Source organism: Budorcas taxicolor, chromosome 11, assembly GCF_023091745.1.
Source record: "Budorcas taxicolor isolate Tak-1 chromosome 11, Takin1.1, whole genome shotgun sequence".
Lineage (NCBI taxonomy): Eukaryota > Metazoa > Chordata > Mammalia > Artiodactyla > Bovidae > Budorcas > Budorcas taxicolor.
Genome location: NC_068920.1, coordinates 137,647,150 through 137,788,690, shown reverse-complemented (window position 1 = coordinate 137,788,690; position 141,541 = coordinate 137,647,150). Strand labels below are relative to the sequence as shown.

General features: G+C 52.7%; 2 protein-coding genes and 1 pseudogene across 4 annotated transcripts; 2 read left to right on the top strand and 1 right to left on the bottom strand.

The window, feature by feature from the left end:
* Positions 1-21,029: 21,029 nt before the first annotated feature.
* Positions 21,030-21,158, top strand: LOC128057119 (uncharacterized; annotated as a pseudogene).
* A 59,041-nt stretch (positions 21,159-80,199) lies between these two features.
* Positions 80,200-116,893, bottom strand: HS1BP3 (HCLS1 binding protein 3). 3 transcript variants are annotated; one of them, XM_052648724.1, is made up of 8 exons: positions 116,839-116,893; positions 110,398-110,563; positions 105,501-105,708; positions 104,430-104,480; positions 103,765-103,975; positions 89,856-90,016; positions 88,430-88,565; positions 80,200-82,469 (listed from the first exon to the last, which is right to left on the bottom strand). In XM_052648724.1, the coding sequence occupies exons 1-8, from the start codon at positions 116,868-116,870 to the stop codon at positions 82,202-82,204; spliced, it is 1,233 nt and encodes a 410-aa protein (XP_052504684.1). In that variant the 5' UTR covers positions 116,871-116,893; the 3' UTR covers positions 80,200-82,201. The 3 variants fall into 3 exon arrangements, with proteins under 3 accessions (XP_052504684.1, XP_052504686.1, XP_052504687.1); XM_052648726.1 differs by lacking the exon at positions 104,430-104,480; XM_052648727.1 differs by lacking the exons at positions 110,398-110,563; positions 116,839-116,893 and adding an exon at positions 106,025-106,150.
* A 13,310-nt stretch (positions 116,894-130,203) lies between these two features.
* On the top strand, positions 130,204-134,208 carry GDF7 (growth differentiation factor 7). The gene is made up of 2 exons (XM_052649557.1): positions 130,204-130,600; positions 133,247-134,208. The coding sequence occupies exons 1-2, from the start codon at positions 130,204-130,206 to the stop codon at positions 134,206-134,208; spliced, it is 1,359 nt and encodes a 452-aa protein (XP_052505517.1).
* The last annotated feature ends 7,333 nt before the right edge of the window (positions 134,209-141,541 follow it).

Here is a 141,541-nt window from a genome sequence, read left to right as displayed (position 1 = left end):
TTGTTTGAAGAATGGATAGTGGTAATGAGATATGCAACACTGAATGTCATCGTCGCCGCTGAATTGTCCGTTTGTGGTTAAGATCGTAGTTTTACATTATATGTACATATTTCATCACAATAAAAAAAGTGAAAAACGGTCAAGGTCATGAAACATAAGGAAAGGCTGAGAAAACTGTCACAGATGGAAGGACATTAAGGAAACACGACCACCACAGGCATCGTGGTAACCGAGACAAGACCCCGGACGGGAAAAAAGGAAAATTCATGTCCACTAAGGAAAAACTGATGAAATTCAAGTAAAGCTTGTGGTTCAGTTAATAATATCATCCCAGGGTTAGTTTCCTAGCTGTGGCAAATGCTCCACCGTTATGTAAGATGTTAACATTAGAGGAAGCTGGGTGATGGGAACACTCTGTACTGTCTTTATAACTTGTCTCTAAATCTAAAATTATTCCAAAATAAGAAGCTTTAAAAAAAATATCAAAAGCAGGACCTGGATTGTTAAGAAGAGCTGGGCTGTGCTCAGGGAAGGTCGGGGCGAGGACACTGAGCTGAGCAGTCAAGGCCACTAGTCCGCCTGTACCCCTCACCCACAGGATAACCACACTCATCATGCAGTTTGTTTGTTCTTCTACACGACAGCCTGTCACAGGCCCCCACCCCCTTCTGGACTTCTCAGTTTCCATCTTTATAATGGCTTCACTCTTGGAGTCAATCTGCGAACACTGTGGGTCTGGGCAGGGGGACCTCAGTGTCCCAAGATGCGTTTTTCTAGCACACGTGGTCACGCAGCCCACACTGGCCACGTGCCTGGCAGACCAGCTGCCAGCAGAGGTCCTGAGAGCAGGACTTCTGTCCCCAGTCACTCACTGGAGGAAGAAGGGTTAGGACAGAGAGGAGAAAGGCCAGAACCTAACATTTACCGAGCATCTACTGCTTGCCAGGCACAGCACCACCAGCTTCACAGGTGGCTCTCCTTGACCTCCCTACAATGCAAGCTAAAGCAGGGTTGTCCCCGTTTTACAGATCAGGAGATTGAGACTGAGAGAGGTCAGCTCATCTTCTCTTATGTGTCAGAAGCAGGGATCAATCCCACATATCTGTTGGACTCCAGAGTCTGTCTTCTCTCCTGAAGACCCAGACAAGAGAAGGAATGGGACCCATCTCGGTCCCCAGGCCAGGGATAATGTTCAGTCTTCAGGACATGCTGAGCTTTTCGGTGCATCAGGTGACAGGACAGAGGGCACGCTTGATGTCGTTCTCTGGAAGGGAGCAGGGCCAATGTTTGCAAGGTCAAAGTTTCTATGGACAGAGAGCAGGGCTTGGGGCAGGAGCCTGTTAGTGAATTGTGTAACTGCGGGGCTGCTTGGAACTGGGGAGACCACAGACCCCAGGGTCCTGGCAGGACCTAAGGTAGAGCCCAGGCCTTCTCAGAAGATGCTGCCCCATCCCCCCCAACTCCAAGCGCCCTCACCCCATGATGTGGTTTCTCTGGTTGCTGTTTTGCCCTGAAGGGACCGCACACACCCTGGAAGAAACCCTGGATGCAGACATTTCCTACCCTGTCCCCCTCTGGATCTCATCATCCAGGCCCTGTGTCCATTTCCCCATCCCTCCCATCCCTCTGTAGACACTCCCTGTGTGTGGACTCAGGATTGCTCCTGCCTCTGTAGTCAGTGCCACACTCACAGCCCCGGGGGTGGTCTCCTTGGGCTGGTTGCTCTCACCAGCACCATGAGGCCCCAGAGAAGAACCTGGTGGCCATCACATCCTCTGGTCCTCAGCACTTAACAGAAAGCAGGGTCTGGGCCAAGCTTGGGGCACTTTGGGCATGGACAGATGAACCACGTGTAGGAGATCCCAGCTGGAACCAAGCCCAGCCCAGACACTACTGCTTCTCATGAACCTCTTTTTGGAAAGGCAGGTCTCAAATCTCAAGTCCTTGGTCCGTGCCCAGGTACATTTCACTGCTCTGGGCACAGCTCCGACTCTGAGTTCCACTTCCCCAGTCAGAGAGGAGGATGAGCCCAGAACGTTCTGTGATTTCACCTTGTGGGTGCTGGCTATAATTCTGCAGAAAAGACCAGTGTGTTTCCAGTAAAACACTGAGTGATCTAGAAAGCAGTGACCACCCCCACCACATCTATTCTTAGAAATCCCAGAAAGCGGTTGACAAGCTCACGCTCGGAAACAGGATGCTGGCAGAAGATAAGACAGGTACTAGTGGCAACCCCCGAGGTCCCCGCCCTGAGCTGAGAGCAGTCTGGGGCAGGCTCGGCGAAGCCAGCCGGTGTGGTTCTCAGGATCCATGGCTGCGTGGAACTGGGGCATTCTCCTGGCCTTCAGCTGTCTTTTTGAGTCCTTTGTTGATAAGCACACATGTGTCATGCTCTCCTTCTTTTTCAAGCAATTTTATCCTGCAGTCCCCCTGCTGGGGCCTCCCTGGAGGTGATGGGTATCATGGTTTGAACTTTCTAACACTTAGTTCCTTGTCTTTGGCTTTGGGGAAGTGTGAGCCAGGCCACAGCCACCCTTGTTTATTCAAAGAAAATGTTTTGGGGGGTCAGGGGAGCTTGGGGATGAGAGACTCAGGTGCAGTCTGGGTCCCCTCAGGAACTCAAGATGGCAAAGTTGAGTGTACAAATTAACTCTTTAGCAATAAGTGTGAAAAGAGACCAGGAAGGGGATAAAGGGTTACATGGTGAAGAGAGAAATTTAGCACAGCTAAGCAGACCAGGTGGGCTTCCTGGAGGAAGGGGCATTTGATTGAGATTTGAAAGTGTTTTTGTTTTTTTTTTAATTATTTGACTGCACTGGGTCTTAGTTGTGGCATGAGAACTCTGAGTTGCGGCATGTGGGATCTAGTTCCCTGACCAGGGATCAAACCCAGGCCTCCTAAATTGGGAGTGAGGAGTCTTAGCCACTGGACCACCAGGGAAGTCCCAGATTTTTGTTCTTTTTTAAATCTTGAGTATTGAAAGGGAAGCAAGGTTGAGTGAAGTCCCTGACAGAAGGGGCAGCTGAGGTGAAGCAGGTGAGACCTGGACTGTGTCAATCAGACCTGGTCGGGATCCAACTGCTAAGGATGGACCATGTGGCTTTGTGGAGGTACCTTCTCCTCTGAACATATTTCCTCCCTGAAAGAGAAGAAAGACTGTGACGATACTGAAACAACACATGTGAAATGGCCGCCCACCCCTGCGGGTGCCGCTTCTGTCTGGCTCACTCGGGTCTGACTCTAGTGGTGGCCCGGAGGGCGCTCCAGGCAGGTGGAGACATTCCCGTGTCTCTGGTTTGAAGGGAATCATTAGGCATCAAAGGAACACTCCTTAAGAAGAGATAAATATCGTCCTCTGTCAGAGCCCTGGCCCCGTCACCAAGGCAGGTGACCAGGACTGCACGTGGTAAACACAACCAACAGCCCAGGCTCTGCAGTTCCAACATCCCAGCTGCTCTCCAGCAGGAAAGGAGGCCAAGGCCTGTGCCCACTTCACACAGAACACCTCAGGGCCTCACCCTGGGGTTCCTGCCAAAGAGTCCTTCTTGCATCATACCTGGAGGCCACCCCAGCCAGCAAGTCCATCAGGAGGAATAACACGTTCAGTCAACAGGCACCTGCTTACACGCTTTCTATTCAGAGCTAATTGCTCAGTCAGAGCTCTTCAGACCTCAAAGTGGCCTGGGGCCTGGGTCTGAGTGGGGAGGTGCTGGTTTGGGGACACAGAAGCCTCTGCTGCCTCCTGGAGCTGAGCCCACACCTTTCCTTCAATCCGCAGGTGGTTTCAGAGAACAGACGAGAGCATACTGAGTTATTTCCCCGCAGACCAGGGTCTTTGTCCTGATGCACTGGGTTGCAGGTGGACAGCTCAAAGGGTGGATGCTGGGAGGGGTGAGGAGAGAATTCTGATGGGGTACCTCTCACCCTCCTGGGGATGACCTAGCTATGGTCTGGGGTTGGCGAACCGGAGCTTAGCGTAGAGGAATTCACAATGGCACTTCTGTGGGTTGTGATGGGACTTATAAAGAACATCTACCCTGACTTGGCTCTCTGGGGGAGGAAACTGAAGCCCAGGGAGAGGCCAGGCTTGCTGAGTTTCTCCAGTGAGTTTGTGATGTGTCACGCCAGAGCTCACACCAAACCGACCCCTGTCTGCAGGTGTGAGCCAGAGACGAGATGGGTGGGAGAATGGCGTTGGGGAGTGGGGGAACCCAACAGGGGCCAGGAGCAGGGTGGAAGAGCCTGGGGCCTGAGCAGAGTTGCTTAGAAAACCTCTGAACTGGATTAGTTAATCTTGGCCATGGGGTTAAGGAGGAGGTGGGATGGGAGGTAAGTGAGTGTGACTTTGAAAGGCAGCATGTGGGATCCTCGTGATGTGGGAAACGTTCTGTATCTGTATCATGTCAGTATCTCAGTATCTTGGTTGTGGTATTGCATCATGGTTTTGATGTTATCACTGGGGTAAGGAGTACACAGAACCTCTTACTGTTGCATGGGAATCTGCTGCTGCTGCTAAGTCGCTTCAGTCGTGTCCAACTCTGTGCGACCCCATAGACAGAAGCCCACCAGGCTGCCCCGTTCCTGGGATTCTCCAGGCAAGAACACTGGAGTGGGTTGCCATTTCCTTCTCCAATGCAGGAAAGTGAAAAGTGAACGTAAAGTTGTTCAGTCGTGTCCGACCCTCAGCGACCCCATGGACTGCACCCTTCCAGGCTCCTCTGTCCATGGGATTTTCTAGGCAGGAGTACTGGAGTGGGGTGCCAATTTACAACTGCTACTGCTGCTAAGTCGCTTCAGTCGTGTCCGACTCTGTGCGACCCCATAGACGGCAGCCCACCAGACCCCCGTCCCTGGGATTCTCCAGGCAAGAACACTGGAGTGGGTTGCCATTTCCTTCTCCAATGCATGAAATGAAAAGTGAACGTGAAGTCGGTCAGTGGTGTCCGACCCTCAGCAACCCCATGGACTACAGCCTACCAGACTCCTCCGTCCATGGGATTTTCCAGGCAGGAGTACTGGAGTGGAGTGCCATTGCCTTCTCCTAATCTACAACTATCTATAAATAAAAAGTATAATTTAAAAAAAAAAAAAAAACCTCTGAGCTGGGTATGCAAAGAGGTCTGAAAGACAGAAGTGGGGCAGCTTGGAGGTGGACTGTTGAGCTGAGTGGAAATGGCCTGTGTCCAGCACCCTGGGGCACTGCACCTGCCCTGGGGGCTGTGGATCATCGGCACAGTCTGTGAACATGGCAACTTCTTGGTCCAATGAAATGAGCATCAGCTGGCAAGGAGCGGAGCTTTGGGGCAGCCAGAGAGAGGGCGCTCCAGGAGAAAGGGTGAGGAAGTCACCAAACAGCCTTGATGACCGATGAGGAGGGGTAATGAGGGCCAGTTGGGAGGGACGGTGTCTGCACTGCAGCCCAGTGTGCAAAAGCGCTGTCACTGCCAGCCATGCTGAGGACAGAAGGACTCTGACACATTTTGAAACCAACAGCTATTTACATTTCCGCAGGAAGAATTTAGATTAGATGCCAGGCAGGTTTGGATGCAGGAAGCGCTATCAAAGGCCACATGGGTGTTTAATGAGACTCCCTGCAGCTGGGTCAAGAGCATGTGGACTTTCCCGGCTCTGTCTTCACTTCAAGCCAGCTGAGCACCCCAGTGTAGCAGGTGCTGCAGGAGACGCACGTGCACCGACATGCCTCCCTGGGCACGGAGCTGGTGGCACAGAAGGCAGAAAGATGACTCCAGTGTTGGATGAGATTGAGTCTGGCAAGTGGATTGACAGCGGCCAGAGCTCTGTACAAGGTCTGTGATTTGCAAACACCTGTTCCTAAGTGCCTTAGACAGACAGTCATTGAGGTTCCTTTCTGCCCCATCACCCCAGCATTCCTGGGCTTCCAAGTTCACCTAAAATGCCCTCCTCCCACTTCTCCAGACCTCAACCCAGATCCTTCACCAGCCCTCCAACTGTGGGTAACACTCAGAACTCTGAATGCTTCCTTGGTGCAGATGCTGCTCGGGCCCTGGGCACACAGACATGCACCAGACACAATCCACCCCTTGAGGGGCTCCAGTTGGATGGGAGAGACACGTAAATAATTAGATAGGCATATCAAAGAGGATCGGGCTTCCCAGGTGGTGCCAGTAGTCAAGAATCCACCTGCCAACGTGGGAGACAAGAGACACAGTTTGATCCCCGGGTCAGGAAGATCCCCTGGAGAAGGAAATGGCAACCCACTCTGGTATTCTTGCCTGGGGAGTCCCATGGACAGAGGAGCCTGGTGGCCTATAGACCATAGGGTCACAAAGAGTTGGACACACTGAAGCAACTTAGCATGCATACATTAAAGAGGATCACGTGGGTGAGCCTCCCAGATGTCCTCTTTGCCTCTAGGTCAGTGACAGGGATATGTTCCAGCCCAGGCCAGGGAAGCCCAGCCTATTTTCCAAGTGTGCTGAGGGTGCCCACCTCTGACTTTGGCTGTGTGAGGATCCCTTTTGTCCAGTGGGCCAGGGAGATTGACAGCGTTGATTGTTGTTGTACCCAGAGCCTGCCTGCACTCTGAAGCCAGGTCTGCAGAATTGCCATCAACCCTCTTGGCGTCTACATTGTGCTTGATGCACAGGTGAGTCTGGGTGGGAGGCAAGGTAGACAGGAGGAAGAGATGGAGTTCCTGGCCAAGCTGGTACCATGTAGGCTCATCACACAAAACAAGTGGGGGCCCAGCTCATCTGGGTGGCAGTCTGGTGGGGATGTTGACATGGGGAAGTTCTTGAAGGAGAAGGAGATTTGACCCAAGCTTCTATAGTTTGGGGATATAGATGGATCAGGGAAAGCTACTGAAGAGGAAGGCATGGTCGGGCACACGGGCCATAGTGGGCACCTGCTGTGACCCAAGAGAGTCCTATTCAGCTACCTTGATGAAGTGTCTCCTGTGCTGCCTTGCCGCCAGGGAGGTGATATTACCTGCAGCTCACAGATGATGAAGGCCAAGCCAGAGAAGATAAAGAGCACCAGGGCTCAGAGCCAAGAGCCAGAAGAAATCAGCTTCTCAGCTATCCTGTACTCAGACCGGCTCCTGTAGGCTGGAAAGAAGAGCTCCCTGGAGAAGATACCAAAAGATGGCTAGGATGAAGGCAGGGGTGTTGCTGTGCAAAGTCACATAACTCAGGTGAGGGTGTTGCCCTAGTGATTTGGCTAAAAGCACCACATTTCACATGAAAAGGCCTACTTCTCCAGGAAGGTTTTGTTTTGCTACGGGCTTTGGCTTTGTTTTTGGAGGGAACCTGCGAGAGCAGCTAGAATGGGGCAAAGGTTCAGGCCTGGGCTCCTCTCTGAGCTCCAGCATTTCTTAACTGGGTGGCCTTGGGCAGATTGCTTAAACTCTCTGATCCTCAGTTTCTTCACTGTGACGAGAGCTAATAATACACTGGCAGCTGCTGCAAGGATTAAAGGTGCTGTATGCAAAGTGCTGGACATAGGATCACGCCCAGTAATGAGGAGCTATTAATATGATGTCAGCTGCTGGCTGCAGCCACCTCCTCCTCAGTGGTCCCTGCTTCCACCACCCAATCACCTCCGAGGAGATTGTTTCAAACCTTGCTAATGCTGCGGGATGGAGGTGAATCTCCTGAGGATCTGAAACAGAGGATCTATGATCTGGGAGGTGCATTGAACATAAGGAAATCAAGCAGCTTCCCTGATCTTGCATCCCACATGTTTTACACAATATCTGAGAGAAGCCGCTGATGTAGACAGCTGGTCCCGCAGCGTTCCCGCTCAGAGGGGCTATTAGCTGTGTCATGCATCTATTTGTAATGAAATGGAAATGTTTTGATTTCCCTGGGAAGCGGATTTTCTCCCAAATCCTTGCTGTTTTCATCCTTGGACATGAAACAGCCCATTCTAATCTCATATGGAGGGGCAGCGGTTCTAAGGCACCCATGAAATCTGACCGCCAACTCAGCTCCCAGGCGGCAGCTTTGATCGCTGGGAGAGAGCAAGCCTTCCCCAGCTTGGTGTTAATAGCCCCATGCATTATTTACGAGCCGCATTTCAGAGCTCGTCTGCAATCCAGATTGCAGGCTGGAGTGTCAGCTGCTTCCCTGTTCCTTGGTGATGGAGCTCTGTCATCCGCCAGAGCCACTAAAAATAGGCACCTGACAGAGTTCTCTGTGCGGCTTACCCCACCCTTGCCTCAGACTAGTTGGAGGGCAGCTGACACGGAACAAGCAAATAAGGTGAAACCACAATTCTCTCAATTGCAGCTCCTCTGGTCCAAATCGTCTGTGGAATGGTCAGCTGTCCAGGGAGCATCCTTAGCAAAGGCATATCTGAGGCCTCAGCTGCCTGTGGGTGGGGCTGCGGCCAGACTATGTTCTCTGACCCCTGCTGAGATAGACACAGACCTCCCATGCTTTGGGACCACTGGGGCAAGGCAAGGTTTGAGATTTAACTATCCCTGAAAATTTGCTGGAAATGCTAAGGTGGGGGTGGGCAGACTCACTTACCCATCCTCTCTTACTCTTTGAACTGGATAACCTAGTCAAACCCTCTTTCCTGAATTAAAAAACCATTATCTGAATATCTACAATGTGCCAGGCACTGAGATAAAACTGTGAGCAAGGGCAGATGGGGCTCCCGCCTGCGGCAGACTGCCTTCATTCAAGATGGGCCCCAGTGACTAATGCCTCCTGTATTTATGCACAGCCCCTTCCAACACTGTTGGGATTGACCTGTGTAATCAATAGAATATTGTGAATGAGGTGAAATCGTAGTAGCATCTGCCTTGCCCTCTTGGATCACTTGTCCTCTGAGGAAAGCCAGCTGCCATGTTGGGAGGACACTCAGGCAGTCCCATGGAGAGGCCCAGTGGTCAGAAGTGAATCTTCTAACCCCAGTCGAGCCTTCAGATGCCTGCAGTCTTGACTGAAGTCTTGTCTCCTCTATAGGCTTGCATTTCGTCAGCAGCTGTGTCATTAAAAGATGCTATGTGGTAGAGCAGCAATACTGGAAACATGTACTTTAAGCACAAATTGCACCCTGAACCATTCACCTGCGCTGTAACATGTTCCAAAGCATCACTTTTTGTTTGCAGGCTGAAAACGTCCTGCGTAAGCAAACATCGCTGTTCTTCGTCATTAAATTGTGTCAGACTCTTAGTGACCCCATGAACTGCAGCACGTCAAGCTTCTCCGTCCACTATCTCTTGGAGTTTGCGCAAACTCATGTCCATTCAATCAGTGATGCTACCTACCATCTCATCCTCTGCCACCCCGTTCTCCAGGGAATCTGTTCCCCTAGACTCTAAAGGTGCACCTAAGAGCAGCTCTTTTCTAAATGTTGGCGTGTCTTCTTTCACTGGGGAAGTTTCTAGTCACCTTCCTTCTGGCCCCTTACACTCGCCTATTAATTAAAATGTAGACATTTGATCTTTCTAAAAACACTAGAAAGACAATTTGATCTTGTTCCCCTCTGATTAAAAGTCTGTTAGCTGTTCTAAATCAACTTGAGAGATTAAATCCCAAATCTTATTAAATCATCAAGGTCCTTGGTGGCCTGGAACCTCCCAGCAACAAGACTTCCCAGCAGCCTCACTTGGATACAGAAAGATTTCTGAAGTCCTAGGGGCTATCTTGTTTATGGGATGTTGTCTAGGTGATGTCCAAGCTGCATCCTACTTGCGCCTGAAACGCCTGCTTCCTCCATTTCTTCCTCTGGTCCTGCAGGATTTAGCTTAGAAATATGTTGTCTGGGGACCACCACTGACCCCTCCCTCCCAGGCCACTAGAATGTTGTGCCCCCACCCCCACATTCTTAGCTTCGGGGCTGAGATCTCACCCATGCACATCAGAATGTGTTGGTCCTTTACAGGCAGTGTCTGTTCTGATTGGTCAGTTTCTCATTCTGGTTGCTTGGTGCCCATGCCATTCTAGTTGCTAATTATTTTCGAGACCACCCCTTCCAAAGGCCTTGAAAGCAAGAACTCACTAAATATTTCTCAAATGAATAGGTGAACAAAGTCCTCTGGCCTCCAAAGTCACAAAGTGAGTTGGCTTAAGAATCTAGCCTTCTGGGCCCCCAATCTCAGAGCCGGTGAATCAGGCCCTTCTCTTGTGCCACTGTTCTGGCTACTTAAAAAAATAATAATCATTTATTTGGCTGGGCTGGGTCTTGGTTGCAGCATGTGAACACTTAGTTGCAGCATGTGGGATCTAGTTCCCTCACCAGGGATCGAACTTGGGCCCTCTGTATTGGAGCATGGAGTCTTCGCCACTGGACCACCAGGGATGACTCCAGTCTAGCTTTTGAAACATCCTGCACTGTCCTGAGATCTGTAGTTTTCATTGGTAGTTTTCTCTGAAAATATAACAGTGAATAATCAAAGCTTGAGCTCCTTTAGCAGACAATCTTGTCCCGATAGGCTGGCTTTTCACACACCTACACCATTAGAAAATCCCGTGGACAAAGGAACCTGGTAGGCTGCAGTCCACGGGGTCCCTAGGAGTCGGACACGACTGAGTGACTTCACTTTCACTTTCATGCATTGGAAAAGGAAATGGCAACCCACTCCAGTATTCTTGCCTGGAGAATCCCAGGGACGGAGGAGCCTGGTGGGCTGCCATCTATGGGGCTGCACAGAGTCAGACACGACTGAAGTGACTTAGCAGCTTAGCAGCAACACCATTAGAAGCAGGAAAACCCCTGTCCTACAAGAAGAGGCAGAGTATGGTTTCTTCATTGGGTCAGTGACATCCTTGGTGCACAAGGATTAAGAAAATTAGAGATACCAAGGGAACATTTCATGCAAAGATGGGCTCAATAAAGAACAGAAATGGTATAGACCTAACAGAAGCAGAAGATATTAAGAAGAGGTGGCAAGAATACACAGAAGAACTGTACAAAAAATTCTTCACGACACAGATAATCATAATGGTGTGATCACTCACCTAGAGCCAGACATCCTAGAATGTGAAGTCAAGTGGGCCTTAGGAAGTATTACTACAAACAAAGCTAGTGGAGGTGATGGAATTCCAATTGAGCTATTTCAGATCCTAAAAGATGTTGCTGTGAAAGTGCTGCACTCAATATGTCAGCAAATTTGGAAAACTCAGCAGTGGCCACAGGACTGGAAAAGGTCAGTTTTCATTCCAATACCAAAGAAAGGCAATGCCAAAGAGTGCTCAAACAACCGCACAATTGCACTCATCTCACATGCTAGTAAAGTAATGCTCAAAATGCTCCAAGCCAGGCTTCAGCGATATGTGAACCGTGAACTTCCAGATGTTCAAGCTGGTTTTAGAAAAGGCAGAGGAACCAGAGATCAAATGGCCAACATCTAGGGAATCATCAAAAAAGCAAGAGAGTTCCAGAAAAACATCTATTTCTGCATTACTAAGAAAAAGCCTTTGACTGTGTGAAAGTGAAAGTGAAGTCACTCAGTCGTGCCCGACTCTTTGTGACCCCGAGGACTGTAGCCCACCAGGCTCCTCCGTCCATGGGATTCTCCAGGCAAGAATACTGGAGTGGGTTGCCATTTCCTTCTCCAGGGGATCTTCCTGACCCAGGGATCGAACCCTGGTTTCCCGCATTACAGGCAGACGCTTTAACCTCTGAGCCACCAGGGACTGTATGGATCACAATAAACTGTGGAAAATTCTGAAAGAGATGGGAATACCAGACCACCTGACCTGCCTCCTGAGAAACCTATATGCAGGTCAGGAAGCAACAGTTAGAACTGGACATGGAACAACAGACTGGTTCCAAATAGGAAAAGGAATACATCAAGGCTGTATATTGTCACCCTGTTTATTTAACTTATATGCAGAGTGCATCATGAGAAACGCTGGGCTGGAAGAAGCACAAGCTGGAATCGAGATTGCCGGGAGAAATATCAATCACCTCAGATATGCAGATGACACCACCCTTATGGCAGAAAGTGAAGAGGAACTAAAAGCCTCTTGATGAAAGTGAAAGCGGAGGGTGAAAAAGTTGGCGTAAAGTTCAACATTCAGAAAACGAAGATCATGGCATCTGGTCCCATCACTTCATGGCAAACAAATAGGGAAACAGTGTCAGACTTTATTTTTTGGGGCTCCAAAATCACTGCAGATGGTGATTGCAGGCATGAAATTAAAAGAAGCTTACTATTGGAAGGAAAGCTATGACCAACATAGACAGCATATTCAAAAGCAGAGGTCTGTCTAGTCAAGGCTATGGTTTTTCCAGTGGTCATGTACGGATGTGAGAGTTGGACTATAAAGAAAGCTGAGCGCAGAAGAATTGATGCTTTTGAACTGTGGTGTTGGAGAAGACCCTTGAGAGTCCCTTGGACTGCAAGGAAATCCAACCAGTCCATCCTAAAGGAAATCAGTGCTGAGTGTTTATTGGAAGGACTGATGTTGAAGCTGAAACTCCAATATTTTGGCCACCTGATGTGAAGAGCTGACTCATTTGAAAAGACCCTGATGTTGGGAAAGATTGAAGGCAGGGAGAGAAGGGGACGACAGAGGATGAGATGGTTGGATGGGATCACCAACTCAATGGACATGAGTTTGGGTAAACTCTGGGAGTTGGTGATGGACAGAGAGGCCTGGCGTGCTGTGGTTCGTGGGGTCGCAAACAGTCAGACTCAACTGAGAGACTGAACTGAACCACCTTTGCAGTTGTATTTTAATAGCTACGTTACATGTTAAGCAGGCTTCCCAGGTGGCACTAGTGGTAAAGAATCCGCCTGCCAATGCAGGAGATGTAAGAGATGCCAGTTTGATCTCTGGGTCAGGAGGACCCCCTGGAGGGGGGCATAGGAACCCACTTCAGTGTTCTTGCCTAGAGAATTCCATGGACAGAGAAGTCTGGCGGGCTACAGTCCATAGGGTTGCATAGAGTCGGAAACCCCTGAAGCTACTTAGCACAACCATGTTTAGCTCCTCATTGAATGAATTACAAAGTGCTCCAATTACTTGAAATAATTCTACACTGGAGTCAATATCCTTCCCTAAATTGCTGGGAAGAATTGTATTCTAAATCCAATCTAATCATTGCCCCCATGTTGGAGTACTCAATAAAGCCCCAGTGGCTCTGGATCAAGACACTCTTTTTCATCATCCATTAAATCTGCTCTCTAGGGTCACCCCTGACCCAGAGGAGAGTGTAAAATAGTTATCTGAGTGTGAGGCAGCATCCATAGGATAAGCAGGGTTGCCCATGCACAGAGCAAGTCAGTACTCCTTTTTCTGGCAATTAAGATCTTATATATTCTCACACTGAGCCTTGCTTAACCAAGTCCGCTCATCGTATAGACTGAGGTCAAACCTTAGCTGCTCCTGGAAGCCTGCCATCCTGGGCATGACAGTATACTGGGGCAGGCTGTGCCTGTATGAACACTTTCTCAGTGTGTCAAGAGGCTGGGCCACCAGTTAAACAAATAAATGAACAAAGAGATTAAATTGATATAATTACGACCAGAAATACCAAAATTGGCCTCAAACGCTATTTGTTTAATTGACTATGTTGGATGCATTTTGATCCCATTTTTTTCATTCGTCAAATGTTTACTTAGTACCTGTTAATGTGCTAGACTATGAGGTGTAGGGCCCAGCACATCACACGCGCACGCACACACACACACACACACACACACACACACACACACACGGGCACTAATTTCCTTGGAAAATCAGGAAATGCACTTTCACATTATCAAGCAGTAAAAATTCTCCAATAGGAACAAAAGAGAATTGTAATTCTGCCCAGCTTTCCATGGACAGCCAAGCTAAGCCTAGAATAAGTGATCTCCCTGAGGGCTAAATTTTGGACCAGGAGTGAAACGGGAACTCTAAAGATGGCTCTAAGGACAAGCTTCCCAACCCTCCCCTGGCTGCTCTCTGTTCACGCCACTTGAGGTCATGTTACCAAAAGATGTGTGTGGTGGGGGGTGGGGGGTGGTGTCTGGCTGTTCGTCACCCAAAAGCCAATAAACAGGCCAGGTTGGTAGAAAGGAAAGTCTGCTTTATTTCAGATGTTGGCAACTGGGAGTGAGGGGCGGTTGGGGCAGACATCTGTCCAAAGGCCGACTCCCTCCCTTCCCACCCCAGTTGCCGGCTTCTAAAATAAAGAAACGTTTCCTCTCCAACAACCTAGCCTGTTTATTGGCTTTTGAGCGGTGAATCCCGGACCCTACACACTTTTCGGTAACAGACTGCCAGACTGTCAAGTCGGCAAGGTGAGCAATGCCCCAGGATGGTAGGCATGTCCTGTTGGCAACTGAGATTGGGCCTGGGACCCACCAGCCAGGGCTCATCCCAAGAACACCTTCCCCAGCTCAGCCAGCTCAACTGTAGCTGATTTTTTTTTTTTTTTTTAAGCCAAGGAAAGCAGAGACTTGGATGATCGATGGTCTGTATGTGTCTTTCTCTTGCTGCTGTGGATTTTTCAGTTGGAAAGAGGAGGCTTATCTCTCATTTTTAATTGATTTTAATGCAGCTCAGTCTGGCTAGATCAGATCTCAACTCCTCTGTGGCCTTCAATGAATGGTGTGAGGAGCCATCTGAATGTTAATGAGGGGCTCCGAGAAGGAGGAGGAGGTAATGAGGCCATGTTGTGCCTGCAAGACTTCCCCAGCGGCTGGGCTGTAGGGCTGACCTGTCCGGATGGACCACCTACAGATTTCAGGGGTGGTGTGGATATGGGGATGGGGGCAATTTGACCTCTAGATGATGCAGAGGAACAGAAACATGCCAGCCTGGAGGGCTCCTGCCTCCATCCACTGCAGGCTGGGGGCTCCAGTTAGCCTGCCTTTCCAGACATTCATCAGTCTCCTCCTGCCGATCCCCTGTACTTCATCTGCCTCCGAAAAGGCTTCTTGGTACCTTTGCAGTTTATGTCTGTAACACAGGCAATACCTTCTCATCTTACTTCCTGTTTGTCCCTGCTCCCACCCCCTCTTCCTCTAAACCCTGCTGGGCTCTCCCTCTCTGCATAAGCTTGGACCACTTGCCAAGCTCTCCTGGTCCTCAGCTTTCTCCTCTCAAAGACGGGTAACAACATTGATCATGCGGCACTATTTGAGGAGGCAGAGAAGATACTTCAGGTAAAGCACTCAACGCTATACTCAGAGCAGTAAATACTCAAGTGTTAACTTCTTTTCTACGCAGCCTCCCTCTCCACCAAACCAACTGGATCCAGAGATGGGAGCAAAATAATGAAAAATAGGAGGAAGGTTGAAATGCTGTTTGGTGGGGATGGATCCAGGCTCCTCTTGCAACATCATGATATGAAAGTTAACTCATGGAGACCCATTCCATTCTCTTGGCTGGAAAGAGATCATAGGCTCCTTGGAGGAGAGGTTCTCAAGGGAAGCTACTGGAGAAGAAATTTCAGAGAGGTTTTAAAATCCCAGTGCTCTGGCACACGCACCAGGATCTGACTCAGTTGGCCCGGGATGGGCCAAGTGTTGACAGACGTTTAGAATATTGCGGAATATTGTGTTAATGGGGAATGGAAGGGACAGAGGCAGGGAAGGTCTTATCCTACATAGCAGGGGCCCCTTCTAAGAGTTCAGTTACTTGCTCTACCTAATGGTCCTCTGTAGGCCTCTTCCTGTGGTCACTGCAGGTGTTCCAGGGGAAAATCCAGTGCCCCTCCAGTGGTCCCGATAAAGCCCAGGTGGCAGGTGGGTAAGTTGGGGAGTGAAGCACTGGTCTCTCATGTCCCTTAGTTCCCCAAGTCCTTCCCGTCCTTCATAGAGGAGAGCTGGGACAGTCCTGTATCCAATACAGGCTTGCAGTTGTCTCTTACAGACTCAAACAGCCAAGCGCTGATTTTCCAGTATGTACAAACTTTGAAACACCCACTCCCACTGATATCACAACCCTCAAATCCTCACGCATACATACAAATGTGGTCAAAGGCAGCTTCACCGAAACATACGTATTTTCAAATATGTCAAGAACTGTGAATAGTCTGAGATTTTCTCCTACTTGCCAGCAAGAGATTTCCCTGCCACAGTGTCATAGATGCTGGTAGAAAACAAAATTCCTGGATTAGGCATGAAGGACGGTTTATTTCTAACAGCAATCTCAGTCGCCAGAGTATCGGCATTTTGGTGCCAGGTCTCTGAGTTGTCATTTCTATAGGGTGACGTGAGAAGGACTCAGTGACACCTGCATCACCAACCCCTTACGATGGCAGTGTTTTCCTTAGTCACAGGACCGGGGCTGCTTGAACAAGACACGAAGCCTGGATCAGAGGGATGTAGGGATGCTCTTTCCTGACACACATCAGTTTCTCGGACCAGTCAGCCACTGCATTGCAGCTGGCCACATATGTATTTGCACCAAGACTTCTTGACTAGCTTTTCTTTTTCCTGACTGCCTCTTTTTACCCCATTCTGCCTTTTTCCCCCTCATTCAAAAAAGAAACAAACTCTTCCTCTTCTTTTCCATAGCCTTCCAAAAACCCCCCAGATTTTTAATCACACCATTTACCAGAAGTTTCTATATCAGACCATCAGCTTTCTGGTGCGTTCCCCGGCTGAGATTTCTTTTTAGGTCATCATGCTGGGCTAGTTCCACTCTTTCTCGCACCCCACACCTTCCTCTTTTGTAGATTCCTTTTTCATTTTGCTTGTAGAACACCCTCAAACAACCTTTTCTGAAAGGCTATTTAGTTGATAGTCTCTGTAGTTACAAGATGAAAGGCTCAACATCACTTTCCCTATGAACCCATTGGCTTCTAACTGTCTGAGCTGTTGCTATGAATTCTGCGGATAATCTGATCCTCTTTCTTGGCAAGTGATCTGTTTTCCCCTCTCTGGAAGATAAGATCTTATCATCGGCCTTCTCAAATTTCATAAGGATATTCCAGGGCATTCTGCCTTTCAGACCAAAGACCTAGGTCTTCAAACTAGGTCATTTTTTCCTGACCTCAAAACCTGCACGATTGGTTTTCTCTTTCTGGAATTCTCATAGAAGAGGGTGGATCCCTGGCAGACCTCTGATAGAGAGTGGCTGCTGACCTCCTCTGAGCCACTCTGACCTCCTCTGAGCCACTCTTAGGTTGTGGCTTCCTTGCTCTGGCTTATCTTTCAGTTCAGTATAACCTTCTTCCCATTTTCCAGAAAGTCAGTACAGTCTCTTGCCACTGATGAACTCTTGGCCATGTGGCCGGGGATGTCCACGGTTGTATGTTTCTGCAGGAATTTCAGGGGATGGAAAGGGAGGGATAAGGCTGTATTTGGTCTAACATCTGGAATGGGAAGTTCTCCTCTGGAAGGCTTCAGGTCCCTCTGAACAAGGCTGAGAAGGATCAGGGGAGGCAGGGAGGGTGCTAGGCATGTTTCCCCAGGCCTGACTAGCTTTCTGTGACTGAGGGAGTGGTCATGGGCTCTCACTCAGCTCAAGAACGTAGAACATACCTGGGGGCCAGATGCCAAGATGGTAATAGGAAGGAAGGCGCGTCCATGAGAATGGGAGGAAAGAGAGCTACCTAGGTGGGCTGGAGAAGCCTTGAGAGGGGCAAGTGGGGCCCCAGGCCTTTGTGGGCAGCCTTGGGGTGACCTGGCTCGGTTTCTGCCTTACCCTCAGGTCTGCAAGACTGAGGCCACCAAGCAGGTAGCTGGCAACTCACAGAGCATCTTCCTCTCCTTTCTAGACTCAGAGCATCCCCTGGACTGAGGCTACCTTTTGAGGGTCCACTTGGACCTCAGTTGATGTGTCTGCATCCATGTGGTTTAGTTTAGCCGGTTAGTTTCCTCTGGACACTAGGAATCAGTGGCGGGGCGGGGCGGGGCGGGGGAGATGGGGTGGGGTTGGCAGTGTGTGTGGAGGGGAGACTAGGAGATCATTCTGAAGTGTGGGATACTTTGTGAGGGAGACAAATAGGAGAAGGGATGGCAATGGAGACTCTGGGCAGTGAAGGTCAAGGGGAGATGGGGCAAGACAATGGAAGAGGCCACCAAGTGGAGAAAAGACAGCTTGGGGTTCCCAGGAGGCTGCACCTGCTGGTACCCCCTGCCCCTCCTGTCTGACCACCTGGTGCCTTTGTGCCTCAGTGTCCCAACTATTTGCTCCTTATTGAGTTTCTTTGAGGTCAGTGGGAATCCATCAGTCCCAGCTCAGGTGAGAGGCAGGCGACTGCCTGGGACCAGAGACTCAGAACTGCCCAGCTGTCCAGAAGCACTGAGTGAGGGGACGTAGCAGGCCCTGGGCTGGCACTACAGGGTTAGGGGAAATAGAGGACCCTGCATCCTGCCTTCAGGGAGCCAATAGCGAGTGGGGAGGAACAGAGCCCAGTTGAGAGACTTGGTTGACTTCCAACACGGAAGAACATTGCCCTGACCAACAAGGGAGCTGGAGCCAGGCAGCCCCAGGGATGGGCCCCTTGGGCTTGGTAGGAAGAGGGAGTCAGAGGACTCAGAGGCCACAGGTGAGTGGGCGGCTGATGAGCCTGCATTACAGCTTGAGTTCCAAGGGAAGCCCCAGGGCTTGTGACAAGTGTGAGAGAGCTGAGGCATGCATGGGCTGCAGACAGGCTCAAGTTCATGGCATTGAACCACGACCCCGCTTCAGCACAAATCCAGCTGGAAGCATGACACAGGATGGGTCTGGATGCTTGGGGGCTCTCACTTGCATCCACTCGCACGTGAGGGAAGGAGCCAGGAGCACCGGAAGCAGACTTGTTAGCTCCCTAAGTCTCAGATGGAGCCCTGGAGCTCCTCTAGTCCGACCTGCTTGCTCAGCCAACATGGGAGCCAGGGCCCAAAAGCGGAGGCCAGGTCTTTCCTCCACAGAGCACCCTGGGCATCTGGTAAAACCCCAGTTCCCCTCAGGGTCAGGTCAGAAATCTTTTCCTTTGGGATCCAACCTAATCCTCTGGGCAGGTCAGAGTCGTACCCCCTCAATCCCCCAGCTCCAAGAGTCCAGAGCAAAACCCCACTATCAGCTTCTAAGCTTCTCCAGCTGGGCCTGGGGTCCTGTTCTCCTGGTCTCTCGGGGCTCAGGAGGCTCAGAGGTCTAGTGGGGGAAGAAAAGAAGGAATGGCGTTGTCCCCGGGCCCCTCTAGTTCCAGGCCCCACCCAGGCCCCCTCATCAGCCCTCAGCCTTTCTCGTCCTGCCTAGGGGTACCCATTCCTGGCCTCCCTGTTGCCTGGGCTGTGCAATATTTCCTATTTTTAAACTGCAAAAATGTTCCTAAAATGTTCCAAGACATCTTGGAGGTTGTTCTGGGGAAGGAGAAATGTCAGACTCCGGGTCTGAATTTGCAGTGGTGTGGGCACTGGGGTGACTTGCCAGCTTGCCCTTGAAGCGGCACTGTACCTGTTCCCACCTGGTAGCCTGAAGGCCAGACCCCACATGTTTGGCATCTTAAGTTGACACGGCCAGATTGGCCCTGGGGGTCAGTTTTGTAAACTCTAAGCATGGTCCAGAAAGATTAAATGGGAAATGTGGCTCCAGGGCCCCCAGAAGCTCCCAGAGTTTAGGCCCACCCAGCTATATGGTGGTTAATTTTATATGTCAACTGGAGAGGTGTTTTAGGATGAGATTAACATTTGAATAGGCTTTTGAGAAAAGCCAATAGCCCTCTGTAATGCGGGTGGGCCTTATGCAATCATTGGAAGGCCTGAATAGAACAAAAAGCCCAGCCTCCCCTGAGTTAGGCGGAATTCTGCCAGGAGGTCTTCTGGGCATTAGCTTTGCTGGATCTTCAGCCTGCTGACCTGTTAGAGAGAAACAATGACTGAAACTGCCCATCCTGCCTGGCCAGGCTCCATGGTAACCGCTTGCATGAGTTCTTTTATGACAGCAGGTCCTGGTAAGGAATATGCAACTATTCCAACAAGAATTCAGGAAAGGTCAAAAGGAGACGCCAGGTATCCTACCACCTCTCCAAATCCTCCTCGCTGGAATCTATTTTGACTGAGCAATGCGTGCGCCATCTGGAAGGACCAAGAGTCAGAATGATTGGCCAGACAACCCAGAAACTAATCCCATCACCATAAAACCCAAGGCTGCTAGCCACATGGCAGAGCAGTCCTGCGTTCCCTTACCCCTCTGCTCCCCGCCCAGGCATCCCTTCCCAATAAAGTCTCTTCCCTTGTCAACATGTGTGTCTCCTCAGACAATTCATTTCCGAGTGTTAGACAAGAGGCCACTCTTGGACCCTGGAAGACGTTTCCCTTCCTTCAGCAGACCCACACTACAGATTGGGATTTTCCAGTCTCTGTAATTTTGTGAGACAATTCTTTGCAATAAGTCTCTCCACATATATGTTTATTACAGACCAAATGTGTGCCCCCAGATCCACATGTGGAAGCCCGAACTCCCCAGTGTGATGGTGTTAGGAGGTAGGACTTTGGGAGGTTAACTGGGGTTAATCAGGCCTTGAGGACAGGGCTGTCCCCGGCCTTTGATTCTGCTGACACGCTGATCTTGGACAGCCAGACTCCAGAACCATGAGACGCAAATTTTTGTTGTTCAACCCATCCAGTCTGTGGTTTTTTCCTATGACATCCTGAGCTAACATAACATCTTCTCGGTTCTGTTTCTCTGGAGAACCCTGATGAATTCAATCCCGTTGGTGGGCAGCAAGTGGCAGAACCTGAGGTGGCCCCTAGGCCTGGGGAGCAGCCTTCTCCACCTTGGCCCAGCGTGGGGTCTGCTGGTGCAACCCACTTCCTTCCTCACTCCAGCCAAGAGCCCTGTGGGAAAGGGCAGGCCAGAAGCAGCTGTGGGGGGGGGCGGGGGGGGGGGTCCTCCAAGAGGGCTGTGAGGTGGGGAGGGGCCTGGATGCTGTGGGAATAACAAGAATAGTGTGTTTTGATGTTAATCAAATGCCTTGACCTCCATTGTGTTTACTGTGAGGCAGGCAGGAAAGAAACTACACCACACCCATTTGTCAGAGGAGAAAACTAAGGCTCAGAGAGGGGAAGAGACTCGTTTAAGGTCACAGAGCAGAGTATACTGAAGTCAGAATGAGAGCCTGGCCTCTGGGCCAGCACAGAGCAGGTACTGGCTCCATGAGTACACAGATTTGCACAGTGGCAGTATCATAGCTAATGAGGTGTATCCAAAGCGTGATTATTGCTAATTGAAAACTTTATCTGATACACTTGCACAGAGTAAATACACAATGGACAAAAAAGCAATAAATAAATGGGCCTCACAGCTCAGGGCATGACTACAGTAGGAGGTCAGCAAATAGGTATTGAAATCAGCAAAAGAGGCCCTGAAGCCTGGTCCATGATGTCACAATGTCCCCACTGACTTCCTCCATCACACACACACATAGGAGCATCTCTCTAGAACACTTACAAAGCTTTGAAAAGGTTCTGTTTTGCCGTGGTCAAATAGCCCTGCCCTGGGCACCAAGTCCCTCACTCAAAATGGGTACTCCCAGGACCCCTGCCCACTCCCCACAACACCTCACTCCCCTCCACTCTCTAATCACCTCCCTGCAACACACACAGCTCTGGCAAGAAACACCAGGACTCTCCCCTTCTCCTCACAGCCGCACTATGGAACCTTCTCAACTTCCCACTGCCGTTTCAAAAAGTGCTGATCCTTGTCAGCTGTATTAATGAATCACAGCCCAGGAGGCGCCAACCTTCCTAAAAATATCTGAGAACCCTCAGTGCAGAGAGAGTCTGTGAAGGCGGGTGCGCCCTGATGGAGCCACCTTGCCTGTCCCTGTCCCCTGGCCACCACTCACACCCATATCTCCCCACAGCCCCATCCCCACCTGCTCTGAGCTCCCAAATGCTGAATGGGTTGGTGCAGAGCCAGGTATCTCCGAGAGAGCCTTCAGTCCTCTCCGACATTATAGATGGGGAAATTGAGGCTCAGAAGTGGGAAAGGCAAGAGACCCCCTGGTTCCCGGTGAGGGGGTTCTCTGCAGATGCTGCGTCTGTGTCAGCAGCAAGCTAAGGGAAGGCAGGAGGGAGGCTTTCTGTCCACAGCTCTGGCTGAGATGGGCTGGCCCTGAACGAGCCCTGGTCTGATGGGACCACCGCTGCCCACCCCATAGAAACAATGAAAAGCTCCTTCAGGTACAAGCAGTTTCCCAGGGACAGGAGAGCGAGAGGGGAGGTTGTACAGGATGCCCAGGCTGTGGTGGAGTTGCCCTCTTATGGCAGATTTATGCTTTTCAAGCAGGGCGACTGGGAATGACTCTGAAGATAGAGAGCATCTTCATCTGGAGAGCATCTTTCTGGAGAGTATGCTCCAGAAAGAAGTGAGTCCAGTCCTTTGAAATTCCTGCACAGGAGCCTTCCTGGTGTTCACTTCCACCCCCACCCATCTTAGAATCCTCCAGGTCTCCCCAGCCACCTCAGCTTCGTTTTCTCCAAGGGTGGTCGCAGCAGTACCTGGGAGGCTGTTGGAAGGCAGACCCCCAGACCCCAGGCCAGATCAGCTGGATCAGATCCCCATGTGGCTCCTAGGCCCCTCGGAGTGTGAGAAGCACTAGCCTGTGAACCACTTAGCATCAGGTCACATCCCGCGGTGACATCTGTGATTAGTTGCACGTAAACAATATTAGTTAGCTGCTGGGAGGGAGGCAGGGAGGACTTTAATAGAAGAGGGAGGATGCCTGAGATAGCAAATCCATGTGAAAAGTGGAAACTGCTAGGACTTCCCTGGGGGTTCAGTGGCTAAGACTCTGGGCTTCCAGTGCTGGCGTTCCAGGTTCGATCCCTGGTCAGGGAACTAAATCCCACACATCGCAACTAAGACTCAGTGCAGCTAAGTAAATAAATAGATTAAAAAACAAAAGTGGAGATTGCTGTTCAGCTCCTTTGGAGGAACAAGGTTCATGGAATGACTGAATCTGGGAAAATAAAGGATGAGAGGCTTTTGCCCTCTTCCTAAGGCCAGAGCTCCTCTGCAGTCTCCCCAGCAGCTGCTTTCCAGCCCCAGCCTGAGCTGCTACCACGATGGGGAGCTCACCACCTCTTAGGCAGGCCACTGCGGGGTGGACCTGGAGCTGACTCACCTCCATGGCCCCAGCTGGCCTGCCCTCCAGCCCTTGGTCCCCTCAGGGCTGTCAGTAACTAGGTCTGTCCCTCCTTTGATCCTCGACACCCTACCACTTTATTCTCTTGTTCCAGAAATAGTCTTTCTATTTGTGGTGGAGAGTCACTTTATGGGTCTCTTTTCATTGAGTGCAGAGGTGTTGAGGAGGCCTCTATCCAGGCAGAACTTCTGCTGTAAGGATTCGCTGAGGTAGCCTCACTTCACGCCTGACACTAGCCATCAGACGAGGGAGCGGGCAGCAGGCAGGATTGGCGGAGTCAGGGGCCTAGGGAGGTGTCGCCTCCAAGGGCCTTTCTAAGCCGCAGACACTGGTGCTGCTCAGTGAGGACAGAGGTGCTCGGGACGCTGAGTGGTTGCCGAACATCACCCCTTATACTGGCAGGGCCATGGGAACCTCAGGACACTGGAGGAGGGCGTCTCTAATGCCACTGCTGATATGACGGCGGGTACCGATCTGTGGCCCAGAGGCTGGGGTCCTCTGCTCTACAGGCCCTCAGAACTGGATTACTCTAGACCTGTGTTGACAGACGGAAGTCACTAGGCACGTTTGACTATTTATATTTAAGTTGATGAGAGTTAAGTAGAATAAAAAATTCAGCTCCTCAATCACACAAGCCACGTTTCAAACACTCAGTCGTCACCAGTGGCGGTTCTATTGGACAGTGCAGGTTTAGAACATCTCCGTCTTCACAGAAAGTTCTCACAGACAGCGCTGTTCCACCATCGAGTGAATCGGAATGAGTCTGGGAAACAACTGGGCTCTGGTTACAGTGCAAAGTCTGACTCAGGCTGGTGGTGGGACAGGCTCTATGCCTCTCACAAGCTCCCCAGTGCTGCTGCTGCTGCTGCTACTCTGAGGCTGTGAGCCATACTTGGAGGAGCAGAGATCTAAACTGCTTAGCCTGGATATGGGGCCAGCATCACTTGGCAGCATCTTAGTAATACAGAATCTTGGGCCCCACCCCGAGCCTGCTGAATCAGAAGCTCTGGGGTGGGGGTGCGAGAGGGAGAGGTGCCGGGCCCAAGAATCAGCATTTTCACGGGCCGTCCAGTTGGCTCACACGCACATTTGAGTCTGAGACTCCTGAGTCCATCTGGGTTCCACAAAATAGTTGCTGCAGTGCGTTATCACTTCTCTCTTGAAGCACGTCCTGCTAGGTCCAAACTTGCTACCCCATGCAAAGACAGGGAGCCTGGGATCACTTGCATCAGAGCTGTACCCTGCTCGTTGGGGGCTCAGGTGGAGAGGAACAGCAGCAGCAGGCCCAGCCTCAGACCGTGGCCTTGTCCTGAGCTCACTTGGCAACTGAACTCCAGGGAGCCATCCACTCTCACATCTTCCCACCAGCAGACCCAGTGTTCCCTGTGGGAAGATACACAGGCACAGTATCTGGTCAATGATAGGCACTCACTTCTGAGCCTGCACGCCAGGCGGAGGGCAGGCCTTTCCCCAGAACTGGGTCTCCTAGAGGCCTAAGACAGTGAGGCCCAGTGCAGAGCCAGCTGCAGCTGCCCGCTCGGTGTCAGCTGTGACCAGGGATTAAAGCAGGGGCAGGGCTACGCCCAGCTCAGGATTCCAAACCTGGCAGCCTGCAAATACTGCCTGCGTGCCCGCTTGTGGCCCACTACTCTGTGGAGTCCTCCCCTGGACCACAGCCTGCTTTCACCCCCACCCCTCCAACTGACTAGACATTTCCAAGGCCACTACTTCCTGCCACTCCTGTCTACTCGCCATAGTGTTGGGGGATGCTCTGAGCACCCTGGGCCCCTCCCCAAAATTACTGATCTTGACTAAGTGGGCCTCCCTGCCATATACCACAGCTTGAACCATGGGTGCCGAGGAGACTCCATCTGGGGCTTGATCCTGGTAGATATTGCAGCCTGAGACACACCTGAAAAGGGCAACCGTGGACACCTGTCCCCTTCCCCAGGGGACCCACCATGCTCCAGAGGACCTCCCCACCCCCAGCACGGGGGCACGTCTAATACCAGCGGGGGTTGTCCCACTGGAAGGTGAATGTGGAACCTTGGAGCCGGCCCCACCTCCATGGAGCAGGACCTTCTGGGGACAAGTCATGGCCACCAAGCAGGCCAAGACAGGAAGGGCTTTGTCACTCCTCTCAGGATATAAAGGGAGAAGTGCAGTCAGAGAGAGCCAGAGACCTGCTGGAGGCCTCACACAGTGAGCCTTGCAGAGCCAGGGCTTTTGGCCTGAGGCGCCCTCTGCCCTGCCGGCCAAGGCTTCTGCTGAAACGCTCGGGCCGGCCTTCTGTGATGGAGGCTCTGAGCTGGCTCCTTCACTGGCAATGCTGCTGGGGGTGGTGGTTCTGAGAATCCTCTTTTATTACTGAAGGAAGTGTAACTCGCTGAGGTCAGGTAGCTAGCAAATGCTTCTGTTGCCCCTCCAGGATCCCCCCAGGGCTGGACGTGGCCAGCTTTTTTCCCAGGACAGGGGCCCTCGGCATCTCCCAGTCCACGCTCAGCAGCTCTGCCCCATGCTGCCACTGACCGGGAGCACCCTCCTCAGGGAGGCCTTCCCATGGTGGCCAGAGTCATGCTCCCAGGGACTGGCTGCAGCTGTTTTCCTGTGACGGTCACGTGCCCCCTCCACCTCTGTGGTCCCCCGCTTCCCCCTGCACCTGTGCGGGGCTCTCAGAGTCACAGACAGCGCCCTGGCTGACCTCCTTGCCTGAACCCCCTCCTCCCTCTCCCGGCCTCTGAACTGCCCACGTGGGCCAGGGCAGGAGAGCCCCCAGCTCTCTGCATATCTGTCCCTGCTAACTGAGAGCTCTCTGAGTCATGAGGAGCCACCCGACTGCAGCCCTTGGTCCAGGAAGAGGAGATGGTTGGACCCCCCAAGCACACCAGTGCCAGGTATGGGCACCCCTCCCAGGTCTCCCTTTCCTCCTCCTGGGGCGGGGGGGTCCTCTCCTCACTGCCCATCCACCCCATGAGCCCTCAAGGATAGGGACTGAGTTTCTCCTGCTCTGTCCCCTTCTTGGAATCTCCTGACTCCATGGAATTCACATTTGTTGGGTGCTTGCTTGTGCCAAAAACCATCCAGGCACCATCACATAGATTCACTTCATTCTTTCAATGGCTGTCTGGTGAGTGTTATTGGGTTTCCCCAGTGGCTCAGCTGGTAAAGAACCTGCCCGCCAGTGCAGGAGATGCAAGAGATGTGGGTTCGATTCCTGGGTCAGGAAGATCCCCTGGAGAAGGAAATGGCAACCCACTCCAGTATTCTTGCCTGGAAAATTGCATGGGCAAAAGGCGCCTGGTGGGCTATAGTCTAAGGCACGACTGAGCACGCAGACACAAGTACAGGTGAGTGTTATTAGCCCATTTACAGTTGACAAAACTAAGATTGGAGAGCTGACATCACTGGGAGAAGGCCACCACCTTAGTAAATGCCGGCACTAGGATTCAGACCAATGTGGGCCATCCCTGGGCTCAAGTTCTCTCCACAGGCCAAGCTGCAGGTTGCGTAAGCTGCAGTTTCTGGGCCCTGTGAAGAAAGGCCTGTCAGGGACTGCATGCCTGCGGAGCGACAGGAGGGCTCCAGCCCCAGGGACCTCTCCCCCACCCCCCACCCTCTCCCCAGCTGGTCCATCAGGCCAGACAGTGGGGCCTGAGGATGTCAGGCAGTGCTGGCAGCCAAACAAGGGGTCGCAGTCAGTCAGACACTTCCTCACTGCACAAAGCCCCACTTCCCTCCAGACAGAGGACCCCAGAGAATGCTTGGAATGTCGCTGGGGCCAGACAGCCTCCTGCACATGCCGAGAGGCTGGCTTTGTGCTCAGTTTGCCAGGGCAACTGACCCCAAATTAGAAAGGTCACTCCCTGACCTGTGACCCTGCCCTCTCACCTCACAGCAGGGGGAGGTAGTGGAGAGAGGGAGGGGTGAGCTGGGCCTCCCTCCAGTGGCTCTTCCACACCATTGGGATGGTGTCTCAAGTTTGCAGCAGCTTCAGGAAAGAGACCCAAGAGGCCTCCTCCAAGAGGCCTTCTTGGCTGCTCTAAAGCTTAGCCACAGTCTAGCCTGAGACTTGAGGACCCCAGGGCCACCTTGCACAGGCACAGGCAGAGCTGGGCCCATGGCTGGGAAACAGTGGGCCTTTGCTATGGTAAGTGGAGTTAGGAGACTGGTGGTCAGCAGTGGCATGGCTGGTGGGGTTCTTGGTAGGCTTGGAGTCAGGGCCCAGCCCAGGGCAGCCAAATGAGTAGATATGAGAAGGAGGGAAGAGGGGACTATGTCCACCCAACCCCAAAATCCAGAGAAACATTTTCAACTTGCTTGTGACTCACTCTTCCTCAGCAGAAAACTGTTTTTTCCTTCAAAATCACAGACTTCCACCTTCAGACAATAACGTGTTCTCAGGAAGTTACACGTGTTATTTTTCTGTGCAGGCTGCTGGGGGTAGTATTTGTTTTACAAACGGTTTACTGTAATAAGGCCTGGGAGCCACACTTCCCCTCAGACCAGGCTGATCTCTAAATAAGATGATCAGATTGGGCAAACAAAAATACAGGACACCCAGGTAAATCAGAAGAAGAACAAATCATTGTTTTAATCTAAGTACATCTCACACAATAGTTGGGACAGACTTACACTTAAAAAAACAAAAATTTTATATATCTGAAATGTGGATTTAACCTGTATTTTGTTGGTGATGGACAGGGAGGCCTGGCGTGCTGCAATTCATGGGGTCGCAAAGAGTCAGACACGACTGAGCGACTGAACTGAACTGAACCCTGTCCTCAAGTTCATGGACCAGGCCACTCCTGGCTACCATCCCCAAGGGCTCCTGAGGTCCCTCCTGACTCCATTGGCCCTAGAAAGGGTCTGCTGTCTCCTGATCACTGACCCTGCTCTGACTGTGTCTCTGGAAAAGGGCACTGGGCCCTCAAGTCACAAGCCAGACTGTGACTCAGCTTTAGAGCAGCCAAGAGGCCAAACCCCATTCAGGCCTTAAACCTTGTTCCACATCTGCCCCTCCTTCCATCAAATTCCTGGGAAGACTGACAGGTGCAGGGAGGTCTCCGGACCTCTCTGAGGTCAGGACCCTCAATCTGGTCTTGGAGGAGATCTCACCAGGCCACAACACCTGCTCAGGGCTTTTTGGCCTCAACCTGAGGGGAGGCAAGCTGAAAGTTGGCCCTTTACAAGAGTGCCTGCCCCGGAACCCCACCCTGGATCCATCCCTCACCCACCTTCCCTGGCTACCAACTCCTCCAGGAGTTGGACACTCCAGGACCTGACCTCTCACCCCAGCTCCTGCAGTGTGTGAAGGGGGAGTTTTCTCCCTCCTTTTCTGGCTGAGACACCTGAACCTGGAGTCCTGCCTCCATTTTAAAGCATTACATCATGACCCCTGAGAAAGAAAGTATTCTTTCCAACTTTATGGGTCCCTAGGGGCTTCCCTGGCGGCTCAGACAGTAAAGAATCTGCCTACAATGCGGGAGACCTGGGTTTGATCCTTGAATTGGGAAGATCCCCTGGAGGAGGGCATGGCAGCCTACTCTAGCATTGTTGCCTGGAGAATCCCCATGGACAGAGAAGCCTGGCGGGCTACAGTCCATTGGGTTGCATAGAGTTGGACACGACTGAGCAACTAAGCATAGCACAGGGGCTTCCCAGGTGGTGTAGGGGTAAAGAATCCACCTGCAATGCAGGAGAGGCAGGTTCAGTCCCTGGGCAGGGAAGATACTCTGGAGAAGGAAAAGAAGGAAATGGCAACTCACTTCAGCATTCTTGCCTGGGCAATCCCGTGGACATAGGAGCCTGGTGGGCTATGGCCCATGGGGTTGAAAAGAGTCAGACACAACTTATCTACTAAATAGCAACAACAACATGGAGCCCTAGAGCAGGTGAGACATGCTTCTTCCATTCACCACCTCTGAAAGATCCCACGCTAGGTTCACTCATTGAGAAACATTCCCAAGGCACCTACTCTCAGCCTGGCCTAGCTCGGTCTGGATAGGTGAAAACACAGAAGTTCCACTGATCCTCAGAAGCTTGGGATGGTGGGAGAGAGATGGGTACATGTCTCATCACCTTGCAGTGTTTCTAGGCTCGAGGGGAGTGGGGTGTGGGGTGTGGGGACTCCCCAGGCTGAGAGAGCAGGGCAGGCTTCTCAGAGGAGGCAGTGCTGAACTGAGTCCCAAGAGTGGGAAGATTCTGCTGGAAAGGAGAAGAGAAATGAAGTTTCAGAAAGACGAGCAGATGGACAAAGGCCTAGAGCCTTGGAAGCCATGTGGGTCTTTGAGCTGGAGCGGTTCATGGGAAGTCAGGCCAAGGAGGGCAGTAGAGCAGGTGATGTAAGGCCTCTGGTGCCAGCTGGAGCTTGGATTTCATCTGACAGAGACCCAGGCGGGCGGAATTCCAGGGGAGACCAGAGCTCACCCGTGCTCACAGGAGCAGGGAAGCCACTGGGGAAGATCCAGATTCCGTCTCCTTCTCCCCTTCTGCAGCCCAGGCTGCATGCGACAGGAGCTCCATGTCTGCTAAGTCAACACGGATCAGGACAGATGGGAATCTCTGCCCCTTAGCAAAGAAAGTGACGAAAAACTAAGGCCTGACTTGAGATAGCGCTTCCTCAGCCCTTCACACTGGACACCCCTTCTACGGGCTGTGCCCCTGGTCTCAGGCCTTCCCTTTCCCCTGCTCCCTCAGTGTTTGTCCACCTCTGGGCCTGGGCCCCCTCCCCTCCTGGAGCCCTGGATCACCCTGCACTTCCAGACGCCAGGAGCCTGAGGTCTGCCCAGCAGCCCGGCTCCAGTTCGCCTCTTTTCCTGCCGAGCACTCCCCGCATTGTTCACCTTTGTGTCCTTTTTCCTGTGCTTGAGCGTTCCAACTTTATTGCCCTGGTTCTCTCCAGGGGTCATTCTGCTAAACTGAAACTGGCGCCATGGATTAGAAGAAACAGAGCCCCTCGACCCCCTAGGACCTCCTTCTGGTGGAGGAGACAGGCAGCAGAGACCCTCGCGCCCTGCTTCCTCCCCTCCCGGGCCCTCGTTCTGGCCCACAAGGACTCCACGATCCTGCCCTGGGTCCACGTTCACCACGGCTTCCTGAGGGAGTCTTTTTTTCGGAAGCCAGTCCGCACGGAGGGGGTTGTGGGGGGGACCACCCTGGGGAGTCTGGGACCGATCTGTTCGTCTTCTCCTCAGGCAGGCCAGGGCAGCTGAGAACAGGATCTCAGGTCCCAGTGTGCCTGCCCTGTGACCTTCTCATCTTACCAGCAAGGAATCAGGGCTCAGGGGTTAAGCCATCTCCCGAAGTCACAGAGCTGATAAGAGCCAGGCCTGGGACTCGGGACTTCCAGTTTCACACCAGTGCCCTTTCTTCTCTCTGCCAAATGGTCCTGAGCCCATTTCTTGAAGTGGGGGCACACAGGCCCCGGAGGGAGAGGCCTGGGAAGCCTGGCTCAGGCCTGGCTCTGCAACCAGCTTATTATGTGGTTCCCGTCAGGCCCTTTCCCCCGTCAGGCCCTTTCCCAGCACAGCGACCTCCTTCCAGCTCAGCACTCCAAGGTTTCCCAGTTGGGGCCACTTTCTTCTGATAAGTCTCTCTTTGGCCAAACTCTAGTCAGGTTCTTCTGGACTCCCCTCTCAACTAGGTCCTGGCTTTTGGGCTTCCATGTCCACCCAATTTTAGTAAGAATCTTGCTAAATCAGTTTAGCCAGCATCTGTCATCCTCGATGTCTGATCACCCTCAATATCTGCTGGGGTTCCTCATCTCCCGACAGCCCACAGCCGGTGTGTGGTCACCCAGATCTGCCTCCAACAAGCATCCTGTTAGGTAAGTTTAGCCAGAACCCCATTATCCCTGATGCTTCCTCTTAGGAATTTTCTAGCCCTGTCACCTCTTGCTTCTTAGCGACAAATTCCTGCTTTTCCTTATATCTGCAGTTGAGCTCAATCTCTCTCTCCCATCACAAAACCCCACCTCAGTGAAGGTCCCCTGAGTAAAATCTGCCTTGCATGCATGCGTGCCAAGTTGCTTCAGTTGTGTCTGACACTGTGTGACTCTACGGACTGTAACCTGCCAGGCTCCTCTGTCCACAGATTTCTCCAGGCAAGAAGACTGGAGTGGGCTGCCATGCCCTCCTCCAGTGGATCTTCCTGACCCAGGGGTCGAATCAAAGTCTCCTGCATTGGCAGAAAGGTTCTTTACCACTAGCACCATCTGGGGAGCCCAAAGTCTGTCTTATCATTCTTGAACAAGTGTTGCAGTGATTGTTTCTTTAACATCTCTGTTCCCATCAAATCCCCCTCCCACAGCTCCCTGCCATCCCTGACTCATGCCATAAGGCTACATAAACTCCTGATTCAGTTCTTGGTATAGCCCTAAGAGTTTGAAATTATCTCCCCAACCGTCTTCCACCGCAGGCCTGTAATTTATAATTTTTAAGTTTGTTACAAAGATAGACAGTATGAAGTTGAGGGAAAAAAAATCAAGGACCTTGTCCTCCCCCAACCTGAGTTCTGATTTTGATTCCATCCTTAACAGCTGTGAGATCTGGGTCAGGTCACTAAAGCTCTTGGAGCCTCAGTGTCCTCATCTGTAAAATGGTCAGCATTCTTGAGGATTAAATGAAACAATCAGGATAAGTACCTGGAGCATAAAAGATTTTCAATAACTGGCACAAATTATTATAACCTTCACAAGCTCTCTCCCTCCCATTTCCAGTGGGGAAACTAGAGCCCCGGGATCAGCTCCCAGGCTGCCCCACTCAGGGGACATGGGCCCTGCCCAGGAGTCTGTGGACAGGCATAGGTAGCCACTGCTCTGAGACGGTAGCACTGCCCCCTTCACTTCTATCTGCTCCCTGCCGTGCCCAAGAAGAAATATGTGCCTATGCAGCCAGCCTGTCACTCAACATATCCATGACCCTCCAGCCCTCAGGACCAGGACCCTCTAGTAGCCAACCTAGCATAAGGAAAGTGGTAGGCAAAATATGTTCCTCCAAAGATATCAGGTCCTAGAACCTGGGTCACCATAGTGGGTTGAACAGTATCTCAAAAAGATGTATTCAAGCCCTAACCCCTGGTACCTGGGAATGTGACCTTATATGGAAATCATTTATTTGCAGATGTAGTTAAGGATCTCAAGATGAGATCGTCCTGGATGTAGGGTCGGAAAAGGAAATGGCAACCCACTCAAGTTTTCTTGCCTAGGAAATCCCATGGATAGAGGAACCTGGTGAGCTACAGTCCATGGGGTCGCAAAGAGCTGGACACGACTGAGCCACTGAACGCTCAAGCACACAAGTAGGGTGGACCCAAGTCCAAGGACTGGTGTCATAAGAAAAAGGAGGAAATTGCACAGGGGAGAGCCCATGTGAAAACAGGCAGAGATTAGAGAGATGCTGCCACCAGCCAAGGAACACTAGGAGCCACAGAAGCTGGAAGAGGCAAGGAGGGGGTCTCCTCTAGAACCTCTGCAGGGAGTATGGCCGGGTTGACACCTTGATGTTGGAGTTCTGACCTTGAACTGCAGGAGAATAACTTTCCATTAACTTTAGCTACCATGTGTCTGGTAATTTGTTGTGGCAGCCCTAGGAAGCTAATGCAGTTACCTAGTTTGGAAAGAAGGTCTGGCAGGTGGGATGGAGTCAAGGATCTTGAGGTGGAGAGATGACCCTGGATTGCCATGCAAGCCCTCAACACAGTTGCATGTAGGTGGAGAGAGAGGGAGGCCTGACACAGAGGAGAAGGTGATGTGAAGACGGAGCAGAGAGAGTTTTGAGGGTGACTGGCCTGGAAGATTCGAGGGATGCAGCTGCCACCAGAAGCTGGGAGAGGAAAGGAATAGATTCTTCCCCAGAGCATCCAGAGAACGTTGGAGCCTGATGGCCAGCTTAATACCCAGTGACACTGAGACTTCTGGTCCTCAGAACTCTGAGAGAGTAAATTTCTATTGTTTTTTAATATTCATTTATTATTTTATTTTATTTGCTGCATCATTTGGGATCTTAGTTCCCTGACCAGGGATGGAATCTGTGCCCCTACAGTGGTAGCGAGGAACCTTAACCAATAGTCCACCAGGGAAGTCCCAAATTTCTATTGTTTTAAACCATCCAGTTTGTGGTAATTGGTTCAGTTGCTCAGTCATGTCTGACTCTTTGCAACCCCTATGGACTGTTGCCCACCAGGCTCCTCTGTCCATGAGGTTCTCCAGGCAAGAATATTGGAGTAGGTAGCCATTCTCTTCTCCAGGGGATCTTCCCAACCCAAGGATTGAGCCTGTGTCTCCTGCACTGGTGGGTGGATTCTTTACCATGGAACCACCTGGGAAGACCTCGTGATTGGTCAGAGTGAGCATAAGAAACCAATACTGAGCAGCACAGCAGAGGCCCCATCGGGTTCCTCTCCTCAGGGCCTTATCCCATTCAGGCCTGTCTCAGAGGCAGCAGCACCTCCTTTGCCTTTCTCTAATCCCTCCCCTCCCAAACCCCAAACAGAAGACGGCCCCATCCCAAAGCCTCCCTCCTCTGGGGCTGTATTCCTAGTGTTTATAGGTGAACATGCAAATCCCTCTCTCCAACCCCAGTTCCTGAAGTTTAGTGGGAAACTGGGAGGTCAGGCCCCTGAGGTGGGGCTACGATATGTGGCAAGGGGCAGTTTGCCAGCTTAGACACTTGCAAGAGAGGAAACCCTCCCTCAGGTGCGGCCAGCCTTTGCCCCTGGACTTCTGCCAGCCCGGGTGCAACAGGAGCCAGGCCCTGGGGTCCCGAGAAGAAGAGTCCCAGGGTGTCCGGGGTCCTGTCTGGTCTCCCACTGGGGGAAGCACCAACCTCATCCTTCCCACAGAAAAATCTCCTCTTCAGCCTTGGGACTCCCCACCCCCACCCAACACACCTTGGGTCTCTCTAGGAGGTGTGCTTTGTAATTGCTCTTCTCAGCTGGTGTGCTGGTGCCTTCGTGCTCAGTCGTGTCTGACTCTTTGCGACCCCCTGGACTGTCGCCCACCAGTCTCCACTGTCCATGCAATTTCCCAGGCAAGAATACTGCAATAGGTGGTCATTTCTTTCTCCAGGGAATCTTCCTGACCCAGGGATCGAAATCGCATCTCCTGCATTGTTAGGTGGATTCTTTACCACTGAGCCACCAGGGAAGCCAGGGTGACCCCAAACCCCAGAATCATTCATTTTAATCCTGAGACCCACATCACTCAGAAAGTTTTGAATTGCCATTTTATAGACTGGAAACCTAAGGTTTAGAGGTTCCCTCAAGAGGACTAGGGCCAGGTAGACCTTCTGAGCCCTTGCTTCCCGAAGCTCAACCAGTTCAACAACTCCGTGTTGTCAAGTCCTAAGGAGCTAATGGGTTCCCCTTCCTGTTCTGTTCTTGGCTTGAGTTATTTTCCCTTTTCTGGTCTGCAAGGAACAAAAACAAGTAATTTTCTCATAAAAATAATAAAGAACAAAACCCAGATTCCAGAGAGCCTCCAGTTAGAGCCAGTAACTTCAGGCTTCTCAGGGGACCCAGTGCTCCTGCCCGGGTTGGCACAAGCTGAGCCAAGGCTCTGCTGCTGCGTGTCAGCCTGGCTCATGGCTGAGTTTTCCAGGAGATGAAATGCAAGCAGGAAGACCAAGGCCAGAAATCAAAGCATGTTGGACATCTGATGCTCTCTTGAATGCCACGGAGAATGCAAAGCCAGCTCCTTCCTGTGCGTGTTGCCCTCAAAAATCCGGAGAAATACCATGTTCACAGCAGGAAAAACAATTGCACTGATGAATTGTGCTTCTGCTCATGCCTCAGTTCTCCAGACTTCTGCGTGCCTTCCAGCGACACCACCTGCCAGATGGAAGTGCGGTCACACACAGTTCCTCCATGCAAACTGCAAGGCTTGTGAAACTCCAGCAAGTCTGTTAGAATCCCATTTCCTAAATGGCCATAATCAAAGAACAAGCTCTTAGTTTTCTAGCAGTGAGCTTTGGAAATAGACGAGTATGCAAAAATCACAATTTATGAGTTCAGCCAGATTTTTCTTTTTCTGCTAAAAATATAAGTCTGCTTAAAGCTTACAGTGTTGGAAGAGATAGAACCCACTGCTAATTATCTATGAGCAATTCATCTGTTGCTACCTTCTTCTCCCCAGCCCTGCAAAGGGCCCTAGGCTGGGTGAGTAGGGCTGAATTGGCCTTGGAGATGAACTATGAGAGGCCTCATTCCCAGGGTACCAGCAGGAAGATACATGAGTACTGCCCAGCTGAGAAATGTGTGGCTACTGAGAAGGAGCATGGCCAATCTGGGTTCATGGAGGATGATGGCCTGGCCAGCTTCCTTCAGCTGGCTCTTGCCTTCATGTAGTGGTACTTGAGGACAGGCAGTGTCTGGCAGGGCGGGCCTCCTGGTCACCTCACAGAAGAATCTACTTCCTAATTCAGTGTATTCCACATTGGGAAGCTCAAGGGAACCAGGCAAGACCCTTTAGTCAGTGCTGCCCCTGGTACCCCCAAGATGGACTGAAAAGAAGCTGTGACATTGGGTTCAAGTCCCAGCTCAGTGTTTATTAACCCCGGTGAAGTCATGGGGCCCCTTGGAATCTCGATCCCCTCATCTCTGAAACGGGATGTTCGGGTCGTGCTGGCCTTGCTTGGGTTTTGCCCAGAGTTAAATGAGAACACGGAGGGGTTGGTGGTTGTTATTACTAGCTATCTCCCAGCTCATTAATGTGGAAAATGTAAACGTCTGCATGCCTAAGGACAAAGGCCCCGCTGGCCCTTTCCGCATTCCCTCCCCACCCCCATATTGTTGGGAGTTTGTTTTGGTTTTTCTGGAACTTCCAGAACAATGGGTTCTGGGGGTTGGTTCTGCAGCTATTCACACTCCCAGGGGATGCATTTATGGAGCTGAGGCCACATTCCAAGGATAAGGGGTCTGCAGGGATGTTTACCCAGCTCAGTCTTACAGCCTGGAGAGGCTGTGCTGGAGGCAGGAAACCCAGAGACACTCCCATGTCAGCCCCACAGCTGCGGACCCAAGTCCAGAGCCTCGTGGGCTGATCTGATCCATCAGCTGGCTGGAAGGCAGAAAGGCCAAGAGGTGACCTCTTCTCCTCCTCCTCCAGGTCTAACATCCGGGAAGCTGTTTGGCTTCAACACACAGGCTCCCCTGCTCCTCAGCCACACTCTGCTCCCACCTCGAAGTTCCCCAAAGGTTGTGAGATCCTATTTCAGTATCCCTGGATGCCCCATGCCAGTGCCAGGTGAGGAGTGGTGCATGGAGGGAAAAAACAAGGTGTGCCTCCTCCTTCTGCTGCCCTTCAGACCTGAGTTTCCAGATAACTGCATGATTTGTCCAGAGTCCTGGAGTCCACAGGCCCTTGTTCTTCCACATGGTGCCTTGGTCCGTGACTCCTCTGTATCCTGAATGCCACCTCCTCCCTCACTCAGGGAGCACAGGAACAGCTGAGGATTTAATTTAAGGTGTGAGTGGCTGTCAGGCCCCCGATACTCAGGCCCAAGGAGAGGCTGCTCTGATAGATAACTGTTTCCAAAAAGGGATGCCCAAGAATTCCTGATGAGCTGCTTGGGAGGGGACTGAAACCCATCTTTTCCCATCTTCTTTCTGGCCAGGCTTCTCTCCCTCCATCTTTGCTCATGTTTTTCCTTCTACTGGACTCTGCTGGTTCCTCACCTCTTCTTCTGTCTCAGAGAGACAGCCAGAGCCTCACCTCCTCCAGAAAGACCTCCCAATGAAGACCCTTCTGCCGCTGGAATCACACACAGGCATCCCACTTTCCATGCTTCATATGGGACCTCCCTGAGCCCCAGGCCTGTTTCTAGAACTTCTCGAGTGTATTTTCTCAAGATAAGAAGTCTTATCATAAGACTTCTCAAGTCTTATCACCTTGTCTCTAAAGTGGGGACACAACTTTGTAGTGTTGTCAAATGCCCAGAACATAACAGGTGCCAACAATTATTGCCCTTCCCAGATATTCTGCAGGAGAGGGAGGCTTGAACAGGGTCCTCAGTGTGAGCCCAGAGCAGTTCAGTTCAGTTGCTGAGTTGTGTCTGACTCTTTGCAACCCCATGAACCGCAGCACACCAGGCCTCCCTGTCCATCACCAACTCCCAGAGTCCACCCAAACCCATGTCCATTGAGTCAGTGATGCCATCCAACCATCTCATCCTCTGTTGTCCCCTTCTGCTCCTGCCCTCAATCTTTCCCAGCATCAGGGTCTTTTCAAATGAGTCAGCTCTTCATATCAGGTGGCCAAAGTATTGGAGTTTCAGCTTCAACATTAATTCTTCCAATGAACACCTAGGACCGACCTCCTTTAGGATGAACTGGTTGAATCTCCTTGCAGTCCAAGGGACTCTCAAGAGTCTTCTCCAACACCACAGTTCAAAAGCATCAATTCTTCTATGTTTGGCTTTCTTTATAGTCCAACTCTCACATCCATACATGACTACTGGAAAAACCATAGCCTTGACTAGACAGACCTTTGTTGACAGAGTAATGTCTCTGCTTTTTAATATGCTGTTTAGGTTGGTCATAAATTTCCTTCCAAGGAGTAGGAATTAATTTCATGGCGTCTTAATTTCATGGCTGCAATCACCATCCACAGTGATTTTGGAGCCCCCCAAAATAAAGTCTGCCACTGTTTCCACTGTTTCCCCATCTATTTGCCATGAAGTGAAGGGACTGGATGGCATGATCTTAGTTTTCTGAATGTTAAGCTTTAAGCCAACTTTTTCACTTTCATCAAGATGCTCTTTAGTTCGTCTTCACTTTCTGCCATAAGGGTGGTGTGAGCCCAGGGCACACGTCATAATTCAGGCACTTTCTATTCAACAGTAGAATGGAGACTGGCCCCATCACCGAGTCTATACTGTTTCTTGGACCTTTCCTGCCTTCTGGGAAGCAGGACTTATCACCAGTAGGACAATGCAGGCTGAAGTTTCTGTTTCTGTTCTGTGTAAAACAGCTGCTCTCTAAGAACCAAAACACACCCGGTCACATCATTTTGTCCAGTGGAAATCATAGCCTGGGGTCGGAATTTCCACCAACGAAAATTTCCCCTCAGGATGTAGAGAATGGGTGACTCCCGGGAATCCCCTACACCAGTTTGTTCGGGGTCCACAGTCTCTTGACACCCTCTTTGGCCTGAAGCTCTGTCTCCAGATCTGGACAGTCCTGGGGAAGTCCAGGCCTGGACTCATGCATCATGCAAGGGTCCCCAGAGGTCCCAGTCCTGTGCAACACCAGTGCCAGAGAATGCTACACCCAGAGTCCATGTCCAGCCAGGCTGTGATCAGTCTGACTGTGGGGGCCTGTTTAGACAAACGAGAGTGCTGCCTACAGGAGGTGCTCATAGTGACATGAGTTAGACCACGGCCCTAAAGACCCTAAGGAATAATCAAACCCACAGGAGTACAGACAAGGGCAAAATCATGGAGGCTATGTTGACCAGAGAGGGTAACACGGGGGTGGCTGAGAGCTGAGCCAGGCTGTGGAGGCGGCAGAGATTTGGAGGGCCAGGCAGGAAGGGAGGAAAGACCGGACAGGCAGAGAGTCAGCTGAGGAGGCCCAGATGTGGAATTGAGCTGGGAGGGGGTTGGGGGCACACAGAGACTCAGAGTGAGGGAGTTAGGGAGGCTAGATGGGGAAAATGGGACTGCAAGTGGCCAGCAGGGGCTAGGAGGGGGTCTGGGGCTCCTTCTGAAGGTGGAATGGCATCTGGAAGAAAGCTGGGCTTGGGGACTGCTGTCCTGACTGTTCGTGAGGCCAGCTGACAGGGTGAGGCTGCAAGGACGGCAGGGTATCCTGAGCAGAGAGGGCAGGAACCCCACAAATTGCAGGTGGGATGAAGCAGGTTTGCTGACCGACTCCAAAGGGACTGAGCTGGGCTGAGAAGCCACTGGGGCCCAACAGGAACAGGGACTTCAGAAAGGGGAACACGTCTGGCACAGGAGAGAATGTCAGCCTGGTATGAAACCTCTGAGGTCATTGCACGCATTCCTCCCCTGAATGCTCGCCTAAGGGAGTGCCCTCTTGGCCAATCGAGGGTGTCACAAAATGCCCACTGCCAACCCAGGTGAGAGGCCCTGTGGTCATTCACAAACATTCTGGAGCACACACCGTGTGCCAAGAGCTGTGATAAGTATTAGAGTAAGAACAAAAGCAGCATTCCTTTAGAGTTGTTGTACACTCAGCTTTCGGAAGGAAAGAGCCACTGAGGGGGTCTGCAGGGGGTCCTCCACTGGGACATGGGTGGCCCAGTGTGGCTAAGGATATGGCCTCTGGGGAAATGAAGAATTGAGGACACTGTAAATTGATGCTTTTTAAATATTGGTTCAATATGTGTGTGGTGGGGAGGGGCTGAGAGCAGAGTGGGAGGAAGGAAGAAAGGGAAGCAGAGCACTCAGAGAGACCAGAGGCCTGAGGAATCTACCCCCGTCACCTGCCAGGGCCAAGGGTGATTCATGGGGGCTTCCCCAGGCGTCTTGCCCAAGGCTTCCTCCAAACCACAGGCAGGGCTTACCCTAAGAGAAGTTCTCATCTGGGCAATCTTCTCGCATATTTCCTGTAACATATCAGCAGTTTTACTATTATTATTATTTGGTCATGCCACACAGCTTATGGGATCTTAGTTCCCTGACTGGGAATTGAACCCGGGCGCTAGGCAGTGAAAGCGCTGAGTCCTAACCTCTGGACCACCAGGGAATTCCCCTATCAGTGGTTTTAATACAGCAGCCATGGACAGAGGAGGCCTGGGGAGGAAGGCCCTTCAGGCTGAAGGAGGGCCCCCTTGGAAGTGCCAAGGCACCTCTCCATGGCAGGGTGGTAGATGGAGAAGCAGAGACAGGCGGGAGATGAAGGTCGGCGGAGGCCTGTGTGGAGGCTGATTTCAGACTGTGCTTTTTGACCTTATAGAGCATGCAAGCAGAAGAGGGCAGTGAGAAGGGTATTGTCAAAGCAACAGTCCCCAGCACTGGGGCTGAAGAGGGTATAACACAGGCCAGTAACATTCATGCTGACCACGTCAGAACCGCCAACAGGGCCTCTCTCTTCAAATCTCTCCCATGTGACTCTTCAGCTCTCCTCACAGGTGGGTGTTTTTGTGGCCGGAGGTGATCGTGGGTTTGAACGGCCATGGTAATATGTCCAGTTTCTCATGATGATCTACCAGGCTGGGAGCCTCTGACACGGAACTGTCAGTGCTGTGTCACTTCCCCTTAGGTAACTTGCTGGTCCCTGGCCAGGGGCACAGGAAGCAGGCTCAGGCGCAGTGCTCCCGGATCTGGGACTGCAGGGCAGGGCGGAGGCGGAGGCGGCCCACTGAGAACCGCTCCTGGTGCCCAGTGCCTGCAGGCCCACCTGTGGCCCCTCGACGGCTCCGGGGCTTGACGGGTGCAGAGGGGCCTCAGCCTCCGAGGTTCCTGGGCTCCGCACACCTCTCCCCTGGGCTCTGCAGGCCTGGACTTCCCATCCCTACAGCGTTTCTCTCTGGGCTGGGCTCTGAGCAACTGCTCACCATGGTAACCAACCAGATGTGGAACCCGCAATGACATCATTCTTGGGCCTTGGACTGGCTGGGGCGGTTCTTTCCCTGGAGGCCTGGCAGGTGCCACCCACCACCTGCACCTGGAGAGAAGAGCTGAGTGTTCCAGGGAACCCGTTGAGGCCCTGAGCCTCTGGGAAGCGAACCAGAAGACGAACCCAACCAGAGTAACAAGCCTCTTCAAGGCTGTGAGGAAATGAAGGTTAGAAAGGATACCACATCTCTGAGGGCAGCCATGAGCCAGGTGGCTAGGCCAGGTAAACTCAGGTATGCCCTCCACAGCCTACAGGCTGTACCACCATCCCCACCTGAGGAGGAATCAGAGGCTCATAAAGGTAGAGTAGCTCCTTCCAGGCCACACAGTCAGTGGGCGTGTGGATGTGTGATCCTGGAGCCACGCTTTGTACAACTAGTGGGGTGTACTTTAAACAACAATGTCAAAGTTCCAATCACTGAAATGGCCTCAGTCTCACACGGCTTTTTGTTTTAGAAATCTCTGTCGAATCCAGCCAAGTGGAAAGTCCAGGCCTTGTCCCCTCCAGAGCCTTGCAGGCTAAGCCAGGTTTGGTGATCACCCGAGCCCGGGGCTTCCTGCCGGGCCCAGGTCAGCCATAACCGGAATGTTCCTAATGCATTTGTCTGGACCCTATTCCTGGAGTCCAGGAAACTCCACAGGACACAGCTGAGCCTGGGCGGCTCCAAACATGTATTGCGTCGGAGAGAACCAAGCCGGGGTTTCCCTGGGCTCCGTGAGCACAGGGTGCTGGCTGGCTCTCTCAGCTCAGCACGCACCCCCACCTCAGGAACCCCTCAAGGCCGGGGACCTGGGCTCAGGGCCATTAGTGGGCGGCGAGCTTCCAGGGACTGTCCAGTGACAGGGCTTCCCCAGAATGTGATCTTCCTCGATGACATCATCTGCCGTTTCAGGCGGGGTCAGGGCACCTCTGGAACAACAAAGCTAGCGCAGGATGCATCCCGCATGACTCATCGGTGGGCCACCCCCCAGGGGGCTTCCGGCCCTCAGGAGAAACCAGACACACAGGGCCATTGTTTGCTTCCGAAGCACCCCTGCTGGCCCCGCAGTCTCAATGGGGTCATTTATGTTTTCTCCCCTATTCTCTGTGACTGTAGTTCCTTCTGGCGGTTGGGGATCCACTGGGCTGCCTAGGCCCCCACAAGAGGAGAAAACTCTGTATCTAGTCACCCACCTACCATCCCATAAAAATGCTTCTGTTATAGGACTGGGGCTAGGCCTGGAAGGCAGACCTCCTCTCTCTCCTTTCTGGCTTAACAAAAGCAAGTAAAAAGGGTGTGGACCAAGCAGGAGAGACAGCTAAAGATCTGTTTCTATTCTAATCTCTCCAGATCCTCATCTAGGGCAGAAACACCCTGATTCCACGGGGACATAGACCTGGGGGGCTGGAGTAGGAGGTTCAGGGTGTGGTGGCCTGAGCTGGGCAGAGCTGGTGGTGCTGAGCAGCTGCCCCTGGGTTTGGACCCAGCTCCAGGCTCTTACAAACCTCAAGGGGAAAAAAGCAAATTTTTCTCAGATTCCTTTCCTGAGAGGAATCGTCGTATAAAAAAGATAATTCATAGGAAGGGAAACCCAAATGACTAAGAAGTTCACAAAGAGGTTGTTAACCTCACTGGTTGTCAGAGAAATGCAAATTAAAACAGTGAGATGCGATTTTATACCTGGGAGATTGGTGAAAATCACCAGGACAGAGACTGTCAAGTGCTGAGGGTATGGGGAAGAGGGAGCTGCTGGTGGGAGTGAACCCCAGGTGGGTGAGTGGTGGGTTTTTATTGAGAATCGTTATGCAGATTCAATACACACAGACCATGCTAACGGGAACCCTGTTCCTGCTGAGCTCAGCCAAAGTGTACAACCAGGCCCCAGGATGCCACGCCGAGGGCCCATCCCCGGGGAAGTGTACCCCACATGCACCCATGGCCACACTCTTCCTCTCTGTGCAGGCTTGCTTCAGCCGAACCTGAAAACCAGGCCTTAGGGAAAGTCTTCACCCCAGCCCAGCCCAGAGCTGGCTCACTGTCCAGCCACCAATTCTGGCCCAATGGGGGTTTGAAATCAGGACTCCGACCCTCAAGAAGGCAAGACACCCCACTCCCTTTCTGTGCTCCAGTCTGACATCCTAACCCTCCCACCTGACTATCAGTGTTAGTTTTCTATGGTTGTGTAGAAAAATCAGCACAGACTCAGCAACTTGAAACAACACTTCTTTATCATTTCATCTCAGGGGTCTGCGTATGGCTTAGCTGGATCCTTTGCTCAGAGTCTCGTAAGACTAGAATGTTATGAGTGCTGGGCAGTGCTCTCATCTGGAGGCTCAACAGGGGAAGAATCTGTTTCTGAGTTTGTGCACTTGCTGGCTGCTGTGGGATGGGGACCCCGCTCTCTTACTGACAGTCAGCTGGGGGCCACTCCCTGATCACAGCAGCTGCTGGTGGTTCCTTGCCAGGGAAACTTGATCAACACAGTCACTTACTCCATCTGTCTGGCATGGAGAGGCTCTTGGCACAGGAAGGATCCAGCCCCTCTTTTAAGGGCTTTCATCTGATTAGCCAGTGAAAGTCACTCAGTTGTGTCTGACTTTTTGCAACCCCATGAACTATATAGTCCATGGAATTCTCCAGGACAGAATACTGGAGTGGGTAGACTTTCCCTCTCCAAGGAATCTTCCCTTTCCAGGGGATCTTCCCAATCCAGGGATCAAACCCAGGTCTCCTGCATTGCAGGTAGATTCTTTACCAGCTGAGCCACAAAGGAAGCCAGGGCCATACAGAATAATCTCTGCTTTGGTCTGTCTAGTCAAGGCTATGGTTTTTCCAGTAGTCACATATGGATGTGAGAGTTGGACTATAAAGAAAGCCGAGCGCAGAAGAATTGATGCTTTTGAACTGTGGTGTTGGAGAAGACTCTTGAGAGTCCCTTGGACTGCAAGGAGATCCAACCAGTCCTTCCTAAAGGAGGTTGGTCCTGGGTATTATTGGAAGGACTGATGTTGAAGCTGAAACTCCAATACTTTGGCCACCTGATGCGAAGAGCTGATTCATTTGAAAAGACCCTGATGCAGGGAAAGATTGAGGGCAGGAGGAGAAGGGGACGACAGAGGATGAGATAGTTGGATGGCATCACTGACTCAACGGACATGGGTTTGGGTGGACTCCGGGAGTTGGTGATGGACAGGGAGGCCTGGTGTGCTGCGGTTCATGGGGTCGCAAAGAGTCAGACACAGCTCAGCAACTGAACTGACTGATTAACTCAAATTCATCTGATGGGATCTTAATGACACCTGCAAAATCCCTTCACCTTTGCTATATTTTGTGGTTTTTCCAGTAGTCATGTATGGATGTAAGAGCTAGACCATGAAGAAGGCTGAGCACCAAAGAATTGATGCTCTCTAATTGTGGTGCTAGAGAAGACTCTTGAGAGTTCCTTGGACAGCAGGAAGATTGAACCAGTCAATCCTAAAGGAAATCAACCCCAAATACTCATTGGAAGAACTAAGGCTAAGCTGAAACTCCAATACTTTGGCCACTTGATGTGAAGAGCTGATTCATTGGAAAAGACCCTGATGCTGGGAAAGATTGAGGGCAGGAGGAAAAGGGGGCAACAGAGGATGAGATGGTTGGATGGCATCACCAACTCGATGGACACAAATTTGAGCAAACTCTGGGAGATGGTAAAGGACAGAGAAGCCTGGTGTGCTGCAGTCCTTGGGGTTGAGAAAAGTTGGACATGATGTAGCAACTGAACAATGAACAACAGTTTGGTGGACAAACCGCATAGTGAGCCCAATGATTCCCTGCCCTGTGTTCAGGCCACAGTTCCCTGCCCTTGGGTGAAGGTGGGCCCTGTGACTTGCTTCTACCTCATAGAATATGGCAAAGGTGAAGGGATTTTGCAGGTGTCATTATGACCCTGAATCAACTGAATCTGAGTTAATCAAAGCAGAGATCACCACACAGAATGCCAAACTGGCAGACTGCCTTCTTGAAGCCTCAGGCAGCACAGAACAGCCTGGGAGACACAGCCTTTCCAGGTGGGTCAGGGAGGGCCCAAACCTTCGGAGGGAGGGCCCAGAGGGATGGTGCCTGGAGAGAGGTCTGGCCTCTCAGGCAGCTTAAATAAGTAAGGTGGGGTGTGGGCCACAGGCAAGGATGTTCTCTTCGGATACCCTGGAATGGTCCCCAAATTTCTCCACTTTCAGCTGAGAGGGCCCCAGAGGTGGGCCCCTCTGCCCTTCACATGTCAGCCTCTTACATCATAGCTTCTTTTTCTGTTCCTGCCATCTTTGCCATCAGGGGATGCCCACCCACTGCTCTACTCAGCTTTCACAGGAGGAGGAGGTCAGTTAAGGGGTGATTAGGAGGGCACTGTGTGTCCCCACAGAGGGACAGTGGGAAGGCTGTCACTGGGCAGACGTGACCTCAGTCTGCCGGCTCAGCTCTTTCTGCCCCAGGGAGGAACTCTGTCCAACAGAAACAAGCCCCCACCATGCAGAGTCTCTCCTCCCTCTGCTGGGTCCAGACCAGGCAGAAACCCTCTCTACAGGGTCACAATCTCCAGCACCTCTGCCCTGGCCTGGGAGCTCATGCTTCGGGCATCTGTGCCCTCGTGAGAGACCAGGCACAAGGAACTAGTGGCCTGGGCAGGATTTGAGCCCTGAATCTGATCCTGCCCTGTTCTTCCACCCACCTCCTTGTCCAGTTCTTGAGAACCTCCGCTTGCCCTGCTTCTGCACCCTGACTACCTTTGATCCCTCTATGCCTGCCAAGCTATGGGCTGCATAGGGTTACCTGCTCACTCCAACCAGACTGGGGAGGGGGGTCCCAGCCTTGTGCTGCTCACCAGACCCTGGGCCTGGACCTGGGCCTGGGCCTGCCTCAATGCCCTCTCACATTCTGGCCTGCCTGTTACGCTCAGCCTCACCTGAAAGTTCCCAGGGCCAGCTCCTCTCCCCAAAACCAAGACCCTCAGTCACCCCCAGCCTCTGCTCATTCCCTAAGCAAGCAAGATTTTTAGAGCAAGGCTTATGCAATCTTGTAGATACTCTCTGAGCTGTTCTGAGCCCTGCCCTCTCACACCCCAGGCCTTGGCACAGGCTAATCCATTGCATTTACCATTTATACACAAACCGTAGAAACCCAGCTCTGGCTAACTTACTGAGAAAATGGTGTTATGGAAGGATATTAGACAGCTCGGCTTCCCAGGTAGCTCAGGGGTAAAGAATTCAGCTGACAAGCAGCAGACTGGGTCCCATCTTGTGTTGGGAAGATCCCCTGGAGAAGGAAATGGCAACCCACTCCAGTATTCTTGCCTGGGAAATCTCATGGACAGAGCAGCCTGGCGGGCTACAGTCCACGGGGTCACAAAGAATCAGACATGAATCAATAGTAGCAGCAGCATTAGATGGCTCACTGGATTATCGGGAAGGCTGGAGAACCAGGCTGAGGACAGGCAGGGACCAGGGGGTGAGCACAGCTCGGGAGTGCAGGGCCTCTCATCCTGGACAGACACTGCTGGAGTCTCCTGTCCTTCCAGCCTCTCTCTGAAGCCTTGCATCACTCCCTCCAGAGTCAGAGCCCCAGGGAGAAGCATTAACTGGTCAAGCAGGAGTCCCAACCATTACTCTGGCCAAAGGACGAGGAGCAGACGGCAGCCTTCCATCATCTTCCGTGCTGGGAGGAGGCGGGCTCAGCTTCCGCAGGAGCCCGCCCCTCCAGAGGAAGGATGTGGGCAACACAGCCTCGGGTTAGCTCCCCATTCTGGGGGTCACGACCTGGGGGCCCTGTGGTGGCAGCACTCACTAGACCATTCCTTAGCGATCAGCATCCCCCTGACCTGTTTCAGGGCAGCTAGAAGGCAGGTCCCTCTTTGGAATTGGGAGGGCATTTTCCCACTTTTCCATTTATGGTGGTGGTGAGTGACTTTGCCTTGTGTAGTCCCAGAACAACACCACCAACCCCCCCTCAAGTTGCCCAGGTCTCTGCTTCAGGCAAAAGGTACTGTGTCTCTGATCTGTGTTCCATTACTTGCGATTTCTGACTTTTTCTATATTTGGTACCTGGCTCACAGACTTAGGCTTAACCAGTGTTTAGCTCCTCCAACAAATGGCCACCCTCAGACCACTACAGGAAGGATTTCTTCTGTGATTTTAGGAGCTTCCCCGGGACTTCCCTGGTGGTCCAGTGGTTACTCTGCGCTCCCAGTGTCGGGGGGCCCAGGTCGGGGAACTGGATCCCACATGCCACAGCTGAGATGGGGTGCAGCAAAATAAATAAATGTGTGGGTTTTTTTTTTTTTAAGAGAGCGATTGATTCCTCATTAACTTGCTTGATGGCACTGAATAAGGACACAGAATTGTGTCCCCAGAGAAGTCCGGCCGCAGGAGGGGCCAGGCTGGGGGTGAGTAACCCAGAGCTGCACCTCCTGGTTGTCGTGCTTGATAGTGGCCAGCATCTCGGAAGGCCGTGCTGGGAGGGTGACGACTCTCCCAGCCCAAGAGAGACTGTCCTCTGAGGCCTAGACCTAGAGGGATCTCTTCCACGGGTCAAGGGATGCACCTGGGAAGGACTGGGGTGCCTGTCCTTGCCTCTCACTGCTGCTGACTCAGCCTGTTTGCTCCAGCCATTTGAGCCCTGAACCTGAAGATGCAATGGGGTCCCTGAGCACTCCTTCCACCCCTGCATCACCACTCCCAACGCCACAAGGCTCTGGGGTTGAAGCAGAGGTGAGGTGGAGAGCAGAGCCGGGAAGCTGCAGCTGTAAGGGCTTGTTCCCTTAGAGCCTGTCCAGCTCAGACAACTCGGAGGAGCAGAGACCCTCCAGGGCTTCTTTGCTTAGCCAGTTAGCTGCCCACCTTAGGATGAGGAATTTGCACCCCCTAGAGAGGGGATCAGATTGCACATTCCTGAGTCCTGAGTCACGGCTGCTCTGGTTCAGGAATGTGTTTACGCGGAGGACCTAAGAGGGACTGCACAGGCCAGTTCACTCCATATCCGGCTGGCCTGGGGACGGGGGCTGAGGGGTCTCTCAGGGATGAAGGGGGCAAGGCTGTGACCTCCGGAGCCACTGTGATGACGCTCATCGTGGGCCCCAGAGGCCCAGAGGCGGGGAGGGCTGGACTCGGGCTAGAGCTGAAGCCTTTGCCTTGTCCAGCACTGGCTTCAACTTGATCCCATGGGACGAGAGTGGAGAGGGCCCAGTCCAAGCAGAGCCTCCGTTGTGGTGACCCTGGGAAAGGAACTTGCTCCCCCCACTGCCCACCCCCACCCCCACCCCATCTCCTTCCACCAAGGACACCCTCTCAGAGGGTGCTGAGGGCTTGGTGAGACCCTGGCTTCCGCCTCAGAGGAGTGGCTGTGAGTCTCTGCCCCTCACCCTTTGCCTCCTCCCCACCCAGGGCTCTCTTTTTCTGCCTCTGACGTGTGTGAGAGCCCCACACACACTTCAGCATCACTGCTGCTACTGAACTTGTCTGGTGTCTTTCAGGGGGACTCTGAAGACCTCCTGGTCCTTTATGTCTCAGTGCAGAAAGAATTCAGTGAGGGACAAAGTGATAGACAAGAAGTGATTTATTAGAATAGGACGTTTGTGGGGCTTACAAGTGAGTGGGCGAGGGGGTGCCATGCCCCTAGAATTTACTGGGCTATAGTTTTATAATCAAAGGAAAAGTAGGGGGGTGGGGAGAAAAGATCTTCTTTGTCTTTCTTGAGTAGATGTCATGCTTCCATCCTCAGCTCCTCCTCCAGGTTGAGCAGGGGAGTTTTCTTATCCCTACAGGGTGAAACTAGGCTCACAAACTATTCTTTTGTGTGTGTGAGTGAATGAGTGTGTGTGCAGAGAGCATGTCCTAGGGATCATTAACTTACTGAGCTCACTGGGCAGGATATGGGTCTCATGCCACCATTGATTTATTGTTTTGGGGGGCATGTCTTGTGCTTCTGTTTAGTGGTTTTGTTGCTAAGCAAGCCTACTTGGTTAGAGAAGGAAATAGCAACCCACTCCAGTATTCTTGCCTGGAGAATCCCATGGACAGAGGAGCCTGGCGGGCTACAGTCCACAGGGTCGCAAGAGTTGGACATGACAGAGTGACTAAGCACACACGTACACATAAAAACCTACTTGGTATTGTGGTTAAGCAAACCTGCTTCTTGGGTAATCATTAACTTACAGGGCCCTCCCATATTTTTTCTACTTCCAGTTCACTAGTGGGATTAGCTATTTAATCACTTTGTCCCTTTACCCTGTTCCTATCACCATCATATTCAAGCAAGCCCTGTGCTACGCTCTTCACAGTGTGGCCATGTGCCCTAGTTTGCCTGGGGCTGTCCTGGGACACTCCACAATTATTTATAATGGCTCCTTTCACTCTCAGAGGTAATCTAGTCTAGAAGATAACTACAGGTTTGCCCTAACTTTATAGGTATTTTATTTAATTCCCAAAATGCCCTACAAAGTGGGGAGCTGCTAATAGCCCCATATTATGATGCAGAATCTAAAGGCTCAGAGAAGATAAGTAACTTGTCCAAGGTCACACAGTTAGAAGTGGGAGACCCAGAAACTGTTAGCAATTCACCTCTTGACTCCAAAGCCCTCTGCTTAGCCACCACACCGAACTTCCTCTCCTAAAATCCATTGATGCTTTGAGCGACTGACAATCTGGTATCTCTGAATAGCAGAGAAATAACAGTGAAGTCCTGGAGTTTATCTCGACTCTCTTCCCAGCCCCACACTTTGGCCATCTCTGCCACATTGTTCCCTTTTGACAAGATCTTGTGGACAGATCTGGTTTGCTCCTTGGAGGTGGCAGCTTCATTATCATCAGATGAGCAAGCATCATTGTGCCACCTGTGCCCTGACGATGCACAAGGTACAATCAGCTAATCTTCACACCGACCCTGCAAGTTGAATGTTACAGATTTCCTTCCGCAGAAGGAAAACTCCTCAAGGTGATACAGCTGGGAGGAGCCAGAGCAGGGGCTAGAATTTGGGATCCTGGCTTTGAGCTGAGGGAACTCTCCATGGTATGCCATTTGGGTGCTCACACTGCAGAAGCAAGCAGTGGGTTGCCGTTTGGCTACATGGGCATATGGTTCCAGTGGGTCCATGGCAGAGAGATGGTTAAGCTACGTGTTGGGACCCACAGACCCTCAAGGTCCCCAGGCAGTCTGGCTGCCAAGGAGCCAGGACCATCTTGCCCAAAAGCACAGGAATAAGTCCTTTGAATTTGTCTGACCATACACAGTTGGTCTTTGCTTGTGGAAGAACTGATGTCTTCGAACTATGGTGCTGGAGAAGACTCTTGAGAGTCTCTTGGACTGCAAGGAGATCAGATCAGTCCATCCTAAAAGAAATCAGCCCTGAATATTCATTGGAAGGACTGATGCTGAAGCTGAAACCTCAATGCTTTGGCCATCTGATTCAAAGAACTCATTGGAAAAGACCCTGATGCAGGAGGAGAAGGGGATGACAGAGGATGAGATGGCTGGATGGCATCACTGACTCAATGGACATGAGTTTGAGCAGAATTCACCTGCAATTCAGGACACCTGGGTTTGATTCCTGGGTTCGGGATATCCCTTGGAGAAGGGAAAGGCTACCCAGTCCAGTATTCTGGCCAGGAGAATTCCATGGACTGTATAGTCCATGGGGTCACAAAGAGTCAGACACGACTGAGAGATTTTCACTTCACTTCACAGGAGATGGTGAAGGACAGGGAAGCCTGGTGTGCTGCAGTCCACGGGGTAGCAAAGAGTCAGACTTGAATGAGCAACTGAACAACAACCTTACATTTAAGAGGTATATATATATGTGTATCTGTGTGTATATATATAATTTTATTTATTTATTTATTTCTGGCTGTGCTGGCTCTTTGTTGCTGTGTGGGCTTTTCTCTAGTTGAGGCAAGCAGGGGCTACTCTAGGTGAAGTGTGTGGGGTTCTCATTGCGGTGGCTTCTCTTGTTGCCAAACACAGGCTCTGGGGTGCTAGGGCATCAGTAGTTGTGGTTCCAGAACCCTGGAGCACAGGCTCCGCAGTCACGGCACATGGGCTTTGTTGCTCTGTGGCACGTGGGATCTTCCTGGAACAGGGATCGAACCTGCGTCTCTTGCATCTTGTGCACTGGTGGGCAGATTCTTTATCTCTGAGCCATCAAGGAAGCCCATATTCAAGAGTTTTTGAACAGCATTTTCCTTTCTTTGGCGGGAAAGATCAGACATTTTTTAGAACAGAGCACAGCCACCTTGAAGACGGAAGACAAACCATTTCTGGAGCCCCAACCTCCCCACTCCAGTTTCTCCAGGAAGAGATCATCACACCACATCATGTGGTCTATTGCCGCCCCAACCCGCTGGCCTCAAGGGGAGGAAAAAATAAAAGCAAGCACATTCCAGACGCTGCAGGGAAAATGGGATTTGGGAAAAGGATGTTTGTTCAAAATCAACCAAAAATAGAGAAGCAAGAAGAGGAAGAGGCAACCTCTTGACCCATTTAAAAAGCTATTTCCCAAGAAGGATTTTCTAAGCAATGAACAATGTCATAAAAGGAAACACCAATGTAAAAACATAAAGCTTTGGTATGTTAAAAACTATCAAAAACAAACATAAAAGGGATCAACACACTCATAAACCACATACACCACAAATGTCACAATGACAATGGATAGAGGACTCGTAAAATGATTTTTAAGTAAGTCCATCAATTTGTTGTTGTTTAGTTGCTAAGTCTTGTCCAACTCTTTTGTGACCCCCATGGACTGTAGCCCGCCGGGCTCCTCTGTCCATGAGATTTCCCAGGCAACAATACTGGAATGGGTTACCATTTTCCTCTCCAAGAGATCTTCCCAACCCAGGGATCAAACCCACATCTGCAATGGCAGGTGGATTCTTTATTGCTGAGCTGCCAGGGAAGTCCCAAATCCATCAATACTTGTTAGAAAAACAGGGAACAGAAGCAAATAGTTGATCCCCCCAAATTAAAAATTGTTTGGTAATTATGAATGCTTTTGTTTTGTGGATAATCATGTAAGTTATCATTCTGAAATACCATTATTTGCTTTTTGATACTAAGATTCGCTTTACTGGTGTTACTATAAGCTGTAAGAAACCCATAACACCGGCCCTCTCAGATCTGGGCTGGTGCTGGCATAAAAATAAGCCAGGTGTACCTCTCTTGAAACACTCTCACAGAACATATCAAGGATATTTAAAAATACTAGAAAAGTTAAATGTCTTAGAATTTTCTCACAGAAAATAATTAGAAATTCAAACAAAAAATTATGGGCAAAGATGATCAGTAAACAGAATGCTGAATAGCAATACTTGGAAGCTCAGATGCTCCAATATATTACAATATAGCTATTCAATGACACAACCCTTCAAAATGGTATTTTTGAAGAATGTTTATATTTATACAAAGGAAAAATAACTATAAGATAGTAGGTTTGTTATTTTTTAAGTGAAAAAATTAGGCTGCAAAGCAATTTGCAATTTTAAAAGGCTTATGTACATGGAGGCATGACATGGCCATATGTGAACAACCATCAGCCATGTACAACCATGGCAGGGAGAGGGAGTCATGATGCTTTGCAGTCAGATACAGTCTCTAAAGCATGAAGGCTGGCCCTATCTCTTGCCCTCCTGAGGATGGCAAGCATATCATGAAACCACTGAATGTTTCAGAGGATGGAGGTGGGGCTGGGGAGCGGGGAGGAGCTTGAGGAAATTTCCAGGGCCAGAGAGGGCCTCAAAAGCAAGATGTGTGGGTATCATCAGTGATGGTGATCTTGGTCCCATGGTAGGTCAGAAAATGTCAGGGACGGTGGACCAAGGGCTGGTGGATCAAGAGTAGGACCATTTTAAGGGGCATGATCCAGGAGGCCAAGAGCCATAGGGAGGCTGAACACTGAGCCCAGAACAGGCCTGGTCACCCCAAGATGTCCCCACACCAATGCCCAGGAAATAGGACACCTCAGGGTGGGAGGCACTCTCGCATCAGTCCTTGGGGGCTAGACTGAACATGACAGTACCCCAAGCTGGTGACCAATGGAAATGGACATGTCTCTCCAACATGTTTAAAAAGAGAGAGACCAAAATATAGCTATAATAGGTGATAGGATGAAAAGTGAGATTAGTTTTCTATGTGCTTTTCCATTTTTTCAAAAATTTCTAGATCAAGTACTTCTATAATCAGAAAAATGATAAAGTCTACTTTAAAAATACTTTTTAAAAAACCTTGTAATTTTATTATGTATTCTATTTTTTGACTGCACTGCACAGCATGTGGGATCTTAGTTGCCCAACCAGGGATCGAACCCATGCCCCCTGCAGTGGAAGCACGGTGTCTTGACCACTGGGTGGTTAGAGAAGTTCTTTAAAAACACTGTTTAAATAATATGCTCTCTTTTATTTTTTTGCCAAAGGAAAATACTGCCAGAGTTATTCCAAATCAACTTTTCTACTGCCAGCTGGCAAGGCCCAAGGGTCCCAGCTCCCTCCTGAGAGTGCAGCGCAACCACATGGGGGCTCAGCCCTTCTGCCCCTCCTCTCTGGTGGGTCTGCTAGCCCTCCAAAGATGGGCACATGGGCGAGGACACAGACCTCTCTTCTAAGAGGGTCTGCCCGGGGTTCTCTTGGCGCTGGTGCCCCCGTCCCCAAGGTTTCAGGTCCCAGCAGGCCCTACATTCTGAGAATCTGACTTCTCTAATGTGAGGGCTGCCAGATGGAAAAACGCCAGGATGTCCATCGTGTGACCTCCCTCGGGGACCAGATGCTGTCAACCAAGGCAAGGGAACTGAGACTAAAGCCACTGTGACCCAGTGCCCTTCTCTCCACCCACCAGGCTCTAAGCGCTCTCCTTATGGCTCCCCCTCCAGCCCTAACTCCATCCTGAGGCCACAGAATAAGACCCCTGCCCCTTCCAGAGGGAGTCGTCATTTGCAGACATTGAGCACAATTAGAGCCTTCTCTTCTCTGAGCCAACACATCCAGTACCTCCAGCCCTTCTTCAGCAGCCCCTGAGGGTCTTCATCATCCTGCTTGCTCTCATCAGAACACACTGCAAGGTCTGACCTGTGGGGTAGATGTCCCACAGGGGAGCTCAAACCATCCCCTGAGGAGGCTTGAGTCCACAATAGTCTCTGGAGCTTAACTGACCCTGGTGCCTTCACCCACCTGGACACCCTCGAGCTGGGGGTTTGGTGGACAGTAGGCTCATCAGAGGGAATGCACAACAGGCCTCTGGGAATGCTCACTATTTAGGTCCTACTCAGTTGGTGGTTTGCTTTTATTTTTGTGTTTTTTTTTTATTGTTGTTGTGGTTGGGATATATTTGCTTTGCAATGTTGTGTTAGTTTCTGCTGTACAACAGCATGAATCAGCTATATGTATACATATATCCTCTCTTGGACCTCTCCTCACTCCCATCCTACCCCTCTAGGTCACCAACAAAGCATCGCGTTGAGCTCCCTGCGCTACACAGCAGCTTCTCATTAGCTATCTGTTTTACAGTGGATGTTTAATGTCCAGGACAAGGAGGATAGAGCCTGGCTCAACCCTACCAGTCAGAATTTGAAGTTTGGGGGTCTGGAAGAGATCTTCGAGACAACATACATGGCACTAGGAATTAGGAGAGAAGTCAGTCCTTGTATTTGCCTCCATGTCACCATGCAATCCTGCAGAGACCCTGAGCTTCTCTGGCCTCCACCTGCTCATCTCTAACATGGGGCATTAGTTCTCCCCCTGCCTGTCTGTGGTGAGGACCTTAAGCAGGCTGTATAGATAGGTTCAGGGGTCTATAGGATCCAGGAGAGATTCTGAGCTGATCTCAGGCCTTAATAACCAGGGGCTCCTCCCAAGCCGGCTGTTCCCGGAGCCCCAGGCTGTCTCTTCTGGACCCACCACAGGGCTCCTAACACTCTTCTTGGGTCCTCAGCTGTTTCATGTGAAAAGCTTGCCTTTCCAATTATATTATTGCATAAATGACTGCTAATTACATCTCCCTTCTCTATGGCCTGAGTTCTGTGTGGGGGTTATGGGGAACAGGGAAACATTTCAGAAGGCTTTTTTTTTTTTTTTGGAGGGTGTGAGCGCCTCTCTTGAGGGTGACCTGGCAGGGTCTCATGCAATTGTCTGGTTACTCTGCTCTAGCGCCCCCTGGAGGTAATGGCGAGCACTGCCACAGGCTATCAATGGGTCTGTCTAGGTTTTTCCAGTGGTCATGTATGGATGTGAGAGTTGGACTATAAAGAAAGCTGAGCGCCGAATAATTGATGCTTTTGAACTGTGGTGTTGGGGAAGACTCTTGAGAGTCCCTTGGACTTCAAGGAGATCCAACCAGTCCATCCTAAAGGAAATCAGTCCTGAATATTCATTGGAAGGACTGACGCTGAAGATGATACTCCAATACTTTGGCCACCTGATGTGAAGAATTGACTCATTTGAAGATCCTGATGCAGGGGAAGATTGAGGGCAGGAGGAGAAGGGGACGACAGAGGATGAGATGGTTGGATGGCATCACCAACTTGAGGGACATGAGTTTGAATAAGCTTTAGGAGTTGGTGATGGACAGGGAAGATTGGCGTGCTTCAGTCCATGGGGTCTCAACGAGTCGGACATGACTGAGCAGCTGAACTGAACTGAAGAGACCAGACCTGGCATCAGGAGACCCTGGACACCGACTGAAGAAGAGGGGCCTTTGACTGCAGGGAGCGGGTGGGGGAATGTGTTCAGAAGCCAGCAAGTGAGGCTGTTCAATTTCCAGGTGCCACAATGGGCCATATATGTTGTCTCGAAGACCTCTTCCAAATTCCAAAGCATGAAGTTCTAGGATCACAAGCACCTTTGAGATTTAAAAGATGGAGAATTCTAAGTGCTGTAAACCCTGAGTTTCAGAGACATTATTCTCTGAGGCAACATTCACTCTCCACAGAAAACATAGTCCATTCAAATCCAGGAGGACCCTGCTTCCCTTTGACTGAAGCCAGCCACTTCTACCCCAAGGGGTACATAGCAACCCTGTCACCATGAGACCAGGGTGGATCCTCCAAAGGAGGGGTGAAGATTAGTCACCCCAAACCAGGGCCCATGCCCACTATACACAAGGCTGGAGAGCCTCGGCAGTTCTATTTGGAGCGGCCCTACCCAGGCAAGACGTCTCAGACATTTGCTGCCCTTGGGCAGGGTTGCTGGGAACACTGGAAGCTGAAGTCAGCCTTGCCCCGGGGTCAGGCCCTGTTTTTGTGAAGGAGACACTTCTGTGGGTCCCGGAGTTTTAACTGCCTTTGTCACGATGCTGAGAAGGACAAGGAAGGCCACCAGGTGTGTCCCTGCATCTCTGTAGCTGAGTTGGTGGCAGCCTCTGCGGGGAGGCTCAGGTTCACCCTGGTGGAGGGGCTTTGGGCCTGGGGGTGGGAGAGAGAGCCCTGCATGCTTTGCCTAGCCTCCGGAAGGTGTGGCTGCTGGAAGGATGAAGGCCCAGCCTGACCGCAGCCCAGGCTCTGGACATGGCGGGAGGTGGCTCCTGGCCCTGGTGGACATTGCCCCCTGACTGATGGGCAACCCAGAACATTTCCAAAGTTGCAGAGCCCTCAGCCCATCCCTCCATCCCCACCCCTTCCTGGTACAGCAGCTCAGAGCTGCCTGGAGCAGGGCTCTATCTGCAGAGTGTGGGGCGGGGGGCGGGGGAACCAGAATGGGGAGCTGTCTTCACTATGAGGTTAACATGAACGTGAAACTCTCTGAGCTCAGCATTCAAGGATCCACAGGTGACTCTACCACCTTCTCCAAATTAACCTTCCACTGCCCTGGACCCCTCATCGAGCCCCATCCAAGTCCAGATGCTTCTACTTAACCCCCACAGTTCTGTTCAGCACGAAGCTAGGGGGCAGAAGCTAATCCTCTCCCGCCCTAACACAGATGCCAGCTGCCGGGAAGCAGTCCTGAGGCTAAACTCCACTGCAGACGGGGAGGAGCACCCCTGGGTCCGGGAGGTCTGGATGTGATCACTGCGGGGCCAGGGGCAATGGCTGCTCTTCTATGAGCAGAGAGCCCAATGTGAAGCTGGATCCAGCCTCACACACCTAATCCCTTCGCTGCTGGAGACCAGGGCCCCAGAGCTGGATGCTTGGGTCCCATCAGTGAAAGGGGTCCCGTGATGGGCGCAGAGGAGGACAACTGGGGGGTGCTGGGGGACCAGAGAGCTGGTGACCAAGTGGTGCAACAGGCTCTGTCCCGAGAGGAAGAAGGGACTTGCTTGAGCTGAAGGCGCTCCCTCCAGCCACGTGGTCACTGTGCAAGGGGGCTCATGTTAGGCTCACCTAGAGTCTTCCCATCAGATCACTCACCTACCCAGTAAATGTGCCCAATTGCTCAGTCTGACTCTCTGCGGCCGCATGGACTGTAGCCCACCAGGCTCCTCTGCCCATGGAATTTTCTAGGCAAGAATATCAGAGAGGGTTGCCAATTCCTTCTCCAACCCAGTACATGGCCTCCTTGCAGGACAGGAGGAGTTCTGACAGCTGGGCACTTGGGGCCTCTGCCAGCCTTCAGATTCATGCTCTGCACAGCTGGGAGGGGGAATTAAGGGGGTGAGGGCTTTTGTGGATTTCACACCCCAGCTATATTGAGAGAAAGATGACTGAGGGTCCTGTGGATGCTGGGGCCCTCAACAGCTCCAACTGGATCAGTGGGTCCCAGGGACTCAGTTCACTGCTGTGTCCCAGGTGCCTGATACAGAGCTGACACTCGGCAGATGAATGAAGGAATGAATGAGGAGAAGGCATCAGAGGCTATCATGGTCTCAGCCATTCTGAGGATGCTCCTATATGAATCCCTCCGCCTTCCTGCAGGATACCATGCTCAACCTGTGACAGAGAGCCAGAGAGCTGGCAAGCGTGGCAGCTCCTAGCAGGGGCGAGCCCGAGGCAGGATGGTCATGCCGGGGGCCTGGAGCCAATCAGTCAGGCTCTGATAGTTTACTGTTCTCCCAATGCAGGGGGCAGAATTCAAGCCCGCCCCCGCCACTGAAGAGAGACATCTCCATCTGTCCCCGAGTCCGTGCGATGCCACCAATCCCTCCCTCCAAAGGAGCTGCCAAGGGAAGAGAAAGCTTCGTCATCTTCCCAGGACAAGACACAGCCCTCCTGTGGCACACTCTCTCCTGCTTGATGGAAAAAGGGCCGAGTCTGGCTTGAAGCCACCCACCACCAGGTTACTGAGAGCCTCAAAGGTGACGGTGGCCACTGGCCCCCAGAGAGCCACAGCCACTCAGAATCTGGGAGCCCCGAGACCCAGAAGCTGCCCCACGATTTAAGGCCAGAATGTCTATTGTCAGACTTCTGCCGGGCCACACATGCAGCCTGCTGCCATCTGGCTCTTTGGAGCCTCACACGGTCCAAGGGCAGCAGAGTCTTGGCACAGAAGCCGCACTCCCTCTGGAGGCTCCAGGGGAGACCTCCTTTCCCACTTCTGTGGCTCCTGGTGTTCCTTGGCTTGTGATAGCATCACTCCAGTCTCCACCTCTGTGTTCCCATGGCCTTCGCCTCTGTGTCTGTCCTCAGGTCTCTTAAAAGGAGACATTGAATGTAGAGCCCCCTTAGGTAATCTTGAACGATCTTATCTCAAAATACTTAATTATCTCTGTGAAGACCCCATTTCCAAATAAGGTCACATCCACAGGTTCTGGGGATCTGGGGGTTAGGATGCAGACTATCTTCTGTGGGGGCACAACTCAACCCGTAAGCCAGAAATAACACACCCCAAGTCTTCACGCGGACAAGTGACGCTCTACAGCACCCGACCCCCGCATCCAACCTCGGCATCTCCCATCTCATTCTGCAGCTCTCAGGCTTCAGCCCACCATGCTCCACCCTTTGGCCCTCTCTCCTCCCACCCCAGGGCTCCTGCCTCTTCTCTAGCACACTAGCCTCATGCCTGCCCGGGCTTCACAGATGCTGGTCCCTCCATCTAGGAAGTTCTTTCCCCAGATCTTTCCACAGGGCTTTCTCCATCACTTTCTGCAGGTTCAGTCAATGGTCTGTTACTGACAGGGCCTTCCCTGGCCACCTGGTCTGAACGGTGACCCTCTCTGGAACACTTCCTGTCTCTCTCCTGCTTTTTCTTTGCCAGCACTTGTCACCATTAAACACACACACATTTCACTCATTGGTTGTCTGACGTCTCCACTAGATGGGGTCTTCACTGGACCCCTCTGACTCATCTCTAATCCTGGGCACTCAGCACATCAGAGGGGGCTAAAATAGTTGCCTCTTATCTACACACTCCAATAGCTCTGTTGTGACTGCCTAGAGCACTGTGTTGAGGAGGGTTCAGAGATTCAGTACAGGCTTAAAAGGTAAAGAGCCGTGATTAATCAGTGATGTCTGCCATGGAGGCAAGGGAGAAGAGTGAGTGCCAAGGCGTGCGAAAGCTCAATGAGATGATTTGGGAGGATGCTCCGTGCTCAGATCTATGTGTGTCTAAGGAGGTCTGTGTACAGAGGAAACCCTGGAGAGGTAAATGGGCCAGAAAAGAACAGCTGGTGGTACCAACGCTTGCTGAACGCAGATGGTGACTAGGAGGCAGCTGGTGTGGGCTTCCTGCCTGGAAGTCTTGATGACCCTGCGGAGAGACAGCTTCTTCCCTAGGCAGGACTGGGTCAGCTGAGAGCCATGCTTTTCAAGGCGCTTCCTATGTGGCCATGGTGCTTGGCGGCAGAGGCTGGTCTCTGGCTCAGCACTTGGATCAACAAGGCTGGGGAAAGGGGGGTACTTCCCTGTTAGTCCAATGGCTAATACTCCTCACTCCCAACGCAAGGGGCCTGGGTTGGGGAACTGGATTCCACATTTTGCAACTAAGAGTTGCTATAACTGAAAAAGATCCTGTATGCTGCAACTAAGACCCAGTACAGACAAATAAATAAATAAATATGTATATGTATATAAGACCTGGGGCACTGGCTGGGCCTGGCTGTCCATAGCTGCTGGGAATGAGGCTTCCCCAGGACAGCAGTGGACCCCAGCACGACCCTTTGCACAGCATAATGAGCCTTAGTTTCCCACCCTTGAGGTAGAGATCATACTGGCCATCGACTTTTCAGGCAGACACCTGTGGTTGTGCTTTGCAGTAAGGCAGTGACTGAGAGAGCAAGTAGGGGTCACTCACCCTGGGACAGAGCTGAACACTTCCAGAGAAAGGGGTGCCTTTTTCTAATTTTCACAAAAGTGCCCCATGAGCCAGTGACAGCTCTGGAGTTCCACATCACGCAGAACCATCCTCATCATCATTACAATTACTCATGCAGGTAGGTCCAGTAAGAGCGGGTTGTTCCCACACCACACCAGGAGGGCTGCCTGGAGGAGGTGGGATTTGAGCTTTGCCTCGCAGGGCCTGTAACAGCCAGGGATCACATCCGCAGCCTGTGTCTGGCAACTGATCCAACCAAAGGATCCTGATCTGCTCTGTACTGTTAACCTTCCCAGCGTGACTGTTTTCTCTCCTGTATCTATTTTTTGGTTCCCGCTGACTTCTGTGACATAAATGCAAATGAGACAACAGGCACACCAGCTTCAAAGCAAAGGGAGGAGCAGCTGAAGCCACTTCCGCATGACCCTGCTGTGCAGGGAGGGTGGGTGGGGCGATGGTAGCCTCTGTTCATCTTGCCCAGCCTCCAGGGCTCGGCCAGGTGAGGAGGCGGGGCCCTGAGTCCTCTGAGCGGCCACCTGGAAACGGTGGCCAGGAGGCAGAGCCCTGGACTAATCGACGGGAACTTCTAGCATGGCTTGCAACTGATACCTGGGGTTGTGTTTTTAATCACTGGGATCTCAGTTCAGAGCTTTTCCTGTGTGGAGGTCCACAGTAAAAAGTAGAAGAGCAAGTGACCCAGGTCTTCCCTATCCACTGCGTCAGGGCCCCAAAGCACTCCCACCAAACCCAGGGCTCCAGGGGTTTGATGAGACCTAAACGTCCACAGTTCTTGACTTTCCTCTCCATCCTGCAACACCCCTCGGACCCCACCTCTGGCCATAGTGGATTCTCCCTGTTCCTGTCCTGGCCCTCACATGTTTTGAAACTCTCTGCTTTGTCATCTTGGAATGCCCAGTCTCTCTCCTCTCCTTCCCCTCTTCCCTCTCTTTCTCCTCCTGGAAAACTCCTAGTCATCCTTCAGGGCCTCCGCTCCTCTGAGAAGCTTGCCTCGATCTCCCTCCTCCTTGCGGCCCACACACAGGCAAAGTGGTCTGGTCTTCCTCTTTCTCTACTCCATTGTGTCCTTTCATCACTGTGCTCCCTGCCTAGGCCCTCAAGGTACCCCTCTGGCGACTGTTTATTGTAGACCAGAGGCAGCCACCAGGAACCTCAGCAAACTGGATGGACCCTGGGTGGGATTTGGGCCACTTGCGTGTGTCTGGGGTCCAGCTAAGGGGCCCCCTCATAGCCATAGAAAGTGGCTGAGCCTGCATCACTGCTAATCCCACCTGAAGGGGGAAGCCCAGAAGAGCTTCGAGAACATGACACTCAGAGGTGCCTCATCGCCAATCCCAGGGCCCTTGGTCTTCCCCCATGTTCATGGTGTGGCCTAGAAACATGGGATTCACAGGCCACAGGCAGCACGAGGCCCTCGGCCTTATCCCTGGCCATTTTCCCCAGTCCTGCAGGAAATAAGCATTGGTTCTAGGAGTCTGGAGCAAAGGGTCACTTCCTGGGCCAGGGTAACCACAGCAACGTCATCTCTCCCTACCCCTCCTCCCCCAGCCCTTCTCCAGCACCCTTGGACTAGTGAAGGGTCCTCCTAAGCTCGGATTTTGTCCACATTACTTTCCTTCCTTCAGGCTGAGGAAAGTCTTGTGCTGGTGTTTTGAGTGCTGGATCTGCCGCTGATTTGCTGGGAGCTCCAGCGAGGCCCTGAGTGTCTTTTCTCCATTTTCTCAGCTGCAAGAGGAGAAAGTTGATTCTGATGAGTGGTAATCAAAACTGGACTATGGGAACATTAGGGATCCCCCCAGACATGAGAGCACTTTTGCCAAGCAAAATACTTTGCCTGGAGGAAACTTCTCTGACTGATTTTTTTTATGGGCAAGATTTTTTCACTTGAGAAAAAAAAAATAAAGATTTTCATTGATTAAAAAAAAAAATTCCTGAGGACCTCCCTAATGGTCCAGGGGTTAAGAATCCACCTTGCAATGCAGGGGATGAGGATGCAATCCCTGGCTGAGGAGCTAAGGTCGCACATGCAGCAGAGCAACTAAGTCTGGCCCCTGCAACTAAGACCTGACGCAGGCGGATACAGCAATATTTTTTTTTAAATTTGTTTAAAACATTCCTGGAAACTACTGGATTTGATTCTATGAGACATGGTTTTGAGCCTTGAGTCGCGAAGATCCCCTGGAAAAGGAAACGGCACCCCACTCCAGTATTCTTGCCTGGAGAATCCCATGGACAGAGGAGGCTGGTGGGCTACTGCTCATGGGGTTGCAAAGAGTCGGACACAACTGAAGTGACTTGGCATGCACTCACGCGTTTAGAAATCTAAACAGTAAGCACCGTGGTAGGTTCTCAAGGACTTGGACTGAGAGAATTCAAGGGAAGAGAGAGGCTTTCTGTTTTCCACCCCGTAAACTTGGTGGTGTTTTCATTCTTGCTATCTTTTCCACGTGTGGCTAGAGGTGCTGGCACCCTCCTTATCAGTGGCTTCATTGCCTCGATGCCTGGAGCAAGGCTCAGCCCCAGGTGGTTAAGGAGACAAAAACGGGGACCTCCAAGGTCCCCCAACTTGGTGTGAGGTAGGTATGCCAGGAGGGCCTCCTTCCACCCTGAACCTGTCTTCAGTGTTGCAATTTCTCTCATATGAGTCTAACTTTTTGAGTATGTGCATTTGTGCTGAGTGGCTTCAGTCGTGTCCGACTCTTTGAGACCCCATGGACTGTAGCCCACCAGGCTCCTCTGTCCATGGGATTCTCCAGGCAAGAATACTGGAGTGGGTTACCATTTCCTCCTCCATGGGATCTTCCTGACCCAGGGACTGAACCCTCATCTCCTGCATTGCCGGCGGATTCTTCACCGCTGAGTCACTGGGGATGTCCCCAACTTCTTTGAATATATCTCTGTGCAATTTAAATTCTTCTTTTAAACTTCTTCTTCCTTATCCAGGGGGCACTGAGAGGGTCAGCTGAGCTTCTCCCTGGCAGGAGGTCATGAATGCCTGGGAGGGAGGGGACTGATGCTGGGGAGGTTGGGTGGGGGGTGGGGATTGACGGGAAAGGGTAGAGAGTGGAAATCTGAGACAGACACAGGAACCCAAAGTCTGAGCTCTGTCCCCTGGGATGAGCAGCCTGCTGGCGAGATTGCTAAATGCTGGTGGAAAACTTTCTATTTTTCAGCTTAGACTTCTGGCATCCAGTCCAGGCCAGTAGCAGAGGCTGTCGGGATTCCGAAGCAGGAAGCAGGGCAAGAAGATGGAGGAGCTGTCACAGCCCAGGGCCGAGTGAGGACACCACGGTGCCAGCATGTGGCACACTCGCTGCCGCCCTGGGGCCAAGGAAGTGCATCCTGTGTGGGCAGTCCTGCCAGCCACTGCGAGCCACCTGGATTCATGCCCAGTTGGGGACATGGGTCTGGATCACCCCAGCTGTCCTGGCCATCCAAGTCAAGTAAATGAGATTTGGGTAATTTAAAATCAGATTTGGATGCCTACTAACCCAGGACTCTGTCTCAGGGGGTAGAACTGGGGCTGGAGGCAAGAGACCAAATGAGGCTTTGTGTCTCCTCTGCAATGCCCCATTTTATTTTTTATTTTCTCAAGAAAAATATATTCATGGGTAAGAATGAATACATTGGGTATGTATTCGTACCCAACTACTTTGGTAATAATAAAAAGAAACTTAAAAAAAAAAAAGATCAGACCTTAAAAACGTACTATAAAAATATTAATTGTCTAAGAAGGGATTCCAGGGTTCCTTTTCAGAGCTAGAGGTGGGCACTGCCTGGTTGAGACAGTGCTCCTGACTTGCTGAATCGTTTGGCATCAGATCTGGTCCTTGGGCTTCAGTTTCCCCATCTGTACCAAGGGGAGGTGGACCCAGTAGTCTCTGAGAGTCTTCGGCCCTGACATCAGGTAACGAGAAGCTTCACTGTCTGGTTGGGTTATGCGGGGCCTTCTCTGCACTGTGAGGATTCCCTTCAGAAGCAGAGGCTTGGGCCTTTGTTTGGGAGTGGGTGCCACCCACCCAGGTCTGTGGGTGACAGCAGAGCAGCCCTGGCTCTGTGGGCAGACCAGCTGAGCTGTCCTCCTGGGGTGCGGGGGGAGCTCTGCCAGGCCCCTGAAAGCCTTCAGAGTCCCCAGGCCTCGGGACAGTCAGGACAAATGCTGGCATTGCAGCGGGGTTGATTGTGTCTCTCTCTGGGTTTGGGATTGAACAGCCGTGACCTATGTGTGTCATTAAGACAGAGATGGTCTGGTTAGGGACATTGGCCCAGTGACCCTGCCCCCCAGCACCGATCACTATGACAACAGCTCAATAGGGTCCCAAGGGCCCAAGAATCCAGCTTCTACTGGGAGCGAGGTTGGCTGAGGTCAGACAAAGAGGGATTAATAGAGCCCTGTTCTCATTAAGCCACAAAGCACCATTATTACCAGTCGCAATGGTCCTACCAGGAGATGCATCAAGCTTTCAAGTCACAGAGAGCCCAGTACACTGAAGAGAATGGTTCCAGCCTCAGCCTCAAAATCACCCCACTCCCAGAATCAGAGGAAGAGGAGAAAAACCAGAAAGAAGCCCAAACATCTAACAGTGACATAAAGCACAGACAGGCGGATGACAGCGCAGATTGCACTCATTCAGATGACGCTGCCAGTTATACTTATTACATTAAAGTCCCTGTGATTCACAGAAACAAGGTCACAAGACTGTCGATAAGATGTTATTTTTGTAAAAAAACAAAAAAGGATACATATGTATCCAGTAAAAATATAGAAGAAAATATTTCAAAATGTTATCAGTGATTACCTTTGGAAAGTGAGATTATGGGTAATTTTCTTTTCTTTAGTCTATCTGCATTTTCTCTAATGAACATTCAGCTCTCTTGCACTTCTAAAAACTTTATTTTTAAAAAAAACTGGTTCAGAGAATTAGAGGGTGCTTGTCCTTTCCCTCCGTAATCAAACTTCAGTTAGTAAAACTCAGGAGAGGGCTTTGTTTTGGAGAACCAAGTTTTCTTTATAACTAATAATTTATTAATTCAAGAACAAGTATTTTTTAAATGTATATAAAAATGTATATAAGAAAATCATTCTGAACAACACCATATCCTCATGCCTTCTTACAACAGAGTACCCTGAAAAGAATTTATCATTAACTTTATCATTGCGAAGGGTCCAAATTCCAACTTTTTATATAATAGGCTAATCTTCAGGGCTGTTGGATGAGTAGAAATATTTGTGCCTGCATTAAATGGCTTTAGATTAGTCAGTTTATTGTGTATTTAAATTTGCCTTCTATAATTTATCAGTTTCTTCCACTGTTGATAAACTGAAAATCTATGTCCCACCTGTAACAACTCTTGTACACTGTTTTAGATTTGGTGCTTTTAATCTACTGTCATCTTGGGAAATAAAGCATACACTTGTGAAGTACGAGTAAACTAAGAGAATGTTGGTCTGAGTGGGGGCTTCAGGGTGGAGGCACTGATAAGCTGAGACCCAGAATGGGGAAGGGTTCACAATTCATGACTCTTATATGCTGGGGTTAAATCATATCCTATCACATAAGTCATGTTAAAGAATTTGAGCTTTATCCTGAAGGCAATCAGGAGCTACTGAAGGATTTCAAGAAGGGAAGTGAGATTCTCATACTTGGGTTTTTAAAAGATGACTACAACAGGGACAGTATCATGCATGGGAAAGCTGTCAGAGGAAGAGACGTGGATCTGGAAACAGAAAGGGAAGGGACTTGGGCTGGGAAGAGATAGCTTATCGGGACGTTATACATGTGCTCTCTTCTGGCCAATAAACCCAAACATATCCTCCCTTTAAGAGAGCCCTAGGCCTCTGTGCCAGGAAACGCAATGCCTCGCCTAAGATACAGACATAGTTTTTAATCTCTTGGGCCTGTGACTCTTATAAATAATCACAGTTGTCTTTGCTTTGGTCACTAGGAAGCTCTGCTGTATATAATTCAACACTGACTTTCTCCTTGGCTTCATTGCAGATATACAGTTTCCTTTTGCCTAGAATTTTTAATTTATGGTACACTTTTTGTATCATTTGAATTTTCACAAGTGGCATACATTTTTTTTTACATGTATACACACTGCTTTATTTGTTAACATTTATTTTTGGCTGCCCTGGGTTTTTGTTGCGGCATGTGGGCTTTCTCTAGCTGCGGCGCACGTGCGTCTCATGGGCGGGCCCTCTTGCTGTGGAGCACAGGCTCTAGGCACACAGGCTTCAGTGGCTGCGGCTCGGGGTCTCATCAGGTGTGGCTCGCGGGCCCTAGAGAGTGCAGACTTCGATAGTCACAGCATGCGGGCCCAGCAGTTGTGGCTCAAGGCTTCCAGAGCACAGGCTCAGAAGTTGTAGCACACAGGCTCCGTTGCTCCACAGCATGTGGGATCTTCCCGGATCAGGGATCAAACCCATGCCCCCTGCATTGGCAGTGGATTCTTATCTACTGTGCCACCAGAGAAGTTCTGGCATCATATTATTTTTGGAATGGAGTATAATAAACAAGCATTCTTTAAAAGTGTGAGCTTGAAAAAAACAGAAAAAGAATCAATACCGCTTGCTATTTTGTTATGGGCGTATTTCTCTGTATTAAATATTGCTTTAAAAAATTTGAAAGTCTGTGACACCAAAAGCATAAACTGCCAAAGAGGAGCTAGATAAATTGGATTTCTTAAAATTTAACATTTTTATGCTTCAAAGGACATCATCAAGGAAAAGTTAGCCTACAAAATGAAAGAAAATATTTGCAAATCATATATCTAGTAATGGGCTTGTATCTAGAATACATAAAGAAATCTTAGAATTTGATAATAAAAAATGTAACCCCATAAAAATGGGCAAGTGATCTGAATAGATATGTATTGAAAGAAGATATGAAATGATTAATAATCACATGAAAAGATGCTTGGTGTCATTAGTCATCAGCAAAATATAACTCAAAGCTATATTGAGGTATCACTTCATATTCCAGCATTTGCTAGAAGCAAAAAGACATATTAATAAATATTGGGGAGGCTGTGGAGAAATCAGACCCTTCATATACCACTGGTGAGATTGTAAAATGGTGTGTCTACTTTGGAAAACAGACTTGGTAGTTCCTCAAAAAATTAAATATGGAACTATCCAATGATCCAGCAATTCTACTCCCAAAAGAAGTATCTACCAAAGAAGTATACTCCCAAGGTACATACCCAAGAGAAATAAAAGCATATGTCTGCATAAAAACTTATACATGAATATTCATAACAACATTATTCAGAATGGGCTTCCCTGATGGCACAGTTGATAAAGAATCCACCTACAATGCAGGAGACCTGCATTCTGTTCCTGGGTTGGGAAGATCCCCTGGAGAAGGAAAAGGCTACCCACTCCAGTATTCTGGCCTGGAGAAGTCAATGGACCAGATAGTTCACGGGGCTGCAAAGAGTCAGACATGATTGAGCAACTTTCACTTTCACTTTTCAATTTCATTATTCAGAATAGCCAAAAGGTAGAAACAACTCAAATGTCCATTAACTGGCGAATGGGAGATGAAATGTGGTCTAATCACACAATGGAATATTATTTGGCCATTAAAATGAGTGAAGTACTGATATATGCTATAACCTGCTGGGAATTGAAAACAGCATGCTAGTTGAAAGAAGCAAGAAATAAAAGGTGATATACATTCATCCCACTTGTATTAAAAGCCCAGAATAGGCAAATATCGAGAAAGAAAATGGATTAATGACTGCTTAGGGCTGAAGGAGCTGGGGGAATCAGCTAAGGGTTGTGGGTTTCTTAGATGAAGAAAATGTTCTAAAATAGATTGTGGTGGTGATTGAGCCACTTTGTGAATGTGACAAAACCCACGGAATTGTACTCTTTAAATGGGCGAATTGTACAGTGTGTGAATTATATCTCAATAAAGCTGTTTTTTTTAAAAAACTGTGAAGTCACCATGCTTGGCCCAATCTGTAGGCTGGGTATTAATGGGAACCCAAGTCTACATGGCAGCACCGAGGTGGGTTCCAACTCCAGCTTAGCCACTTCCCAGCTATGCAACCTCCTCAGAGAAATAGTTTTATCTTCCTAAAATGGAAACAGTGGTATGTGGTTCAAGGTGGGCTTGCTGGGTTTGCTGGGTGGAAGGGTCCTGGCGACTCAGTAGGAGCTGAATACACTGCTCCCTACAGGGCCTTCCAAGGCAGTTGCCCTTGAAAAGTGCAAAACTTCCTAAATGAGTGGGACCTGCAGACTGTCTTCATGAGAACTGACTACCATCGGCCTTGTTGATGTTTCAATATTTAAAAGATTCATCAGGCTTTAAAGCTCCGAGAAACTCAGGGAGGGTGCTAGAAGGCAGGAATGTAGCTGGGACCATCTTTTCTATCTCTGTTCCCTGGGAACCTGGTCCAGAGTGGGACTGGGTTTCATTGTCTTGGGAATGGTCTGAGAGGCAGCCTACTGCCCTCAGTGGTCATTCAGCTGTTTAACTCTCAGCTTTTCAGTCAATATCCTGCACTCTGCTTCTCTCAGCTCATGTACAAGCCACCCTCCTTTTAAACAATCCCCAGGGACAGCCCTGGATCGGGAGTTCTCAGTCATAAAAGTAATGGTCAGTTCCAGGCCCCTCGTGTTCATTTGGGAGACTGGGCACAGAGATGACTCTCCAGCCCAGTTCTCTGGAGGATTTGGAAGCATTTTTCTAGACCCTCCAGTGTGCTCCACTCTGCATCGCCTCAATTAATCCCAACAACCAACCTGTGATGTAGATATTACTTCTCCCTTATACAGACATGAACACAGAAAGTAAAGTCAAGGTCACATAGAGAGTAAACAAGCTGGATTCAAGCCCAGCTAGTCTGATGCCTAAACCCCTGCTTGTTCTCCTAGACTACTTCCCTAATTTCTCCATTTCAGAAGTTAAGAAGGTCACAGAGAAGAGGGGTCTCCTCACTTCCCCCACTCCAAGGGAGAGTCTGCTCCCAGACTCCAGATTCTCAGGATCTTCTGGGGCCTCACCTGCTTGTGCTGCCTGCCCTCATTTGCTCATTTCTCTCCCGTAACACTAGATTCTCTGTAGCTCAGCCTCCTCTGGTCTGACCCTCTCTAAACACGAGCTTGGGAACTTCCACTGAAACTCCCATGGGAGAAAAGGAATAAGAACTATGGATGCTCCCAGTTGCGAGCCTGGGTCTATCTCTCAGGATGCCTTTTGTTGCCAAGGAAAATGAAACAGATGTCTTGGAAATAGTTTCAAATGTTTCCTGCCAAACCAGGGGAGAGCCTGTCTTCAGTTTAGATGCAGCCAAGAAAGACAAGTCCCAGCCCTTAGCATTCCCAGGAAACAAGCAAACACACAAAACCTGGGAGGCCTATACTCCCAATGGCCTTTCTTACCAGGATTCAGCATCGGCTGTAAAAACATGCTGCCTCCCTCTGTCTTTACTGGCTTTACAGCTTCCATCCTCCATAGCCCTCCAGATTTCACATCACCCCCCTGGCCCCCATCATCAGATGACTCCTGGGCCTCATGGCCAGGCAGGGCAAGGCTACCTTCCTCACTGGGCTTGTTCCTCCATCAGGTCCTAGAAACACGTATATGTGTCTGTGTTAAAATATACACGACATAAAGTTTACCACTTGAACCGTTTTAAAGTGTACCATTCTGCGGTATTTAATACTTTCACAATGCTGTATAATTATTACACCATCTACTTCCAGAACATTTCATCACCCCAAAAGGAAAGCCTACACTCATTAAGAGAAAGTTTTCAGTCTTCCACAAAGTACTCTCTTATTGGCTCATCTCCCCACCCTGTTCAGGCTGCCTGTCTCCTTCCCTCACCCACTGCTCCCCCAAGGAAAACCACTCTTCAGTCTTGGCCACATCCTCCACTACCCACCTCTTGCCCTCTGCAATCCCATGAACTTCCCCATCCTTCAAATCTAGAGCTTTTTTGAGGAGTTCTCTGAACCTTAGCCCCATGGCCCCAGATAGGCAGTGTCTCTCCTAGTGGAGAAGGAAATGGCAACCCACTCCAGTCTTCTTGCCTGGAGAATCCCAGGGACTGCAGAGCCTGGTGGGCTACCGTCTATGGGGTCGCACAGAGTCGGAGACAACTGAAGTGACTTAGCAGGAGCAGAAGCTCCTCCCTAGTACTCTCATTTGGTCCTGACCATAAAGGGGACAGGAATGAATCACATAAATGCTGAAGTCTTGAAAAGCCCCTGTTTTTCGGAAGTCTGAGAGATCAGGCTTGCTGAAAAGAACTATGTTGGGACTTGTCTGACCACAGGGAAAAACAAATCACCAGTTCTTGCTGGCCTGATTGGCAGGAGCCCAGGGAGAACCAATTGCCATCCAAGAGACACAGGTGTTCCAGGGCACCTGTTCCATGGCAGGTGGAGCCTGGCAACTTGGCATGGAAAGCTTGCGGGCTGGACCCTTTGCTGTTTTCCCTCCTGGTTGCAGGGGAATACTGTCAGTGCCCACCCTGATACCCATGCCTCTGAGGCCAGGGACCTCTGTGAAGACAATGGCTCGAACCACACACACAGTAAAAAGCAGGCTTGGAGCCTAAGTCCTGAGACAAGAGCCAGATGAGCCTAGGACCATGAGCTCCTTCGGTTAACGAGAGGTCATCTCCTCACAGGAGCCCTCAGCATCTCTCTGAGGCCACAACCAACATTGTGCCTCAACCACTGCTGACGCTGACCAATTCCCAGGAGGACTGGAGAAAGCCGTCCTGACAGCGGGATGGTTACAATCCCCGCCTCAGGGCCGAGTGCACCCAGAGGAAACATGGATACGGAATTCTAAGAAATATAATCCATACTTTCAAGATTATATATATGTACATATGTTCTACAAATAGAATATATATATATTAAAATATCTACAGAACATTTGAAATTTGGCTACAATCTAGATCCCCAAAATGACTTTTTTTTTTGTGGCTGTGCTGCATGGCATGTGGAATCTTATTTCCCTGACCAGGGATGGAACTCTCATCCCCTGCATTGGAAGCACAGAGACTTAACCATTGGACTGGAAGTCCCAAGAAAGATTTTTGAATTGCAGAAAGTCGCAGTCATACAGATTTGCATTCTGAGGCCATAATGCAATAAGGCTAGAAATGAATTACAAAGAGATAATAAAAATTGTGCTAAAACCTTGGAAACAAAAGTACAAACATACTAACACTACTAGTATTTAAAATAGCTTTTCAGTTTTAAATAGGAACTAAAAACTACACATAAAAACTTCTTGGAAATTAATGAAAACAAGAACATTATGTGATAAAATCTATGGGATGGAGCCAAAACTCTGACAGAGGAAATTTTGTAGCCTTGTTTTAAAAATTAACAACAAAAAAGGAAAATAAAATGTGACTAAAAAAACTCAAAGGAGAAAAAGATAAAGCTAAAGTAGAAATGAACGAATTAGATGGGGAAAAAAGTAGTAAAGCAGATTTTTAAAACCCAAGACTGGTTCTCTGAAAAAATGAAAAGGATAAATTTCAGATGAATATAACCAATTAGAAAAAGAGAGAGAACACCACTAGAAATGAAAATTGGACCATAACCACAAACATGATGATAATTTTTAGAGTATGTTATGTATGTGAAATCTGGATGAAGTATACAATATTCTAGGAAAATATAAAGGATCAAAATTAACTTGAAAAAAATTAGAAAAACTTGAGCAGATTAATGTTCATGAAAAAAAAAGAAATAATTATCAGTGAAGTAAGTCCCTCCTAAGACCAGGCCCAGGAAGGATTACCTCTGAGTGGCAGATGAAGATGAAGCCCCAGTGGGGGAGGAGAGGAAGGGGTCGGCTTGGGGCGCTGGATGGAAAGTTTAAGCCCCAGCTCTGTCTTTTTTAACTCTTGGTCTGCTGTCCTGTTCTCTACCTGAGCCTGGAGACTCCACTGTTGGATTCAGTCTCTGTTGCCCTTCCCTGGTGGCTCAGAATCTGCCTGCAATGCAAGAGACCAGGGTTTGATCCCTGGGTCAGGAAGATCCCTGGAGGAGGGCATGGCAACCCACTCCAGTATCCTTGCCTGGAGAAGTCCATGGACAGAGGAGCCTGGTGGGCTGCAGTCCACAGGGTTGCAAGTGACTAACACACACACATACACACACATACACACGCTTTACTCTTCTCCCTCAACTAAACTTGGAACCTTTGAGCCTCAGGTCTAAAGGGGTCCTCCTCAAGCTGAGCCCAAAGGCACCAATGTCAAGAGAAAAAATGACTTCAAGAACAGGCAGGTGCATCAGCTGGACTGCTTCTCACTAATTAGTAATAATAACGCTTTCAGCTTAGATTAAGGGAAAATGAGGTGCTGTGTGTAAAGCTGCTGACCTGTAACCATGCAGCGTGTCCATGCTCATGTGATCATGGGACAGCACACACCTTCTGCCTCTCTGATCAAAGCCTGCAGCAGGAAGAGCCACCCCACCCCCAGGACCTACCTACTGCTCTATGAGAGGCTCGGTAAGCAGTCTTCTCCTCTCTGGCCCTTGAGAACTCTGCCAAAGCACTTCCTTGACCCCAGCAAACAAGGTTCCATGCATTTTCCAACCCTAAGGGAGAGCTGGTGGGCACCTCTGGCAGCACTGAAACCTGAAAACTGCTCCGGGGGTCCAGGTGGACCACTAGGTCTTCTCCCAGGAAGGCTCATTCTCATCAAGGCCCTTGCAGTCCAAGCCCCTGGGATTGATGAGGCCCTTGGGAGCAGCCTGGGCATGTTTTTCCAATCCTGAGGCCCTCAGCCTCATTCCACAAGGGGAGGGAATCCACGGATTTGCTCAGGCCATCTCACCTACCTCCGAAAGGTGGTGAACTGCCTTGTAATAAGTTCTCCACATCTGCCTGCCCCAGACAACATAGGGCTACAGGAAAGAAAAAGGAAAGTTGGAGGAGGAGAGATAGCCTTTGATGAACTATGCCAGTCAGCACCCAGGGCTTCCAGGCCTCGAGGATTTGGGCCTCTCATTTCCTCAGAGGACTCTGGGGGAGGGCCTCCCCTTCATCACGTGCCCCCAGCTTCCTCCCTCTATTTTGCACGTCTGCTGAACCACAAGCCCCTTCCACCACCAAATGTTCACTGAGCCTCAGCTGGAGCCCAAGGCACCTGGAGGCTGTGGCGAAGCTCACTAAAAGTAGGGCATGGTCTGGGGAGACAGAGCTGGTCTCCGAGACTGCTGAGTGTCTTCTGGACTAAAGAACTTTCTCACCGTGGCTCTTTTTTAAAAAACAAAAATCTATTTTTATATTTATATGTTATAAAAACAGTAAAATTGAACAGAAAATGCAGAGTCCCATGTTTTGAGGTCCATCTGCATCATTATATTATATCTACTAGTAGTCTCTTCCCCATTGCTGAGTAGTGTTGTACCGTAGGGGGCTTCCCAGGCAGTGCTAGTGGTAAAGAACTCCTGTGCCAGTGCAAGAGATAAAAGAGACTTGGGTTCGATCCCTGGGTCAGGAAGATCCCTTGGAGGAGGGCATGGCAACCCACTCCAGTATTCTTGCCTGGAGAATCCCATGGACAGAGGAGCCTGGCAGACTACAGTCCATAGGGTCACAAAGAGTTGGACACAACTAAAGCGACTTGGCAGGCACGCACACACATTACACTGTATGGATGTACCTGCTAAGTCTATATTGCCTTGTGATGGATATTTGGGTTGTTTCTGTTGGTTGTGGGTGGGGTTGTTTTGAGTAACTGCTGCCATGGACATCTATGTGTAAGCCTTTGCGGGCGTGGCTTTTCAAAGGGGTTGCTGAACACCCTCTGCCCAACGGTTGCCCTTGAGTGAACCAGGGATGATGAGGAAGTTGGCGGCGTAGGCTCCAGGCGAAAAGAGGAAGGGGTGTCAGTGCTGAGGCCCCTCACGCCCTCCTCACAGTCCAATCAGGCCACAAGGCTGCCAGAAAACTCTCCTTGACCTTCCCTTTCTAGTCCTGCCCTGCCAGTTGCTCTGAACAATAGGTCGGGGCCGGGAGAGGGAAGTGTGGTGTTTATTTCCTTGTCTCCGTGGTGACGGGAGGGCTGCACCAGGTCTGGAGTGTGGGGGTTGTAGGGATGAGCTCCTGGGGTTATTAGGACTCTGCATCGGAATGACATTTTCTAGCAGCTCACTTCCAGCATGTTCCATCTACTGTGCTTCCTTGGCCTTCCAAGGCCCATTCAGATCTAGGCTCCTGCTTACCTCCCAGAGCCTGCAGACACAAGGCACCTCAGCACCAGGGCCCCTTAGTGGGTCTCTGATGACATCACCGACTCAACGGACATGAGTTTGAGCAAACTCCAGGAGAGAGTAAAGAACGCGGAAGCCTGGCGTGCTATAATTCACAGTGTCGCAAAGAATCAGACACGACTTAGCAACTGAACAACAACAACAACAAATAGTTTTGCGTGTGGTTCTCTCATGATCCCTACCCTGTGAGACAGCAGGAGGAGACTGTCTCAGCCCTCTAGGCAGATGGGCAGATAGTGGTTCAGAGAAGCTGAGAGGTTGCCATAGATTGACCCAGCCTCTCCTCTCTCCTACACCCATCCTGATACAGAAGCCCCCGATGGCATCCCTTTCTACCCAAAGGTCTGGCTCTCATTCCAAATTCCTTATAGCACAAAAAACAACCAACAACTCAATGTAATTTTGACTATCAGTTCACATAAAATGTGTACTGATCAAAGTGAAAAGTGAAGTTGCTCAGTCGTGTCCAACTCTTTGCAACCCCATGGACTGTAGCCTACCAGGTTCCTCCATCCATGGGATTTTCCAGGCAAGAATACTGGAGTGGGTTGCCATTTCCTTCTCCAGGAGATCTTCCTGACCCAGGGATTGAACCCGGGTCTCCCGTATTGTAGGCAGACACTTTACCGTCTAAGCCACTGATCAAAGAAGTTCACAGATATTAACTTTCTCCCTAAAACTACCCTAATGAAGCAGGTACAGTTATTATCCCCATTTTACAGGTGAAGAAACTGAGGCACAGAGAGAGTAACTAACTGACCCAGTACCACACAGCGAGGTGGCTGGAGAACCAGGAGCTGGCCCACACTTTCAGCCACTGCCCTCTGCTGCCCATGGATTTTTTTTTTCTTGTTTGTTTCATTTTCCAGTCATTAATTTTCTTAATGGTTTTACTGAAGTAGAAATTACTGGTATAATTTAAAATTCACTCCCTTAGAGTGTACAATTATAGGATTTCACTTAATTTAGAAAATTGTGTAACTATTACAACAAACCAATTTTAAACATTTCCCAATCCCCTCCCCAGCCCCCCAAAAGATCCTTTGTGTCCATTGGTCACTGTTTCAACCCCCAGTCAAAGGCAACTACTAATCTTCTTTCTGTTTCTATAGATTTGTCATCTGGAAATTTCTTATGCAATATATGGTCTTTTGAGCCTGACTTCTTTACCTCAGTGTAATGTTACTGAGGTTGATCTGTGTTGTAGCATGTCATTCCTTTTTGTTGCTGAGTAATATTCCGTTGTGTGCCTGTTCCATATTTCATTTATCCATTCACTAGCTGATGGACTTTGAGTGGTTCCACTCTGGCCATGATGAACAAAGCTGCTGTATTTGTGCACAAGTCTTTGTGTGGACGTATATTTCCCTTTCTCTTTGGGTATATTCCTAGAAGGGGGGATGATGCGCTTTGTTGTAAATCTATGCTCAGCTTTTTAAAAACCTGCCAAACTTCTCCCCCATCCCCGCCAAGGTGGTGCAACATTTTCCATCCTCATTTCTGTAGATTTTATATAGTCTGTGAGGCCAGGGTTCCAATCCTATGCCCACCCTAGGGTCACCCATGCAACCTGACCGAGCCTCATTAGAGCCTCAGGCAGGAGAAGGAGGCCCTCAGGCCAGAGGTCGAGTTGAGCCTCCGCTGCTCCTGGTGGTCCGAGAGACAGGTGGATAGGAAGTTAGCTGTTCTGAGCTTATGGCTGCAGGCGGGAATGTTGGGAGGAGGGATAGCTAGGGAGTCTGGGATGGACATGTACACACTGCTGTATTTAAAATGGATAACCAACAAAGACCTACTGTATAGCACAGGGAACTCTGCTCAATATTATGTGGCAGCCTGGATGGGAAGGGAATTTGGGGGAGAATGGATGCATGTATATGTATAGCTGAGTCCCTTTGCTGTTCACCTGAAACTCTCAGAATATTGTTAACCCCAATACAAAATAAAAAGTTTTAAAAAATAAACTAGCTGTTACACTCAGAAAAAAAATTGTCTTCTGGGACTGAGAACCCTTCTTAGGGAGAAATGAGCCAAGTGGCTATTAGACCGAAAGGAGAAACAGAAACATACACGTGGAAAAGCCAAGAGCAACCTTGTCAAGGGAAGAAAACCAGCTTGAGAAACCGAGGCTGAGGCAGACCCCTCGGGCGCCCGCGAGTTGGCCAGCAGCAGCTCTCAGGCTCTGGAAGCTAGTCCAGCCACCTGCTTTGTCGAGACTCTTCCATCTTCCTCAGGGGCCCAGAGGGAGGGTGATGGGTGCTGAGGGGAGGGCAGACGCCCAGGAAAGCCATCAGGAGGCTCTGGAGCCAGGGCTCCAAGCAGGAGGCACAGCGGGTCCCCAGGAAAGGCCCTCAGAGCCGGGCGACCCCCCGGGGAGCAAGTCCCAGCCCGCAGTGAGCCAGGACGACGGCTCTGAGCGCTGCTCCGTCTCCATGTTGTCTCACACGGTGCTCTAGAGTCATTCTTGCTAAGATTTGAAGAAGTTTCGACATTTCTGGTGGCAGCCACAAATGAAAGAAATCTAACCCTGGCACCAGGAACGTGTGCAACTGAGGTTCCTCCCTTCCGGCTCCCTCCCCGACCCGCCCATCCCCTCCTCAGACAGAGTGGGAGGTGGGAGAGGGGTGGGAGTGATGCTGGGCACTGCTGAAATGCAGCGCCAACAGGGCCATCACAGAGGCCCCGGCCTGGACAGGACAAGGTGGGACGCTGCCTGTCTCAGCTCACTCCTGAAAGGCATCCACTCAGAGAAGAGGTCATCAGACCCACTGGGGGCCTGCCGTTGCCCTGGAGGAGGAGCATGATGGCCCAGGGGGTCAGGCCCTGGGCTCTACAAGTCACATCCTCAGTGCATCCTGCTCCCACCACTGGACACAAGCGATGTACACAGACCCAGGACTGTTGTTAGTGGTGGGGAGATTTCCCCAAATTTGGTGTAATATAAAGGCTTCAAGCCCACATGGTACCAGACAGGATCCCATAAGCCTGGAAGCTGATACAGGAGATAAGAATGTCCTCACTTCTGCACTCAGGTAACTCAGCCTCCTGAAAGGTACCATACCCTTTGGGACTGAAATGGGTGGAAGAGTGTTCCCCTTAAAACTCCTGTCCACACGGAACCTTGTGAATGCGAACTTATTTGGAAATGGGGTCTTTGCAGAGGTAACTAAGGGGAAATGAGGTAATGCTGGATTCGGTGGTCCTGATCCACCGAATCCTTATCCACCGGTGACTGACTTACAAGAACAGGGAAAATTTGGACACAGACACAGACAGGATGCGGAGGAGACCACGATGTGAAGACAGAGACACACAGGGAGGAGGCCATGTGAAGACAGGGACTGCAATGATGGAGCTACAAGCCAAGGATTGCCAGCAACCTCCAGAAGCTGGAAGAAGCAAGGAAGGATTCTCCCTAGATAGCATGGCCCTGCCGAGATCTTGATTTTAGACTTCTGGCCTCCAGAACTGAGAGGGAATAAATTGCTGCTGTTTAAAGCCACCCAGTTGGTGGTACTGGCCACAGCCACCCTAGGAAATGAACACAGGGACCAAGGACTGGGGTCATGTGGCATGTAAAATGGCATGTGCTGGACCAGCAGGGGGTGGGGGGCGGGCAAAGAGGGCTGCATGGGAGGAAGCGAGTTGCAGTTGTGTCTGCTGTTTGGGCAGGTGGCCCAGAGAACAGAACAGAACCTACGGCTCAACGTGGCTCATGGTGGATTTGCCTTTGATGGCTCATGTTTCCCTCTTTTTGCATCCTCCACCGTGCCTGGAACAGGTACTGCAGGAAACGTTCACTGGCTGGGCCGCCCTGATCTCTCTTGCCCTGCGTCCCTGGAGCACCAAGGTCTCCACAGTCTTTGCCTCCTTCTGCTTCATGCTGCATCGTTTCGTGCACTTTTCTCGCTTTCTGCATTTGCTTATTCACCAAACTGACTGGTGCCCAGCATGATGGGGAGCTTCTAGACTGGAAGGGCTGACCTGCATCTCCCCTGTCCCTCAACCCATCTGATTCCACGGGTGCCACAGGTCACAGTGCCTGCACACGGTAGGTGCCATTAAATGCTTAGTGTTTTTGGATGAAACTTGGCATGTGAAGAAACAGATGTGACTGGCTAGCTGCACTGGAGAAAGCTAACCCAGCTTTCCTTAAAAAGGAATTTGGAGGCTGCTGCTACAAACATTTGCTGAATTAGCAAAGAAGCATCGGCACCTCTGAAAGTTGTCACCAGGAATTCTTGCTTACCGAGGCTATGTGCTGAGCCCATAATCCCCGCTCCAGAAGTGCAGCTCTACCTTGAGTGCGACCTGAGAAATGAACCCCCTTGACTCTCACTGGGGGCCAGAGCTGTGTTAAACCAGAGCAGAGGCATGAGCACTGTGTTCCATGGTGTACGCACCAGGCTGTACACCTGGGTCCCCTTCACCACAGCATACACAGCAAGATGCCTGGACGTCCACGTCGGTGCCCGCAGCTGGAGGCAAGGCTGAGCTGAGGCTTGTCAGTGCCTCTGACCACCCTGTCACGTCCACTACACCCATCTCATCCTGGGCAGGGGGCCCTCTGGGATGAACTGGAGTGACCAGACACAAATAGGATGTTACAGTCTACTTGGCCCAAGGAAGTCTCTTCACTCAGCACTGCATGGCGAGGGGATATCATACAGCTGAGCTGAACGACTAAATCCCTCCAGGCCCACGAAGCCTGGCCCTTTGGTCAGCTGGCCCCAACTGTGAGGCCTCAGGGAAGGGTTTGGAGCGATCACAGTTTGCAATGAACAGCACCATCCATAACTTAACACCAAGAGGTCAATCACTCAAGGGGGCTCTGGGCATTGACCACGTCTGCTCTGGGTGGCCGTCAGCCCACACAGAGACGCAGCAGCGCTGGGAGGCGCCTGTTGTCCAGCCAGGGCCACTGGCCAGAAGGCAGTTCTGCTTCCCTTCTCTTGTTCGCAGGTGATGCTCCGCTGGGCAGCTGGTGAACTGGAGAGCGGAGCGTGACTTTCACACAAGGTTTCCCTGGAGACAAAGCCTAACACCGAAGGTTGAAGCCACCGCACGGAGTGTATCAACACCACCAAACTGGCCATTGGGCACGAGGGCCACGGAGCCCTGAGAGGCACCTGGACTTCTGCTGGCTCCTCTGAGTCTTGTGAGAGAGCTCAAGCCTTGGGGCCACCCCAGGGCACACGGAGGTGGGCTCCAGGGTGTTACCGGAGTCTGTCGTGCCCCCGTGGAGCTTGACTCCCGGCCCGGCGGGGTCAGGCATTACGATGGGGACTTTCCAGAAGAACAGGCCGGAGTTCCCAGCTTCCTGAGAGGAACAATGGGGGACAGGAGTGGGGGGCCCCCGCAGCAGCCGGTACATCCTGTCTACAGGGCTCACACGGCTTCTAAACAAACAAACGCTGCCCTCCATGGTGTTCCCTTTCCTTCTATGGTGAGCTCTCCGCTGCAGGCTTGTGGGCTCTGCAGTCCTTCTCAGAACAGCCCCTCTGCTGGTCCCTCGGAACCACGACATCCCCACTCGGAGCTTAGCTGCAAGATCCAAAGCCAAGTAGTTGGGGGAGGCCAGGTGGGCTCATGGACTGCCCTGCGTGAAGCTCCCTGGCTCCCGGGGACCCATTTCTAGGTCTCCAGAGGGCTGTCTGCTCAGAACCTCTGGATCCCGGGCAGGAAATGGCATGTCAGAATCTGACTCCAGGAGGAGAGCAGAGTCCAGGGCAGGTCTGGATATGGAGGGATATGTGTATTTGGCAGGGCTGTCTGGTGTCAGAGCCGAAAGCGCCTCAGAACGGCCTGGTCAAGCCCAGACCAGTCCTCACACTGAGGAGAGGGGTATGAGGTCTGGAGAAGGGAAAAGTCCTCTTTCCAAGCCAGCGTTGGCTGAGCAGTTACTGACTGATGACCCCACCCGGCCTGGGGCTCTGGCCCCTCTGCCTACGTTTTATACATGGGGATCCTCGCTCTGCCTGGCCCCTCCCTGTCCAGCAGCAGCCTGGAAGCCTCTACATACCCCAGGTCCTTCTGGGGCAGCTCCCCTTGTTGAGCCCACTGTTGTAACGACAGCCCCCACGTGGTCTTCCATCAGCCCGGGCACAGAAAAGATCGCCACTAACAAACAGGGGATGAGCCTCGACATGGACTTTTTATTGGATGACCGGGTCCTGGGTTGGCTGGTAGGTCACAGAGCATCAGTATCCTGAGGCACGCGTCTCTGTTGAGGGGGTCCCAGTGGCTGGCCCCCTGGGAGGAGGCCAGGCTCACAGTGGACAAAGCCACCCCAGAGTGGTGGGTTCTGCCTGTGACCCTCACTGGAGGACCAGCGCTCCCCGCCCTGGGCTCCTGCCAGCAACATCCTCTGTTCCTATGTCACATGGGGGAGTGGGGTGCAGTGGAGGGGAGAGGGCCAGGGAGGGACAGGCCCAGAGGAGAGAACAGAGAGGGGAAAGAACCTGAGGAGGCCCCTCATTGTGCCTTCCTTCGGGGGCCGTCCTGCAATCAGACAGGTGCAGACCCCAGGGCAGGGTGGGGGTGTCCACCTGTGCTTGAGGGTTGGGGGTGTGAAGGCCTGGCAGTGAGAGGGAAGAGGAGTGACACGTGCTGGGGGTCCCCGGGGAGAGCACCCTCGGGACAAGGTAAGGCGGGGAGAGGGGGCCCCCAGAGCCACCTGTTTCTTCTCACCCTGGCACATGCTGGGGGAGCCGATGGCCTTTTCACGAGGGTGCATGAGACACAGGACAGATTGAGTGCTCCCACCTGCCTGTGGGTCCTGGCACAGGGCGGCAGGTGCTACAGACAGAGACTAACACCAGCCCTGGTTGGTGGGGGGACTTCCTCAGGGTTGGCTGTTGGTCCCGATCAGGAAGGGCCTGGGGTCCTACCCCCAAACCCCACCGTCCAATCCTCTTGTCAAACAGCACAACCCCAGGGACGAGAATGGTTGCATTTCCTTAAAAACCTGTGTTTCGTTAAAAACTAACTCTGAAAGTGAAGAATATATCAAAAAAGGCATTCTTTTCTCCATTAAGCATCACTCATTCACGGAGGATTTCCTGAGCGCCGCAGCATGCCCTGACCCCTGTACTGGGGCGTGGGCCTCGGGGAGAGGTCTAAGGCACTGACTGGTTCTGCCGGGGCCAGGGCTCCTGCTTCTGGGAAGGGGCTCCCACGGCAGGAAGGCCAGAGAGCAAGTCCAGACCCCAAGGACGGGGGGAGGCCTGACAGACAAATCCACCGCCGGACAGAGGGAGCCTTCAAGAGCAGCCCGAGAGCAGCCAGCCCAGGCCTGCCGTGAAAGGGAGGGGCAGCTGGGCTGCAGGTGGACCCAGAGGACGTGGGGCCCACTCTGCTAGAAGCCACGAGGGTGGACACTGGTTCTACGGCCGGAGGCCCAAGAAGGCTGTGGTCTGGCCAGGCCTGCCCTAGGAAAGGAAGGGGGAGGAGACGGAGAGATTTGTCAGGCCGTCCACACTCCGGGGGCAGAGCCAGACCTGATGTCTCCCTCGAGCTTTGGCACACGGGAAGGAAGGCACCCTGCTCAGCGCACTGGTAAGCAGAGGTGGCTCAGGGCCAGCCATCCCAGCCAGGCCCTTCCAGGCCCCCACTCAGCATCGCTCTCCTGGGGACCTTCCCATGGCCTGCAGGCCTCCGGGGGCTGTACTGACCGGAAATTGCAGGTGCCTTGGCGTGCAGACTCCTACCCCAACCCCAAGTTGGCCAGGGTATCCCCCTCCCGTGCTAGGGCTGCCAGACTCGGTGGGCACAAGTGGGCAGAAAAGTTTCCCTGCCCTGAGCAGAGCCTCCCTGCCCCTCCACCACAGTCCCATGACATCCTAGGGGTTTGGGCTCCTGGTGAACAAGCCTCCCACGTGTCGCCCCCTCCCATCCATGCGGCTGAGACAACCGAGGCTCCAGTTCCTCTGGTGACCTTGCTCTCTGCATTGTGCAGGTTCTATGACCCCGCAGGCCCTGAGAACAAGGAAGAAGGCAGTACAGGGGTCCTCTGATCTGGGCTTCCACCCTCCCTCCCTTGGGAATAGGTTGGTTCTGGCCCTGCAGGGCAAAGCCTGCTCCTCACCAGGCGCCCCTCTACGGGAGAGGGTCTGCTGGCCCAGGAACAGCCTGGGGGCTGGGGGTTGGTCAGAAGAGGCTGGGGGCAGCCTGGCCAGGCGCGGCATGGTCCCGGATGTACTGCAAGATGTCCATCTCATCCATGGCTTGGATCTGCTGCTGCTGCTTCCGCTGCTGCGTGGCCGCCGCCTCAGGTGGACCCGCTCTGGGGGGCATGGCTGGCTTTCTGGGCAGCGCTGGCTTGGCGGCCACTGGAGGCTTGGGCTTGGGCCGGGGCTTGGGCTGAGGTTTGGGCTCAGCCCCCAGGTTCAGAATCTGGTCCAAGTCCTCTTCAACTCTAGAGAAGCAGAGGGAGAAGTCCTTGGGCAGAGCCTGCTGCAATAGGAACAAGGTTCCCCGGCCACTGCAGGGCCCCACAGGGCACTGTCCCCACTCCCTCCTGCCACATGCCACCCCCCCAGCCTGGCCCTCCCGCCCGCCCCGCCCCACCCCTGGGGAGGAAAGGAAGGGCAGGCCTCTCCTTCCATGTAGCCCCACAGCCTGGGATAAGGAGAGCTGGCCCCTCAGCATCCTCTGCAGAATGGCTTCTCGGGGAACCCCACCCTAGACAAGCCAGCTTCCTCAGGTGACTTTTCCTTCCGCCCCTCAAGAAGTTAATAGCTGCCACATTCGGAGCTCCTGCTCTGGGCCAAGGAGCTTGTTTCATCCCCTGACGACCCCTGGGGATGTTCAGCCCCATCTTCGCCCAGCAGAGGTGGATGCTCAAGTCCCAGGAAGCTGAGCCACCTGCCTGAGGTGACAGCATGTGATGGGCCCCAAGTTGGAACCAGAAGCGCTGACGTCAGGAGCTGAGCTCTCATCCAGACCCAAGTTTGGCAAGAGAAAGAATGAACGAGGGGCTCTGAGCAGTGGTGGGGTGGGGTCTGCCTGCCCATGGTGTCGCCCGGTGGGCCACCTGTGCGCTGGACAGGCCACCCCCCACCCCGGAGGGCTGGAGCTGGCCACGCCCTGGACCGGACAGCCCATCAGTGAGTGGGACTGAAGGTCAAGGCAGGGTGACAGTCACACGGGACCAGCCAAGTCCTGAACGGCTGGAAAGAAAGTCACCCTGCTCTGCTCTCTGTCCAAGCGAGCGCCCGCTTTCAGCGACACCACACGTCACAGCCATCTCCCATCCATTAATTCATCTAGTAATCAAAGACCCTGATGCCGGGAAAGATTGAAGGCAAAAGGAGCAGAGGGCAGCAGAGGATGATATGGTTTGTTCAACTCAGTTCAGTCGCTCAGTCGTGTCCGACTCTTGGTGACCCCAAGAATCGCAGCACGCCAGGCCTCCCTGTCCATCACCAACTCCCGGAGTCTACTCAAACTCACGTCCATCGGGTCGGTGATGCCATCCAGCCATCTCATCCTCTGTCGTCCCCTTCTCCTCCTGCCCCCAATCCCTCCCAGCATCAGGGTCTTTTCCAATGAGTCAACTCTTCATATGAGGTGGACAAAGTATTCGAGTTTCAGCTTTAGCATCAGTCCTTCCAATGAACACCCAGGACTGATCTCCTTTAGGATGGACTGGTTGGACCTCCTTGCAGTCCAAGGGACTCTCAAGAGTCTTCTCCAACACCACAGTTCAAAAGCATCAATTTTCCGGCGCTCAGCTTTCTTCACAGTCCAACTCTCACATCCATACCATGCATGACCACAGGAAAAACCACAGCCTTGACTAGATGCACCTTTGTTGGCAAAGTAATGTCTCTGCTTTTGAATATGCTATCTAGGTTGGTCATCACTTTTCCGATGGTTAGACAGCATCAATAGCATCAGTGGTTAGATGACTCAGTGGACAGGAATCTGAGCAAACTCTGGGAGACAGTGAAGGGTGGGGAGCCGGCCATGCTGCAGTCCACAAAGGCAGCAAAGGAGCAGATACGACTCAGCAATCGAACATCAACAATCCCGAGACAGTGCCTGGCAGCAGATAACAGCTCCGTTTTGCAGATGTGAAAACCAGGGGCACAGGAAGGTGAAGGGCCCGGTCGGGGGCCCACAGCCAGCTGGGGATGAGGGAGGGAGGGCACAGGCACTGGAGGCAGGAGACCAGGGGGCCTCACACAGGCCACATTGCCTCTCCAAGCTTTGATTCCCCATCTGCCAAATGGGAACAAGCGGCATCACCCCCACAGGGCTGTAATTCCATATGCAAGACACACAGTCCAGCAGGCAGAGTGCAGTTACCTTCCTCATCCTGCCACTCCCCCCTGCCTGGCCCTACATCTCCCCACCTGTGAACTGGATCCAGCTCAGACACCGGCTGGGCTGAGTAAAGGCAGGAGCAGAGGGGCGGGGCCTCTGGTCAGAACAACTCCTGGCCACACAGGACCTGACAGAGGCCTGCATGAGGGTGGAGGTGCCCTTCCTGGGAAGGGCTGACTGCCAGGTACTGAAGGAGCTGTTACCTGCCTGCTTCCCGGGTCAACCTCCCATGATGGGTCACAGACCCACCAGGAGAGTGCAGAGCTTCCTATGGAGGGCAGAGAAGTGAGCAAAAAGGGGTCCTTCAGACCCAGAGTGACTGGCCCATGCCAGGTCTTGAAGGAGTGACTTCCAGGCAATCCCTGAAGGCATTACAGGCTGCTCCTGGCGAGCTTAGCTCAGCTGTCCCGGCTCCCTCCAAGTGGCTGCCCTTCCTCAAGCTCCCCTGGACAGGTGCTGGCACATCCCATGTCCTCCACTGGAGGCTGGGTGCCCAGGAAAAGCTCTGAGAGGCTGAACTACTTTCAAACAAGGAAACAGAGTGGCAGCTAAAAGCATGCATCAGAATTCAGGATTTACACTGCTTGGCATAGCAGTGATGCTCTATAGCTAAACAGAAGCTGGATTTGCTGAGTTGGGAGGTGGGGCAGCTGCACTGGGGATCCAGGTGGCCACCCAGCACCCCTCACCAAGCACTCCATTTCCAGCTGGGCTCCCTGAAAGTGAAAGTGTTAATCGCTCAGTCATGTCCAACTCTTTGTGACCCCATGGACTGTAACCCACCAGGCTCCTCTGTCCATGGGATTTTCCAGGCAAGAATACTGGAGTGGGTTGCCATTTCCTTCTCCAGGGGATCTTCCTGACCCAAGGATCGATCCCAGATCTCCCTCACTGCAGGCAGTTTCTTTACCACTGAGCCACCAGGGAAGCCTGGGTTCCCTGAGTCATGGCTAGAAACAGCTCCCACTGATGCAAGGTTCAGCTCCTCTCTCTTCCAGGCCCTGAAGGCGTGAGGCCAATCACTGAGGGGCTGGAGAGAGGTCTGAAGACCCCTGGCCCACTCCTCCTCCCCAGGTCCCTGCAGAGGACAGAGCTCGACTGAATACCAAAGCTGGGGCCCCATGGCAAGAAGGAATGGGGGTGTCTCAGACTCCAAACCCTATTCAAATGCTCCCCCCGCCAATACTGCTTGGGAGGGCTGAGGCCAGCTGTGGAATGAACGGGTGAGGAAAGCATTGGAGGATGAAAGAATATGAGAAAGTTCATCATAAAGACACCTGATCACCACCTGGAGAGTCCCAGGATGCACATAAAGAAAAACAAAATATGGTTCCTGCTCTCAAGAGGGTAATTCCTTCTTCACCAGATGTCTGACAGAGTGAAGGCAGGGCCACAGACTCACATTCTCTAAAGCAGTGACTCCCAGAGTGGCCTGGGGGATATAGGAGGCATTATTCACGAGAGGGTCCCAGGGACCAACTGGAACGTGAACTGCCATGTGGTCTTCCCCTCGAGCCACGTGTGCCCACACAGTACAGGTGCAGAAAGCCCTGCTTAACCCTGGTGTTGCCCCAGCCCTCTGGCCACAGGAAGACTTTGAAGGTGATACCTTTCAACTCCCCCAACCCAGCGTTCTACAGAATGCGGTCTGAAAGAGTGTGTGTGTGTGTGTGCTGAGGTCTCACTCTGGTATGTCTGTGTGTGTCTGTGTGTGTGTTTGTGCAGGCTGAGGTCGTACTGGGGTGTGTGTGTGTGCGTGCGCATGTACGCTGAGGTCACATTGGGATGTGTCTGTGTGTGCATGCATGTCTGTGTGCTGAGGTCGCACTGCGGGGTGTGGGTGTGTGTATCTGTATGCATGCTGAGGTCACACTGGGATGTGTGTGTATGTGTGTCTGTGTGCTGAGGTTGCACTGTGGTTATGTGTCTGTGTGTGTGCATGCTGAGGTCACACTGGGATGTGTGTGTGTGTGTGTGTATGTGCATGCTGAGGTCACACTGGGATGTGTGTGTGTGTATGTGCATGCTGAGGTCACACTGGGATGTATGTGTGTCTGTGTTTATGTGCTGAGGTCACACTGCGGTATGCGTCTGTGTGTTTGTGCTGAGGTCACACTGGGATGTGTGTATCTGTGTGTGTGTGTCTGTGTGCTGAGGTTGCACGGCGGTGTGTGTCTGTGTGCTTGTGCTGAGGTCACACTGGGATGTGTGTGTCTGTGTGCTGAGGTCACACTGGGATGTGTGTGTGTGGGTGTGTGCACGCTGATTTCACACTGGGATGTATGTCTGTGTGTGTGTGTCTGTGCTGAGGTCACACAGGGATGTGTGTGTGTGGGTGTGTGCATGCTGAGGTCACACTGGGATGTATGTATGTGTGTGTGTGTGTCTGTATGCTGAGGTCGCACTGCGTGGGGTATGTGTCTGTGTGTGTGTTTGTGCTGAGGTCACACTGGGATGTATGTGTAATGGATTTAATATTGATACAAACGAGGCCCAAAGGTCTCACCGGCTCTGCCCCTGTAGGACACGCTGCATCCTCAGGACAGCAGAGGCTCCCAGGGCTGACCTTCCCTGGGCCTCAGAGTCAGCCGAAATGCAGAACAACAGTCCCAGTTTCTCCCAGGGAGGACCACTGCCAGGACGTCCGCGGCAAGGATGCAAGGATGAGAGCGAACAGCTGCCCGGGGCCTCAGGGACGTGTAATGACAAGGAGCCGTCGCAGTGACTCAGGCCCGGCGGGCACTCAGGGGGGCTAACAGCCCATGGCTGCTAACGAGGGTGCGGATGACAGTCTCCCGGGACCTCCGGCCGGCACCACGTAACTGTTCCTGGAAAGAGATGGCTCGACGTCCTGTAATCGCCAGGCTCAGTCTGCATCCCGGGGACGTGGATGACATGACGATGGGAGGCAGGGACACACGGTGCCGAGGGTGCTGAGAAGGCAGCCCCATGAGCCCAGGGAGAGCCTGCTGGGCCCGAGGCGGCAGGCAGTCTGCCAGCCTCTCCTCCTCCGAGCGCTCAGGGTCCCGGCAAGGTGGGAGGACCGGACTCAGGCAGGCTGACCCGGTTCCTCATCCTGTTACTTGGGACCTATGGCCTTGGGCCAGTTACCTCTCCCACCCTCCACTTTCTGTAAAAAGGAGATAACAGCACCTACGTGGGGGGGTGGGGGATGGGGGTGGGGAGAGGATGCTCTTATGAGGATCAAGTAAGATAACACGTAAAGAGCCTGGCACACTTGTCTGAGGCACAGCATGTACCCTGTGGCAATCAGTCTTGCACATTTTGTCAATCAACCTCCCTCTAACAGATTAAGTCTCATTCTCCCTTCTGTAAGATCCCCCGGAGAAGGAAATGGCAACCCACTCCAGTATTCCTGCCTGGAGAATCCCATGGACAGAGGAGCCTGGCAGGCTACAGTCCATGGGGTCGCAAACAGTTGGACATGACTGAGTGACTAACACGTTCCCCACTGTAAAATCTGCTGACGGGCTCCTGCTGCTGTCCAGAACATCAGGACTTTGCTCCCTGCGGGTGAGCTGTATGCTACCACAAGTCATTTTTGTTTTCAAACCTATTTATGCCAGTTATACTTGCTCTTGGAATTACAGAATTTAATTATTTTTTATATAAACTGCTTGCATAAATGAAGTTCTTTCTAGAACTTGCTAAGCGGCTAACACTCCCTTGACCCCTCCCTCCAGCCTTTCCACTGAATCCCCTTCACTGCCTCCCAATCAATCAGCTCTCATCCACAGGCTCCCACCTTTTTAAAAAAAATTATTTATTTATTTAGCTGCATCAGGTCTTAGTTGCAGCATGTGAGATCTAGCTCCCTAACCAGGGAACAAACCTCGGTTCCTTGCATTGGGAGCTTGGAGTCTTAGCCACCGGGCCACCAGGGAAGTCCTGGGCTCTCACCTTTGATGGGTCAGGATTCCCTCCCTCAGAGCCCAAGGATGCTAAAGTGCTACCACCCGGGGAAGAGTCTGTGGTTCCGTGGTACACACCCTGACCTGGGGAAGCATCACTGGAGACAAGCGGTACCTGAACAGCTCCTCGGAGGCCTCCCCGTGGCCTTCACGGGGTGTGGCTCCGCCACTTCGGGGAGCAGCTGGCAGCAGTAAGGGGTCATCCAGGGGGACAGCTCCACCGAGGTCAGGATCGTCAAACAGCTTCAGGGCTGCAGAGGAGGGAGCGGCAGGGTGGTCAGAGGACGGGCTAGCCGGTCCTCGGCTGCCTGGGGGGTGCAGGGTGGAGACTGTCTGGCCCAACCTCCTGGCCCAGCCGAGAGAAAGGGAGTAAGGTTGCCCCTTTGGTCTGCAGGGCAGAGTGTAGAAGAACCAGGCACTTGTGGGGGCCTGGTGCACCTGTGTGCCTAGCCCCGACCCCACCTCCCTGCATGCTGGGCCAAAAGCCACGTGGAGGCACCTCCCTGGTTTCAAGCCCTCAAGGCCTCCTCACTGCTTTGAGGAAGAACCTGACTCCTCAGCTCACTGCCCCCAGCTGCCCAAGCACCCCTCCATCTCTTAGCTCAGCCCCCAGGGCTTGGACCCGTCTTTCTACAAGCACTCACTGAGTGCCAACCACCAGCTCTGGAAGTTGAGGTCTGCTCCCCAGCCCCTCCCAGTCTCAATGCTCAGCGCTGCCCTTTGTGACAGGCGACTGCAGCCTCTTTGCCTGGAATCAGCTTTGTCAGCAGCCATGGCAAACTCCGCCGACCCCTTGGGATCCAGTTCCTCTATCCATCCCTTACTCAAGAAGCCCCTCAGCCTGGGGATCCCCATGGGCACTGACATTCTGCTCGGACCTGTTACACGCCGAGACCACCTCGTAATGGTCAGGAGATGTCCTGTCTATCCCACGAGAGACCCCGAGGCCGGGACTGCGTCTCTCTTCAGGCATTCCTGGGCCCCCACACAGAGCCTGGCCCTCACCAGTTGCCCGGTACCAACTGAATTAATGGGTGACATCAATTCCCTGCCCTGGACGCAGACCTGGGAGCTGGGTGGACAGGTCAGACCCAGGGGTGAGTGCAGAAATGCCAGGCCTTCCCAGCTCCAGCTCCACACTGGACCCTCTCATGGGGTCTCTGCAGGGGACAGAGTCTCCTGTTACAATCCAAGCCATGCAGAGTCCCAGCACCCCTCTCTATCTGATGCCCACATCTGGCTGTGGAGGTAACAAAGATAATTTTACACCAGTCACAACCCACACTTTTCAAAGCAACAAAGAAAACTATCCTTTGTTTCCGAGGGATGACTAGCATTAACACAGCCCTGGAATGTTCTGGGCTGTGGGGACACAAGGTGCAAGACTAGATTTCTCCAGCAGAAAATCCCCACCAGCTGAATCTGTATCGTGTCAAGACTGGCATCCTGTTCGTGTGTAGTGGGCCTGACGCCCTTCACAGAGGTTGGTGGGTCACCTGGGAGGCACTGAGAGCGAAGGGACACCCTGGGGATCTACTTACAGTCCCCGGGGGGTGAGTCCTCTGCGTGGCCCCGGGGAGAGGGCTTCCTGCCCGGGCCGAAGAGCCCCTCATCAGGATCAACCTCCTCATCAAAGATGGTGAGCCGGGGTGCGGCTTTGGGCTTCATGGCCACTTCGGGACGTTTCTTGGGCTTCTTGGAGCTGGAGAATCACAGACAGAACTTGAGGTAGGGACTTCTCACAAGAGCCCTGCTGGCCCAGGGGCACCCTAGTCAGACCCATACAGGCAAGGGGCAGGCTGGCGCTTGTGTCAAGGACCTTGCCAAGAACCTGACAGTGAGAGGGTGAGACGCTGCTGTGGAAGCAGCACAGTCCCGTGCCCAGGGAGCGGCCGCGGTGGAGATGCATGCAGAGATCGGGGGGGCATCTGGACTGCACTACCAGCTGCAGACAACTCCCAGCCTGGAAGGGCCAGCAGGACGGGTCACAGGTCAAAGTACATGGCCTCCGTGCGGGGCGCCCAACCTCGGCACTCCCTGGAGCCAAACTCAGAATCACTGCACAGACACTCGGACACGGGGCTGAGTACACAGGAGGCTACCAACCTTAGGGTCTGGGCCCAGGGGAGAACAGAAGGCAGCCTTGGTCAGTGCTGTTTTCCCCGCACAAATCCACCTCTTTGGTGCAACCTCCATTATTCTAGAAAACATTTCAGTTCCACTGAGCAACACTCCACCCCCTTCTTCAGCAAACCCCTCTGGCTCCTCAGAACCCCAATCGGCTCTGCACCCCTCAGGTCCTTTTATGTCTCATGCATCGGCTGGCCGAGGTCCTGCTCTGGGCTGGACACTGCTGCGGGAAACCAGGAGGGGGCTCGAGGGAAGTTTCTGGGCCCTGGGAGGGCTTTACTTCCTGCTCAGGTGGACACGTCAACCTTTAGGGACCCAAAAGCTGCAGACCTACACACGTCACTGGAAGTTATTCTGCCAGTAAATAAACAAACTTGGTTTTATTTTAACAAGATGATCCAGTCCCTGTTGGTGATGCCTAAATTAGCCATTTTAAGGTTCCTGCAAAGAACAGAAATAAGCTTTTAACTGGAAGTGGGATTTCCATGGGCCAATCTGCCTGCAGGGGAGCTCCACTGGACCAGGGTCACCGTCTGGGTTCACGCTGGTGATAACTATGCGGTTGAACTGCGCTGACAGCACCGTAAACAAGGGTACAGATTAACCAGCAGCAGATAAAAATAGCAGCAGGGCGGCCCTGGGTGCTGGAAGGCAAGGCGTTCAGAGGCGGCCATTCCCATGGTCTGGATTTAGATGTCTGGGAGAATTTGGGGGTCCTGGCAGAGACGGGGAGAAGCTGGGAAAGGTGGAATGTACCTGCTTGAGGCCGCAGGACCCCCACACCTCCACGCTCAGGGCCGAGACCCCAGTGGGAAGGTCTCTGTGGGTAGATGAAGAAACAGTGGTTCAGAGAAGCTGGATGTCGGCTCAAAGCTACACAGCAGGGAGGGCCAGAGACTCTCCAGCTACACCCAGTCGCCGCTCTTTCTTCATCCCGGGCACAAGGCAGACAGGCTCCAGCCCCAGGCCACGCCTCTGCCACGAGGCCAGCCCTGGGCCCTGTCCATGATGCTAGGTGAGGTGAAAGGGGCCTGGGCTCCTCCAGAAACCTCACATCCCCTTCCTCACTCACCTTAAGGAGTCAGGGTATCCTACTCTTAAAGACCTGGGATGCTTTCCCCTTCTGTTTCACACTCCCGGCAGAGCCAGGGGAGCACGAATGACTCCTGAGAAGTGGGCACCAGGGAGGCCCTGGCCTTTAGCACAGGCCAGCCGGAGACGGTCACAGCCAGCCGAGACCCACTGAGTCAGAACCCCAGCGGCAGGCCTTGGGCACTGATTGTGTCCCTGTGGGCTCTAGTGACCAGCTGTATTCGGGAGCTGGACCAGGCTTTGCTCCATGGCTGACCCTCAATTACCCATTGCAGCCGCCCTTTTCTTGGCTCTGCTCCTGGATTCAGCAGAGGCTGCAGCAGTGAAGCGCGGAGATCCCTTAGCATCCCCCCAGCTGGGGTGCAGCCCCCAAGGAGGCAGGGTCGGGCTTGGCCACTCCACAGCCACCATCCGCAGATCCATCTCACTCTGAACCACCAGCTCTGAGACCTCACGTTCGCAGCCTCCCCAGCAGACGGGCCCCCAGGGCAAGAGCTGGGAGCTTCCCACTGACTAGAAACCAGAGGGAGCCCAGAGAGGCAGGAGGGTCTGAAGAACAAAGGAAGAGAGTAAACAGACATGATTGATTATCGCGGGAGAAGCCGCGCAGAGATGGCGATGACTTCCCTTCCTGCACCTACTTCTGGTTCGGAGACCACAAATGAGGCCTGGCTTTCCCGTCACCTAAGTTTTCCTCTCAAACTGTTCCTGTTTTTCTCCCTGGAGACATTTTTTAATCTTCTGTTGTCTTGAATTGAAATAAGGCGACTCGTAATGGCACATGGGGCTGCTCTGTCAGGCACCATCTGAGCCCCACCCCGTTCCACCCGGGCCGTCCCCGGAGGAGACAAAGAACAGGAAGGGATACGGAGCTCTGACAGGTGAAAGCCCCAGGTCCTGTCCTGGCTGGCCCCAGATTCAGTACCTAGGTGCTCAGTAGTGTGCCTGGTACAGAGGAGATGATCAATAAATATTAGATGAAGGGAGGGATGAATGGAGGGGTGGCGGAAGGATGGACAGATGGACAAACAAATAGGTGGATGGACAAGGTGAGAGTACACCTCTAATTCAGACTTATTTCTACGTCCTCCCCTCGGGAGGGGGGAATGGGAGGGAAGAGAGAGGGGATGCCAGCAGACAGAGACTCTCTGTCCCATGGCTCCTCCTCTCAGGCACCCCAGCTGGTCTCTCCAGCAGCCCCTTGCCCTTCTGTAGGGAGCTCATCCTTTCACTCCCAGTGCCTTCCATGGCCCAGTGCTCAGTAAGTGCCTCCCAAGGGCAAGAACCTGTGCTGGGTGATGAGAGCACGGAGACAAGAGACTTGGCGCTGTGCTTGGAAGCTCAGAGCCGAGCAGAGTCACAGACACATACCTGTCATCACCACATGGGGCAACTGGACAGCCGGAGCCCAGAGGAAGGAGTCAACCCAGCCCGAGGGCTTCTGAGAAGAGGTGGCGGAGGGGTGAGCTGAGATCTCGGGGGCTAAGGGCAGAAGACTGACACAGGCAGAGAGGCCCTCAATCTGGGAGGGGCTGCGGCAGGTGTGACTCAGGCAAGATCGGGTCCCCCGTGGAAGCTCTGCTCCTGGTCTAGGGAGAAATGATCAGGCCCCAAATGGGGCAGACAAAAGCAGGGAGAATGTCAGCAGGCAAACTGCCGGTAAATGTGGACAGCTGAAGTGACCCAAGGGTAGAATGGACAAGTGAGGATGGTGCTCAATTGTGATTCAACGATAGGATGGGCGTTTCACGTAAGGTGTCACTCCGACTCCAAGCCTGTTCCTGCCCCTCGCTCACAGGTCATATGAGCATAGACTGAGGCTGCACACATGGGCCACGGTCCTGGCACGCCCTCCGTTCCCCTCTCAGCTCCACCTGCATCCACCCATCTGTCCACAGGACACACCACCCAGCTCTGCCTAGCCCGTTGCTGGCCATAAAGGGTTTCCCCCCACCGCCCTCTCTCTCCTCTAAAGGAAGGCAGGTAGATCAGGCCAGTCACCGGGGATGGGGCAGCTGAGCATGAAACAGAGGGGTCTGCAGTGGACAGAACAGCAGCTCCTGACCCTGGGAGGGTTGTGGGAGGTGGTGGTGGTGGTTGGGGGCAGTCCCTGGACGGGTACAGGCACGTGGAAGCATGCTCCTGCAATACACTTGTGTGTGCACGGACAGATGTCAGCTATCCTGCCATGTGTGCCTGATCGAAGACAGATGTCCTGGCCAGGCCGCATCCTGAGCTTGAATGAGAGGTGGCAGGTGCCACGGTTGACAGCTCTAACAGGCCGAGGAACAGCCCTGCTCCACGGGGCTCAGGCGGCCCTGTGACAGTGATTGACACCAGCGCGTCCTCCCCTCCGGCCACCCAGGGGGCTTGTGTCACTGTTCCCGGGCGCACCTGCCCCCGTGGTAGACCCCTGGGGGGAACCAAGAGCCCCAGGGCCCGTGGGTACCGAGTGACAGAGGCATCTCTTAGACTAACCGGAAGATGGCGGGTACCTCTAAGCAAAGGATCACACACAACATGTCTGTTAACTTTCAAAGTCAGGGTGATGCTAAACCACACGTAGAAATCGACCTCTTTCCCAAGCACGTAAATTTCCTGCTTCAAAATAAGGCACTTTTCATCTTAAATTTATTTATTTTTTTTTCAATTAGAGAAAATTCTCAGCGTGCCAATAAATGAACCTGTGAAGTTCATTGCAGGACAATGTTATCCTCAGCAGCACTGGGCAATGGGCTTCCACGGTGATTGGATCACCGTGAAAATCCTGGAGGAAAGGCATTGATGCTATGGACCCACGTGGGCCTCGCTGGGACAGGGGTTCAGGGACACAGTGGACAGAGGGATAGGCAAGAGCCCTGTGAAAACACTGAGGTGGGAAGGGCTTGGCAGGTCCAAGTGCCCAGCAGCTGGATGGCAGGTACATGGAGGGAGGAGGAGGAGGGTCTGAAGGGAAGTCAGGGCCGGGAGAGGCGGAGGGGGCTTCTGATCGTTCCTGAGAGAGGACTCCTGGGAAGGGATTCAGAACCTGTGTGTGACCCCAGGTTAGTCATTTCACTTTCTGAATGTTTCCTTATCTGTCTGGTGGGAATAAGGAATGCTCCAGAGACTGCAAAGTGGAGCCCGGATGCCATCTTGCTGGGCAAAGCAGAGGCCTATGATCACAGGAGGACGTCTAGCTCACACTGTGTTTCAACCCAGCAGACTTCCCCTGGGCCTGAAGAAGCAAGCTGGCTGGATCATGTGGCTACTCTGGACGCCCATCGTTTGCTGTTTTCCCAGAGTCACCCTCTCAACAGCCCCACCCTGCCTCTCCAGGGCCTCAGAGACCTCTCTCTCTTCTCACTCAGGGGGATGCCAGTTCTCCCTCTCTGCACAGGGGTCAAACACTGCCCCTCACCTGGCCCAGCAGCAGCACCACCAAGAAGCCAGGGCAGCCTGGCTCTGCCACCCCGTTGCTCGAAAGCAAAGCACCCTTTGCTGGTCACCCCCACAACGGCCCTAAGAGACTGAATCCAGATACAAGACAGAACTCAGCGCCCAGCCTGCAGCAACTGGCCCAGGAAGCCTCACTCCAACCTCTGCAGCGAGTGACCCCAGTGGCTGGGTGATTAACAGCTGCCGTCTTCTCCAGTCTTTCCCAGGGCTTCCCTGGTGGCTCAGACAATAAAGCTTCTCCCTGCAGTGCAGGAGACACGGGTTCGATCCCTGGATCAGGAAGATCTCCTGGGGAAGGAAATGGCAACCCTCTCCAGTACTCTTGCCTGGAAAATTCCATGGACTGAGGAGCCTGGCAGGCTACAGTCCATGGGGGTCACAAAGAGTGGGACACGGCTGAGAGACTTCACTTTCTTTCCTTCTCTTCCTAGTCTTTACCCTGCTGATCACTTCCTAGGCCCACGACAAAGCCGAATATGCTCACCTGACCAATCGTACAGGACACCCCACTTCCAGTTAGGCCTCTGGTTTCCCCATGTCAACAGCCTCCAATAGGGCAGACTAGAGTCTTCCCGTTTGCCACCAGCCATCTCTCCCACTCCCCACCTGTCTATGAGTCTCTGTAAAAGGGTGGCTGAACTCCCTTGCTACGGCCCACCATGAATAAACGGCCTTTGCTGATTCTCATATGGATGGTCTCTGTTTATTCAAACACCCCCCACAACACTCCAGATGCTGGTATGACCAGTGGATGCTGGCAGTCCCTGCAGTGGAGAATACCCACCCTCACATCACCCACCATGGAGATGAAATGGACCAGGAAAAGTCGGCACCCAGCACAGGTTAGGGCTCAGTAGGCAGTGACAGGGTGAGTCCTGGCCAGTAGGCAGGAGGCCGAGGCTCCTGCCTGGATGGTGCCCCAGACTGTGTAATTTTGGAAAGGTTCCTCTGTTGCAACCACAAAGATGCTGGAAATCAATCCTGTATATACACTGGAAGGACTGATGCTGAAGCTGAAGCTCCAATACTATGGCTATCTGATGTGAAGAGCCAACTCATTGGAAAAGAAGACCCTGGTGCTGGGAAAGATTGAAGGCAGAAGGAGAAGAGGGAGACAGAGGATGAGATGGTTGGATGGCATCACTGATTCAATGGATATGAACTTGGGGAAACTCTGGGAGATGGTGAGGGACAGGGAGGCCTGGCGTGCTGCAGTCCATGCGGTCACAAAGAGTGGGACAGGACTTGGCGACTCAACAACAACAAAGATACGGAGGAGAAGGCCTTTGTGAGCACAACTCCCAGGGCTGATATTTACATATCAACAGGAAGTGGAAAAGCTGCCTTTTTCATTTTAATTGTTTAAATACCCAAAGGCTTCTGGCTTCTTCAGAGGAAAGGAAACTTGAAGTAGTGATAATATCATACAAAGGAAATTACCTGTATTTCATCCCATTTTATCTTTACAGCCACTAGGCCTGGACTTTACCTCTAATTTACAAAGAAAGAAACTGGAGGCTCTGGGAAGTCCAGCAACCCGCCAAGTGTCCACCGGCTGCTAACTGACAGAGCTGGAACTTGAACCTAGGACGGTCAGCCTCCAACCCTGCTCTAGAGTGACCGTACACTCTAGGTTTTCCAGCTTCTGAAGTGGCTTTCAAACCATACTCAGGGGCCCTGACCTCCTGCAGAAGTGCCCATGGCCACCAGAGAGGTGGGCCGAGGCTGAGGGGACAGAGATCCAGAGCCCGCTACTCCTGTCCCAACCTGGGCCAATTCGACTCCATGTATTTTATCCATCAGGGTTCTGTATGCAATTTCTGTTGCCCCAGAGCATCTGCTACTCAATGGAAGAAGTGGAAGGCGCTGTTTCCTGTGTTGCCCCTGACAGTATTCATTCCGGCCAGACTCTGCACTGCTGCGGATGGAGAAACACAGCTGGTGCAGCATGCCTGGGTGGGGGTGGGGGGTGCTGTGGTCACCCCAATGGCAGCTGTTACTGCAATCACCGTGACGGCTCTAGGGTGAGCCGAGGGTGCCCACTGTGCCCCCTGCACCCTCACTGTTTGGTCCCAGGACAGATCAAGGGTAAGTGCTGTCTGTGGAGATACAGTGAGATGCCACCAGCCCTGGGCCACAGCCCCAGCAGCGATCAGGAAGAACGGACCTCTAGCAGGTGACCAGAGAGGGAAATCCGGGGGCTGAGAGTAACAGGAAGGCCTCCCTGAGCCTGCCTCCTGGAAGCCTCCGAAGGCAGCAGAGCCTGGCAGCTGGCGGGGCTGCTCTCTGCTGCGTGCCCTCCTGCTTCTCCAAGACTTTTGTTAGGCTCAGTTTTGGGGGCCCCTCAGACGTGAATATGCCTGCAGAGCACGTCAGGAGCTTGTGAAAACACAAGTTCTAGGGCTCCACTCAGGTTCCAGGGGGGGCCTGTGAACTTGCATTTCTAACCAGCTCCAGGGTGGTGGAGAATTCCCAGCTGGGCTCTGCTATCCTAGGCGGGGCTTGAATACTACAGGGCCCTAAGCCCAAGGGTGAAAGATGCACTATTTAGAAAGAGGCCTCCAAGGAGAAGTGGCCACGCTCCTGTCCTTAGGGGCTGCCTCACTTCTAAATCATGGAAAAAGTATTAATAGTTAGGTGAGGCGATAGGTGTCAGCTGACCTTAGCATGGTGATCATTTTGCATTGTAGGTGTATCAACATTGTACCCCTTAACCTTACACAATGCCATAGGGCAACTTCATCTCAATAAAGCTGGTGCTGTTGGTCATTCAGTCATGTCTGACTCTTGCAACCCCATGGACTGCAGCCCATCAGGCTCCTCTGTCCATGGAAATCTCCAGGCAAGAATACTAGAATGGGTTACCATTTCTCTTTTCGAGGGGATCTTCCTGACCCAGGGATTGAACCCAGGTCTCCTGCACTGCAGGCAGATTCTTTACCATCTGAGCCACCAGGGAAGCCCCTAATAAAATTGGGGGGTGGGGAGGGTGGTTGGATGAATACACCTTGGTTAGTAGATCTGGAGGTACCTGGCAATGTGCGAGAAGGTTTCAAAACCACACAATCATCCCAGAGCAGAAACTTCATCCAAATATAGGAAGCAAGACATTTTTATGCTAAAACGCATATGGTCATTTTACGAAAGATAAAACAACATTTGGATAAATAATTAGGACAAAACACACGATTCACATCCCAAAGAAATGTCCAGCCTCACCACTCGAGGCTGTGGCCCAGGGGCTGGGTGCTTGCTCCCCATCCTCTGAGCAGACAAGCCCGGACAGCGGGAAGCCCAGTCTCACAGGACAGCATGTTCATGCAGGAACCAGCCTGTCCCTCGGGAAGCTGAGGGTTCTCAGGGACCCGGGGCAGGGAGGGGAGTTCCCTGAGCACTGGGGGAAGAGCAGGGGGCAGCGGGTCTTGCAGATGAGTAGGCTTTGGAAAAGCAGAGAGGATATCCCAACACAGGGGAAATTAAATCCCTAAAGACCCCTTCACTGGAGAGGCACAACCAAGACCCCTCACAGAGCTTTTGGGACCTTGCTCTGGGGCAGGCAGCTGGGGGAAAAGCTCAACAGAATAAACACTCCATACACGAACAAGTTCATCATTGCCCGTAACTGCAAAAACCTACAGAAAACACCACAATGTCCCCAATGCCATTTATAGCACATTAGTCTGATGCACTAGCATCAAGTTAGGAAGGTAGAAGTCTATTTATTGATACGGAAAGACCTAGCTGGAAAAAAAAAGCAAATTATGGAATGGTGCACATTAACACAATCCCATTTTGTTAATACAATATGAGGTTCGTGACATTGTATAGGAGGCAGGGTGCAAGAGCATCCCTAAGAAAAAGAAATACAAAAAGGCAAAATGGCTGTCTGAGGAGGCCTTACAAATAGCTGTGAAAAAAAGAGAAGCAAAAAGCAAAGGAGAAAAGGAAAGATATACCCATTTGAATGGAGAGTTCCAAAGAATAGCAAGGAGAGATAGGAAAGCCTTCTTCAGTGATCATTGCAAAGAAACAGAGGAAAACAATAGAATAGGAAAGACTAGAGATCTCTTCAAGAAAATTAGAGATACCAAGGGAACATTTCATGCAAGAATGGGCTCAATAAAGGACAGAAATGGTATGGACCTAACAGAAGCAGAAGATATTAAGAAGAGGTGGCAAGAATACACAGAAGAACTGTACAAAAAAGATCTTCACGACCAAGATAATCACGAAGATGTGATCACTCATCTAGAGCCAGACATCCTGGAATGTGAAGTCAGGTGGGCCTTAAGCATCACTATGAACAAAGCTAGTGGAGGTGATGGAATTCCAGTTGAGCTATTTCAAATCCTGAAAGATGATGCTGTGCAAGTGTTGCACTCAATATGCCAGCAAATTTGGAAAACTCAGCAGTGGCCACAGGACTGGAAAAGGTCAGTTTTCATTCCAATCCCAAAGAAATGCAATGCCAAAGAATGCTCAAACTGCTGCACAATTACACTCATCTCACACACTAGTAAAGTAATGCTCAAAATTCTCCAAGCCAGGCTTCAGCAATATATGAACCGTGAACTTTCAGATGTTCAAGCTGGGTTTAGAAAAGGCAGAGGAACCAGAGATTGCCAGGAGCCAGCACGGGAGATCCCACCCATGACAAGGTCATGTAGGACTTGAGGGACTCCCTGGGCCGATCCCACCCATGACAAGGAGACCTGACAAGCTGCAATTCATGGGGTCGCAAAGAGTTGGACACGACTGAGTGACTGAACTGAACTGAACTGAAAATGAATTCTTTTCATAGAAAATTCTGAAAACCTTTTATATGTTAGTAGGAATGTGCCAACTAAAAATGCTTGTGTGGAAAGGCAAGAGTGGCAGAGAAACAAACACTTCATGGCAAATAGATGGGGAAACAGTGGAAACAGTGGCTGACTTTATTTTTGGGGGGTCCAAAATCACTGCGGATGGTGATTGCAGCCATGAAATTAAAAGATGCTTGCTCCTTGGAAGGAAAGTTATGACCAACCTAGACAGCATATTAAAAAGCAGAGACATTACTTTGCCAACAAAGGTCTGTCTAGTCAAGGCTATGTTTTTTCCCAGTAGTCACATATGGATGTGAGAGTTGGACTATAAAGAAAGCTGAGCACCGAAGAATTGATGCTTTTGAACTGTGATGTTGGAGAAGACTCTTGAGAGTCCCTTGGACTGCAAGGAGGTCCAATCAGTCCATCCTAAAGGAGATCAGTCCTGGGTGTTCATTAGAGGGACTGATGCTGAAGCTGAAACTCCAATACTTTGGCCACCTGATATGGGGAGCTGATTCATTTGAAAAGACCCTGATGCTGGGAAAGATTGAGGGCCAGAAGAGAAGGGGACGACAGAAGATGAGATGGCTGGATGGCATCACCAACTCGATGGACATGAGTTTGGGTAAACTCCGGGAGTTGGTGATGGACAGGGAGGCCTGGCATGCTGCAGTTCATGGGGTTGCAAAGAGTCGGACATGACTGAGCGACTGAACTGAACTGAACCAGGAGCATATACCTTCATGACAAAAGGGCTTTTAAATGTGCTTTTAATTTTTCTACGCTAATTGCATATTATTTGAGTTACAGTTAAAAATGTTCCTAGCAGAGTATTTCCAGCCAAAGGCAGAACTATTATGGGAGAACTTCACCTTTCTTAGAACTGTGAAATCCCTAAAACAGAAAGTTAAATATGAAAACTGTGTTCCACATGGAAAGCGATGGTGAGGACATTAAGTGAAAAAGCAGAGTATAAAAGGCATGTGTGCTATGTTTGCAGTTATGTGGATCAGCCTGGGACAGGGATGCAAAAAAAAAAAATCTGCAAACAGGAGAGTGGCTGGGTGGTGAGGTTTTTTTTCTATCTTGAGGCACTTTCTAATGGTCTAGTAATGCCTCTTTCCCTAATCAAAATCAGGTTTAACAGACAAAGGAAAACCAGGCTTTGTGCCATGGCGCGCACCCTCCCAGCAGCCCTGCAGTGGAGCAACAGCGCCCCACAGTGGCCATGGCAGGAAGGGCCGACACCTGGAAACGGAGCACCAGAGCCTGGCCCAGATGGGCGCTCAGGGTCGGGTGGCTGGGAAAGCAGAGATGCTGCATCCACAGAGGAACTGAGAACACAGGATGGAGAAATGAGCACGCAGAGCGTATCACTCCTGCAAAGATCAGAGTGTTCCTCACCGCAGGGTGGGGTGGGCCGCACTGCACCAAGAGGGTTAACAGGCCCACCTGGGGGTCCCAGGAGAGGCCTGACTTCAAGGCAGGGCTCTGCCACACCTAAGGCTCTGGCCAAGTGCCCTCTCAGCTCTGTCCTCTATGTTCCCATCTGTGAAAGGGGGGTATAATCCTAGGGCTCTGCTGGAAGACTGGATCGAGGGTCAAGGCAGGGAGGTGGCATCAAGTCCTATCTCTGCCATTTGGGGCTGAATGAATGTGAATGAATCACCAGACCCCAAACATCAGGCTCTTCATACACAGAATGGGCCTGATGCCAGGGCCAGCTTCCTAGGGCACCATTTCCCAAGCCAGATCCACAACGGATCCAGAAAGCAATGTGGTGAGTCATGACCTTTAAAAAAAATATAAAATATCTATCCATGTAAAGGCTAATCAATTCCTGGCATTTAATACATTCTCCAAAAAAAAGCTAGTTGTTATTATTCCCAATGGAGGCAATAGCACTGACTATTATCACATTGCTTAAGAAAAGACTGACAGAAGGTCAAAAGACTCTGGGATTTCTTTCAGGTGCTCAGCTCTCCTCGGATTCAGGAAGGAGGCCCCTGAGTGCAGAGCTGGGGATGGCACTGGGGGGCCGAAGTGGGGGTGACAGTCAGTACCTTGCCCGACAATGCTACTGAAGTAAAAGCAGGAAATTAAAGGCAGCCCTTGCCAACCCCAAAGAGCATTTTCCTACCCAAAAACGGAGCAGCTTTGCTAAGCACATCCTTCAGCCAAAGGCTGGCACAAACCACACAAGCCCATCTCAGTCTGAGGGCGAGTAATATGCAGTTACTCAGAACAACAGACAGGATGAGTTCAAACAAATACAGCCCAACACGGCCCTCGGGCTGCCCGAGGCTGATAATGAACTTCTCCCAACATGATCTCACTGTCGTTCCCTCAGGGACACTGACCTCCTCCCAGGTCAAGGCCAGCATGAGGGGCTGGGAGGAGCCTGACTCCTGGGCAACAAGGAGCTGCAGGGCCTCCGGCTCTTGTCTCCCATCTCCCTGAGCACCTGGGATCTTTCTCAAGTCTGGCTCCTTGGCCCCGCTAGGCTGGCCTCACAGTGACCCTGTGACCACATGTCCCCATGCACCCACCCTCACCGTCACACAGGAGAGGAAGCCCTGCCAGCAGTGGGCAGAGCTCTCTGGACTGCACTTATCATGCTGTTCAAGTTGAACTTGCCTCTGCCTCATCTCTCTTCGGCTCTAATTTCTTTCTGGAACAGGACTTGCCAGACGGGCAGAGACAACGTCACCCTGGGTCTGCAGTCCAACTCTGCGGAGGCGGAGAGGCAGAAAGACGGGGCCGTGACATCTAAGCCACTTACCCTACACGAGAGCCCCAAGAGACCGGTTGCCATCACTACCCTGTGCTTCCGCTGCAGAAAACTGGCGGAGAGGGATAAACTGCCAGGACTCCAGCCCAGGCAGTTGGCTCCAAGGTCTCGGACAGGATTCCGAGCTCCATTTGCATCCCAGCACCACTGTTCCCCAGTCCCCTGACCGCGGGCAAGACATCCGGCCCCTGCAGATGCCAGTCTCTTTAATGTGTCAAGTGACGTGACAACGCCTGCTTGCGGGGCGAGCTGTCAGTGAGATCTGGGAGACAAAGGGCACGGTACACCACCTGGTGCATAGTAGGTGCTCAGAACCAACAGTTCCCACCTTGCCTCTTGCTCATTTCAGCCAAGAAGTGAGGGTGCTGGGGGAGGCGGTGATGGTGCTGAGTCTGTCTGGCTCCCCTGTCTCCTTCTGGTTGGGAGGTCCTGCCCACCGCCTCAGCCGGTGCCCGCTGGAGGGGCCTGGGAAGCTGAAGTCTTGCTCTCTAGTCTCTTCTAGCCTGCAGCCCCTCCCCCACCTCAGGGGGCTCACCATGGGGACTCACGGGCAGCTCACTGACTAGCTGAAGGCAGTCAGAGGGCCAGGAAAGGAGATGGAACAGGAGGGTGCCAGAATCAGGACACCAAGGGGCCTTCAAGACCACAGCTAGCTGTCTCTTCTTCCCCAGTGCACGTGCGTGTGCACCTGTGTTCACGCATGTGCACACAGAGGGAACCACAGTCTACACAGGGCTTACTCTACCTCCTTCCATCACTCTCAGCACCTTAGGGGTCATCAGTCCCCTCCAGCCTTACCTGGAGGCAGGGTCAAGGTAAACAGCCCCACCTTCAGGGCAGTGGAGCCCCGGCCACGCGAAGCAAGTCACAGGCTCCATGATGAACTGGACAGAGAACCCAGGCCTCCTGGGCTGGGTTCAGGATGCCTGGGCTGCTGAAGTGTCAGGGTTGGGGTGGCAGCCTGCCAGGCCTCTGTAGAATGCTGGGGGCCCACCCTGTGACCAGGGAGGGGCAGGCGATACCTGGGCCCAGCCCCAAAGACCCAGGAGATATTGAGGATGAACAGAGAGCCAGTCTCCCTGAGTACTCAGCGATGATCTAGGGAGATGGGTTTTCTCCGACCCCCAGGAGGGAGGGAGGAGCCCGGAGCAAGCCAGATGGGGGGCGCCCCACCCAGAAGGGGAGACGTACCGCATGATGCCCAGAGGGTCCAGGGCCTCCTCCTCCTCTGAGGATTTCTCTGCATCCCTGTCCTGATGGCCCAGCGTGGGGAGTCCCTCATCTTCCACTTGATCCTGCTGCTGGAAGAAGTCCAAAGCATCCTCGTCCCCTGCGTGGCTATCTGTGTCCAGTACTGAGACATCCCTGCTGCCGACATCCGCGGCCCCGGGGGACCTGGTGCCTGTGGAGGGAGACAGAGATGGTGCCTGGCACCTCCTGGCACTCAAGCTCCTGCACCAGCACCCAGGGCTGGAGGCCTCCTGACGCGTCCTGGGACTAGGATGGCAGGTCTGTGTGGGTGAGTGTAGAGGGGGAGATCAGCAAAGCGTGGGGTGCCGAAGTTACAAGCGGGAGCCTCAGAAGAGAGACAGCAGTTCCTCAACCTCTGTAGCCCGGGGCCTGTCAGGACTACAGACTACAGTCCACAGGCTAATGGGAGACCAGACAGTGTCTGGGGTCCTCACAGAACAGCTCCGGAAACGACGTCCATGTGGTGGGGCACGTCGGGGAGCTCTGCCTAGCCAACCACTGATGAGACCTGCTCCGAGGGTCTGGACTATGAACTCCATGAAGCACAGTGAGCAGGTAGAAGATTCCAGAACAAACTGGGATGGCGTCACCACAAACTGGCTTACGTAAGCACTTCTCAAAGCGTGGTCCACCGGCGGGTGTCCACAATGAGGCAACTACAGAAACGGGGAACAAGATCCAGAAACTTCCATAGCACCTTGGAATGCTTGTCTGCGACAGATCGGGAATAAAAATAGTTAGCCCTTCCCCCACCGATGGTTTGAGAAGCATGGGTTTAGAATGCTTGTTTAACTCGATCCAGTTACTGAACAGCGTATTTTTGAAAGCAGTGAACTTCTAAGATATATCACCCTGTGGGTAAAGAACCCATCAGCATGCCACAGAGTGCCTGGCACACAGGATATAGCATGTACACTGATATGACATGTGGAACTAAGTGGTATTGATTACGTCATATTACGTTATGCTTTGTTATTTTATTAAGACAAATGTAACATCCCTTGCAAAATCTCACGACCCTTCCGTTTCATGGGGTAAGCATCACACGAAGAACATTTTTACAGATATGCTCAGTTACTGAGTTGCATCCAACTCTTTGCGACCCCGTGGACTGTAGCCCACCAAGCTCCTCTGTTCATGGAATTTTACGGCAAGAATACTGGAGTGGGTTGCTGTTTGATAGGTATAAATGATTTAAATATTGCAAAAATCTCATGTGAGAGATCCTAATTGTAGCTTCATTTTAGAGATAAGGAAACCGAGGCAGAGAGAGGCTGTGCCTCTCTCAGACCACCTGATCCTGCTTCTCCATAAGTGTGTGTGTGCATGTGCACGTGTGTCTGTGTGTGTACGTGTGAAGGGGAGCTCTGAAAGGGGCTGGCCAGGAGGGGAACGGGAGGGGTCAGACTATGGGGAAGGCCCCTGGGTGAGCCCCGTCCAGCACCCAAGCAGTCTATCCTCCAGGGCTGGGTCCCAGGCCCCTTCCACCCACCACCATGACCCCGGCCCAAGCATGACAGTGAATGAGGCCCACATGCCTCAACAGCCTGGCCGAGGTCTCTGGGCTGCACAGGGTGCTGTGGACCCCCCCTCCCCTGCCCCCACCCCAAGCCAGGGCAGCGAGGCCTAGTTCTGGGCCAGGGGCCCGGAGGGATTTGGGACAGGGCCTCAGGTACCTAAGAATTCCAGCAGCTCTGGGCTGCCTGCCAGCTCGGCATCCTTGGAGATGCAGCGCAGAATCTCGTCGAACAGGGCCCTCCGCTCCCGGATGTCACCCTCCCCAACAAACAGGACCTTCCTGGGGAGTGGGGGCAGGCTGGCCGTCGGGTAACGACTGCAAAGTTTCTGGTAAAACTCCTCAATGTCGCTGTACTTTTTGGAGACCTGGAATGAGAGGAGCAGGTGGTTTCCTGAGGGAAGAGGGAAAACAGAGAGGGCTGCACCCTGCCCCTCAACTGCAACAGAGATCCCCACGAGGGCCGGGCTCCTCGGTGGACCCTCCTCCGGGACCAGATGCAGGTGCCTCCCACCCGACCCTCTGCCCCACGCCCTAAGCCTCCTGATCAACACTGGGCACAAGCCCCGAAGTCCCAGTGGCCCAAAGGAAGGATGCAATCGTGGTGGATTCAGGGCCCTGTCACTGGTCTGGGTAGAGACACTTGATACAGGGACCTGGCCCGCAGGTGACTATGACCTATACCTCCATTCTGGGCTTCTGTGCATTAGCAGGGTGACCTCACGGTCTGGCCAGCTGTTAGGTCCTCTTCCAGCAACAAGTCACCTTTTCTCTGGGTCATTCTCCTGTGAACTAGCAAGAGCCTTCGACAAAGCTGGTCCTTACATTGCTTAGATGGTGGAGAACAGATACGGCAAGGCTGGTTTCTGGTCCTGGGGCCAGCCAGGACCCCTCTGCACACCGGAACCTCAGGGAGGCAGGCCGGGGCTCCTCCTGGTTGTTAGAAGGTGGTCCTCAGCTGTCAGGGTCACCCCGGGTCACTCGGCTTTCTGCGGAGCTGGGGGGTGACTGCTACCGCCTCTCGGCCTCTCCCCGGAACTCCCGCTACAGCTAAGGGCTTGTCCACTCATCAAGCTCTTGCTGTGTGTTTACTCCGTACGGGGACATCCAGGGTGGTCTCTGTCCCTGAGGCTCCAGGTTTCCAGTTAAGGGAGCAGCTGTAGGACTGGGGGTCGGCGCCATCACTGTGGTCTGTGTAAGCCAATGCAGGCACTCAGAGAAGTCATCCTCTCCACGCCACACCCCACAACAGCCCAGTGTCCTCCCTTGTCCTGGACTCCTCTGTGCTCTCCCCACACGTTGGGCCTGTCCCCTCAATTCCTTGGGAGCATTAGGGATGAACACAGATATTCCCACTTCTGCTCCCAGACCAGGGCTGTGCGCCCAGCACACACTGAAACGCTGCCGTGGCTGATGGGCTGTGGGGAGTCTGGATGCATTCAGACAAGGGACACCCAGCATTCCGGTCGCTCAGCTCTGTTGGAGCACACAGCCCTGGCTGTCGAGCATGGGCATCAGAGCCCTCAGGCTGGGAGAGTTCCAGATGCTGGCATGTGGCTGGAGCACTGGGAGACTTCAGGAACCCCAGCGGGGAGTTACCTGAGACAGGGGACTGTGGCCTGCAGTTGTCATCACAGAGCTTGACTCGGGAGCTTTGCTGAGAACAGCTTTCAAGGAAGGCTTTCAAGGAAAGGTAAGAGCATACTTTCACAAAAGTGACACAGGCTCCAACTCCTGGTGGTTCCCAAAACCTGACTCTACCAGGTTGGGGGGAAGAGTGCCCTCTGCAGGCCTGACTGCTCCATGCAGGCCAGGCTACCAGGCCCACCAGCACCCAGGTTCTGGGAGCCAGCTGTGGGTCTCCAGGGCGCTGGTAGTACGGACAGCCTAGGGTACCACCCCATCTCGGGCCCACACTCATAAGTGCTCCAAAGCAAGGGCTGCCACTCCTTTTCAGGAACAGAAAGCAAAATGCTCATTCTTTTTTAAAGCTAAATCATGAAACTTCAAAGAAAGTTCAGGTTTTGGGTTACACCCCCAGATCTCACAGGGTGTAAATGCATGCTTGGCTCCCACAGGTGGTTCAAAATGTTTGAGAGGCAACTCCCTGCACGGGCACCCTTGCACACAGCTACCCACAGGGCAAAGGTATCACTGGTCAGGAGAAAGTGGCACAGGTGTGACGGTGGAGGTGTCAGAGGTGTCCCCACACACCCTGGCTGGGAAGGCCAGCCAGGACCCAGCGTGTCGGCCGGGCCTTTCACGGGCCCCCGAGTGCTGCCTCTCCATCTTGCCCAAGGACTTGGGCCTCAGATATCTCTTCTTTGCTCCCATCTCTGAAAAACACGGGTGCACTAAGCTCTACTGGGGTCAAATCAGATTTGAACCCACCCAGTGGAACAAAGCTGCAAACCACCCCGTGGAACAAAGCAGTTCCTACCTGCTATCATGTTGCACCTTGGTTCTCACCAACAGCCTCTTTAAGAAGCAAATGAAAAAATCACTCTCTTCGGGCACTTTCCAGGATGTGCTGAATGTCTCTTAATCAAAAAAACTGTGCCATAACTTATCTCTTAGAATCTCGCACAGGAAGCGTTAGTCGCCCAGTCATGCCTAACTCTTGGCAGCCCCACGGACTATATAGCCTTCCAGGCTCCTCTGCCCTTGGCATTTTCCAGGCAAGAATACTGGAGTAGGGTGTCATTTCCTCCTCCAGGGGATCTTCCAGACCCAGGGATCGAATCCGCATCTCTCGCGTCTCCTGCATTGGCAGGCAGATTCTTTACCACTAGCAACACCTTTTTGCGCTGAGGCAATCGGGTATTCTCTTGGCTTCATGGACTTGTACACGTAATTCCTTTCCCCGGTTTGAGAGATGTTCTCCACTATCATTGCTTTAAATAAACTCTCTGCTCACTTCTCTCTCTCTCCTGCTTCTGGGACACCCAATATCCTAAGGTTGCCTTTCCTAAGAGATTTGGATAGTTCTTGTAGAATTTTCTGTTATTTCGAATCTTAATTCCCTTTCCTCTTCTAACTGTATCATTTCTAGATTTTTATCTTTAAACTTGCTAATTCTCGCTTCCATATGGTCTTCTCTACTTCTAATCCTTTTCTAAAGTACGTATTCTTCATCTCACTTCCGGGGTCCTGCAGATCCAGAATTTCTGTTTGGTTCCTTTTTAGAGTTTCAGTCTCTTTGGGAAAGTATATCTTCTGCTCATTAACTTCATCCCTGAGTTTTCTTATTGCTTGTTGAGCTTCTTCATGACAGTCGTTTTGAATTCTCTATTAGGCTGCACTGTTCTGGGTCTTTAAATTTGGTTTCTAGAGAATCATCATTTTCTTTTGTGCCAGTGTTACTGTGATTCTTCATGGTGCTTGATGAGTTCTTCCTCTGCTGGGACATTTGAAGCATGAAACACCTTTCTTCTTTAGATAAAGCTTTTTCATTTTTTAAAATTTGATTTCTAACAAGTCAACAGGTGAGAGGCTTTTCTCTTTTTTCCAGCAGGTGGCGCCACAGCACAAGTTTTTGGTTTTCTGGGCTCCCAAAGCACTGCAGATGGTTACTAGGGGCATGAAATTAAGACTCTTGCTCCTTAAAGCTATGAGAAACATAGACAGCATATTAAAAAGCAGAGACACTACTTTTCTGACAAAGGTCCATCTGGTCAAAGCTATGGTTTTTCCAATAGTCACGTATGGATGTGAGAATTGGACTGTGAAGAAAGCTGAGCACCGAAGAACTGATGCTTTTGAATTGTGGTGTTGGAGAAGACCCTTCAAAGTCCCTTGGACTGCAGGGAGATCCAACCAGTCCATCCTAAAGGAGATAAGTCCTGGGTGTTCAGTGGAAGGAATGATGCTGAAGCTGAAGCTCCAATACTTTGGCCACCTGATGCGAAGAACTGACTCATTGGAAAAGACTCTGATGCTGGGAGGGATTGGGGGCAGGAGGAGAAGGGGATGACAGAGGATGAGATGGCTGGATGGCATCACGGACTCGATGGACGTGAGTCTGAGTGAACTCCGGGAGCTGGTGATGGACAGGGAGGCCTGGCGTGCTGCAGTCCATGGGGTCACAAAGAGTCGGACACGACTGAGCGACTCAACTGCACTGCCTCTAGTCACACTAGAAGACTGGCACTTTCCAGCCTCCAGTGCCCCTGGTGGAGGCGGGCCTGGTGCCCCTGTTGCCACCGCTTGTGCCTCCACGGTTGCTGTTGCCTTGCTGCCATCACTGCCTAGGACACGGAGGTGATGGGCCCTTCCGCTGTGTCACAGGCTCGGCCTCCCATGGGAGCGGGTTGGGCTGAGGTCACCTGCACTTACGCCGTGTCTGGGGTTGTCAGGTTTAGGGATGCCCCCACTGTGGTTGGGGGGTAGGGAGGCTGGAGCTGTGGGCCAGCCCTGCACCTGGAGGGATGGCACTGCAGGCCCTGCTGCCCAGTTCCTGGGGCTGCAGGCGGCTGATGAGGCCAGGAGGCTGGAGGTGTGTGTGCCGCCTCCCTGATGCCACTGGGTTCTGGGGGCTGTGGGCTTGGCCCCCAGGGCTGGGGACCCATGACTACACGCACCGCGTCTACTACGCCCCCAGCTCCACCTCCTCCGTGTGTTCCGAGCGGCCCACCTCTAGACGGACAGATGTGCACGACTGCTGCGGGTGTTTACTGGCTCTAGACTGATGGAGAGAGACCAAGGGAGTGTCGCATCCGCCCTAACGCTGATGGCTCCACCCGCTCTTCACACCACAGGTCAGCTCTGACCTCTCTCCGAACCCTTCCCCTAGGATGGCTTAGGTGCCCCCCTCAGCACCCCCACAGCCCCTGCCCCCGTCCCCTGGGCTCCCGTCTCTTCACAGCTCTGTCTCCCCACAGATGGTCAGCATCTGATTCACTGGTGTCCTTACTGCCAATGCACTCTGGCATCCTCCGATTGAGGGCTGGCTAGAGCATTGCTTGCACCCTGCTGCTACCTGAACCCTAGCGGGAGGCGTGTGAGTCTCCTGGGACCGCTGGACCCTGGGGAGCACCCTGCCAGAGCCCCTAGCTCACCAAGAACTGGACGACGTCCTCAGGCCTGTGCTTGGCCGACTTGAACGCAGCCAGCCGGGTGACCACCAGGATCTGGTACTCCACGTGCCCTGACATCATCCTGCCCCGCACCTCCTGGTGCTGCGGCACGCTCAGGTCCAGGCCCGTGTGGACATTCTGAACTCGCCTGCCAGAAGGAGAGAAGGCAGAGAAAGGTCAGGTTCAAGTCAGCAGGCTTCTCGAGCGAAATGCTGGTAAGTCCTCAGGGGGTCCCGCAGGCATGGGTGCAAGGCTGTTCCACTGGGCAAGTCCTCAGGGGTCCAACTCCAGGCTACCCACCCCACTACATGCCAGCCCCTCCTGAAGCCTGGCTCCCCAGGCCAGGGCCCCGCCTGTGGGTCCCTCAAGAACGAAGGCCTGTTCTCAGCAAGAAAACAGGTGACAGTAGAGAAGATGGGGCTGTGGAAAGAGCAAATTCTTTGCTCTGACGGTAAAGAATCTGCCTGCAATGAGGGAGACCTGAGTTTGATCCCTGGATCGGGAAGATGCCCTGGAGAAGGAAATGGCAACCCACTCCAGTATTCTTGCCTTTGAAATCCCATGGACAGAGGGGTCTGGCAGGCATTCGTCCATGGGGTTGCAAAGATTCAGACATGACTGAATGACTAACACAGGCTTCGAGTGGATACTTGGCAAAATGTTACAGCTTTTCGAGAATTTTTAAATGCTACACAAATGCAATGAATTGCCCAGTGAGCAAAGAAGTGATGAAACGTTTCCCCTGAGGTAAGAAAAAAGGCTAAATGTATTCCTCTTTCTGGGTGAGGGTATCATGGAGACCTGAGCACATAAACATAACCCACACAAACACCTAAGACAGGATGCGCTGGGCACACCGTTATCAGGGTTCAGACCCACCCTCTGCAGGGCAGGGCTTTCAGAAGACAAGAAAGGGGAGGGCCCAAAGGGTTGGGCTGCCAGGGCGACAGCTGGGACACGGCCCTTCCCTGCCCCGAACTCTGTCCCAATCCGACACGTGACACCCTGCCCCCTGCACTCCTTCCACACAGGTCCCCCCCTTTCCACACCGGGCAAGTGACACCATACCATGATGCCATTCGTCACCAGCTGGGAGGACAACCCACCACACAGCCACTTACTACCAAATGTAGCAACCTCTACACCCACGAACATTTTCACAGGGTGGAAGGCAGGGGTCCCCAACCCTGGACCACAGATGGTTACTGGTCCAGGTTAGAGACCTGCCCGCACAACAGGAGGTGAGCAGCCTGCAAGCAAGGGAAGCTTTAACTGTGTTTACACATTACTGCCTGAGCTCTGCCTCCTGTTGGATCGGGGGCAGCATAACAAATGTAATAAATGTAATGAGACCGAATCATCCCCAAACGATCCCCACCCACCCCCACCCCGCATCCCTGGGAAAATTGTCTTCCACAAAACCGGTCCCTGGTGCCAAAAAGGCTGGGGACTGCTGGTATAGTGAAAGAAAGTGAAAGCACGAATCACTGAGAAAGGCCCGGGCGAACCTCCCTTCAGGTGAGTGTTAAGTAAGTTCAGCATTCACGTGCCACTTGGAAAAACAAATGATCAGCCCTCCTTTCCTTTCGCCAATGACCAGATGAGTGTCCTGGCCTTCCCACCAGGCGCTAAGACCCTCCACTCCTGGCTCTGTGTGTGGTGTCCCTGCGAGACAGTGTTACGGGCACAGGAAGGCAGAGGGGACGAAAGGCAAGAGGCACCCCCGCAGGCTCTGCTGTGGGGACCTCGCCTGTCCAAGGTGCTCCCGCAGCCCTACAGAGGGACACCACCGCTGAGACCTGCTTCAAGTCACGGAGTGTTCTGATCACTCAGTCATGTCCGACTCTGCGACCCCATGGACCATACAGTCCATGGAATTCTCCGGGCCAGAATACTGGAGTGGGTAGCCCTTCCCTTCTCCGGGGGATCTTCCCAACCCAGGGATCGAACCCGGGTCTCCCACACTGCAGGCAGATTCTTTACCAGCTGAGCTATCAGGGAAGCCCAAAGTCAGGGAGTGTGTTAGTTGCTCAGTCGTGTCTGACTTTTTGCAACCCCATGGGCTGCAGCCTGCCAGGCTCCTCTGTCCATGGGATTCTCCAGGCAAGAATACTGGAGTAGATTGCCATTTCCTTCTCCAGAGGATCTTCCCAACCCAGGGATTGAACCCTGGTCTCCTGCATTGCAGGCAGATTCTTTACCATTTGAGCTACAGGGAAGCAGACACAAAAAGGGAGTCACCTGTACTTGGGCTCAGTGGGTCAGAGGTGGAGCCAGGGTTCACTGCAGGCTGCCCGCCGCCTTCCCACTGACCCACACCTCCTAACAGTCCCGCTTACTGCTCCGTTTCGGAACACCACACCCGACAGGTTCTCCAGGGCTTCTATCTGTGGACACCCCCCTCCATTTCCATTGTACCGCTCGTCCTGTCATGCCACCCCAGTTGAGAGGTCCTGCCCCACGGCTGGGATCACAGACTCAGCCTGTTCCCCTAAACCCGCCAGTTCTCCAGGTCCTGCGCACCAGAGTCCAGCAGTGGCAGGCCACTGGGATAAACGCACAGACACACTGACTAAAGTGTTAGTGGCTCAGTTGTGTCCGACTCCTTGTGACCTCCATGGACTGTAGCCCACTAGGCTCCTCTGTCCATGGGATTCTCCAGGCAGGAATACTGGAGGGGGTTGCCACTCCCTTCTCCAGGGGATCTTCCTGACCCCAGGAACGAACCCCAAGTCTCCTGCACTGTGGTTAGACGTGTTGACTGGTCCCACTTGAAATTCATGGCCACAACCGGCAACCTGCGGTGCTCGGCCGGGCAAGCCCAGCTTGAGCTCAGTCTAGGGGGTTCTCCAAGTGTGGTCCTCGCCGCATGAGCCCTACATAGGAGCTTGTGACAAAGGCAGATCCAGGCTCTGCTGAATCAATCCTCATGTTAACAAGCCCCCCAGGGGACTCTCATGCCCCTGAGCCTAATCCACTCTGTGTCCCATTCTCCTCAGGCCCCCAGGGAAACTTTTTTGTGAAGGGCCAGATAGCAAATATTTTAGGTTTTGCAGGCCACAGGGTCTCCATTACCACCATACCCAACTCAGCCACTGTAGAGCGAAAGCGGCCAGACAGTACATTCAGTTCAGTTCAGTTCAGTTCAGTCATTCAGTCGTGTCCGACTCTGTGACCCCATGAACTGCAGCACACCAGGCCTCCCTGTCCATCACGAACTCCCGGAGTCCACCCAAACCCATGTCCATTGAGTCTGTGATGCCATCCAACCATCTCATCCTCTGTCATCCCCTTCTCCTCCTGCCCTCAATCTTTCCCAGCATCAAGGTCTTTTCAAATACTTAGACCACCGCATCAGGTGGTCTAAGTATTGCAGTTTCAGCTTCAACATCAGTCCCTCCAATGAACACCTAAGACTGATCTCCTTTAGGATGGACTGGTTGGATCTCCTTGCAGTCCAAGGGACTCTCAAGGGACTCTCTTCTCTAAGGGACTCTCTTCACCAACACCACAGTTCAAAAGCATCAATTCTTTGGTGCTCAGCCTTCTTTATAGTCCAACTCTCACATCCATACATGACCACTGGAAAAACCATAGCCTTGACTAGACGGACATTTGTTGGCAAAGTAATATCTCTGCTTTGCTGTCTAGGTTGGTACATAAACTTGATTTAAAAAGTGAGTGGGGGGCAGGCTTTGGCCCATGGGTGTAGTCTGCCCACCTATACTCCAGACCAAACTTCCTGAACTGTGATGTGCCTTCCCAGTCGTGTCCAACTCTTTGTGATCCCATGGACTGCAGCACCGCAGGCTTCCTTGTCTATCACCAACTCCTGAAGCTTACTCAAACTCATGTCCATTGAGTCAGTGATGTCATCCAACCATCTCATCCTCTGTCGTCCCCTTCTCCTCCAGCCTTCAATCTTTCCCAGCATCAGGGTCTTTTCCAATGAGTCAGTTCTTCACATAAGGTGGCCAAAGTTTTGGAGTTTCAGCTTCAGCATCAGTCCTTCCAACGAATATTCAGGACTGATCTGCTTTAGGATGGACTGGTTGGATCTCTTTGATGATGTCCAAAGGCTAACTCTCCCTCTCCTCTTACTCCCAAGGTATCTGATGGCCCCTCTCTGCTCCTCGAGGCTCTGGGACCCCTGCTCTCTCTCTCTCTCGGTTCTCCAACCTCCCTGGCCACTCCTACTCAGCTTCCCTGGATGGTCCGCAATTCTGCCCCAAGTGCCCACCTTAGACCTCTTCTCTCACTCACCTTCCCCAAAGAGCTCAAATATGTTCAAGGTTTTAAATCCCACCTATGGGCCAGTGGTTCCTCATTCCTCTCTGATCTGGACTCTCCTCTCAAAGCCACCACACTCCTCCCAGCTGCCTGCCCGACGTCTTCACTTGGCTGTCAGAAAGCTTCTTAACGAACATGTCCAGACCAATGGTGATTTCACCTTCCTAAACCTGCTCCATCCATAGTCTCCTGGGCTGGTCCACTGCAATACCCCTCTTTCAGGAACTCAAGAGAAGTCTTGTAGTCAACCTTGACTCCTCTTTCTTGCTCTAAGGGCCTACATCTAATCATCAGCAACCCCTGAAAGCTCAATCTTCAAAATAGACCTAGAACCCAAACATTTCTAAGCTCTTCTGCCAGCATCAGCTCTCACGTGGATGACTGCCAGAGTCTCCTGAATGGTCTCCTCACTGCACCCTGCTCGCCTCCCTTCTGCTCAGCACAGCGGCCAAAGGACCTTTCTGGACTCCAAAGCAGGTCCCACCACGCCCAGAGCCTCACTCCAGCCTGGGGAGCCTGTCCTGACTGTCCCCTGCCTCCAATCCCCCAGATGTGGTAAAACTCTGCACCACATCACCCAACTCTTCTGCTGGCTCACTGCACTGCAGTCACACTGGCCTCCTGGCTGGTGCGCAAACATCTCTCTGCCCCAGGATATTGGTTCCTGCTGTCCCCCCTGCCTGGTACCCTGTTTCTTAAGATTTCTCTTTCACTTGTCAGGGATCTACCCAGCTGCCACTCTCTATCAGAAAGACACTCCTGGACCACACCATATAAAACAGCATTCACTCCTCCTAGCACCCCATTTCCCTACCACTTTATTTTCCTTTATACCATTTATCATCCCTGGCGCACTATACATTTACCCATCTGCCCCACAAAAGCTCACAGGAGGGACTGTGTGTGGTTCACTATCCTAGAACTGCTCACCTGGCCTTCACCACCAGCACCTGCATTTGTTAAGAAGCCCTGTTCAGGTGGGGCAGAGAGGGAAGCCCCCTCACTCCCTTCCCAGGCTCCCAGCACCAAGCTCACACCCCCACTGGTCTGCCGCTGGCCCTGCTCACACCTGCCAACCTCAAACCTCCTATCCGCACAAAAGGGAACAGGCTCAGCGAGAGGAGGTGATTCACGTGGCACGAGGGAAACCTCTTCTGCCAGCAAGGACACGACCAGCCACCACGGAGAGGAGACCAAGCAGGTTCTGACATCAGAACCTTAAAGAATCATACTTTTCTAGACCTGAAGCCACAAGGATGTTCAAATTACAGCCGGAAAAATTTTGCATTCATTTATGTAAGAGACTGATGTCTTAGCCTAAGATTTTGTGTAGGGGGAACAAGGGTAGAGTGTGTGGAAACACTTGCAGTGAGTCACTTGACAGATGTGACTAAGGGGGAGACGGTAAAACCACGCCCACCGCAGCCTTCAGCATCCCTCCCGTACTGAATCCCCCAGGCCTGGGTCAGGGACCCTCTGGAGGCCTCTGCGGTAACTGCACTTTTCCTGGGCTACCTGTTAGGCAGCTGCCACCTGTCCCCTTCCCTTCCCCTGGAGGACCTGGCTTCACGCACCCCCACCTCGCAGAAGCCGGGGCACACCCTGCCCTGTGTTCCCATGGCAACCTAAAGCCGCGCCCCACCCGCCCCCACCCCGGCTCAACAGCTGTCCTCCGCCCGATTCTCCCGACGGGCCGAGACTGGTCTGATTCACCCCGTTCCCAGTGCCGTGCCCCGGACCTGGCACACAGTCAGCGCTGCCAGGATGCATAACTAGATCTTGGAAAAGAAAGGAAGGCAGGTCAGCGGGAAAGGGGTGAGGAGAACCCCCTCTTTGACCACCGTGCAGGATCGGCCAATCCACGCCTTCCACTAGTCTTGGATGAGTTCGTTACCCTCTAGGGACCACAGTTTCCCCATCTTTAAATCCGGGAAGGGAGGCGGGCGGCCTCTCCCGCAGGGCCGGGGAGCGGCTGAGCCCAGGTCCACGGCCAGCGGCGCTGGGGACGCTGGGCGCCGGGCGGGATCCTCAGGACCCGCCGCCTCCTCCGCCCGGGACACCTAGGGCCGCGGCTCCGGGCCCTCCGGACTCTACGCGGCCCGAGATGCGGCCGGGGCGCGGGGTCTGGCTCACCTGGAGGTGACGAGCACCGCCGGGGACTGCATGACGGCGAGGGGCTCCGGGCGGGGCGTGCGATCACGCGACCGCGGGCGCCGGCGTCGCCGCGTCCCCGCCCCGCCCGCCCCGGCTCGGCCTCGGGCTCGGGCTCGGGCTCCTGCCTGGCCCGCCGCCTAGTGGCCGCGGCGCTCGGCCGGACGCCGCCGTGATTTTCCAGGCCTTTCTGGAATTCTGGGCGGAGATTCAGGGCTGAGGACCGTGCGCGGGTCGGCGCTGCTGGAGGCCCCGGCCGCGCCGAGCGCGCTCCCGTCCCGAGCCATCCCGAGGCGCGCGCGTCCTGGTTTGGGTCTGATGGCCCGGAGTTGTTAGAGACAGCGCCCCGTTCACTTTTAGGAGTGCCCCAAGCGTCCCGCTTCCGGATGATAAATCATTCGGTTCTGCTTCCTTGGGGAGAGTTTTGGGGAAACAAGCCAACCGTGCACAGGGTCCCAAGGATGCTCTGAGAGGTGTTTCCAGCGTCAAACGAGGTCAGAGAACCCATCAAACAAAACGAAACACTCTGTGCGGGGTGATCTAAAGAAACAGCAGTCTGACACCCCACCCCCTACCCCGGAGGACTTCCAGGGGCTTTCCTTAGAGGCCAACAGGCCCTTCCCAGCAAAAGCTTCTGAGAACTGGGTTTCTTCTTCCTCACTAAAGAAATGTTCTGAACCTTGTTAAAACTGTAAGGAAGACTTTATTCAAGGCTGTTGCAACAAGAGTCAAGACTTTCCCAATGGGGAGAGTTCAGGCTCAGCCCTGAATACAGCAAGGACAGTGGGACTGGAGCCAGGGGCAGGGGGAGGTCAGTGATGGAGGTACAGGTAGCCAACGGGGAGGATCCTTGCTGAATCCTAGCCTGCAGGCAGGCTAGGGGCTTAGAAGACACAAATGGGTGGGAGGGGAGGAACTTGATCAGATACCAAGGGTGATCAGATATCAAAGGGAGAGAGCCTTTCTCAACTGACTTAGCAGGATTCTTGCTGAGACTGGGCTGGGCAGGCCAGAGACAGGGCAGGCACCAAGGTCAAAGGCCCAGTTGAGAAGAGGGCTCAGAGGAGCCTACAGTTTGGTCAAGAAGAGGGTCTCTGTCTCCCAAAGTTTCCGTCTCAGAGAGCTGCTAAAATTACCCCCACTCCCTGCTCTCCAGGCACCATCCCCTCCTTTCCTCCTTTCCTAATGATACCCCTTTCCCCATAGTGCTCCCTGCCCCCCAGCTCTAAGAATGCTTCTGCTGGACTGCATTCTCCCAAAATGCCAGCCTCCCACCCCTCCTGCACCACCCTGGAACTCTAATCACCAGTGTCCCAGCTCTTTGCAACCACCTGTAAAACACTTGGCTCAGGGCCTGGCTCACAGTGACATCAGAGCCGTGTGAGTGTTTGTGTTGCTAAGTGCTAAGTTACTTCAGTCGGGTCTGACTCTTTGTGACCCCATGGGCTGTAGCCCACCAGGCTCCTCTGTCCGTGGGATTTTCCAGGCAAGAATACTGGAATGGGTTGCCTTTTTCTACTCCAGGGGATCTTCGCGACACAGGGATGGAACCCATGTCTCTTTTGCCTCCTGCATCGGTAGGTGGGTTCCTTACCACTAGTGCCACCTGGGAAGCCTCTGTTGCTCTAATGTTGAGCAACTAAAATGACAGGTCTCTCTGCTTTTGCTACTAGTCAGAGTTCCTCACAAAGCCACTCTCCTCTCTCCCTCATGACCTTTTCATTCATTCATTCAACAGCGATCTACTGGACTGGGCCTCTGTTTGGGGGCCTGTGGAGGCTCCTGAGCTATTGATGGCAAGGACACAATGGCCCAGGGCTCCGTCTGTGGACTTGCTGCCTCCAGCTTCCCCTTTCCTGTCCTCTCTTAAAGGTTCTAGCTCCTTCCTACTGTCTGCTTACTCCCCTTTGTCCACTGAGGGTCTTCGGGGAGCCGCAGCTTGGTGGGTGATGGGTGTCCCTGTCCTGGCTTCCATGGCCGCCTTTGGGTCCACAGCTGGAGATCTTAACAGGCGAGGTCACAAAACTGTTGGAGCTGAGAGTCATGCTGAGCCTGCGGAGGGTGCAGACTTGAAGCACACACGTCCCAGGGCAAGCACAGGTGGGAGCTACAAAGAATGGGACCCTGCACCCCCAGCGGAGCTGGTGGCATGTCGGTCACCTGTGCCTTGCAGGCAAATGAACCTCATCCCTGGCCCCAGGCTTCCCTAGTGTGCACTGAGGGGGGACTTGGCACACCTGGCGCCTGCCGAGAACCACTGGTTCCCCATGAAAGAGTGAGGCCATCCAGAGAGCAATCCCATTTTCTGCCTCTGTGGGTCCCACACGCCCCTCTGTGGCTCCAGCGGATAATTGCATACAATGCATGGAATGTGGAATCTAAATCTGATATTTTCTGCTTCCTGCCTGACTCTAGGAGCCCTTTCCATGGCTGAAGCTGCAGTAACGCAAACCACATTGCAGGGAAGCTGACAGTCCCCCTTCCCACTGCCCGGGGAGGAACGCTCCAGGCCTCAGTCACACCCTGCCCCAGGGAAGTCGCTGCACCTCAGGGCCAGTGGGATAAGTCAGAGGCACCACAGCCCACAAGGAGTCTTATCTGAGCTCTGGTCAAGCTTGCCCTGGTTTCTGGTGGGGTGGGACTTCTGAGGACCTGCTGATTTGTCTCTGTTCTCTATAGTGACGCTTTAGCGCTCCAGTGGGGAGCTGGGGACCCCAAGTCGAGCAAGGCCACCACCTCAACTGCCCCTCAGCAAATGCTCCTGGGCACCGCTCTGGGGCTGGGACTTTATACCAGGCCCAGAGGATGCAGAAGACACAGGCCTCCCTGGCAGGGCTCACACACCAGTCAGGGACCCTTGGAGATGCCAATGCAAGTGCAGGCCCACAAAGCGTAGAGAAGGGCACATAGCCAACTCATCTAGGGGTTGGAGCATACAGGAGCTCTTCCAAGAGGAGGCGGTGCCAGACTCAGGACGTGAAAAAGTTGGTTTTGTCTCTTTGAGCCTTGGTTTTCTCATTGGTGAAATGGGCATGATGGAAATCTTTAATCCATAGCACTGCTGTTACTTAAATGAGCTCACCTGTGACTGAAATGAGAGGAGATGTATGGCAGACCCTGTAGGTGAGCTAGCCGAAAGCCAGTTATTCCTGTTTGCCTTTTACTACCATAGAGGCTGCAGTCCATGGGGTCACAAACAGTCGGACACGACTGAGTGACTGAACAACAACCGTAAAGGCTAGACAGGTACAGCATGCATGCTGCTAAGGAACCGCAGTCAGAAGATGCTTTGTGACATAATTCTGCCCATATACATGCAAGTTCTGTATGTATATGGGTAAAGGAAAACAAAGGAAACAAAGTAGGTAAGAGCTTTACCATAGTGCCTGGCTCAGTAAATGCTGGCTTTTACAGCTTTCTGATTAAGTCAGTCCTGGTTTAACCCATCCAAAGACTGATCAAACCTGTCCATCCAGTCTCTTCTATGGAGAGGGTTTACCTTGCTCCGAGAAAGCTCTTTGTACCTTTCCGGTACTGAGTTAAAGAATTACCTGCCTTAAAGTGTTGCGTCTGTCTGGAACTTCCCTGATGGTCTAGTAGCCAAGATTCCATGCTCCCAATGCAAGGGACCCGGGGTTCCATCCCTGATCAGGGATCTAGATCTTGCATACCTCAAGTAAGACCTGGTGCAGCCAAATAAAATAAATAAATAAATAAAATTTTAAAAAGTGTTGCTGCTGTCACAGTGCTCTTGGGAAATTTCCCTGAACTTGCATTCCCACCAAGGGTATATATTAGAATGCCTACTTGTATCTCCTTTCACCAAGAATGCATTTTACGTTCTTCAGTTTTACTAACCTGAGAAGTAAATTAAAATGGTATTGTTTTAATTTGCAATGATTTGCTGGTGACTTTGGGGATTTTGATGTTGTCACCCTGTACTTTTCTAACTCTTTGTGTCCTCAGCGATCAGGATAAGGACTGCTGCTGCTGTTGCTAAGTTGCTTCAGTCGTGTCCGACTCTGTGTGACCCCATAGAGGGCAGCCTACCAGGCTCCCTTGTCCCTGGGATTCTCCAGGCAGGAAGACTGGAGTGGGCTGCCATTTCCTTCTCCAATGGATGAAAGTGAAAAGTGAAAGTGAAGTCGCTCAGCCGTGTCCGACTCTTCGGGACCACATGGACTGCAGGCCACCAGGCTCCTCCGTCCATGGGATTTTCCAGGTAAGAGTACTGGAGTGGGGTGCCATTGCCTTCCCCGAAGCACTTTGACTAGAGCTCTCCAACTCTTTATCCAAGCCAGAAAAAAATGTCTGGGAGGACAGGACAGCTGGGGCTCTTCCCTAGATTAAGGTATTATTCAGAAGTGGATCAGCTATCTAGGAAAGTGGGAAACAAAGGGGCTGCCGTGGCCTAAGGCCAACTCCCCAGTTTTGTAGGCAGCCTCAACACTTTGCAGCCTTCGAGCCCAGCCTCCTGAAGATCTCACAGATGTGTTTGCCACATGGACCAGAGAACCTGAGACAGGCCGTCCAAGGTGAGGATACCGGGTCCCCAGGCCAGCTGTGTGGTGTTCGACACTCTGCTATTGGAACATGAGACATTCTGGTCCCAGGGTCCTCATCCTCTGGAGTGTCTGCAAGATCTCACATTCTAGACTTTGGGACACATCTTCTGGGTCCTCCAAGCCTGTTCTTGACCTCTGTTAACCCCTATTTTCCCAGGCAAAGAAGACAGGTTGGTTCTCTGTTCATTATGTGACTAGACTAGAAACCCGGGGCTCCTACCTGTCAAATTGGAGGACCCGGCATTCCGAATCACTGCACATTCTAAGTGTCACCAGTTTTTATTCTAAAAGGAGTTTGTTTTGTTTCAATCTCATGTGTCGACAAAGGTCTCCAAGAAAATCTAATGGAGGCATAGCTTCAGACTATTAATGTTCACAAGATGGGCAAGTCGACAGAGGGGAAATGCCTGGAAGACCACATAGAAGAGACTGGATGGACAGGTTTGATCAGTCTTTGGACGGGTTAAACCAGGACTGACTTATCCAGTTGACTTTACAGCTTAACCAGTAAAAGCTGTAAAAGCCAGCATTTACTGAGCCAGGCGCTAAGGTAAAGCTCTTACCTACTTTGTTTCCTTTATCCTTAGGTACACCTGACAGGCAGGAATCTCTGTCTCCATTGAAAGGTGGAGGATAACAAGTTAATTAACTTAAGGTCACAAAACTAGGGCACTATAAAGGTGGTTTGGAAGCCAGTGTTTATCATGACTCCACCCTCTGGTTTCTCTCGTGACCTCAGTGGAGACGTGTGGTCCTTGTCCCCTCAACTCCCAGGATACCTTAGAGCTCCAGGTAAGCTGGTTCAACCTCAGGGTCCCCGTGCAGAGCTGCCCGAGTCTTCTCCCAGACTGGCCTTTGTAAATCTGAGCCGGATGGGGTTCAGCCACACTGTGGTGCTGTTATAACCAGTGACCAGCAGGTGGCAGTATCCACCAGCCTGCTGCCATTTGTCCCAACCCCAAAGGAAGGGCCCTGAGAAACCCTTGTGAAACTTCTAGAAAAGAAACTATTCCACTCCCTTCTTCTCAGCCCAACTCCTCCCCTCACGCAAGGGTGGGGCCACGCCAGTGGCTGGCGACGGGCTGCAGCCCACCCTGGTGTGGATGCCAGAGCTGTTGCCTGGGGTAACCTGGGGGCAGACAAGACTTGCATGGAGCATGGGAAATGCATTGCAGCCGGAGGAAGCCCAGACCTGGGCATCAGACGGGGCTGAGCTAGAGGCCTGAGGGGATCGTCCCACATGCACAGCCCCACCCCTGGTCTTTCCGGGGGGAGGTGGCTACAGCACATCTCTGGCTGAACAGGAAGCAACAGCTTGGATGCGGTGGTTGGGGTTGTCACCATCCCCAGCCCTCCCAGGGACACCTTCTTTGGGGACATAGCCCCAGGCTGATGCTGCCTCCTCAAAGCTAACCCTCTCCAGCTCTGAATACATTCCAAACCGGGGGGCTGGCCCCTGCCTTGGTCCTTTGCACTGGCCCCCATCCTCACCAGCTTCCCACCTCTCACAGGTGGGCCCTTGGTGGACGTTTGATTATTGGCCTCACTGGGGATCGTTATCAGAGTCAGGATCAAAAGCCAGGAAGGGCCAAGGGACTTGGGGTCCGAGGTTAGAGGCCAGATTTGAATTCTGGTCTCTTGACTCTCGGGAACCATCAACATTATAGCCCAGGGGGGCATCTGTTTTACTTCCAATATACTGCAGGGCTGCAAGGGCCCACAACCCCTAACGATGGGCAGGGCAGGGGCTGAGCCCTCAACCATCCTCTTCCTCTCCTCCAGGGTACCCAGGGCAGAGCTGGGCTGGGACCTTCCGAGACACACAGAGAGCAAAGACACAGGCTCACAGAGGGGCCCCCCCTTCCCTGGCAGCTGTGATGCCAAATGCCAGGGTGCTGATCCTTTTCCCTCCTTGGGGACTTGGCTGCCCTGCATGGACAATGCAAGGCGCAGGGCAAGGAACCTTCTCTTGTCTTGTCATCAGGGGCTCCAGGCTGCAGCAGAGCGGGTCCAATTTCCAGTGGCTCCAGCTGGTAGAATCCAAGACTGACTTCCCAAGTGGCATCAACCCTAGTGTGCCAGTTCACGTTCCCAGGTGACTCATGAACTTCTGTCAGCAGAGGTGCCTTTGAGAGGTGTAGTGGCTCTCACAGGCACCAGGTACAGACTGCCTCACCTTCAGAGCTGTCAGGAGACTACCTGGGACCAGGAGGGAGCTCCCGTTCTGCAGGTACGCAAACAGAGCCTTGGTAGCAGTTTGTGAAGAGTCAGGCATCATATGAAAAGTTGGCCCAAAGAATCCCAAATATTCTTTTAGACATCCTGGAGTGTAAAGTCAAGTGGGGCTTAGGAACCATTACTATGAACAAAGCTAGTGGAGGTGATGGAATCCCCTCTGAGCTACTTCAAATCCTAAAAGATGATGCTGTGAAAGTGCTGCACTCAATATGTCAGCAAATTTGGAAAACTCAGCAGAGGCCACAGGACTGGAAAAGGTCGGTTTTTATTTCAATCCCAAAGAAGGGCAGTGCCAAAGAATGTTCAAACTACCGCACAATTGTACTCATTTCACATGCTAGCAAGGTAATGCTCAAGATCTTTCAAGTTAGCCTTCAACAGTACATGAACTGAGAACTTCCAAATGTACAAGCTAGGTTTAGAAAAGGCACAGTAACCAGAGATCAAATTGCCAACTTTTGTTGGATCATAGAGAAAGCACGGAAATTTCAGAAAAACATCTACTACTGCTTATTTGACTATGCTAAAGTCTTTGACTGTGTGGATCCCGACAAACTGTGGAAATTTCTTAGAGATGGGAATACCAAATCACCTTACCTGTCTCCTGAGAAACCAGTATGCAGGTCAAGAAGCAACAGTTAGAACTGGACATGGAACAACTGACTGGTTCAAAACTGGGAAAGAACTATATAAAGGTTGTATATTGTCACTCTGCTTATTTAATTTATATGCAGAGTACATCATGTGAAATGCCAGGCTGAATGAATCACAAGCTGGAATCAAGATTGCTGAGAGAAATATCAACAACCTCAGATATGCAGATCACACCACCCAGGAAGAGGAACTAAAGAGCCTCTTGATGAAAGTGAAAGAGGAGAGTGAAAAACTTGGCTTAAAATTCAACATTCAAACAAACTAAGATTATGGCATCCGGACCCATTACTTCATGGTAAATTGAAGGGGAAAAAGTGGAAACAGTGGCGGATTTTATTTTCTTGGGCTCCAAAATCACTGCAGATGGTGACTGCATGCACAAAATTAAGACGCTTGCTCTTGGAAGGAAGGCTATGACAAACCTAGACAGCATATTAAAAACTAGAGACATTACTTTGCTGATAAAGGTTCATATAGTCAAAGCTATGGGTTTTTTTCCAGCAGTCATGTATGAATGTGAGAGTTGAACCATAAAGAAGCCTGAGCACCAAAGAACTGATGCTTTTTTTAAAAAATTTTAAATTTATTTATTTTAATTCGAGGCTAACTACTTTACAATATTGTATTGGTTTTGCCATACATCAACATGAATTGTGGTGCTAGAGAAGACTCTTGAGAGTCCCTTGGACAGCAAGGAGATCCAACCAGTCAATCCTAAAGGAAATCAGTCCTGAATATTCATTGGAAGGACTGATACTGAAGCTGAAGCTCCAATACTTTGGCCACCTGATGCAAAGAACTGATTCGTTGGGAAACATCTTGATGCTGGGAAAGATTGACGGCAGGAGGAGAAAGGGACGACAGAGGATGAGATGGTTGGATGGCATCACCAACTCAAGGAACATGAATCTGAGCAAACTCTGGGAGATAATGAAGGACAGGGAAGCCTGGAGTGCTTCAGTCATGGGGTCATAAAGAGTCAGATACAACTTAGCTACTGAGCAACAACAGCAAATTCTTTCAAATCCTTGAATTCTAGGACCTGAGTCAGAAACGTGGTGGCCAGAGGAAGCAAATAGCTTCTGCAGAGGACAGGTGGGTGACCAGGTGCTCGCCAACGCAAGGATCTGGGGGGTGAGAGTGTGGGGACCGCTTCTCCCCACCCCAGCTAAGAAACACCCACCCCCCAACCAGGCTGCCTCTCTGTCCTCCCCCTGTTGGAGCCAGTCTCACCTCCGCTCTCTGAGGAGGTAACAGCTAAAGTCTGGAGTTCTTGGGACACTGAGGGGTGGCCTTCAGACTAATAAAGAACAGAAGTTGGAACTTGCAGCCCCTGGTTTTCTCCCAGCTGCCTCTAAGTTTCCTGAACCAGCTGCCCTCTGACTGCTGGATACCATGGGGGACTAGGAGGCCACCTTCAAAGTGCGCCTCGCAGCAGGTAGGGCACAACGCCTCCAGGCCAGGAGAGAGCACTCCCACCTGCCTGGCCCACCTACCAAAGGCCCCTGTGACCCTGGAGGAAGCCCCAAGTGAGCCCGGGGTTGGCCTGGCCCTGTGGGCCCCAGGAGGCCAGCCACCCACTCAGCAGAAGGCCTGGTGGGGGGCCAGGAACTCCTGGTGTCACGTTCCCCTGTCCTCAGGGAGGGAGCTGTCTTCACTCCAGATGGATGCTCAGTCGTGGCTCCCAGGGAAGCCCTGAACAGGGCATGGGAGACCTGGTCCAAGTCAAGCCCTCGCTGTGGGCCTGGCTTGCTGACAGGTCACTTCATGTAAACTTAGCTCCTACCGGCTCGTCCTGCTCTGAGCTCTGTGGCTTCTCCAGCCACGGGCAGGCCCTGCTGCTGCCGATGACAGACTATGTTCAGTTGGCGAGCTCCCAGCTGATGCCAGAGGCAGGAGGCAGTCCTCAAGACGATGCTTTCATAAGCCTCACCTGGACCTGAGAGTTTTTTTTCTGCCAAGAATTTTCCAAAGAGCTTGCAGGGCAAGGCAGGACCTTCTGCCTCTCCACTGGAGCTGAGCAAAGTATTGCAGGTCACACCCCTACAATCCCATCTCCGCTGTGAGCAGCCAAGGGTTGGGTACAGACAGGATGACTCCAGGCTCTGCCATTCACCAGGTTACCTGCGGAAGGTGTTACATTTCTCTGTGACTCAACTTTCTCTGTTGGTAAAATGGGTACCCTAATGTCTGATGGGCTTTCCAGGTGGCTCAGCAGGTAAAGAATCCGCCTGTAATGCGGGAGACACAGGAGATGCAGGTTTGACCCCTGGGTTGAGAAGATCCCCTGCAGAAGGAAATGGGAACCCACTCCAGTATTCTTGCTTGGGAAATCCCATAGACAGAAGAGCCTGGCGGGCTACAGTCCATGGGGTTGCAAAGAGTTGGATACACTGTAGCAATTGAGCATGCATGCACGCACCTCACAGGACAGAGCAGTGGTGAGACGTAAGTGCCATGAGGTCATTTAAGCAGTTAGCAACATGCCTGGTACTTGGTGGAGAAGGAAACGGCAACCCATTCCAGTATTCTTGCCTGGAGAATCCCATGGACAGAGAAGCCTGGTGGGCTACAGTCCATGGGGTCACAAAGAGTCGGACAGGACTGAAGTGACTTAGCAGTAGCAGCTGGTACTTGGAGAACCATAATTATCATTTAGTTAACAGTAACCATTGGTTACCATCATTATTTGAGAGGAAGGAGAGGGAGCCAGGCATGACCCAAGCTTCCTTCTGCCTCTCTCCTTTCTGGGCTCTGCTTCAATGTGGCCACTGCTGGTCAAAAAGACCCCCAGGCCCTGCTTCCCATCAGTTTACTTTTTTTATTTTTGCCAGCATCAGGGCTTAGTTGTGGCACTTGGGTTAGCTGCTCTGCTGCATGTAAGACCCTAGTTCCCCAACCAGGGATCAGACTGGTATCCTCTGCACTGCAAGGCAAATACTTTGCCACTGGACCGCCAGGGAAGTCCCCCATCACTTTACTTTGAACCACCTAACAGTGCACCATATATTCAGGTGCATTTATGCATGTAAGTGTTTACCATCTCTTCTACCCTTACGAGAGCTCCATGCATTTGTCCTGTGTGTTGCTGAATTCACAATATACGGAAAGCCACTCATGGTTAAGTATTTACAGGAAAGAAGAAATGAATAGAGGAATGGCTAAATGATGAAGAAATGCATTGTTGTCTGACTTGACAGACCAAGAAACACAGGCGACAGTGGCTAAGGCCTGGCTCAAGCACACACGTGATGGGTGGGGCTCCAGCAGCAGCAGCCTACCCCCAGCACTCTCCTCCAGAGCCTTCCAGTGCCTAGAAGCTGCTTCTTTCTCAGCCATCATCACCCTAGGGATCCGGAACAGACTGGGAGGGGCGAGGCTCCGAGCCTCCTCTGTGCCCACCTGTTATCCTGGATCCACACCAACTTCCTGAATTGAGAATCTCCCCATTTTACAGATGAGGACATTCAGTCTCAAAGGAGCTCGCTGTCCCTGTTCCCCTAGGGACAGCAAGGGCCCAGGGATTCCAACCAACTCCTCATTCCTAAGCCCTGGAGTGATCTCAAGGTGGAGGTATCATGCAATCAACAAAGTTTATTTGGCACCTGCTCTGCCAGGCCAGTGCCAGGACCCTTCAGGTTCTTGCCTTCACACAATTGGAGGAACTGAAGCCCAGACGATGCAATGGGGTCTGGTTGTTAACAGCAAAACCAGGACAAGAACCAAGACTACTGGACTCCAGCTCAGAGATGCCAGAGTGTTTGCACAAATCAGGGTCTTGATGATATGCAAAACATCTAAAGACTGTTCACCATGGCTGCACCCAGCCAGGAAAGGAGTCCAAGAAAGACACCAGGGATCCAGTCGTGGCCTTCACAGAGACAGCTGTGGCTGAGGGGCCACTACTTTGACTGATCAGTGTCTCTCTCTAGGGGGTCGGTTCTGCCAGGCAGCCTGCCTGGATTCCTGCAGGGCCCCTCTGTACCCGCACCAGCGAGAGAGAAAGACTCCTGACCACGGCCTTGTCGAAGCTTTGGGTCCTTGGCCCCCAAATCCAGTTGGGTTAATGCAGCCCCAGTAATCCCAGCCCCCCACAGCCCTTCCTGCCCAGACATTCCCACGCGAACCTCGGGCTTCCCCCCCCTCCCCCCGTCCACCTGATCCACTTGGGGTCTGACCCCTTGCCAGGTCTCTCCTGCCCCCCTAAATCCCGAGTGGCGAGTGACCCAAAGTCCCACGCTGAGCGGGCCCTGCATCTTCGGAGTGGTCGGTAGGATGACGACTGGTAAGTTGACTTGGGACAAAGCAGCGGGTACAGGGGAGCTCGGGAGCCTGGGGCCGCCGTCGGCCCAGGAGCTCCACGAGGCCGGCATCCTCCGTGGGTCAGAGCGCGCGGCGGCCGAGCGAGAGCGAAACTCCTGCGACTTTGGGTCCCGAGGCGTCGCATTGACGCTGATCACCTACTCAAAGAAACCGTGACTCGCTGCCCCCGTCTGGATTTAGAGCTCGGTAGCAAATAAATGTTAAAAAGATGCGCCTGCCCTGCTACGGGGATCCGTCAGCTTCCGGCCCTCTGTCCGCCCACCAGCAGATCGTCCATCCGCTGAGCCTTCCGGCTCTCTACGGACCGATGTCCCGGCTGCTGGTGGAGCTGAGCCAACACCCAGACCTCTCTCCTCGGCGCATCTCCCTGAGTTGGCGGCCTCTGAACCTACCTCTGCCGGCTGCTCACTCAAGCGCCCCGCCGCCCTTGCGACGGCGGTTTTGGGCGTCCCCTCCATCCTCCTCGCTACCCACCAACTCAACTCGAGAACCGCGGCCCGGGAAGGAATTACAGAGGCGCTACCCTGAGACTCTTCGCCGCCCGCCCTCCCGGCTCCAGGCTCTCTCCAACATACCCAAGAGCCCGTTTCCGTCCGCCGGGGCTCCCAGGGAGGCGGGCAGGCGGAAGGGGTCCTTACAGTCCACGCGCAGATGAAGTTGAGCCGCTCCCGCGCGGGAACCCCCTCATTACCCCGAAGTTGTCTTCGTAGTTCCTGAACTCCTTTAAGATCCTGGCGCCCGTCTAAGCACGCGTTCCGCACCCCTACCTTTGCTGGTTCGACCGTCGGTCCTCGTCCAGCTGTCTTTCCGGCCTGTCCTTTCGGCCCCTAACTCTCTCTTCCCTACCGGTCCTCTTTCCTGCTCCCGCCTCCCGCTCCGATCTTTGAAGGCTGTGCCAGGGTGGGGAACCGCGGGACCAGTGAGCAAAAATACGCTTTGGCGGCGACCCCAGGCGCCCTGTGGCCTCTGTGCGCCCTCGTGGCCTCTTTGTGCGCCCTGGCCACGGAATCGTGGCGCTGACCGGCGGGGCGAGCCCTCCGCCGCCCCACCTCCGGCGTCTCGGGCAGAATAGGAGCGGGGAGGGGGCGGGTGGTTCTCCGCAGGGGAGTTGGGAAGGAGCTGGGCGGGTACGCGCGAGGCCTCGGAGCCTCTGACTCCCGAGGGCGCATCTGGCCCCGGGCGCAGAGTGGGCGGAGGGGGGGGTGGTCGCCTGGCCCCGGGGAAGCGAAGCGGGGCCCAGGTGGGTGGCGGGAGCCTCGGGTCGGTGACACTCGCCTGGCGAGAGTGGGGACGAAGAGCTCGGGTGGGACGAGGAGGCTCCGGCCCGGGGCTCGGCTTTAGGCCGGAGTAGGGGGCGCGGCGCTGAGGCTCGAGTGTTCAGCAGGGGGCGCTGCTCCGGGCGTTGACGGGGGTGGGGTGGGGTGGGGTGGGGTGGGGTGGGAGAGGAGGGGGGCCGCAGCTTGCAGCGCACACTTCCCCCATTATTAAACATTATGTTCAAAAGGCGCAGGGGGACTTCCCGAAGCCACGGAGCCCGCGCCGCCCGCCCGCCTGGCCCTCGGAGCCCATGGACCTGAGCGCGGCCGCCGCGCTGTGCCTCTGGCTGCTGAGCGCCTGCCGCCCCCGCGACGGGCTAGAAGCAGCCGCCGTGCTGCGGGCGGCGGGGGCAGGGCCGGCCGAAAGTCCTGGGGGCGGCGGCGGCGGCGGCGGCGGGACAACCCTCGCCGCGGCTGCGGGCGCCTCCGCTGCCCTGGCCGCCGCGTCTCCCGGGCCCCGCGGTGCGCGCCGCGCCACGGGCTCCGGCTTCAGGAACGGCTCGGTGGTGCCGCACCAGTTCATGATGTCGCTTTACAGGAGCCTGGCAGGGAGGACTCCGGCCGGGCCAGTCGCCGCCTCCACCTCGGGATCTGGCCGCCACGGCCGCGCGGACACAGTCACCGGCTTCGCGGACCAGGCGACCCCAGGTACTCTGCCGTTACCGCGCCCGTCCATCCTGTCTTGCGCCCCAGCACCATTCCCCTCGGTGTGGCTGGGGGGGCCTCGGTACCCGCACATCCCAGGCTCAGGTGTTAGAAAGTTCTCCGAGGCCCACGCACCCGACCTCGCAGCGCCTGGACTCTGGCTAGAGCCGCGGCAGCTGGCGGGGGCCCGCGGCCCCAGAGGGCTATGCCCATCCTCTGCCCGGGGTGCCCTGGCCCTGCCAGCCCCGCGGGTCCCTTCGAGGAGGCGGGCTGAGTTGGGAGATCCGGAGAAGCAAGGAGGGGATTCGGCCCAGAGGGACTGAGCAGAGGTGGCGGCGTTGGCTGCTTGATTGCTCTGCTGCTCTCAATCTTGCGGGGAGGGCCGTACAAACGGGGAAACGGAGGCGAACGCAGGACAGAGCGGGCATCAGACTGAAGTTCAGGGCTCCGGAGAGGCTGGTGGCATCACCAGGTGCAAGGAGGGCCCTTCTCAGCAGGCTGATCTCGGTGTAGGCGGGTGCCTGCCTGGGGCTGGATCCCTGGGGAGGTAGAGGAGAGGAGGCTATGCAGAGAGGAGAGGAGGGCCCGCCAACCTGCAGGAATTCAGGCCTCTCTGGGACCAAGCACCCCACCTTGCTCCACCCTGAGCCCTCCAAAGGTAGGACTTGGGTGAGGCAGTGGTGGTTGGGGAGTGTCATCTGGATTTTATTAATCTCTATTGAAGCCATTAGAGCAGACAGATAGGGAAAATTTAACTAATTTCAGGCGGAAATGCAAGTAATTTCGGCCTTAATTCTATCCAGCCAGAGACCCAGCCTGGAAGGCAGGAGGGAAAGAAAGGCAATAGGGCTGGGAAGTAAGTGCTGCTGCCGCCCAAGGCCCTGCCGGGAGCCAATGGAGGGTTCTGTATATCCACTGCTAGCCTGGGAAGGCAGGTAGAGGGGGTGCAGTAATCAGGTCTCTTATTCCCTCCAGCATACGCACAGGGTCTACACAGGCCGCTTTATTTGGGAATGCAGGGACTGTCTGGGCCCAAATGGCCCTAAAGTCTGGTGGAAATTTTCAAGCATTCTCTGACAGCCTGGGGTGCCCCCTGGATGGGATGCTAGGGTACTTGTAGGGAGCCTGAGTCCTGGTGTGCAGACCCTGGGGAGGGGGTCTCCCAGCTGTGGGAGAGGTGAGATGTGTATGGCCCTGAGCTTGTAGAGAGGCACCAGATGCTCTTCCTTAGATCGAGTTAGGCCTGCAGTGGCCTCAGCCTGAGCTAAATCGCAGGAAATCTCGGAGAGGATGCAGCAGCAGGATCTCAAACCAGGGAGAGGCTTGCAGGGGGAGCTCAGAGCGAGGGCTGCCGCTCCCAAAGCCCCGGGAGAAAGCCTGGGGAGACCGAAGGAGCACTTGGCCTAGTGCCTCTCCTGCTTGCCTTCTGCCCTGAGCCTCCACTCAGAGCAGGGCTGCCTGAGGTCTCCAGAGGCCGGGGCAGCACCCACACTTCGGTTCCCAGGAGTCGATGGCTTGGCGTCCAGTGGTTGGTGAGCAACACTCCAACAGTGGGGGGAGTCTGCACGGTCTCTTCCCGTTTGGGGCAAAACGAAACCATATGACCTTCTTCAAAGGGAGCTCCTTATCTGCTGCTTGGTGGAATTTCAGCTCGTTTCTTCCTTTCTGAGCCCCCAAAGAAAAAAAGTGTCTACGATGAGAAGTAAAATCCCAGAGGCCGAGTTGAGTCCTAACGGAGGGAAAGGCTAGGTCTGCGAGGGGACCAGCGGGGCCCTGGCGGGAAAGCCAGTCGGTCCTCTGCCTTCCCTGCAGCAAGGCGTCCCAGCCGCTTTAAGCCCTTCGCAGAAAGTGGCTCCTTTAACGCCTTTCCCTTCCTTCGGAGGTGGCGGAAACACTGGGAGAAGTTTGAGCCTGTAGTTCCCATTGCGACCAGGGGCTGACAAGGCCCCTATTTGGGCCTCAGTTCCCCTCCGGCAGAGCAAGGAGCCTGGATGCGGGAAAGGGGGTCTGCAGCCCTGCGGACACGTGCCTCTTCTGGACGAATCTTGGAGGCCCAGCCTGCCCGGGAGATCGTGTCCGGCTGGAATGTCCAGGCAGGGCTAGGGAAGAGAAGCCGCAGAAGCAGTTTTCAGGGGACAAGAACTTTCGGTTTTCGCCCAACCGAGACTCTGAGACTCTCCTGGCGGATAAGGAGGGCCATAACGAGCAGTCCCCGGACCGTGTCTGGCCTGGCCTCCAGGTCTTTAAGAGGTGCACGACTTCTGATGCGCCCATCAGGCCTCTTTCTGCCACCGGCCGAAAGTCTGGCCTCCGCCTTAGTCTTCGAAAACCCATGGCTCTGGGGCAGACAGCCGAACTGTAGGAGCCCTAAGGCTTGGGTCTCGGGTGCCCACGAGGCGCGCTAAGCTCGTTGGGTTGTTGGACATCATTTAGCTCGAATCAAAGCTCACATCCCGATAACCTGAGCGACGGCTCCCTCTCTTTTCGGCCAGGCTGAGGGCTTTCGGACTGGAGCCGAGACGTGCTAGTGGGCGCCGGCCACAGCGAACCTTGCTCCCACATCCAGGGCAGTTGGGACTGTTTGCAGTTAGAGGGTGCACGCTTCGCTCTCACTCCCTTTCTTTCTCTGTCTCTGCCCGTCCCCTGCAGACGAATCGGCAGCCGAGGCGGGCCTGAACTTCCTGTTCGACGTGTCCAGCCTTCCCGACGCAGATGAGGTGTTGGGCGCGGAGCTGCGCGTGCTGCGCCGCGAGTCCGGGGCGCGGGGCCCCGGCAGCGCGAGTCTCCCGTTGCTGCTGCTGTCCACGTGCCCCAACGCCGCGCGCGCCCCGCGCCTGCTGCACTCCCGGGCCGCCGAGTCCCTGGACACCGCGCGCTGGGAGGTGTTCGACGTGGCAGACGCCTTACGGCGCCACCGCCGGGAACCGCGCCCCAGCCGCGCGTTCTGCCTCTCGCTGCGTGGAGTGGTGGGGTCGGCGCGGGTCCCGCTGGCACTGCGGCTGCTGGGCTTCGGTTTGCGGGGCGGCGGCGGCGGCGCGGCGGCGGAGGAACGCGCGCTGCTGGTGGTCTCCTCCCGCACGCAGAGGAAGGAGAGCCTGTTCCGAGAGATACGCTCCCAGGCGCGCGCGCTCGGGGCCGCGCTGGCCGCGGAGTCGCGGCCGGATCCGGGACCCGGCGTGGGCTCGCCGACCGCGGTCTTCGGCGGGCGCAGGCGGCGGCGGACGGCGTTGGCCGGGGCGCGGGCAGCTCAGGGCAGCGGCGGGGGCGCGGGCCGGGGCCACGGGCGCAGGGGCCGGAGCCGCTGTAGCCGCAAGCCCTTGCACGTGGACTTCAAGGAGCTGGGTTGGGACGACTGGATCATCGCGCCCCTGGACTACGAGGCATACCACTGCGAGGGCGTGTGCGACTTCCCGCTGCGCTCGCACCTTGAGCCCACCAACCACGCCATCATTCAGACGCTGCTGAACTCCATGGCCCCGGATGCGGCGCCAGCCTCCTGCTGCGTGCCCGCGCGCCTCAGCCCGATCAGCATCCTCTACATCGACGCCGCCAACAACGTGGTCTACAAGCAGTACGAGGACATGGTGGTGGAGGCGTGCGGCTGCAGGTAGCATGCGGGCCGGCTGGGCCAGGGCGGGGGCGGCCGCGCCACCCAGGGACTCCCCGGTGAAAAGCAGCTTGGGGCAGAGCCTGTCGCCTCGCGGGGGTGCGCGTCGGAGTCTGGCCCGGCGCCCTCGCGGAGGAGGGAGCGCGCACGTTCACGTACCAGCACGCACAGCCGCACACTCCTCACTCGTGCACATGTGCACGGTGGACGCATCGGAAGGCCTTGGGAAGAGAGGATCTGACGCTACCGAATGTCACAGGTCATGTGTATTTTGCAAATAGATATCTATTTTTGCGCCCACTGCCCCCTTTTGGGGAGAGAGGGGTTGCGTTGCCGTGACAGTAACTGGCACTAAATCGAGTAGAATCAGGTTAGGAAATTGGGGGCTTCAGAGTAGGCGGAACTAACGGGATACTCGAGTAAGTCTCATTTCACCCCCTTTTTGTTTCTGGCCAAGTGTGGGGCACAGCAGGCTGGGAGGGAGGGGGCAGAGTTCCCGGTGTTGCTCCTGGGGCAACACCCCAGGAGGTTTTTCTTAGGAGCTGGGAGGAGGCTTCTAGGCTTGGAAAGAGGCACAGAGGTGGGTGGGGTGGGCAGGCTCCTGCCAAGGATGGAGGACTGGGGCTTGTCTGCCAGGTAATGCCCTTTCTGAAAGTTTGCGTTGCATCTGCATCCGCGTCATTAACTCTGGAGAGGAACCGCTGCAAAAGGCCTCATCTTTTTCCTTTAACTTCCAAAAGTCTAACATTTCCCAGTTTTGAAAGGGGAGTTTGTCGGAAAGACTGCATTGTGGAGCTTCCCAGATCTCTGCAAAGGTCAGCACCAGTTTTTTTTGGTTGTTGTTTTTTGTTTTAATCAATTCAAATTGGGAATTATCTAGAAAGTGGAAAAAACAATTTAGGAGGGGATAAGTGAGATGGGGGATAGGCTTTTAACTGCGGGACTGATCTGACTTGTCATGGGGTAGAGTGGTGTCTTCCAGGTCCTGCAGCTCCTAAGCTGGGTAGACCAAGGTGGTCCTAGGGCCTTGGGGGGATGCAGGAGGAAGCTGGTGCAATGTCTGGGGATTGGGAAAGGGGGTTGCTATGACTCCCTAAAGACCTGCCAGGAGGTTTTTCTAAGGAGCTGGGAGGAGGCTTCTAGGGTTGGAAAGAGGCACAGAGGTGGGTGGGGTGGGCAGGCTCCTGCCAAGGACGGAGGACTGGGGCTTGTCTGCCAGGTAGGCACAGCCCCCTCCAAATGGCACCCTCCGAGTGGCCCACATGTGCTTGTGCTTAGCTATCAAGTCTGTGTCGGCTTTTGCACGCTTTCACTGTGTTGTTGCTGTAGTTTTTGGCAGTGTGATAGTAACGGGAAGTGAAGCCACACAAAAGTGCTTTTGTGAGATTTCAGCTCCCCACAGCCCAGTGGTTCGGAGCAGGAGGAAGGTCGGTCCCTTCCCTCCTTGCTCCGTGGAGGGGCATCTGCAGTTTCGCTGCTGTGGTCCCTTCAGAAGGACCATGGTGTGGGGGCCAGAAGTGGAAAACTATCCCCGGTCTCTCTGTTTTGCCCCAAGAAGTCTTGCTGATAGTAGGATTGTCTGTCCCTGTAAAAGGGAGGCAGAACATGCCAGCCTTCATTGTTTTATTTGGTTCATTTCTGCCCGGGGGCCCTCTGTGGCCTGTGTAAATGATTGGGAGAAGGGAAAGAAACAGGTTGGATTCCACCTGCCTGAGGCTCCAAGGGCTTTCTTAAGAAACCCTGCAGCCCTCCTGGTCCTCCTGCTTAAGGCTGTGCTGGGCTTTCTCCTTTAGGGTCCCTGAGAGGCCTTCTTCGCTACTCTTCTTGTCTTGGATGCTAAGATCCAGGGCAATTTATACAAATCTTCATTCTCAGAGAGAATTCTCTTAAAGAGAGATTTGAAAGATTTAGATACAACTCATTTATTTAAGGGTCCCCACCTGAGTCTTATCTTTTAAAATCCCCCCATAGGAGGAGGAGAAAGCACATTTATAATGTGAATTTATATGCTGTGGCTATGTAAGTAGCTATCCATAACCAGAAAATGCAAGTCTCTTCTCATTAAAATAAAAATCCCAAAGCAGCTGCTGCAGTACACTTCCAGTCGATTTCAGTGACTGGGCAAACATCTATGAATTTTGCCAGAGAAGTGAAACTCTCATTTTCTAAACTATGATTTGAATAGTATTTGCCTAGTGATTACTCTGAGACCTGTCACAATGAAGAATTTTTTTAAAAGGGCACTAAAGTATTAAGAGTCATGATATTAGAAGTTTTAGAAAGGGAGCTGAAAAACTATAGCTAAATATTATTTTGAAGAAATTCTAGGATATTTCATCTCTTTGGACAAAAGCAAACATTTGATACTTTGTTAATGACTAGGAGAAACAACTGGAGGGGAAGAAATGTCTTGATTTAGTCTAAGCTTTCTGTAACAGGAAAAAAAAAAAGTCCATTTTCTGTTTCCTCCTGTTGACCCGCTTCCACCAAGATGTAATGGAAGTGATGGAGGAAGTGGGGTGTCTCCCTCATCTCGAGTCCAGGCTGCACCCCATGGTGGGGGGCATTGTCCTTAGTCACTGACAGTTCCTTCGATGACCCCTGATGCCCTCAATGTGTTCTTTACCAGATAAAAGGAATGCCGCCTAGATTGCATCTGGAGCTGCATGAACCAACCAGGGGCCACCGTGTTCCGTCTCAGGCCTCTGTATCTCAGAGTTAAAAGCAGGTGAACAGAGAGGATGATGTGTTTTGCTTTGTAAAAAAAGACAGCAAATGGGCCATCACACATGCAGACAGACAGATTCTTGCTGTGGCGATGTGGTTAGGATAGCTTTGTCAAGACGTGGACACACATGTTTTGCCTGCACGGTCAGTAGTACCCTGTACTGTCGTCTGTCTTCCAGGCAGTGGGGAGTGGGCCTGAATCAGCCAGCCGGAATCTCCGCCCCCACGGAGGGAAAACGGGCTGCTGACAATCATGGACAGAGTGTCAGGACTGTGAGTGAAGGTGGCCCTCCTTTAGCCTTGGGTCCCCAAACTCTTCCTCTCAAAGGAGACCCAAGTTTCTAGATTGCTGGGGGAGAATCGAGATCCTTCAAACCATTCTTTGCTAGAGAGGAGGGTTTGGCATTGCTGCCTGGGGAGCACAGGGCAGGCCAGCTGGAGCCCTCGGGGATGGTGCCAGGTCTGCCAGGCACCCAGGCAGTCTGGTCACTGCCGCTTGAAGCCAGACTTCCGTATTAAGGGTGACCCCAGCGCTGGCAAGTGGCTGTGCCCGCCGATGCTGCCATGCTTGCCTGGTTGAATTCTGGGTTTCCAAGCAGCAGGACTGGGTCCTCTGGAGACGGTGGCAGGCCTTGTCAGCTTAGCTTGGGGGAGCAGGCCTGAGCTGCGCCGTTCACCTGTATGTGCTCCCCTTCGCCCTCCTGTCCTCAGTTTTGTTGCTGCCATGGAAGGGAAGGGAGAAGACAGGTGGACTGTGTGATTGTCGAGTCACCCCGTCAGACCCTCTACGGGGACTTCTCCCTTGACGCCTCTCAGAGGAGGTGTCAGCAGGAGCAGAAACCTCACTCCCACTTATGCTCAAGAGAGTCTGACTACCTTGTGGATGTCATCACAGTGTAACTCAAACCCTACAAGTCAGTTATCCTGTTTGCAATCTCATTCAAACTCAAAGCAAAAAATAACTAGGGACTGTAGACTGATCTTTTCCTTAAAGCAGAGACAAAAACTGAATGCTTTCCAAGTGCAGCTCGTGCAAAGTCCGACTTTCCTCTTGCTTGAACGTGGGCTCTATAGAGAATCCAATGAGAGGACCAGAAAGCACTGTAGCCTCCTCTGGACCATACATGCTGTTGGGGGCCTTGGGGATTCTTGGGACACAGAGCTTCCTGCAGGTCCAGAAAGCAGGGCCGGCTCAGTGGGCCTTGGGCAGAGGACCTCTGGGGGACGCCAGGTGGGCTGGGCTGTTAGGTGCTGGAAAGCAGGGTCCAAGAGGGCCTAGGTCAGATCGTGCTCTCAGAAAGGGTCTGGACTTGGGAGGAATGAGTCATGGCTGAGTGACCCCAGAAGCTAGAGGGCAGTGAGGTGGGAAGAAGCTGGACCCCTCCACAGGGCTGTGGGCAGTGCGGAGGCTGAGCCCACCATGGAAGTACCCGCAGGAAGGCCACTCTATTGGACGTCTCTGGAGAAGTCTGGCAAGTCATGGGTGGTTACCTCCCTGCTCAGAGCGTCAGTAAAATGAGAAGCACTTGGGTCCTGTGGTTTAGAATTGTCCTTCATCTCCAGAGCCCATTCACGTCATTCAAAGGCAGAGCAGAGGTGACTTCTTGGAGAAGGTTCCCTCCAGCCCAGCCCCAGAGCCGGTGTCACAGGTGCTGTAGCTTTTTCCTGTGTGTGTGTGTGTGTGTGTGGTGGTGGGGGGGGGGGTGGGGGGTGGGTGGGTGTGTGTCTGTTCATTACACTCTTGGCCTCCATTGGTGCTTCTTGGATGTTGCTCTGGTATCCTCCTGGGGCAAGGTAGGCCAAGAGTCCCGGGGGTCGGGCTCAGCTCACCAGAGCCACGGCTTTTCTCACATCATGTCCCAGCTGAGGGGCGCTATCGGCCCCGCTGGAATTCTGCCTGTGCTCCAGGGTGGGTAGAGCCACACTTAGCTGAGATTTTTCTGTGACCAAGTCTTGGGCGGGGGCTCCCATACTACCCCTCTGGGAGGAGAGGACAGAAAAGGTGCCGCCTTGCTGCAGCCCAGACAGGGCCTTGGGCTGTCGTGGAGTCCCTGGACAAGGCAAGCAAGCCCACCTGAGGATGAACTGTTTCGCCAGGGCCCCACCTGGCCCTCAGCCACCTCATTGCTGGGCCAGCGTGTGGCCCAGCTACTAGGGGTGGGACCCAGGGGCAGACGCCAGAAAAGCTATGCTTCCTCTTCTTTTTGAAGCCCTGGACACCAGTAGCAGAGTTGAACACTAAGGAACACGAGAAGGGAGGAGAGAAAAAAGATGTTATTTCTTACTTTTCAGACAGCTCAGCCTTTGGCTCCTGGAACCTTTGGCACTTTATTGGAGCAGGCTTCTTCCTCCTTTTGTGCTGTCCTGGACTTTAATATGCACCCAGAGCTTAAAACTGCACAAACAGTTAGCTCCCACCGAGGCTCTAGGTTAGAGAAGCCTGTTCCGTCTGGGAAGGCCACACTCCCAGTCTGCAGACAGCCAGCTGCATGGATGTGGCTGCATGGAGAGGGTTGGAAGTCGGCCTGGTCCATCAGTGGGGGTGATTTTGGCCACGTGGGCTCTGGTCTGTCATTCAGGGCTGCTCTCTGCTTCCAGAGCTCAGCTTCTTCCCACCCGCCCCGCAATTGCCTCCACCTTGTTTGCTGTGTGAGCAGAGGGCCTGGGGCTTGGCGGCGGGCAGCGTTGGGAGGTTGGGGCTTTGTGGCTGCAGCAGCAGCTGTAGCAGAGCCATCCAGGCCTCCCAGGGTAAAATCAAAGCGTGTGAGGTCATTGCAAAATCAGTTTGCATTTCAAATCATGCTTGTACTTGTTGAAAAGTACAAATATACCCCCAGAGGGTCACAGGCAGTGGGCGGTGGTAAGCTTTCTCTGCTTTGGCAGACCTTCCAGTGGCAGTCCGTGGGCCCCTGCTAGTATCCTCTAGTATCTAGTCTGTGTGCTGTGTTGGCAGAAGAAAAGACTAGCTTCTCTCTCACACACACACCACTATGGAGTAAGACAGCTGGGGTGTTCATAGACCCTTCCCAAGAGGTGTTTCTGCAGGCAGGTGAGTCTGTGGGCAGGACAGCTTGGCGTGGTACTTACTGTATGAAGCAGTTTTCACTCTGTTTTTGGCCTGGTGAACTAGTTTAGGGCAGTGCAGAAGCTTTTAATCTTCTAAGTCAGTAATGGGATGTGAAATAAATTGTCTAGAAAAACAAGAGAAAGCTTCACACAGCAAATTCCAGGTGCCTTCAGGCCTGGCGGTTCAAGACCTTCCAGACGCAGTGAGGTGGTTTTGCTTTTGTGTTTCTTTTTCACTGGCTTTTAAGATGTAGGCCAACAGGAGTGTGGTGGTGTGGAGATCTGGCCAGGTGGGCATGGGCCAGTGGCGGTTTTCTTTGCAGCTGGTTCTTTTCTTCTCTGTGCTTTCCCACCTGACCAGCAGTTACTGCATCCAAAGGCGGGGGCAAAGTATCTATCTGTTCCCAGCCTCGACTCCGCTCAGACACTTGGCTGCCAGAATCTAGAACCTCAGCAGGACCTTCCTGGGCTGAGGTGTGCTTGTGGCGGACAGTGACAAGACTCCTACCCTGTGCGGCTTATTCATGGGAGTCCTGCTGAGTTAGGGGTCAGTACAAACCCATCTTTGCCCGGGAAGCACACCCTTCCCTTGAGGCCACTCCCTGGGCTGCAGGATCGGGAAGAGCCATCTCTGGCTGGAGGTTCGCTGCAGCCACACACAGCCATACCTGTTGTACATTCTTTGTGATGGGCCCATTTTCTCTCACGCCTCTCAACCTGGAGTGGCCCTCACCTAGATTTTTCTGGGGGTGAGTGAGTCTGAAAAGCAGTGACAAGGTGTCAGAGGCCCTTCCTTGTCTGCATGTCTATCTCTGAGTGACTGAAGGCTGCCAAGGGCAGAAAAAGGTGCACGTGTCCCCGTGGCTCAGGGCAGCAGGAACTTGGCTTGAGGGGAGCAGGCTGGCTTGAGGAAGGCTGCACCCATTAGCAGGGCTTATTTTCTTTGCAACTTATATTTCCGGGTCAGGACCCGTGAGAGTCAGAGCAAAGTCAGCCGTGCAGTACTCTGTTTCGAAAGTGATGATACAGTTCAGGGAGAAAGCAAGCTCCTGAGAAAATGTGTTTTCTGGCTGGGAAGTACTCAAGTTCCAAGCCAGGAATGGAGGCTCTGGAAAGGGGGGGAACGTCTCTGTCTTTCTCCACCTGGAGAGCATCTTTAGAGTAATGGTTTCATTTTGTTTTTTGGCATTTCACTTTATGCTGTAGCACGAAGAACTTTTATGTTTTTTGTGAGGAAGAATCATCTTCAAGTCACTTGATGTCTTTTAGCTGCAAGTATTTCATCCCACATGGAAAGTTAATGATTTCTTTTAACAAGATTTCTGTAATGATTTTTTTACTTGCCTTCAATAGATGAAAATAGGAGATTCTGAAAAGTTTAGAAAGCATTTTCTTTCTTCTTCTTCTTTTTTTAAATATATAAAGCAGCAGCTCTTCTCACTGTGAAGGCTTCCGCAGAAGTCCGGCACCAGCCTACCTGTGGTGTGTTTGCACGGGCGCTGGGCGGGCAGTGGCGTCTGATGTGGTAGGCACCCTGCCCTTTG

Bases quoted from the DNA above. Each gene is read 5' to 3' on its own strand.
- HS1BP3 (XM_052648724.1), bottom strand. From the start codon at position 116,870: ATGCAGTCCCCGGCGGTGCTCGTCACCTCCAG. The intron at 104,481-105,500 runs GTACCTGAGGCC...CCGTTTCTGTAG, and splicing joins AGAGCTGCTGGAATTCTTAG to TTGCCTCATTGTGGACACCC. The intron at 103,976-104,429 runs GTAAGCCAGTTT...CTCCCTCCACAG, and splicing joins ACGCTTTGAGAAGTGCTTAC to GCACCAGGTCCCCCGGGGCC.
- GDF7 (XM_052649557.1), top strand. From the start codon at position 130,204: ATGGACCTGAGCGCGGCCGCCGCGCTGTGCCTCTGGCTGCTGAGCGCC. The intron at 130,601-133,246 runs GTACTCTGCCGT...CGTCCCCTGCAG, and splicing joins CGCGGACCAGGCGACCCCAG to ACGAATCGGCAGCCGAGGCG.